At 43.8% G+C, this 121,896-nt stretch overlaps 3 protein-coding genes and 1 long non-coding RNA gene across 7 annotated transcripts; 2 read left to right on the top strand and 2 right to left on the bottom strand.

Annotated features, from left to right (window-relative positions):
• Window positions 1-3,883: 3,883 nt before the first annotated feature.
• Window positions 3,884-64,809, bottom strand: LOC140126236 (uncharacterized). The gene is made up of 4 exons (XR_011854787.1): window positions 64,666-64,809; window positions 51,225-51,327; window positions 10,286-10,399; window positions 3,884-4,147 (listed from the first exon to the last, which is right to left on the bottom strand). It is a non-coding gene; the product is annotated as an uncharacterized lncRNA (long non-coding RNA).
• Window positions 4,655-58,391, top strand: RFX4 (regulatory factor X4). Of its 2 annotated transcripts, none has more exons than XM_072145450.1 (18): window positions 4,655-4,937; window positions 23,223-23,309; window positions 24,809-24,869; window positions 27,641-27,764; window positions 34,213-34,274; window positions 35,768-35,981; window positions 37,324-37,401; window positions 37,483-37,646; window positions 38,085-38,185; window positions 41,052-41,110; window positions 42,067-42,211; window positions 42,709-42,807; window positions 43,253-43,366; window positions 44,909-45,028; window positions 45,432-45,590; window positions 51,434-51,545; window positions 51,653-51,785; window positions 56,077-58,391. In XM_072145450.1, exons 1-18 carry the CDS (start codon window positions 4,895-4,897, stop codon window positions 56,344-56,346), a joined length of 2,145 nt encoding a protein of 714 aa, XP_072001551.1. In that variant the 5' UTR covers window positions 4,655-4,894; the 3' UTR covers window positions 56,347-58,391. The 2 variants fall into 2 exon arrangements, with proteins under 2 accessions (XP_072001551.1, XP_072001550.1); XM_072145449.1 differs by having other exon boundaries at window positions 51,386-51,545.
• On the top strand, window positions 64,784-93,563 carry RIC8B (RIC8 guanine nucleotide exchange factor B). Of its 2 annotated transcripts, none has more exons than XM_072145452.1 (10): window positions 64,784-65,057; window positions 71,935-71,982; window positions 73,512-74,120; window positions 76,235-76,329; window positions 83,296-83,446; window positions 85,620-85,715; window positions 87,419-87,563; window positions 87,993-88,137; window positions 89,412-89,531; window positions 91,846-92,010. In XM_072145452.1, exons 1-10 carry the CDS (start codon window positions 64,974-64,976, stop codon window positions 91,859-91,861), a joined length of 1,509 nt encoding a protein of 502 aa, XP_072001553.1. In that variant the 5' UTR covers window positions 64,784-64,973; the 3' UTR covers window positions 91,862-92,010. The 2 variants fall into 2 exon arrangements, with proteins under 2 accessions (XP_072001553.1, XP_072001552.1); XM_072145451.1 differs by lacking the exon at window positions 91,846-92,010 and adding an exon at window positions 93,390-93,563 and having other exon boundaries at window positions 64,785-65,057.
• A 3,967-nt stretch (window positions 93,564-97,530) lies between these two features.
• LOC140126233 (NAD-dependent protein deacetylase sirtuin-3-like) lies at window positions 97,531-108,168 on the bottom strand. 2 transcript variants are annotated; one of them, XM_072145447.1, is made up of 8 exons: window positions 108,036-108,168; window positions 100,922-101,181; window positions 100,073-100,246; window positions 99,657-99,889; window positions 99,483-99,583; window positions 99,217-99,378; window positions 98,619-98,835; window positions 97,531-98,103 (listed from the first exon to the last, which is right to left on the bottom strand). In XM_072145447.1, exons 2-7 carry the CDS (start codon window positions 101,164-101,166, stop codon window positions 98,623-98,625), a joined length of 1,128 nt encoding a protein of 375 aa, XP_072001548.1. In that variant the 5' UTR covers window positions 101,167-101,181; window positions 108,036-108,168; the 3' UTR covers window positions 97,531-98,103; window positions 98,619-98,622. The 2 variants fall into 2 exon arrangements, with proteins under 2 accessions (XP_072001548.1, XP_072001549.1); XM_072145448.1 differs by having other exon boundaries at window positions 108,046-108,167.
• Between the last annotated feature and the right edge of the window lie 13,728 nt (window positions 108,169-121,896).

Below are 121,896 nucleotides of genomic sequence, written 5' to 3'. Positions count from 1 at the left end.
CAGGAAGATGGGGATAAAAAAATAAAACAAAAAAGGGAAAGATTTTGATTTCCCCATATCTATAATTAGATTGATAGAATAGACAGATATGAGATAGATAGAAGATACAGAATGAATAGATGCATAGAGTCGTTATATAAATGGAGGGATAGGAGATGATAAAGTAGATATATGTATAATTGGAGTGAATAGATCTAGATTGATAGGTACATAGATAAGGTAGATATATATGGATAGATAGATGAGATGTAATGGATAGATTCATATAGTAGATAGATAAAGATAAATAGATAAGGATAGAGGTAGGTAGATGGATAGATAGATATGGATTAATGGATATTAGATAGATGGATGGATAGATAGATATGAGATAGATAGATATGAGATGGATAGATAGATATTAGATAGATAGATAGATAGATATGAGGTAGATAGATAGATAGATAGATAGGAGATAGATAGATATGAGATAGATAGATAGATTGATAGATAGATATGAGATAGATAGATAGATATGAGATAGATAGATTGATAGATAGATATGAGATAGATAGATAGATTGATAGATAGATATGAGATAGATAGATAGATATGAGATAGATAGATAGATAGATTGATAGATAGATATGAGATAGATAGATAGATAGATAGATATGAGATAGATAGATTGATAGATAGATATGAGATAGATAGATTGATAGATAGATAGATAGATAGATAGATTGATAGATAGATATGAGATAGATAGATATGAGATAGATGGATAGATAGATATGAGATAGATGGATAGATAGATAGATAGGAGATAGATAGGAGATGGAGATGAATAGATATTTATGAAATAATGGGTAATGATAGAGTAGATAGATATGGTTATTGGATAGAGATGGATAGATATTTGAGATATATAGATTGAAATGGATAAACAGAGTAGATACATGAATAGGAAGATAGAATAGATTGATATAGTAGATAGAAAGATGATACTTATTCTAATTATGCAGATTTTTTTGCCTTACAATAGATCATTATGTTCCCCCCTCCCCCCCCCCCCCCCATGTATAAAGGGGTCAGTAATATTTGGCTTCTTATTAGAACCTGTGCGTTGCTCCTTTGTTGCACTCGGTCCATTCATCCAGTGTAGAGCAGTCCTGGTGAGACGTGGCCTCTGCTTAATCTGCGGTAATTGGTTTACAGGTTTTGCCATCACCTAGACGAGTAACATGGAGGCTGTAGAGGCTGCGGCCTGGGGATGGCAGAGGTCAGCGGCCTCCATGCCTGCACCTGTCAGCTCTAATGAGATCTTAATGAGCCCCGGGCAGTGGCACCACGTCATTAGGAGGGAAGTGATAATGATCTGTAGACAGGGGGCACACTTCCTGTACTGCCTGCACCTATACATCAGCCCACCATAAAGGACCTCTTATCAATTCAATAGGTGTCCCTACTGATCCTGGCTTTTTAAGGAATGGGCCACACACCAATTTTTACCATGACACCTGTTGTGCAAACAAAGATTTTTACTTATAACATACAATATCGCAGCAAAATTGGAGTCAATAAGGTCACGTTGTAACCAGCAGGGGTTCTCCCTGCTCCATATGCATTGCAGCCAAAATAGTTGATATAGCTTAGGATATATGGTAACCATAAAGGCGGACTATGGAGACCCTGAAATGATTGGGGAGTAGGCAACCTCTGTCCTACATTGATTGGTGGAGGTTCAACTTGTGGTTCAGGGAATGTGTGTCCTAGTCTTACTAATTGATGTAGTGTTAGGTCGAGCATACATACTGCCACTCCAGTACTATGGGAGTCAGAAGTTGCCGTTTTCAGCATTTGGGGTCTCTCTAGGACACTCCTAGTCGGTGATTCTGAGATACCTCGGCCCTGTGCTTTCCATTTCCTCCTCATCTACTATAGTATTGAATGGAGTGGCAGTAGGTAAGCTTGACCTGATGCTTTATTGAATTAGCAATTTCCTCCTCGATTCCTATAGTATTTAATGGAGTGGCAGTAGGCAAGCTCGACCTGATGCTCCTTCAATAAGTGATCGGTAGTTGGACACCCGCCGATGATATTGTGCGCAGGAAATAGAAATCAAACATGGTACAACCCCTTTACAATCATAGGTAGGAAATCACAAGTATCAAAACACCCCACACCTCCCGAATGGTTGTTATTGGTTGGCAAGGGCAAAGGATGAGGGATTATAAGCCACGTACACGTGCCTGCTGGTGCTTGCCCCCACTAACAGGATCTCCTCTGCTTTTAGCTTCTTATGCCCATATTAATTATTAAACATGTCTTTAAAGGGAACCTATCACACCAGAAACCCACACAGAACCTTATAGACTACTATCCAGGTGTGCCTTAGGTGTTTTTATAGTTTGTATGTGCTGAAGCATTTCTTTAAAAACTACTTTTATTCATGTCCTGTCTCTCCTGAGAATCAGTCAAGGAGGTGGGGGGAGCTCAACCGTGTAGTCAAGCTACCCCGCCTCTTACCAGCATGTATTAGAATGATCGGCACTGGTCCTTCACATATTCTGCCAACACTAGCCAGCTTCACAGACTTTTATTCATGTCCTATCTCTCCTAAAATCCAGTCAAGGAGAAGGGGGGGGGGGGGGTGGAGCTCAACCATGTAGTCAAGCTACCCCGCCTCTTACCGGCATGTGTTACAGTATCGGACTGGGTTTTTTCTAGGCCCAGCAGAGAAAATCAATCTGGGGGCCCACTCTTCATTATCCCCCAGGAAATATACTCTGACAGCCTCCAAATTGTGTTGTTTTCTGATGGACCTCTGGGCTCAGTATTGGGTTGAGCCAGGGCCCACCGGAGGATCCTCTGGGACTCTGGTGGGCCAGTCCGACACTGGTTAGTATGATCCTTGTGAAAACTCACAGGAGGACAGCGTTTGCACAAGAATCATGCCGAAAAGTCAGTGGCTTCCAAAAAAGGAGGGCAGGATTAGAGGTCTAAACAGCCAGCAGGAGGTGGGGTAGCTGGACTGCATGGTTAAGCTCCCCCACCTGCTTTTACTTATCTCAGGAGGATATGAATAAAAGTCATTTTTGAAGAAAAATGTAACCGCACACAAGCTATAAAACGCCTAAGGCAAACGTGGATAATAGTCTATAAGGTGCTGTTTGGAGTTTGTGAGGGGTTTCAGATGTAACAGGGCAGCATGGTGGCTTAGTGGTTAGCATTACAGCCTTGCAGAGCTGGGGACCTGGGTTCAAGTCTCAGGGTCAACATCTGCAAAGAGTTTGTCTGTTCTCTCCGTGTTTACATGGGTGTCCTCCGGGTCCTCCGGTTTCCTCCCACACTCCAAAACATACTGGTAGGTTGTTTAGATTGTGAGCCCCGTGGGGACTGGGACCAATTTGGCAAGCTCTGTACAGCGCTGCGTAATCTGTGTGCGCTATATAAAATAATTATTATTATTATTAACAGGTTCATTTTAAAAATTATGTAAATTAGCCTAAAGGGCTCTGTGCTACATTAACAGCTATGGAGCCCAAAGCCCCTTAGTCACCATTTGCATAATTCAAAGCCTTTTTTTTCATAAAAACAAAAGCATAAGCAGCTAAAAGATGAGAGGGCAAACACCCGCATATAAGTGTGCTTGGTGCGCGTAAGTGTGCTTGGTTTACAACTCTTCATCCTGGTGGTATGTTTCCTTTAAGACGTATCTCATGATAGAATCTGCCCCTTTAAAAAAAAATAATAAATTGAAAATTACTGTATGTGCCCCTAGTGGTCAATAGTCACCCTATTCATGACACCTGGAAACTTTTTAAAAAAAAATTCCCCCAATTTAAAAAAATATATAAAAAATTCTAAACTTTTATGGAAAAAAAAAAAAACTGAACTGAAAGGAGCCATCGGGCAGAGATTCCTTGCAGGAAGGTTGATGAGATTAGGAGGAGTAATAGCGGCTGGTAAACTGGATGTAAAGAATCTCTGGCCAGGGAAAGTGATTTAGTGAGAGCTGCCTTGTTTCCTGTGTAGCGCTGGTATAGTTTGCTGTTTGCGGAGGAGGGAGCAGTGCCCGTATACACGGTGAAAGCAATTCATCTGTAATCTCTTTTCTCTTTCCCTGTTGGAGTTCTATTCATATTCTAATCACAGATTTTCCTTCCTTAAAAAAAAAAAAAAAAAAAAAAAAAAAACAGCCACTTTTATCATCGCCCCAAAGCCCCTGGCTTTTCACTTTTTAACATCTAATTCCTTAACACGTAAAAGTCGAAAGAAATCTCGATGATCGTCTAAATAAAGATCTCGAATTTTGAAACTTTATTGACATAACTTTTTTTTAAAAAAAAAATTGATATTGATTTGTTTGTTTTTTGTTTTTTTTGTAGTTTGCCCCATGCAGGACCCGAACGCAGTGAGGACGTGTGTGAATTATTATATGAAACGACGCGGTTCCGTCTTCTTGTGTAGAGCGAACGTCGGGTTTATGTAAGGAATAGGGGGGTGACAAGGCTCGGGGAAGTATAAGTAATAAAAAAAAAAAAAGAGGTTTTTATAATAGAAAGGGGGGTTGAAGTGCTGGGATTGCGTAGATTTAAGCCCCCCTTTTTAGAGGAAAGTCTTTATTATTCAAAACAGCACCACAATGGGCTTCACAGAGAGCCTTGCCACATCCCCATCTGACTAGCAGCCATTCATCAGGCAGCCTGGCCTATCAATGACATGTCTCCCATCAGGGCTCTTATAAAATGATGCTTTTTCCCATGCAACATCAGCAAACATTGTGACTGGTCTGTCTCTGCCCTGCTGGATTTTACCAAGTGTCCATTTTCACTCCCTTCACTTGAGAATAGGGGGTCTCACATCCCCCCCCTCTAGGATATTGGTCTCCTGTTCTGCCCATGGGAAGATCATGCATTGTGGGTTATTGGAGGAACCAGACATGGATTCCACAGGTTAGTTCAAGTTTTTTGGGGGGTGGCTTTTTTTTTTTTTTTTAGAAAAATTTGATCCATTAACCACTTCAGTTCCAGGGGCTCTTTCCATCCATGCCGGGGGGAAACTTTTTTGATTTAGTTTTTGAACATTAGAGGGCATAAAAATATAACTAGGAGCAGCACGTGATGGTTGGGTTACAGTTCATAGAGCCATTTCTGTGTTATATTAGACTAATTTTTCTTAAATTTTGATTTTTTATTCATGCTTCTTCCTTTTATACTGTAAATGAGTTTCTAAAGTCAGGCCCGGAAACTTTTTATCTATCAATACACACACACACACACACATATATATATATATATATATCATTCAATTATTTTTATTATTTTTTTTAAAGTGTTTTTGAAATTTTTGGGTGTTTTAGTATTTTTAACACACCTGTTGCCTGGTATGAACTCGATAGTTGAAAATTGATGGAATCTGTATACAGTATAGATTATTTAGATATATACAGACCATACAGACAATATACACTGCATATGAATATATATATATATATATATATATATATATATATATTACAGTAAGGCAGTCCCCGGGTTACGTACAAGATAGGGTCCGGAGGTTTGTTCTTAAGTTGAATATGTATGTAAGTCGGGACTGTATATTTTATCATTATAGATCCAGACAAAAAATTTTTTTTTTGCCACAGTGACTATTTCCACATTTTTTACTGTAATGGGACCAAGGATTATCAATAAAGCTTCATTACAGACACCTTACAGCTGATCATTGCAGCCTGGGACTATAGTAACATCCAGAGAGCTTCACCAGAGGTCACAGTGAGCAGAGGAGTCCGTCTGTAACTATGGGTTGTCTGTAAGTCGGGTGTCCTTAAGTAGGGGACTGCCTGTATATACATATATATGGTGTTTAAAAAAAATTGTATCGCTCAATACCTATAGATTATATTGCGGATAAGATATGGGTAGCTTCTCCCTAAACCTAAGCCCCTTATCTTGTTTGACTCCCTCTACTACTTATTATATCACTTTACCGAACATATTTACATATAAAAGTATGGAAAATAATATAATTTTTTTTTCTTATATTTTCACCTTCAACTTAAGAAGAAATTAAAACCGACATAAGCTTATCATGTCCCAGTAAAATCCAATAAACTTCTAACTATGGATCCCATACATTATCCAACCGGCATTATTCCTCTACAGTCCTACTATAAAGCTACTAAAGATGCAAGTATCATAAGTATGTATCTCATGATAGAATCTGCCCCTTTAAAAAAAAACTAAAAAAAAATACTGTATGTGCCCCTAGTGATCCATAGTCACCCTATTCATGGCACCTGGAAACTTTTTTTAAAAAAAAAATTCCCCCAATTTTTTTTCTCTGTACAGTCCTACTATAAAGTTACTAAAAATGCAAGAAAAAAATAAAACACACTAAATAAAAAGTTTTTTTCTCTATTGTAGACAAGTTATTATTACTTCAGGTCAATGCTCTGATTAAATCTTAAAATAAAAACTATACTTTTTTTTGGGGGGGGGGGGGTAACTGAAGGGAGTAGTAGTTTGAACATGGGGGGGGGGGTAACTGAAGGGAGTAGTAGTTTGAACATGGGGGGGGGGGGTAACTGAAGGGAGTAGTAGTTTGAACATGGGGGGGGGTGTAACTGAAGGGAGTAGTAGTTTGAACATGGGGGGGGGTGTAACTGAAGGGAGTAGTAGTTTGAACAAATAATTAAAAAAAAAAAATGTATCTACTCAAAAAATATGTTTGATATTGGAGGCCGGTAACTTTATATAAGGCATAGCTATAAATGCAGTAAGTTGTTTTTTTTGTTTTTTTTTAATGATATTCAATCTTACATATATGGTAATCATGTTTGGGCTACAATTAAAAATTAGCTATCATTTTTTTTTTTTTCTTACATTACCCTTTCATCTTTCTAAACATATTAGAACACAGATATATATATATAATATGCGGTCCCCTACTTAAGGACACCCGACTTACAGACAACCCATAGTTACAGACAGACCCCTCTGACCTCTGGTGAAGTCTCTGGATGTTACTATAGTCCCAGACTGCAATGATCAGCTGTAAGGTGTCTGTAATGAAGCTTTATTGATAATCATTGGTCCCATTACAGCAAAAAATGTTTAAACTCCAATTGTCACTGGGGCAAAGATTTTTTTTTTGTCTGGATCTACAATTATAAAATATACAGTTTCGACTTACATACAAATTCAACTTAAGAACAAACCTCCGGACCCTATCTTGTACGTAACCCGGGGACTCCCTGTATATATATATAAAAAATATCTTTCCAATTTTTATCGACATTTTAACATGAACGGAACTTTAGATAACACTTTTCGGCAGTGCCATAAAGCGTTTAGAGCTAGTTGGAAGCAACAAGTGTTAGGTGCACACATTCTTCTCCTTTAATGGGGCACAGTAGGCGGCCATCAGTATAATCTGTTTAATGACTTTCTTTAGATCACTATATTTCATTGTATGGCTCATCCTTTTCCCGTCTGATCTAATTATTCAGTAGAATGTTAATACCACAGCTGCAGTCAGTGACTTCACCCCTCACAAAACAGGGGAAAAAAAAAAAAAGTTTCACGCCATGTCGACCCATCAATGTGCTAGCTGTTAGAAAATGTAGAATGGAGGTACAAATAACCCCCTCGAAAATATTAAATTATATAAAAACAACATAAAAAAAAATAATAATAATAATAATAAAAAATAAATAAATATATATAAAAGTAAAAGCATCAAATAATTTTTGGCCAATACTATTAATACCCATATTTCGATAAATTAATTATTTTCCTATCTACTCGATAATTTTATATTCGATATTGGGCCCCAAAAAAAAAACAAATTTTAACACATAAATTGGAATGTATAAAAAGTATAAATCTACCGGTAAAATTATATTATACAGTTTTTAGAAAATCGTGAACAAAAAGTGACAGTTGACCTATAAAAAAAAAAAAAGGAAGAGAAATTGAAATTCAAAAAGTTTAAATGAAAAAAGTTCATAAAAAGAATTTAAAAAACGGACGCCGACGAGTCGCCTGATATTTTGTACATACGGTACTTATAACCGTGTCGGTAAAAAGCCAGGTCTTAGAAGTTACTTTTGGAAGCAGTGGGTAAAGTTTGCCGGGGCCTGTTACTATGGCGATTGTTCCTTGGCCTGTTGTCATGGACACCACCGTGGAGGAAAGAGATCCGCAGCAGCAAAATATTATGAGTTAGCAGATCTGTGCGGAGGAACAGCGGGCGAGAGCAGGAAGACAACAAAAGGGATTCAGTGCTGAGGCCGAGGGATACAAGGGAGCATGCGTGTCCTCACATAATGGGGGATTCCTGCAGACCCCACATAACACACAGGAACACGGAGCCCCCGCTACCAGAACCCAGACATCCCAGCAACTCTCTGTAACATGTCTACATTATCCATCTATCTACCATCTCATATCTATCTATTCTGTCTGCTACATCTATCTATTAATAATCTCTTATCTATTTATCTATCTACAGTAATTATCCATCTTGTATCTCTCTATCGTATCTATCTGTCCATCTAATTTGTATCCATTTATCTATCTATCTATCTATCTATCTATCTATCTATCTCATATCTATCTATCTCATATCTATCTCCTATCTATCTATCTATCTATCTATCTATCTATCTATCTATCTATCTATAAATCTATCTATCTATCTCATATCATCTATCTATCTCATATCTATCTATCTCATATCTATCTATCTATCTCATATCTATCTATCTATCTATCTATCTCCTATCTATCTATCTATCTATCTCCTATCTATCTATCTATCTATCTATCTATCTATCTATCTATCTATCTATCTCCTATCTATCTATCTATCTATCTATCTATCTCCTATCTATCTATCTCCTATCTATCTCCTATCTATCTATCTATCTATCTATCTATCTATCTATCTATCTCATATCTATCTATCTCCTATCTATCTATCTATCTATCTATCTATCTATCTATCTCCTATCTATCTATCTATCTCCTATCTATCTATCTATCTATCTATCTATCTATCTATCTATCTCCTATCTATCTCCTATCTATCTATCTATCTATCTATCTATCTATCTATCTATCTATCTATCTCCTATCTATCTATCTCCTATCTATCTATCTATCTATCTATCTCCTATCTATCTATCTATCTATCTCCTATCTATCTATCTATCTATCTATCTATCTATCTATCTATCTATCTCCTATCTATCTATCTATCACATATCTATCTATCTCCTATCTATCTATCTATCTATCTATCTATCTATCATCAATCTTTCTATCCATCTGTCTCATAACTCATTATATATCATCAATTTAGTGTCTTAATTAATCTCCTATCTATTTATTCTATCCAATTATCTCTCTCAAAACTCCATCTCTAGCTCTATCTAGCTATCAAATTATCTATCTATTATTTATTATCTATATCTATATATTTCTTATCTTTCAATATATTATTACATAGATATCACCTATATAATTATCTATCCTATGTGTTTCACATCTATATATCTATCGATCTATGTATCCATGTATCTCATATCTATCTCCTATCTATCTCCTATCTATCTATCTATCTATCTATCTATCTATCTATCTCATATCTATCTCATATCTATCTATCTATCTATCTATCTATCTCATATCTATCTCATATCTATCTATCTATCTATCTATCTATCTATCTATCTCATATCTATCTATCTCATATCTATCTCATATCTATCTATCTATCTATCTATCTATCCATCTATCTATCTCATATCTATCTATCTATCTATCTCATATCTATCTATCTATCTATCTATCTATCTCATATCTACCTATCTATCTCATATCTATCTATCTATCTATCTATCTCATATCTATCTATCTATCTATCTCATATCTATCTATCTATCTATCTCATATCTATCTATCTTCTATCCTTCTATCTATCTTCTATCTATCTATCTATCTATCTATCTATCTATCGATCTTATCCATCACATATCTTACTATCTATCATTCCTGTATACTATTTATTTCTAACTCAATAAAATGCATCTATAAAATGACTAAGCAGCTCTCACGTGATTATAACCTTTTTTTTTAACAACAATAATCTATTAGTAATATATCTCTAGAGTAACAATTGGGGATAAATCTATAAGCCATGGACTACGCTCAGTAAGTGTTTCTCCCATATATCCCAAATACTTATCCCAGGAGTTACAAAGCCAATCATCCTTCCTTATTTGCTTACTTACCTTTTTGGGAAGATTACTACTAATATCTATGGAAGTTTTTATCCCCCGGTTACTAATTTTAATCACGTCCAATCGACGTCCAATTAGATATTTCTGATTTTATGGCTTTTATACCTATGTAGAAGGAAATATATATTCAGGTCCATGCTCAGCAAAAAATACATAGTTAAACATGGGGCAAATACTGACCCCATTACTGTTCCCAAATTTTTTTAATTTTTTTTTTTTATATATATATTATGTTTTATAGAAGGCACAAAAGATCACTGGACCATAGAGTAATTTTATGTCCTACAGCATCCTACATTGTTTACCAAAAATTTTTGGCGTCCCATTTATAGGTAGCACTTTACAAAAAAAAAAAAAAAAACTATTTTTTTTCCAAGAGTCTTAAATTTGGCTTTCTATACGGAAGGAGGTTGGAGATGTTCCCCTTAAAGCAGTGACCTCACGTCTGTATCTGTCCAGGACATGCTGAGAGTTGTAGTCTCGCAACAGCTGGAAAGCCACGCATTGTCCTGGGCCTAATGTACAGTCTATTGTTCTGATGGGAGTCAGGAGGTGGCACTTTCTCACTATTAATGGCAATGACAGCCGCCATGATCAGAGGTCGCATTAACGCCTCACCACGCGTCATAGACGCGTGATGAGGCGCCATTACCCCCCAAAATAATTGCCATGCGTAAAGTTACGCTTGGCAATTATTCCTTGCAGCGCGCAGGCTGAGCGGCTCGGCGCGTGCTGCAAAAGAGGTAAATGTCGCGCGATCACAGCGCGCGCCGGACCGCTCAGCGCGACACTTGACAAAGTGATCTGTGTCAGCAGCGCTCCGGAGCGAGAGCGCAGGCCCCGCGATACCTGTGGACAGCGGGGCTGCTGCTCCCTGTCCTGCTCCATCTCTACCTGCCCGCAGATCCGGACGGGTGAGTGAGCAGTGTAGTGTAGTGTTCTGTGTGTGCAGTGTAGTGTAGTGTTCTGTGTGTGCAGTGTAGTGTAATGTTCTGTGTGTGCAGTGTAGTGTAGTGTTCTGTGTGTGCAGTGTAGTGTAATGTTCTGTGTGTGCAGTGTAGTGTAATGTTCTGTGTGTGCAGTGTAGTGTAATGTTCTGTGTGTGCAGTGTAGTGTAATGTTCTGTGTGTGCAGTGTAGTGTAATGTTCTGTGTGATTGTAGGTGTAGTGTTCTGTGTGTGCAGTGTAGTGTAATGTTCTGTGTGTGCAGTGTAGTGTAATGTTCTGTGTGTGCAGTGTAGTGTAATGTTCTGTGTGATTGTAGGTGTAGTGTTCTGTGTGTGCAGTGTAGTGTAATGTTCTGAGTGAGCAGTGTAGTGTAATGTTCTGTGTGTGCAGTGTAGTGTAATGTTCTGTGTGTGCAGTGTAGTGTAATGTTCTGTGTGTGCAGTGTAGTGTAATGTTCTGTGTGTGCAGTGTAGTGTAATGTTCTGTGTGTGCAGTGTAGTGTAATGTTCTGTGTGTGCAGTGTAGTGTAATGTTCTGTGTGTGCAGTGTAGTGTAATGTTCTGTGTGTGCAGTCTAGTGTAATGTTCTGTGTGTGCAGTCTAGTGTAATGTTCTGTGTGTGCAGTCTAGTGTAATGTTCTGTGTGTGCAGTGTAGTGTAGTGTTCTGTGTGTGCAGTGTAGTGTAGTGTTCTGTGTGTGCAGTGTAGTGTAGTGTTCTGTGTGTGCAGTGTAGTGTAATGTTCTGTGTGTGCAGTGTAGTGTAATGTTCTGTGTGATTGTAGGTGTAGTGTTCTGTGTGTGCAGTGTAGTGTAATGTTCTGAGTGAGCAGTGTAGTGTAATGTTCTGTGTGTGCAGTGTAGTGTAGTGTTCTGTGTGTGCAGTGTAGTGTAGTGTTCTGTGTGTGCAGTGTAGTGTAATGTTCTGTGTGTGCAGTGTAGTGTAATGTTCTGTGTGTGCAGTGTAGTGTAATGTTCTGTGTGTGCAGTGTAGTGTAGTGTTCTGTGTGTGCAGTGTAGTGTAATGTTCTGTGTGTGCAGTGTAGTGTAGTGTTCTGTGTGTGCAGTGTAGTGTAATGTTCTGTGTGTGCAGTGTAGTGTAATGTTCTGTGTGTGCAGTGTAGTGTAATGTTCTGTGTGATTGTAGGTGTAGTGTTCTGTGTGTGCAGTGTAGTGTAATGTTCTGTGTGTGCAGTGTAGTGTAATGTTCTGTGTGTGCAGTGTAGTGTAATGTTCTGTGTGATTGTAGGTGTAGTGTAATGTTCTGTGTGTGCAGTGTAGTGTAATGTTCTGTGTGTGCAGTGTAGTGTAATGTTCTGTGTGATTGTAGGTGTAGTGTAATGTTCTGTGTGTGCAGTGTAGTGTAGTGTTCTGTGTGTGCAGTGTAGTGTAGTGTTCTGTGTGTGCAGTGTAGTGTAGTGTTCTGTGTGTGCAGTGTAGTGTAGTGTTCTGTGTGTGCAGTGTAGTGTAATGTTCTGTGTGTGCAGTGTAGTGTAGTGTTCTGTGTGTGCAGTGTAGTGTAGTGTTCTGTGTGTGCAGTGTAGTGTAGTGTTCTGTGTGTGCAGTGTAGTGTAATGTTCTGTGTGTGCAGTGTAGTGTAATGTTCTGTGTGTGCAGTGTAGTGTAATGTTCTGTGTGTGCAGTGTAGTGTAATGTTCTGTGTGTGCAGTGTAGTGTAATGTTCTGTGTGATTGTAGGTGTAATGTTCTGTGTGTGCAGTGTAGTGTAATGTTCTGTGTGTGCAGTGTAGTGTAGTTTTCTGTGTGTGCAGTGTAGTGTAATGTTCTGTGTGTGCAGTGTAGTGTAGTGTTCTGTGTGTGCAGTGAGTGTAATGTTCTGTGTGTGCAGTGTAGTGTAATGTTCTGTGTGTGCAGTGTAGTGTAATGTTCTGTGTGTGCAGTGTAGTGTAATGTTCTGTGTGTGCAGTGAGTGTAGTGTTCTGTGTGTAGTGTGTGCTGTGTGCGCAGTGTGTGAGTGTAGTGTGTGCTGTGTGCGCAGTGTGTGAGTGTAGTGTGCTGTGTGCGCAGTGTGTGTGTAGTGTGTAGTGTGTGTAGTGTGTGCTGTGTGCGCAGTCTGTGTGTAGTGTGTGCTGTGTGCGCAGTGTAGTGTGTAGTGTAGTGTGTGCTGTGTGCGCAGTGTGTGCTGTGTGCGCAGTGTGTGAGTGTAGTGTGTGTTGTGTGCGCAGTGTGTGAGTGTAGTGTGTGTTGTGTGCGCAGTGTGTGAGTGTAGTGTGTAGTGTGTGTAGTGTGTGCTGTGTGCGCAGTGTGTGCTGTGTGCGCAGTGTAGTGTAGTGTGTGCTGTGTGCGCAGTGTGTGCTGTGTGCGCAGTGTGTGAGTGTAGTGTGTGTTGTGTGCGCAGTGTGTGAGTGTAGCGTGTGCTGTGTGTGCAGTGTGTGAGTGTAGTGTGTGCTGTGTGCGCAGTGTGTGCAGTGTGTGAGTGTAGTGTGTGCTGTGTGCGCAGTGTGTGAGTGTAGCGTGTGCTGTGTGCGCAGTGTGTGAGTGTAGTGTGTGTTGTGTGCGCAGTGTGTGAGTGTAGTGTGTGTTGTGTGCGCAGTGTGTGAGTGTAGTGTGTGCTGTGTGCGCAGTGTGTGAGTGTAGTGTGTGTTGTGTGTGCAGTGTGTGAGTGTAGTGTGTGCTGTGTGCGCAGTGTGTGAGTGTAGTGTGTGCTGTGTGCGCAGTGTGTGAGTGTAGTGTGTGTTGTGTGTGCAGTGTGTGAGTGTAGTGTGTGTTGTGTGCGCAGTGTGTGAGTGTAGTGTGTGTTGTGTGCGCAGTGTGTGAGTGTAGTGTGTGCTGTGTGCGCAGTGTGTGAGTGTAGTGTGTGTTGTGTGTGCAGTGTGTGAGTGTAGTGTGTGCTGTGTGCGCAGTGTGTGAGTGTAGTGTGTGCTGTGTGCGCAGTGTGTGAGTGTAGTGTGTGTTGTGTGTGCAGTGTGTGAGTGTAGTGTGTGCTGTGTGCGCAGTGTGTGAGTGTAGTGTGTGTTGTGTGTGCAGTGTGTGAGTGTAGTGTGTGCTGTGTGCGCAGTGTGTGAGTGTAGCGTGTGCTGTGTGCGCAGTGTGTGAGTGTAGTGTGTGTTGTGTGCGCAGTGTGTGAGTGTAGTGTGTGTTGTGTGTGCAGTGTGTGAGTGTAGTGTGTGCTGTGTGCGCAGTGTGTGAGTGTAGTGTGTGTTGTGTGTGCAGTGTGTGAGTGTAGTGTGTGCTGTGTGCGCAGTGTGCTACCGAAATTTTCACACTCCTCCTCGGGTAAAAATACTCCTCAAAAATGGTGAGAGGAGTATTTTTACTTTTCTGGAAAAATGTTAGCGCGACCTCTGGCCATGATATACCTTCACTTCTTGATTGATGGGGAATTGCCTGAAAAGGCCCCACCAATCTCCATACTGTAAGTGGCGCCTTCCCCGGTTTTGCCGGCACAGTGGTTGTTCTCCATCCATATCCTACAACTTGGCCCACATTGTAATTCTCCACATGGATAGGAGTCCCAGTGTTCATGAGAATCTATAAGGGGATCGGGATTGATCAAAATTGATTCCAGAAACTGCAAGAGCCCATTAAAGAAGTTGAGGTGGGAAGTTCTGGATGAAATGGGACCCATATCACATGCTATACCAGCTATGGCCATCATGCTGTCTTACCCCTATGGAGAACTTACGAGTCTCCAAGTCTTAAATTGTATACAGATTTACTTACCCGGTCCATTCGCCATCCAGCGGCGCGTTCTCTGTGGAGGATTCGGGTCTTCCGGCGATTCACTAAGGTAGTGCACCCGAGGTCCACCCGGTGACGCTGCTGCGCTGAAGTCCGTCGGAGTTCACTGGAGTTCACGATCCGTTGCTGGGTGCAGGTAAGCACGTGTCAAGCGACACTTTTTTAAAAAAAAATTCTGCGGTTTTTCCGAATCTGTCGGGTTTTCTTATGGCCACGCCCCCCGATTTCCGTCGGGTGTATGCCGGCGCCGATGCGCCACAATCTTATTGTGTGCGCCAAAAACCCGGGGCATTTAAGGGAAAATCGCCGCGAAACGGTAATATTTGGAAAAACGCAATTCGGGCCCTTAGTAAATGACCCCCATTGTGATCAGGGGAACCGGGTGGGTGTTTGGTGGTAAAGATCATGGTACTAGTGGTTTTATTAGGAGGTTTGGGCATCCAGTGGGTGTCCTGGCGCATCTGTAATATGTCAGGAATCCTAGTAGTAAGTTATCAATTTCTCAAAAAGTTAAGTTTTACACAATCCACATTGAAATCCATGGGCTGGATATGTACTACAGGGACAGGCTGGGTCCTCCAAGCGCAGGCCTCGTTCTCTCTACCCATGCTAGTGCCATCTATGATCTCCCTCTAAAGCCAGAATACAGGCGGTCCCCTACTTAAGAACACCTGACTTACATACGACCCCTAGTTACAAACGGACCTCTGGATATTGGTAATTACTGTACTTTAGTCCTAGGCTACAATAATCAGCTATAACAGTTATCACAGGCGTCTGTAATGAAGATTTATTCTTACTCCTGGTTCTTATGGCAATCCAACATTTTTAAAATCCAATTGTCACAGAGATCAAAATTTTTTTACTGGGGTTACAATAATAAAGTATAGGGTTCTGACTTGCATACAAATTCAACTTAAGAACAAATCTACAGAACCTATCTTGTATGTAACCCGGGGACTGCCTGTAAATAGTTATATAACACATTGTGAGCTACACATGTGTAATATGGTGGTCACCCAGAAGAGAAGTCTCGGGTTGTTAAGCACGTTGAAGCGTTACAGCCTGAAATCTACAAACGGGAAACTTGAAAACCATAGTGGAAAATAATTCTTCTAAAATGAGCAGTTAATGACATCAATGTGTTCATAAATTTACCAGCATTTTCTTACAACTTAATGCGGACCTGTTACACAGCAAATGTAGTTCCATCTGGAGGCAGCATGTTATAGAGCAGGAGGAGCTGAGCAGATTGTACATAGTGTCCTATCTGCAGGCAGCATGTTATAGAGCAGGAGGAGCTGAGCAGATTGTACATAGTGTCCTATCTGCAGGCAGCATGTTATAGAGCAGGAGGAGCTGAGGAGATTGTACATAGTGTCCTATCTGCAGGCAGCATGTTACAGAGCAGGAGGAGCTGAGCAGATTGTACACAGTGTCCTACTGCAGGCAGCATGTTATAGAGCAGGAGGAGCTGAGCAGATTGTACATAGTGTCCTATCTGCAGGCAGCATGTAATAGAGCAGGAGATGCTGAGCTGATTATACATAGTGTCCTATCTGCAGGCAGCATGTTATAGAGCAGGGAATGCTGAACAGATTGTACATAGTGTCCTTTCTGCAGGCAGTGTGCTATAGAGCAGGAGGAGCTGAGTAGATGGTACACAGTTTCCTATCTGCAGGCAGTATGTTATATAGCAGGATGAGCTGAGCAAATTGACTAAAGTGTCCTATCTGCAGGCAGCATGTTATAGAGCAGGAGGAGCCTAATAGATTGTACATAGTGTCCAATCTACAGGCATCATGTTATAGAGCAGTAAGAGCTGAGCAGATTGTACATAGTATCCTATCTTCCGGCAGAATGTTATAGAGCAGTATGAGCTGAGCAGTTTGTATATAATGTCATATCTGCAGGCAACATTTTATATATAGAGCAGGAGTAGATTCGCCTGGTGACTAGGGGTGGTGCTGCACAGGGGAATAAATGGGGGTTCATTGTTGAGACCCCTTTATTCTCAGGATTGTTGAATTGCTGACCACTAATCATAATGTGTTGCTATATACTCACATATCTTTCTACAAGATGGAAATCTCTCATAGATAAATAGAAATATCATGATGATGCAGTTATTAAATTAATCTTTTGAAGCCTTGCAACAATAAAAAAAAAAGCAAATCTTAAAAAAAAAAAATTGTCATCTATTATCAGCTGCCAAGCTGCTCTGGGGTGGGGTTCAGTGTTCCTCGTGGGTGGAGTCTCTTGGTTTTACCAGAAATGGGTGTATAAAAATGATTGATTACCTAAAACCTATAAGAAATAGACTCTAGTGGTAATAATAATTAATAGTCTCCCAAATCTACTTTATCATTTGAGAGCAAGGGGGCAAAGTATTGGCCCAAACCACGTTCCTCCATGTTTTTTATCCAGATATTTTTTTAGTCATCCAAGTGGGTGTTTCCAGTTTGTGGCCTATGCAGTCTGATCACGTCCAATCAATACTTACTGTACCTAATAGGGACACACCCCCAGCTAATAACACACACTAACTATGCCGAAATTTCTAGAAGGAATAACGAAGGAACTACATAACATTTTGTTTAGTAAAAATTGTCCAAAATAGGGAATGTAATTGTATACCAAAAGAAGGAGAGGTGAATCCTAGTATCCTGGTAAACTGCTAGGGGTTGGGACCGGTCTTTCCGGTATTTGACACGGACGGTTGAGGATGGTGGAACACACTAGAAGTCCCATAATTTGGGACATTCCATTCTGGAGATCAATGGGCAAGTCCAATCCACTATCATACACCATCATAAGTCATGAAAAAAATCTAGACATCCCCTTTAAAAGTCCAATGAATGGGTAATCTGGTACGATGGTTCTGTAGAAGCCGGATTAACAAAGATGACTTGTATGAAGGCTTCTTCAGTTAGTTCCTCCTGACATTTTAGACTTTATTCTACCCCCAGGAGCTGATTTCGTAGTCCCATCAGAGCAGCCTCTTCTCTGCATGACCCTGTGGTTGGCAGTTCATCTCCTCCTCCATTACCTCCCTTCAGTGTTTTCTTTGTTGTCTTGTAATTGCCCAGAATTCCTTTGATTCCAGCTTTGCATTTTATTACTTTTTATGTTAATTTTATATGCTCCCATTGAAACCGCATGGCTATTGGTATTTTAAGGGGTCTACAGGGCAACAAATATTGTACTGGTCTAGTAGACCCCAATAAATGTCTACTTTAGGCCATACACCTGTGGATATGTGTTCTTATTGGGGGCAGCCTTTCATCCCTGAGGTATTGGGATCAATACCCACCAGGGGTAACATCCTGTATCCCCACCTTATTTTGTGTAGAGATCATCCTTGGTCATACAACTGTGTATATATATATTATCATTACCCCCTTTATGGTTGCCCTACTGAGGCACCGGGGTCAAAACCCACCAGGGGCCACATCCATACCTTATCTTTGTATGGAGATCAACCTCGGCCACATACCTGTGTATATGTATTCTTATACTGGTTGTATGGTTCTCTTGTATTATTGAGGTTCTAGGTAGGTTCCAACAGGGTCAACATCCAACTCCAGGTTTGCACTTTCTGAAAAGTCCTCCTTATAGGTTTATTGGCTTCATGGGTGTAACTATCAGGTTAGCAATATTTGGAGTGAGGAAGATCCGGACCGCACATCCACACATTATACTGCTAGGCTGTATTAAAGGGGTTTTCCCACCAAACAAGTTAGGCCCTATGTAGGACCCCTCCTCGCTCCCCGAGATGAGTGGAGCAGACAGCAGCTCCGCTTCACTCATCTTGGGATGAAAGTACAGCCTGATGAGGGGTCAAGCGGAAGTACCTTGGACCACCCGTTCTTGTAATCTGTCGGGTCTCCTCACTGAGACCCCCACCGATGAGCAAGTTAGGCCCTACCCTGTGGATGAGAGCGAGTAGGTGGCCACTATATGAAGTCTCCTGCAAGTAAGTGCCTTGTGGGATTTGATCAAAATGTAACTTTGACCTTTGAGTTTGTTTCGTTGATGTAGCCAAACGGCAATCGATCATTATATATTTTGTGCAGTCCAGAACTTAGGCCCGTTCCACACTTGCGAGTGTGATGCGATGAACTCACATCACACTCGCAACGCAAGCTGCCGGGAACGCACGACCCGAACGCTGCACACCGGGAGTGAACTGACATGCTGAGATCAGTCCCGCGGTGCAGCGTTCGGGCCGTTCGTTCCAGGCAGCAGGCCCCTTCCAAGTGTGGAAGGGGCCCTACTCTCTCCAAATGTTGGTATAACTATCAGGGTAGCTGGTCACTCTTCTGATTGTGATCCTGAGGCCTTCTTCTGATAATGGCTATGGGGTTCTGTGGATATGTGATTTACGCCCCTTATTGGCTTGGATTGTGAGCTCTTGTGAACTAGCTGGAAATAAAATAACATAGGGGAACACATGATCCATGTTCTTACTCCTGACCATGGTTTGGACCTGCAGTGGATTATAATATAGACAGTTTGGGTATTCTAGGGGGCCCGTAGCCACCCAAACCACCCAATAAATATTATACTGAGAAAGTGTTTCACCCATGAAATCTGTTCCTGCTCTTAATACACATATACAAATATAATAATGAATCTGTACTCCCCTTCTCCCAATGCGCGGCAAGCTCCTCCTCTTCTTTTGGGATATCGGCATCCTGTTGCAGCCGGCGACAGGATGCCGACATTCTGTCCGTTCCGTGCTCTATGGCTCTGCCACAAGTGTACCAGCTACTGGCTATGTGACCGCCTGAATCGCCCACACTTGGTGGGGCCCATTTAAGGGCAAAGTGGTGGGGGCTCTGGGGCACGTGCCCACCCTATAATCCGGCCCTGCATATCCTCCATTCCCCAAGTTTTCCCATTCTAGAATTTCAATTGTAGTAACTAAGTAGGAAGCAATTCCAGACTAGTAGTTTTTTTTTTGCTAGGCAACCAACTGGGCGGATGTGAACGAAACTGATGCGGATACAATAGTCGACTAAACACAGACATCACACGTCCACATTTTGCGGCGGATTCGCAGCAGACACGACTGTCTGATTGAGCCCTAATGTTTTACCATGGTTTAATTTTATAATATATCAAATCCAGCCCCTAGGGTCACTAGAAAGATGAGGTGACCTAATAACTTGTTAGAGATGTATTAAAGGTCCATACATAGATCTCTGCCATGATCTATTCACACCCGGACTGTGGGTATAAGAGAACATCCTCTTATATTTAGAAGTTTTCTATATCGGTTTCTATAAGAAAAACGTTCTTTCCTCTAAGAGCAGTGAGACTGTGGAACTTTCTAGAACTAGGTGCCTAGAATCTGGACATTGATCCAGATTTGAATTCGGGAAGGAAGTTGAAGGATGTTTGTTTGAAGCTTATGTCTTCGGAATGTCCTTATTTAAGGGTTTTCCCAGATTCCTAATGGACAGGTGTTAAAAAAAAGCATACCTACCCCATTCCAGTTTCCTGTGTCGCTCCGATACTTCCATTTTTCGGCTCTTCACGGAGCCCATGGGACCTGCTTAAGTCAATGAGTAGCCTCTTCAAACCTGGGGACAACAAATGAAATTACCTCTCGTGGTGAACGGAGGTGACGTCCCATGGTCCAAGGAGACCTCAGATTGGAGGCCACTGATTGAAGCATATCCAATGACCTCATGGAACTATCACTTTAATGAAGCCCTGAAAATCAGAAGTACCAGAGGATTGTGGGAACCAAGAGCAGGGTAAGTATGCTCTCCTATTCCACCTCTATCCTGGATCTTAGTGGCTTTCAAGTTTCCTCAAAGCTATGTTACTCTGATCCCTATCTTATAGACCTCTAGAACTTTTATAAACATGTCCCTAGAACCAGAGAAGATCTCAACTCAAATATCACCACCAGTTAAAAACCTAACATGACCTATAACGTGTGATCTTTATATACCCTATGGATATGGGGTTAACTAGTGACAATGAACCAAAAATGATCATGTAGAAGATCTGGATGGCATTTGGTCGTTTACGTTCTTTTTTCAACTTGTTCCTGCTGTACAGTTTTTCTCTCTCGTCCTCGATCCACTCACAATGTACAATCTCCACTTGACGTGTTCCCTTCTCCGTCCAGTAATTCTGTTGTCCCATTACCCCAGTTAAAGCGACCTCTTCTCTATAGTGATTGCATTAGCGGGTACTCAACCTTCAGATTCGTTTCATTGTCTATGGGTAGACAACCTCTCAGCATTTACTCTCAGACATTTGCTCACCTACTTGTGGGACACTTATTTGCTTGCCTGAGTATATCGAACTCGTAGGAGTCTGGCCATTGATCTCTACATAGTACTGCACATATTCAGATCGCCGTTATTTTCGACCCTTCTCCTCCTCTCTTGTAAATTTTAGACCTTTTTATACCCGTTTTATTTTGTTCCTTCTTACCCTCTTACCTGGTTTCCCATTCACGGTCTCATGGTCTTCTCAAAAGCCTCTGGTTTTACAAGGACAGTCGGGGAAGGGTCTTATCTCACTAATATATTTCAGTTACTTATATGTTCTGTCCCTAAACCCACACTGAAGAGCTGTAATGTGTCCTATAACATAACTTCTGCCTGCCTCCTGCTTGTGACGGGGTTCTCCTTGTGAGCTCTTCCAAGCAGGAGGCAGAGTGAGCAAAGAGATGCTGCATCTCACAGAAATACACTAGAGATTCAACACATAATTCACCGACTTACCAATTTTATATTTGGTAAAGTAGGGTTTTTAAGACAGACCATTTACTCCTGCCTCGGGGTGATCCACTTAGTGGGGTTTCCCAAAAAACTCTAAGTGCTCCTGGACCCAGTACTGTGACAGTACCCGGATATAAGTGTCAGTGATCATGGGATCTGCCACAGTAATTCAATGGCCTCATGGACACTTCCGGCCCAGTAGGACATACTTGGCGAACGACAACTGCCACAATGCTGGACAAGTAGTTGGAACAGGTTATGTCTACTTGAATTTGTTACTTACCTCTACCATAGCCCCCCAATGTGGTTTTCTGGAATTCCTGGAAAACTCCTTTAAACCCCTTCTAAATTTTTGCCCACCATCAATGGATGGAAGTAAATTGAGACAGCCGGGTTCCTGCATGAATGTAGCGACATCACAATTTCCTAGTGAGTTCAAAGGAAACTTTCTCCATTGCTCCATATATTCGTCAGTATCAGCAATTTTGTTAAGCGAGGGACACAATGGAGTCTTGGGGCTTGTAATAAGAGCAGCACATTGCCTGTTGTGTTGTCACCGTGTTAAAAAGTGGCTATTTTTGTATCTTTTTGTAAAAAAAAAAAAAAAGAGCAATAAATTTCACCGGTTGTTTTAATACTTTGGTCCATTGGTCTGTGGAATAACAACTCCCAGCATGCTCTGCGACTTATTGTATAGCTTTCATCTAGATATATTAGCTAACTCTAAGAATAACTCTGTTTAAGACTTGTAATTATCTTGAGCTACTACCTCTCTGTGCAATCCCCTGCTGGTTCAGTGTCTGTAACGTATATGTCCTAATAGAAGACATGCTCAAAGGCACAACTTGTTGCTGAACTTGTAATGAAAAATCTTTACCCCCCCCCAACTATAGCGTACAGGTTATGGCAGGGCTGGGCGGGGCCCAGAGCTACTAGGGGGGAGGGGGCACATAAGGCTGTATATAAGGAATCCATGGGGTGTGGGGGGCTGTATATAAAATAACCATGATGGGGCTGTTTTGTATGATAAAGTAGGAAATATTTTAGGGAACAGGGGACTGTTTTTTAGTTTCTGAATTTTGACTGCCGCCACGCGAGTTCATTGCAAAGGGGCCTACTCAGGCTCTGTCGCCCAGGGGCCTACTGAAACCTTGAGCCCACTCTGGGTTATGGCGCTGGCCGTGTGTGGTGTGACAATGAAATTTCCCATAATCCCGAGACTTGCTTACGTGAAAGAGTAGAGTAGATATACCACGAGTGAAGATTTCACAGGAATTACTATGAAAATGTATTACATTATGTTGTTGTGACCCCCAAGATCCCAACATTTATTTCCTATTCCCCCGTTTTAAGAAATAAATAGGGTCCGATAGTGACTAGGGCTTCCTTGGTGGACCGTCAGAAGGTTGTCTAGCAGTCCTATAGAAGACAGTGAAGGTTCTTTTGATGTTTCAGAGAAGTCAAATTCTCCAAAAGTATATACAACGTAATTTAATAGAGAACATTAACATATCACACATGGTTCATGTTTTCCAGAAAGTTGGATTGAACGGTGCCTCAGTGAAAGCGAAAACAAACGGTATTCAAGCCACACATCCCTGGGCAATGTTTCTAATGAAGAAAGTAAGTATTTCTACCTTATATTCTTTACCCCAGGATCAAGGATTGTCCCCTCTGGCAGGATCCGCTCCTCTTTTAGCTTCATATGCCCTTGCATACGCTTTTGGCCCTTGCATACGCCCTTGCGTAGGTTTTAAAAATTATGCAAATGAGCCCGAGGGGCTCCAGACTCAATTAACAGCTATGGAAACCGAAGCCCCTTGGGCTCATTTGCATAGTTTTTAAAGATTTTTTTTTTTGTAAAAACAAGGGCATGAGAAGCTAACAGAAGAGCGAATCCTGCCAGAAGGGGGCGCACACCAGCATGTAAGTGTACTTGGTTTACAATCCTTGACCCTGGTGGTAGATTTCCTTTAAGGCATAGAGGGATGGAAAGGAGGAAGCCTAAAAAGTTTTATGTACTGTAGTTGTTGCATACTTAAAGGGGTTGTCCGGTCACTAGAAGTTATCCCAAATCCTTGGTGTTTGGGTCCCAACAATGAGATCCCCACAAATCAAGGGAATACAGGTCTGTTGTATTCCAGATGAATGAAGCAGCAGGTCTGCTCCATTTACTATTTCTGGTTCTGTCTGAAGTAGCCTGGTACCAGTACTGGATTATACTATAAGTGGTTCAGGCGGTAGCCCGGCGCACATGGTTACTTAAACCACCCACCAAATTTTATGCTCAGAAGAACCTTCACCCATGAAATCCCTGATATGTTCTTCATCTCAATACACATGTACACAAGAGCCATTGCAGGACCTTTTGAAGGTCCTGAAACTGCAGGCAGAAGGAACACATCCTCCATTCCCCAAGAAACTGATTATACTCTTCAGACTTAGGCACGGAGCACATCTCTCCTGGAGACTTCCATTGTTCTTCTCCATTATAGGTGGAAGAAGAAGATTGAAGTCTTCTATGGATGCCATAAGAGACACCAGAATGTGCCCAAAAAACCACATTGACTTCAGTGGGGTCTGTCGGGCTTCTGTTGGAAAGTCCATCTTGATGTCCATACGTGTTCACTAGTGTAGATGCAAACTTAGCCTGAGAATTCAAGCATGTTATGCTTGCGCTAAAATGTCTGACTCTTCAAACATGGTTGGGAATTGGTGAGAGGGGAAGGGCTTCCTTCGGCCAGCCAAATAACTACCCCTTACTTAATACCTGGTGTCGATTACAGGTTTCAGTTCTTTGGTCACTAGAGATGAACAGACCTGAACTTTAGTTTGATGTTGTCCGTTTGGCAGCTCCGTGTAACCCGGACATGTTTCTTGATGGGCTACAGAGCAGCCAATCAGGCAGCTTTTTACACCCCAAACAACTAAGCATGGATGCGTTTGGCCAGGTGGAAACCTGGTGGACACACCTGGCCAATCACAGCTATGCCTAGGGTTGTAAAACTGCCCGATTGGCTAAGCTGCCGTACGGAGGAAGCCAAACCTAAAGTTTGGGTCTATTCACTTGACGTAATATAAGATATCTACAATTAATAATGTATTTCTCTTAAATTTTCTAGCAGATGAAGAAAAGGAAAATAGGGCATCGAAACCGCACTCAACTCCGGCCACTCTACAATGGTATTTCGATTTTCTTCTTCTATGATTTATGTCATGTATCAAACATCCCAAATATAATCTTCTCAATACAGGTCATATAGTAAAGGTACATACGATACGATAGAACTTTATTGATCCCTCTGGGGGGAAACTGTTTTGTACATAGTGGGGATCATTTACTAAGGGCCCGATTCGTGTTTTCCCGACGTGTTACCTGAATATTTCCGATTTGCGACGATTTCCCCTGAATTGCCCTGGGATTTTGGTACACGCGATCAAATTGTGGCGCATCGGCGCTGGCATGCACGCGACGGAAACCGGGGGGCGTGGCCGAACGAAAACCCGACGGATTCGGAAAAACCGCCGCATTAAAAAAAAAAAATCTGTCGCGGAGCTTGCACTTACCTTCACTCAGCCCGAGCCGGTGAACTCCAGCGTGTTCCGATGCTTTTCAGCGCAGCAGCGCCACCTGGTGGACGGCGGAGGAACTACCTTAATAAATCCCGTCCGGACCCGAATCCAGCGCAGAGAACGCGCCGCTGGATCGCGAATGGACCGGGTAAGTAAATCTGCCCCAGTGTTCGGGCAGTTGTTACACACAGCGGCAGGCTTCATGTTACAGTTACATACATACACTACAAGAGGCGCCTTCTCACATGTTGCTAGGTCCTTAGTTGCAGACAAACAGAAGACAGTATAGGCAGTCCATGTACAAGATAGGGTCATTGGGTTTGTACTTAAGTTGAATTTCTATGTAGGTCGGAACTGTATATTTTATAATTATAGCTCCAGACCAAATTTTATTTTTGTCCCAGTGACAATTGGATTTTCTAATTTTTTTTCTGCAATGAGAACAAGAATTATCAATAAAACTTCATTACAGACACCTTACAGCTGATCATTACAGCCTGGGACTACAGTAATAGCATCCAGAGAGCTTCACCAGAGGTCACAGTGGGCAGAGAGGTCCATCTGTAACTAGGGGTTGTCTGTAAGTCAGGTGTCCTTAAGTAGGGGACCGCCTGTACAGACTGCATTTATCATAGAGTCTATTCTAGATTCCATCAAGCCAACGCTTATTTGATTGATGCTCGGAATTTTGGCTTTGTGGTGATGTTCTCCAACCAATGCTGTCTTTTTTTTATTATCTCTCCCAAACTGTGAACTATGACATCACTTCTCCTTTTCTCTGCTAAATCTAATTACACGCACATGCCAAACACATTCAGCCCCCCGCTCCTAGCAACCAGCCATCAGTATATATAAAAAAAACTGCGAAAGTTTTTACGTCAATTAAAATTCCCTGTTTTCAGAGAATAAATGACGGTATTCCGCGGCCGATCACAGGAATATAGAAGCGCTGTATACATAGTCGTGAGGTCTGGTAACAGTGATTTGTTTTGTCTCATATGGATAAAGGCGAGGGATGGAGTAGGGGGGGTCCACAAGTGATCATTAAAGACCTAGGTACAATAGAGTTTTGTATGATGTAAGTCTTAATGACTGTACAGTACAAGGAATTTTCAGGAAATTATGAGATGGAAGGAAGTGTTCTTATTGTCTGACTGTTTTGAGATCCCATTATTACCCCCCCCCCTCCATTTCTTCCTGATCCTCACAATAATCCTCTCCAAACACACTTAGCCATTGAAAGATGGAAGATGTGACCATCGGCACTGGACAGGAAAATTTGCCTTGGAAAAATTAATGGAACCGCCATGGGGTCCAAAACCACTCCAGTGGCTCCTTCCATAGACCTTATGTATCTACTGTGTGTGTCCTATAGTTTGATGACTAAGTTAAGAAGTTCAGGTTTTTTGGTCTTAAAGAACTTTTTTTTTTTTTTTTTTTTTAATTTTTATATCTATATTTTTTTTTGGCTTATACTTTGTTAAAAAAAATTTGTTTAGTTTTTATTTTCTGATAATAATTTATTGCTATTTTAAAATAAACATTTTTATTAGTGTTTAGATCATGTACCAAAAAATAGGATTTATAACATGTTAATATTGGGGCGCTAAAACAGGCCGATTTTGAGTATTTCCTTATTTTATCTAATTCTGTTTTTTAACTTTTTAGTTTTTAGAGTTTATTATTGTGTATTTTTAAAGTCATACTTTTCCCTTGAAACTGGGGAACGGTGGACAGTTGTCGCAGTCTGGTCTGTGCTGGGTTAGGTTCTAGCGTCTCGTTGATCACATGATAGTCAGGTGACCATCTTGACCAATGGTTTTCTATGTGAAAACGGAGTGGATATGCAGTTGAAATGGGTAGTTTAAAAGGTTGTCCAGTCACCTTTGCTGAACAGCAAGGGTCTCAGAGGTGGGACCCCCATGGATCACAAGGACAGAGATATGTTGCACCCCAAAAGTATAGAGTAGAAGGTCGGGCATGGCCATTGCCGTTCCATTCACTGTCTATGGAGCTGACGAACATAATTGAGTATGACTTACATATCTCCATGGGTGCCATAGGGATAAATAGAGCAGCAGGGTGCATTTGCCGTACATTTGGGGTGCAACAGCCCCCCGTTCTCATTACCTGTGATCCAGGACGTTTTTCCTATGAGTGGATGGGCAAATCCATTTCATTTTTCCATGGCCTTACACTCATTCTGACAGTTGGGGCATATGACTTCCCAATCTGTTGGACATCCAACCAAAGCCAGAGCCATAAATAATATTTAGGGACCTGGACCACCAACTAGTTAGTCCTAATAATTGCATACAGAATGAAAAAATAATTTTGAAGGATTTTTCTTTTACCTTTTTGTTTTTACCTTTTATTTTAAGGCTGGAAGAAAACTATGAAATTGCGGAGGGTGTCTGCATCCCTCGGAGTGCACTCTACATGCATTACTTGGATTTCTGCGAGAAAAACGATACACAGCCAGTGAACGCTGCCAGTTTCGGCAAGGTATGCTCCAGGACATTTCTTAGCAAAATCTATTTTTTAAGTATTTTAAGTATCAATTTTTGAAAGTCAGTCGTATGCATCGTGGAGTCCTAGCTTACGAACCCTCACAATAGAAAAATCTGTAAGAAGTTGGACCGGATGAGGTCAAAGTTTCTCCACAGAATAAGTAATAATTTATTACTTGGGCATCCAAATCTGCTTGTGCGTGCTCACTACCACTCCACTCAATCTCTATGGGACGGATGTAACTGAGTACACTCAACTATCTCCATCAGCCCCACGGAGTCATAGTGAGCATGTGCGACCATTGATCCATTAAAATGGAGATACAGGAAGACCACCATTCTTAAACGAGTTGTAGGTTCTAGAAGTCCCACAGCAATCCCACATTTACTACCAATCCTTCGAATAGGTAATTAAGCACAACCCATTTTGAGTGACCACCAGCTTTGGACCATCCCTTTTTGTTGGGATGGTCATGTCAAGTTAAATTGATCAAATTCGGTCGTATTGCTTGGACACCTATCAGTCAGTTTCAACATATCCAGAACACAGGTACAGGCAGGGCCGGTTCTAGGCAAAGTGGGGCCCTGGGCAAAACTAAAAGTGGGGCCCCAAAATAAAACTATTTTATGACCAGTCACAGTCAGCAAGAGGCTCCTTTAGTATGGTAAAACAAACTGTAATATGGGAGAATTTTATAGGAGATAGATAAATGATAGGGAGATTTATGGGCAGCATGGTGGCTCTGTGATTAGCACTACAGCCTTGCAGCGCTGGTCAACATCTGCAAAGATTTTGTATGCGTGTGTCTGCGGGGGTTTCCTCTGGGTCCTCCGGTTTCCTCCCACACTCCAAAAAATTACTGGTAGGTTGATTAGACTGTGAGGCCCATTGGGGAGAGGGACCGATATTTTCTGAAAGCAGACACTTGCCCCATTTTCAAAATTGCATCAAAAATTTTATAGACATAGGCGCCTTCATGCAATTTTGATTCAAATTGAAACATTTTATTAAAAATACTTAAAATTTGACTTTGATGGCAAAAAATTTGATTCAAACAGAAAATGTTTACCTTCACATCTCCTAAATGTAATACATGGACATTTGTAGAGTTCACAAATGTGCCCTATTGATATGTTCACATAAAAAATCCACATAATATCACTAAAACTGTAATAACTAGATATCTGCTTTTCAGCTAGACATTTTTAGACAGTCACAACCTGCACAATATAGCAATAAAACAGAATAAAAAGTAAAAGCAGGCGATGCATTTGGCAATTAACATTCAAAATTTCCTCTAAAATACATACAAATCCAGATATAAAGAAAATCTAGTTTCCTAAAACAGTATCACAAAATAAAAGGGAATAAGAGAGAAAGGGCCACATTTATCACTTTTGTGCGCCTAAGTGTAGTAGTTGCGCCTAAATTCTGGAGCATTGTTTTACAGAATTATCACAAGCTACAACCATCTGTGATAAGTATATTTTCTGCCTCTTATTAATCACTTTACTTTAACACAGTTTAGGCGCAGTTTAGGCGCAATGTTAGATTCAGGCACTTACATGTGATCCTGCTACAAGCTCCTCTCTGCTTCTCCCACATCCCAGAATGAGAATGACCCTAACAGCAGCACCCAGGTGTGTGACACCCTGCACCCAGTGACCTCCTCAGCAGTGGCTTCTCCTGGAGGGGATCCCCCAGTGCTGGTCTCCTGCTGCACCCCTGTAATTCTGCTCAGTCCCCTCAGAAACACTGGTGATACTGTGCAGAATGACATGGGGGACACTTGTCAGTACTATGTGCAACATTCTGTAACGTTCTCTTCTCTCTTGCTTTGAGCTCAGGATTCTGCAGAATGTTTTGTAAATAGAAGGTGATGAACTGTAAATAGAGTCTGCAGCTCCTGTCTGCAGAGTATCTAATGACTGTATTATATGTTCTAGTGTCTGCAGAGCATCTCATGTCTGTATTATATGTTCTAGTGTCTGCAGAGCATCTCATGTCTGTATTATATGTTCTAGTGTCTGCAGAGCATCTCATGTCTGTATTATATGTTCTAGTGTCTGCAGAGTATCTCAAGTCTGTATTATATGTACTAGTGTCTGCAGTGTCTGGCTGATCTTTGCTGCTAGAAATGAGCTGCTCTGCAAAGGGGCTCAGTGCTTTCTTCTCAGTTAACGCCACCTGTGGGTAGTCGCAAAAATGGCACAAAAACGGTGCGCCTGAATGAAAAGGCGCAAAAACAACAGGAAAAAAACGATTGATACATGTGGCCCAAAGTGTGTTCTTAGATAGTTCTGCATAGAGAAGGGTTAAAACCATGAATATTAGTTGATATTATCCCTCCTCAAAATGTAGTAACATATAAAGTGAATATTTCCATTATCTGTGAGGTGCAGCAGCTCCTGTGTGCAGCAAATGCTCCCTGCAGCCTGATGGCTAAGAATCTGGATTGGGGGGGGGGGGTTAATTTCAGGGGGCTGTATCTCTGGTTCTGTGACACATAGAACCTGACTTCCTTTTTCCTATGAAAGAAGAGAGTCTCCTCTTTTATATGAATCTAAATGTGTTTCTAAAATGTAGGAAAACGGAGATATTAACTGTTAAACTGCCGTTGGGAGTGATATTTATATATAAAAATGGCACCTGATATTCTCACTTTAAACCTGAATATCTCTGGATCCCTGGCACCTAGAAACAAAATTCAAGATTCATTTGAAAGAAGAGATTTTCCCCCTTTCTCCCAGGGGCCCTGGGCAATTGCCACCTTTGCCTACCCATAGCGCCGGCCCTGGGTACAGGCAGTCCCCGGGTTACGTACAGGATAGGTTCCATAGGTTTGTTCTTAAATTGAATTTGTATGTAAGTCAGAACTGTATAGTTTATAATTGTAACCTCAGCCAGAATTTTTTTTGGTCTCTGTGGCAATTGGATTTTAAAAATGTTGGGTTGTCATAAAAACCCGAATTAACATTAAGGCTTAATTTCAGACACCTTTTATAACTCCTATAGATGATTATTATAGCCTAGGGCTAAAGTACAGTAAATAACCAACATCCAGAGGTCCGTTTGTAACAAGGGGTCATCTGTAAGTCGGGTGTGTTTAAGTAGGGGACCACCTGTATTGTCATTTACAATTTTCTAAATTTTCCTTAATACCCCCCCCCCCCCCCCCAATTATATCTGGATGGTTTCTCTTCCTTAGACTAGTTCCTACTTTCTAAACTATCTTTGGGGGATGTTGTAGACAATGCTCGGAATGTATTTCTTTTTGACTATAACATATTAATTGCACATGACATGAACTAAAGAGCAACTTACAAAATTAGACCAAAAGCCAAAAAAAATTTGATGTCAAATAGAGGAACCAAAATGTTAGGCTGAGGACACCATCTCTTCAATAGGAAACTGAAAGTCTTTTGTCTTCATTTATAACATGCGGAAAAGTGTAGCACCCAAGAAAGCAAAAACTTTCACTTTCCCCCGAGTTGCAAACACTTGCTTTTCCTATTCTGTGCTGCCTTAAACTGGCCTTCAATGGCTTAACCCCCGAGCTTCATGACTGAGCGCTGCCCCATGGTCCTTTTCCCCCGTCGCCCCCTCCGCAAAGGGTTAAATGAATTTGGCTATTGAGTCGAGGAATGTTAGATCAGTAGCTGGAACAGCATGGGGTGTTCTTATGGCAAGCTTCATTGAGTCTATACAAAAAAATAGCCGAAAGACAACTGCCCGGCCTGTCTGCTCATTTATCAAGGTTCTGCGCCTCCTCAAAAGTTCCTCTCTCTCTCTCTCTCTCTCTCTCTTTTTTTTTGTTCTTTGAGATGTTTGCCGAGGTTCTGCTCCAAAAATAAAACCAGCGAGAAGAATCCAGAAACGGCCAGGGCTTAGCGCAGATGTGTAAATAAGGGCAAAGCTATTGGAAATGTCTGATCTTAAGGTGATACATTCTCCCCGTGAATGGCTTTTAATAAAATAAACCCCTCGGATACAATGGATAGAGGAACATCTTGGAAATTCATCAAGTCTACACCTCCTTTTTGTGCTGATATTAACAGCTGAATGCGTCCGCGGCCATCTGTTTGGCAAATACACAAATGTTTTGCAATAAAGTTTTGTTGCCGTTAGGTTTATGTATTCACACGGACATAAACTAAAGCAGGAAAACATCATTTTACCAGTGATCTTAAAATATGTTCCAAAAAAAGGGCTGTCCTGTGTGGTAATGTCAAGTTTTTAACTCTTCTAAGTCTACAGGAAACTTAAAAATAGACTGGACGTCTAGCAAAACTAGATGAGGCCCCTATATTAACTTGTTCCCCCATGTTTGATAGACCAGGGGGACTACAATGCTGAAGGGCTGAGGGAGTTATACTGTGAAATCCCTTGAGGAGTCAAAATATTCACAAAACGGGTAGGGAGCGTAGATATATTTGCGTTATATATTCACGTTATATATTTGCGATATTTGTTTCTGGTATACACCTTCTCCCTGAGACTCCTGAACAAGTGGCTTTACGAGGCTGTGGTAAGACCAATACTTGGTCCCCGTATGAGTAAAGTGGTGGGGGCCCAGGGGCACATGCCCTGAGAGATCTCCTCATAATCTGGCCTTATCTGAAATGAGTCCAGTGCCTGGTAATTTTTAAAAAAAAATTTTACTAGGGAAATTTGTTTTTTTGAGAGACGAAGTTACTGGCTTACATTGGGTCTATGGTAGAGTCTAATTTTACATTTTGCACAACCAGTGTCAGACTTGAAGTCCTATGGTCAACCAGAAAGATAAAATCAATTTTGGAGCCCACAATGGTACAACTTTGGCAAATCCCTTAAAGGGATACTCCCATGAAGACAAGTTTCTTATATGTACTCAGGATAACAAAATAACTCATTCTCTAATTCACTGTTTATTAACAAAAATGCAACATTTCACAGATATAATTCCAACCTGTCTCTATCGGTCCTGGTGAGCACAATTTCAGTTGCCCCTAGACACGACCTTGTAACTTCAGACTTAGGGTCAGGCCACCATCTTGGATTTGTAATTGCAGCATGCAGATGAGATTTCTGTCTATCTCTGCTGAATGTCTGTAGCCCCGCCTCCTACACGTTGCTCAGAAACAGTTACATCCTGCCAGGAGAGAGAGTGAGGCTACAAACTACAAGGAGATAAGTGATCCAGGGGAAGGGGGAGGCAGGCACAGATCTGAGATGTAGCAGAGCTCACAGTGTAACAGTGTAAAAGTCTGTCAGCCTCTGTGTAATCTCATGCATCTCTAATCTGTCTCATCTCTCTCTATGTGTCAGTGTATTAGTGCAGAAACCAGATGAAAGTCTATTTACACATGTACCCTGATAATCTAACCACATTGTCACCCCATAGGACTAGATGGATAATAATGTGTCTGCTCAGAGAGGCCCCGCCCACACCCTGGAATCTTACACGAGCAGCCTAGAGAGGGATAGAAGCTAAAACAGCAATAAAACTGTAAAGTAAGAGTAAAATTGTAAAGTAAGGGGTTAAAATGATCTTTATTGTGTTAACATCACTGGATCACCTAGAAAAGAAAATTCTAATTAGCAGCACAGAGCGTGGGGATGAGATGTCTGGCGCTCTTGGCTGCTACTTAGGCTAATTATGAGGGAGGTGACTTCACGCCAGAGGGGTGAGTTCATGCCTCTTGCATGATGTCATCTCACTCTCAGGGAGGTGGCGGGGGCGTGCATAATTAGCAGCCCGGAGCGCTGGACATCTCGTCCCCACACTCCGTGCTGCTAATTATAACTTTCTTTTCTAGGTGATCCCAGCATTTCAAGCTTAGCAATGGACATCGCCGGGATCAAGGTGAAGAAGGGCGCCACTGAGTATTTTTTTAGCCTTTTTTTGTTTTGTTTTTTAGTGGATGATTTCCTTTAAACATAAACTAACACAAATTTCTTTCAATAGTGACTTGTTTCCTAGCCCTTACTTAGGGGCTGGCGGGCCTACCTAGTTCAGAAACCCAACAACTGATTAACCTCCAATATAAGCCTGTGCACAACCATAAAAATAGCGCCCAATTTTTGCAACCATAGTATTGGTTTCTAGGCCTTACCAAACAAAAAGCATAAAAGGTAAAAAAAAGAATCGAAAAGGTGAAACATATCAGGTGGTGGCATGGGGAACGTTTAGAGAAGAGCTTACTTTCTCAAGGTCAACAGTCTACAAAGTACCAAAAAGACGTAATCACAATCCTAACCCATACATAATGATACATGATGATTCATTTAGTTCTGATAACATTTTTGTGTGCTCTACAACTTTTTGTACAATATATTATTAAACAGATTTGCAGTGAAGCTTTTTTTTTTAGGTCTCACATTTTACCGAGGTTATGACCTTGAACCTCTTTTGTTCTCCTAAAGATAACTGACCTTTGGTAATATATTTTACTTCTTACAGATAATTAGACAGCAGTTCCCACAATTAACCACAAGGAGACTCGGGACCAGGGGACAATCAAAGTGAGTACAAAAGTCAATGGAATTCGGGTATTGTGCATGACCTGGGTGCAAGGGTCACCTCACACACTACTTTGTCGGTTTCTTTCAGATAGGGGCTTTTTAGTTTTTAATACTTGTTGATGATATTTGTTTGTGGAATTGATTGTTGAATTTTAGAGAGTTCAGATAGATTGAGTTAAATATCCGATTAAATGGCCGATATTCCAGGTCACAAGGTCATAGAGCTACAGACATACAAGGTGACCGTACATCTACTACCAGGATGAAGAATTGTAAACCCAGCACACTGACATACTGGTGTGCGCCCCCTCTGGCAGGATCTGCTCTTCTTTTAGCTTATTATGTCCTGGTTTTTACAAAAAAAAAGGCTTTCAAAATTATGCAAATGAGTCTAAGGGGCTCCAGGTTCCATAGATGTTAATGGAGCCAGGAGCCCCTCAGGCTCATTTGTATCATTTTTAATAATTTTTTTCTTAAAAAGCGAAGACATAGAAAGATTAAAGATGAGCAGATCACACATGGGGGGGCACATAACAGTATGTCAGTGTGCTGGGGGTTTACAATCCTTCATCCTGGTGGTAGATGTCCTTTAAAGGAAACCTACCACTTGAAGTGGCAGGTATAAGGGGGAACTACCGAGCACCAGCTCAGGGTGAGCTGGTGCCGGAGCTTAGTTTTGTTAGTGTTTTAAACCGCAGTATCGCGGTTTAAAACACTTTTTAAACTTTATGGCCGAAGCTGCTTCGGCGCAGGGAGGTACGCGCTCGGCGCACCATGTGCGGCTACATAGGAAGTGAAGAAAAGCCGCGGGCACGGTCGCGCGCATGGTGCGCCGAGCGCATACCTCCCTGCGCCGAAGCAGCTTCGGCCATAAATGAAGCCAATGATTTTGAGAGGACCACTCAATCATCTACTTGGAGGTATCCCAACTTTCCATCCTAGCCATCTCAACTTTACCCCCATATGTGCTTTGGTTCCCGATTATAGCAATTGTCTGTTCTTTAGCACCTCCTCTTGGGTTGGAGGTGTCGTGTTCCCTAGTGGGCCCTGCTGCGGCCAATCACGTTGCTAGTTCTATGTCAAAGGGGCCCGCTGAGGCCACTGATCGGATACAATGGGTCCCATACCAACAACATTTTCGTCCGGGCTGGTACTATCGTACTATCAGACAACTGGCACAATATTGGGAGCAGGTTAGGAAGGTTTAAGTTTTCTCTCCTGGCTGCCGTGGAATTTTACAGTTTTTAAAAAAAAAAAAAAAAATCCTTTGAGTAGAGAGCTACCTTATAGAAGTTGTGGGAGAAAGGCAATATATGCCACTACTTTTGTCCCCAAGCTTTGAGTCCACAAAATTTTAGTTAGTAATGCAGCACTGCACTACCAGCCACAACCTGTGAACAGGAGCGGCGCTGTTTTCCTAATATTACAAATTAGCAGTTTTTTTTATGTTGTTATTTTGCCATCTATGAGAACCTCCAAGTGTCTTCTCCTAGGTATCATTATTATGGCATCGCCGTCAAGGAAAGCTCCCAGTATTATGACGTGATGTACTCCAAGAAAGGAGCCGCCTGGGTGAATGAGACTGGGAAAAAAGAAGTCACCAAACAGACAGTGGCGTATTCACCACGATCCAAGCTGGGAACTTTACTGCCTGAATTCCCAAATGTCAAAGACCTAAATCTGCCAGCCAGCATCCCAGAAGAAAAGGTATCTATAAAGCCAAATTAGTTCCCCCGAGAGTCTCTTGTCTATTCATTTAATTCCATTCCAAGAAACGTCAACGGGGAGGAACGATAACTCAAAACGGGATCAGTTGTGTATTGACCTTAAGTGGTTTACTATGTGACTGATGTGGGGCTTTAAGGGCAGATACTGGTTTCCTCTTTGGGTGATAAGAATCTGTCTCCTCTCCTGAGGAATTACATTGTCCGGTTCATGTATTTGTCCGATGGTCAAGTGAAAGGTGGTGGATGAGTAATAAGGCAACAAGACTTTCAGTAGTGGGCTATGGGGCTACCGATGTGGGGGACTGTAGGGCTACCAATGTGGGGCTTAGGGGCAGATCCGACTTCTTCTTTGGGTGATAAGAACTTGTCACCTCTTCCGAGGAATTGCATCATCCGGTTCATATATTTTCCCGAGGGTCAGAGGTGGTGGAGGAGGAATCGGGCAACAAGACTTTTAGTGGTAGGCCAGGGCTATACGGTAACATTGGCCATGTGACATGATGGTGGCATGGATGGGTTGTTATTTCACAATTAACCATGTGGCCTTCACCACCGTGTCTCCGAGTCAAATTTTTGGAGACTCTAATTTACAGCTCTATGTTATGTGACCGTAACATAACATCCACCAAAAGTCCAAACTTTTTGTCTTGTGAAGTTCTTTGGTGCCCCCCTCTCTTCTGTGTACACTGTTTGCCTAAAACAGGCAACAAGACTTTCAGTAGTAGGCTATGGGGCTACCGATGTGGGGGTTTAGGAACAGATCCTAGTTTCCTATTTGGGTGATAAGAACCTGTCACCTCTTCCTAGGAATTGCATCATCTGGTTAATATATTTGCCCTAGGGTCAGATGAAAGGTGGTGGAGTAATCAGGAAACAAGACATTCTGTAGTTGGCTATGGGGCTACCAATGTGGGGCTTTAGGGGCAGATCCGTTTTCCTCTTTGAGTGATAAGAATTTGTCACCTCTTCCGAGGAATTGCATCATCCGGCTCATATATTTGCCCTAGGGTCAGAAGTGGTGGTGGAGTAATCAGGCAACAAGACTTTTAGTGGTAGGCCAGGGCTATACGGTAACATTGGCCATGTGACATGATGTTGGCATGGATGGGTTGTTACTTCACAATTAACCATTAGGCACCGTGTCTCTGAGTCAAAGTTTTGGAGACTAATTTACAGCTCTATGTTATGTGACCCTAACATAACATCCACCAAAAGTCCAAACGTTTTGTCTATTGAAGTTCTTTGGTGCCCCCCTCTCTTCTGTGTACACTGTTTGCCTAAAACATATCAATCAAAAATATTCTTATTTCCCCCCCCCATAGATTTCTACATTTATCATGATGTATCGAACTCACTGCCAAAGGATTCTGGACACTGTAATACGAGCCAACTTTGACGAGGTACCAGTGCTGCTCCAGTCTACGTGCACAGTCGTGATGTTTTATATTATCTTGTGTTGCAATTGCCTTTATTTTTCTCAGGTTCAAAGTTTTCTTCTGCACTTTTGGCAAGGCATGCCCCCCCACATGCTGCCAGTCCTTGGCTCGTCCACAGTGGTCAACATAGTGGGAGTGTGCGACTCCATCCTGTATAAAGCAATTTCTGGTGTCTTGATGCCAACTGTACTACAAGCATTGCCCGACAGGTTAGTATAGTGTCTTATTATCGTCTTTTGTTTTCTGTGATCATGGGAGGGATCATGTTAAACTGGGTGGAGTTAAAGCACCCCGTAGCCAATCATATCAACCATGAGAGCAGCAGAAGTATTGGCTTCTTTTTTATTAAGCATAGACTCCTTATGGGTTCCCTACGGTGACTTGGGTGGGCCTAGCTCCGATCACACCCTCTACATCCCCTGCTGATGCAAGATGAGGCTACTACCTCCAAACTACTATAGCTACACCCCTGAGGTTCAGAGAGATCATTAACCACGCCCTCAGGGAGCTCCTAACCTGTAGCCATTCACTATGTCTTAGCTTTAGGAACCACTCACAGTGTTTTCTCCCCTAGGTAGGACTTTTTCCCCATAGAATATAAATATAATATCATATAATAATAATTAGATTTTATTTGTTTCTCCAAGTTTGACGCAAGTGATAAGAAAATTTGCGAAGCAGTTGGACGAATGGCTGAAAGTTGCTCTTCACGACCTTCCCGAAAATTTGCGAAATATCAAATTTGAGCGTAGGTATTGATTCTATTTGTGTTTCTTTGTCTTGTGTCTTCAAATTAGAAAATAACTTGTTAATATAAGACTCCTATAATCTGAGATCAGTAGAATTTGGTGGAGGCCAGATAATTAAACTGTCCAGTTTATTAGATGTTGGTCTCAAGTTGAAGATGACCAGGTAATAGGCGTCGTTTTGCAGATTCCAACGCAGTTGGAATTTTTCCTCTAGCCCACACCGTTCCCGAGCAATCGCTGATCTAACTTTCGGCACCCAATATGTTCTACAGTCAGATAGGTGGTACCACGCTGTCTGGTGCAGCCCTGGACCACCCACTTGACAGTATAAAGCTTAAGCAGTGTATCAGGTGCTGGAATTAACGGCATTGATTGCTCGGGAACGGTAAGGGCTACAAACAAAATTCCAACTGTGTTGGAATCAGAGAAGCAGCACCTATTCACGTGTAAAGAATTAGATATAATAGAGGTGGTCCTTAAAATTTTTTTGTATGTGCAAATTTTTGTGTATCTCCGTAAAAAGTCAACATGCACAGTATGAAACATTTCCTCACTTCATACATGTTGTTGAGGAGGAATCATACAATATCCCTTTAAAAAGGACCTGCTGTCTCTCCTGACATAAGTTGATTTTGCTCTGTTATTCCTCCTGGATAAATACATGAATCAACTTGGTGTTAACTCTTTAGCTTGTCATCAGGATATGTCCTTTAGTAATTACAAAGGGGCTCATTTACTAAGGGTAGGCGGAGCGCATTTTCGGCTGAGTTTCCCGGTGATTTCCCTGTTGTGCCGCATTTAACAGGGGTTTTTAGCGCACACTATCGTATTTTGGCGCACCGGCGCCGGCTTTCACGTGGCAAATCGGCTGACGTTCCGACGGATTTGGACAACGCGTAGGATTTAAAATCGCAAATTGTGTTGCAACTCACATACACCGGGAAGAAGAAGGTGAACTCCGACGGATCTCAGCAGGGAAGCGACACATGCAAGATCTCGGGCGCATGATCTTGGTGAATCGTGCCGGACTTCATCTTCGTCGGACCGTCCGGATCGGGGATCGCTTCAGGACCGGGTAAGTAAATGTGCCCCAAAGTGTCTATGTCTATTACCAGGATGAATAATAGAGGAACCTGTCAATGCAACGTTCTCGCTAATATAGATGTATAAGCCAGTCAAATTCTACGTTTTTATAATCTTCTAATATCGTTAACGGGGCGGCTTAATTAATATTTTTCACGGGCTTTTATGACTGTACCTGTTGTGTCCTTCATTATGGCGCCTTCCATTCAGCGGCTTTGATAATACAATGCTATAAAGGCTCTAAATCTATAGTGAGGCATAAAAGCGTCATACAGACAAGCCTTATCAGATGACTGGGTCTCAGCGGGTGGTCCGCCCTCTATGACTGTGCCCCAGGACCCCGCCGTGGATGGACGCCATCACCTCCACATAAATCCTCTCTCATTTCTAAGCTCAGACGCTTTCTCCATTAAGGGAAACTGTTCTGCATCATCCAGTAATTAAGAAAAGGGATTAGCCGGCGATCAATAATAAGAGCGGGGAGGAGGAGGGGGGAGATGTACCTGGGAGAAGAACCAAAATCCTTTATACATAATAATTGGGTTTGTTATTGATTAGGGAACTGGTAAAGGTGCAGCCTTCTCCATTTGGACTGTACGGTTTTAGTATTCAGCTTTGTAAAGGGCAGAGGAAACAATTTGTAACTGGACCAGGACTCGCTCATTTACATAGGGGAGCGCAGACTCTCCCCCTACAGGTGATGTCAGGACATAGAAGGACCAGGTGTTCAATGCCAACATTTTCAAGCCTTCTATTATAATATGTAGAGGTTATTCCCCTCTCTCAGTATGGAGACATGCATGCTCTGTGCAACCCCTTGATTGTTCATGGAATATATAGATTGTTCATGAGAGAAATATGAGATAGATAGATAGATAGATAGATAGATAGATAGATAGATAGATAATTAGATATGAGATAGATAGATAGATAGATAGATAGATATGAGATAGATAGATAGATAGATAGATAGATAGATAGATAGATATGAGATAGATAGATGGATATGAGATAGATAGATATGAGATAGATAGATATGAGATAGATAGATATGAGATAGATAGATATGAGATAGATAGATATGAGATAGATAGATATGAGATAGATAGATATGAGATAGATAGGAGATGGATAGATAGGAGATGGATAGATAGGAGATGGATAGATAGGAGATGGATAGATAGGAGATGGATAGATAGGAGATAGATAGACAGATAGATATGAGATAGATAGATAGATATGAGATAGATAGATAGATAGACAGATAGATATGAGATAGATAGATAGATAGATAGATAGATATGAGATAGATATGAAATAGATATGAGATAGATATGAGATAGATAGATATGAGATAGATAGATATGAGATAGATAGATAGATAGATAGATAGATAGATAGATAGATATGAGATAGATAGATAGATATGAGATAGGATATGAGAGTTATGAGATATATAGATAGATATGAAGGAGGGATATTGGTAGAGAATGTTTATTACTAATACATATGATATATTTGTACTGTTTTGGCAATGTAAATACACATTACTGTTGTACTGTTATATTTATGAGAAAGTCAATAAAGAGAAGTTTCAAAGAAGCAGATATGATTGACATAGACACACAGATAATAGATACTTTTAAGGCAAATAGCAAATGGAAATAAAATAATATTTTTAGCTCCCTATTCTTACCACGTCTTATATCATTTCTCTGGACACTCTGAACTAGCATTACCTCAGTCATTATTAAAGATTTTTGTCTGTCTTTCTGTCTGCAGTGTCAAAAAGATTTTCCCAGATTCTCCGGCGACAGACGTCATTGAACCATCTTTGTCAAGTAAGAATTTATCTGTCATTGCTCTGTATACAGGCAGTCCCCGGGTTACGTACAAGATAGTTTCCATAGGTTTGTTCTTAAGTTGAATGTTGTATGTAAGTCGAAACTGTATATTTTATAATTGTGGTTCCAGACAAAAAATTTTTTGTCCCAGTGACAATTGGAGTTTCAACATTTTTTTCTGTAATGGGACCAAGGATTATCAATAAAGCTTCATTACAGACACCTTACAGCTGATCATTGTAGCCTGGGACCATAGTAACATCCAGAGAGCTTCACCAGAGGTCACAGTGGGTGAAGGGGTTCGTCTGTAACTAGGGGTCTTCTGTAAGTCGGGTGTCCTTAAGTAGGGGAGACTGTATTATCCAGCTGTAGGTAAAGCCATAACTGCAGACATTATGGAGGACTCTTGGTTCTAAGTTACAGGGTTGTTATCTAGAAGAAAATTGAGCTGTCTCTCTGTGGAGACCCCTGTGTACAGCTCTAATCTGTGGGTAAACTCTCCATTAAGTGTTCAATTTTCCTGCAGCGCCTCCTCAGGGTAAAAAGAAGCATTACATGACATGAATCACTTGATTATGTGACGCAGGGTCTTCATTGTGAATCATATACGGCTTCTACATGATGGTACTCACATATGGGCAGCTTGGTGGCTTAATGGTTAGCATTACAGCCTTGCAGCGCTGGGGACCTGGGTTCAAGTCCCAGGGTCAACATTTGCAAAGAGTTTGTATGTTCTCTCCGTGTTCGTGTGGGTTTCCTCCGGGTCCTCCCATGTTCCAAAAACATACTGGTAGGTTGATTAGATTGTGAGCCCCATTGGGGACAAGGACTGATGTGACAAGCTCTGTGCAGCGCTGCGGTATCTGTATGCGCTATATAAATAAAGAATTATTATTATTATTCTCTACGTGACACTATTTACACCCCCTTTTGTGTGCTTTCTTGATTTTCAGGCCTCGCGGACAGTCATACACAGCGCCGATATCACGTTTCAGATGCTGGAAGACTGGAGGAACGTTGACCTTAATAGCATTACCAAACAAAGTCTGTACACGATAGAGGATTCCAGGGACGAACACCGAAAACTCATCATTCAGTGTAAGAGATACAAGCCTGCAGTAAGGGTTAAATATTCATGGAAAACCCTTAAAGGGACACTGATCAAAATGTAAATTTTACCTGCACGCTGCACCATATCGTTTTTTTAAAAAAAAACCTTTAATTTTTTCTGTAAAATGGCAACCAGTATCTCAAACTATTCAATAAGTTGTCTAAGACACTCCCAACACAACTTAGATAATACAATCCAGAGCAGGGTGCGCGTCTCAGACTATTATTGAAGCCAAGGTAGTATCATGGGTGCACGATCCATGAGGCAAGTTGAGCCTCTCGCCTCAGGCAGCAGCACCTTCAATAAGATGGCGGCAGCAAACCCTATAAGCCTCTTTCCTTGACTCAACATCATATTTGTCAGGAGTATATTGGATGATTAGCTGGGGATATAAATCACCTTCAGTGGGAGGTCCTATTTATTCATGGGGTCAAGGTACTAAGGGTATGACCATACATTTGACTATAAATCTTTGGCTCTGCAGTGTATCAAGAGTTTGACCATCTATTGGAAGAACAGTCTCCCATAGAAGCGTACATCGATTGGTTGGATTCCATGGTGGACCGATGTGTTGTGAAGGTAGGTCTATGTATGAAATCACAACCACACATTTACGAACACAACCACCAAAAACAAAAAAATCCCCAAATTTCTGCTGTGTGACTGCTCTGAACCCTGCTCTGCCCTGTCAATCAAACTGTACAGAAGACACTTCTTCCCATTACTTGATTAATTACCCAAATCCTAGACTGATCTCTCTCCGTCTTTATCTATGAATCCCCAGAAATGCTGAAAAAGAAAAAAAAAAACTCCTGGAAAGGAGCCTGACTACACAGGACTTGTTTGTTGTCTGTTACCATGGAGATCTGCATAGGAGTTGCAGAAGCAAAATTCCATAATAATTTCACTCAAGTTGCTTTAAATCAATTTTTTTAATCTATTAGCAACCAAAATATTGTGAAAAAAAAGTGCACAGTATTCTGGCGAGTTGGTAAATTAATTCAATAATTTCTTTAACTTTTAGGTAGCATCTATGAAACCGGGCTCATTAAAGAGGGTGGCACAGCAGTTCCTTTTAATCTGGTCCTGTTTCGGCACAAGAGTCATCCGGGACATGACGTTACACAGCGCGCCCAGTTTTGGTATGTTTTTGGGAAAAAAAAGTTGGCGAAATATAACTTTTTACCTGAAGGGAACCTATCACCAGGGATTTCGTTTTTAGCTGATGACAGGTTCCAATAGTCTCTGCAATGATGAGTTTATATTATACATTCCCTGGCTTTCTGCCAGCACTGTTCAGCGAATCATGTGGGGGAGGGCACTTCCAATAGGTCTGTCCCCGAATCTTTAATCCGTCCTCCCCACCTCTTCACTCATCTCCACCCCCGCCTTTCCACTGCTCATTCCTCCTATCTACGTCAGCTGGAGATGTCACCAGAATCGAGGAGACTGGGACTCCGTCTGTTGGAGCTGCCCTTCTTCCTGTGATTCGCTGGACACAGTCAGGTAATGTGTAATATACTTTTATAGAGTACTGAAACAATTCAGAATGCTGACGAAGGCATTTTTTAAGTAATAATTGCAGAGGCTGTTGGAAGCTGTCACATTCCTGCTGATGGGTTCCTTTCAAAAACTTAACATTTACTAGCTCAATTAGAAGTAAATAATCTGGGTATCTCAAAATGGTTGGTCTAACACCAAAGTTGTGGATCCAGAAGAAATCTAGAGATGTAACTGGAGGTTCCTGGACTTCAATGCAAAAAATACGAAAAGAGCCCCAACTCCACCAACAGAATCACCTCCACCACTTTTCATTTAGAATGTCGGAGTCCTCCTAAACAACAGTGGGGTCTTTGGTCCTCCATAGGCACAAGGCCCAAGGTACAATTTCTTCCTTGGCTTTCCTGTAGCTATAGTAGGTCTCTGGATTAAGGTGGTCAAACATATGAACAAGATGAATGTTGGCTTAACCCATGGGTTTCACTGTGCCCATCAAACTGTTCACCGTGTACTGCCCCCACAACAGATTTTGCAGAAAGCAAGAGCAACATATTGGGGCACATTAACTAAGGGTCCGAATCACGTTTTTCCGCCGGGTTTTACGAATTTTACCGTTTTGTCCCGAATTGCCCCGGGTTTTTGCACACGCGATCGGATTGCATCTCATTGGCGACGGCTTGCATGCAATGAAAAAGGGTGGTGTGGCCGTCGGAAAACCCGACGGATTTGGAAAAATTGCGCTATTTTTTTAAAAAAGTGTCGCTTGACACGCACTTACATGCACCAGGAATAGGATGGTAAACTCCGGCGAACCTCGGCGCAGCAGCGACACCTGGTGGACATCGGGCGCACGACCTTAGTGAATCGCCGGAAGACCCGAATCCTCGCCGGTGAACGTGCCGCTGGATCGTGACAGGACTGGGTAAGTAAATGAGCCCCATTGGGTTTTATGGGGTGTCCCCAAGTCACCAGATTCTATGCTGTTTTATATACATTCGGATTGTTTAGGGTGACCTTTCTTCCATTTATGGCCATCTAATTAGTGTGGCCATGTTTAGTCATTCAATGAACTCTACTCTGAATCCTTCCGATTAATATCTTCTCCAGTTCTACATAGAAGACAAAGCTCGATCTACATGATGACACGTGAAAGATTAAATTGGGATTCCCCTTCCTTTAACCAGGTTCCTTCCACCTCATTCACTTGATGTTCGATGACTACGTCCTTTATTTGTTGGAGTCGTTACACTGCCAGGAACGCGCCAACGAGCTTATGAGGGCGATGAAAGGAGAAGCTCACAGCGGTAAGTTGGTGATCCAAGGACTACCAAGGAGAAGATATAAAATAGGTCTCGTAAACAAACTTGAGTAATGGTCAATGTCTAGTGGCCAAAGGACTATGTTGGTGGTGACTGTCCTCAAGAGATGGGAACAGGAGGTTATGATTAGCAGGCTTTGTAATTGTTAAGGAGAATTTTGTTTAGTTTTTAGCCAATTTTTTTACCACTTGACCACCTGACGTGTGTAATGTTGTGTGGCCTCGCGAGGTAACCAATTCACCAAATCTTTGGGGGCCTATTAACAAAATGGGTTCCACTTCTTTAACACTCCATATATGTTTTGTCACTTATCTCAAAGACATAGCAGGATAAAAGGGTTGAAATCCAACCTGGTCTGAAGTTTTTGTTTTTTTTTAATTTTTCTCAGATGACATTAAAGAAATTATTCTGGCAGAACCTGCAATTTCCACGCCGTCTCCAATACCCTTCTCACCGAACACATCTTCAACCTCTGTTGATCTCCCCTCAGCAATATCCCCCGTGAGCAACCATTCTCCAGAAAGTAGTTCACTGGTGGTGACCACAGGTAGGACACTAATTGGACATTTTTATTGTATACTATGCTCCACATTGATAATTTGTCCTAGTTTTTCATAGAGAAGACCACAGTGACAACATTTATCTATCATTTTTGAGGTCTTGGACCTAGACTCGGTCCATGACAGCCATCATTGTCCCAAATTTTACCTTGCCATCCTGAGACGCTTTAACTAATGTAAGCAAAGGGTGCAAGTTTTGACCTTATGGTTACAAAACAATGACAACCATTAGTCCTAATTGTAAATTTGCTGAGGAAACTGAACACTTGGTTGTGCTTCACATTACATCTGATTTTCGAGGGCCAGAGTAGCAGAAGACCCTACAATCAACCCTATAACCAACATGCGATAACTTATGGTTACAAAAAAAAATTAAGCTCTGATCATGTGACCCCGTTGTGACAACCATAGTTCCAATTGAAACTCGGGTGAGGCAACTGAACACTCGATTGTGCTTCAGATTTTTGGGGAAAGCAGAAGACCCTAGAATCAGCCCACACGTGCCAAAACATGTGATACCTTAAAAAACTGGCCGAAGAGGGGACAGTCGTGATACAACATTTATAGGAAGAGAAATCGCAAAGCTAGCGGCATGAGTAGACCAATTTTATAACTGGGGGGCTTCCAGTTAACCCTCCGTCGTCATCAATAACTATTAGCTTTACCCTTCAGTTGTTATTTTAAGACTCGGGAATAATAAAAAAAAAAGCTTTCCATCGGAATGAATGGAAGTGGGTGACAAAGAGACCATTATGCAGTCGTTCCCCTTTAAATCAATGGGATCCATCAACTCGGCCATCAACGGGGCAGTTGCTTTTTTATCAATACATAAAATACATATAAAAAAAACTTGTGCGAAAATAACCTAAAATCCTAATAAAAAACAGGTAGATTCTAGTAAAGTTTTTTTTGGACATTTTACAATCTACTATGTAAACCCCCTATTCCCCCAGTCTGAGGCTCCCTTTATTGTCTTGTGACTTTCCCTTGGGCAAAAGGCTTCTGCTTTACATTCCACGGATGTCTGTATTGTAAAGTCGGCTGTTTATTGAGCTGTGATGTATGCCTTTCTGGTCAATGGCCGGCCTACAACTTATGATGGGACATTGTTGTCCCGATACAAATGCGCACAGCTTCTATTCAGCTCATCTATCTTAGCGGCTTCCAATGGAGCCTTTACTTTACGGCCTTAAACACTGAAGCCATTCTCACACTCGGGGAGCTATTTGTTTGGCTACTCTCGGAACGTTTACCCTCCAGTGAAATGTTTAAGGACCCCGAAGTGGTGACCTACAGTGCAAACATTATAAAAACACACACACACACACAACAAAACTCTGACCTGAAAGAACCAAGTTTAACCTTTCCCCCCGGAGATCTGTATTTAAGAACCTCTAATGGATTTTCGAAAAGGACGTTAAAAAGTTATTTAAGTCGTGTAAAAGTTTGTAGAATTCTAGTAAACAAACGAGAAAGAATTACAAAAATTTGAAATCTAGGATTCTGGATAACATCAAAAAACAGCAACATAAAACCAGAATATAATTATCTGTATAAAAAAATTGTATAGGAAAGAAAGGCTTCCATACTGTACATTGAAGTCTGTCGGGAACAGAAGGCGAATGGATGACCTTAACTTTTTAAGTTTACGTTACGCGCTCTCTATTGGGCCTTCAAGTCATTTATCAAGTGATTTAAAGGGGTTGTCTCATAAAGACATGAATGCAAGTAGGCCAACAGGTTCAGATTTTGGAGTTTCCGATGATCTGGTCTTAAAGGAGTTGTCTGGGATCAAAAAACTGTTTACAAATGGCTGGGGGGGGGGGGGTGAATTAAAATAATAAGAATTCTTTATTTATATAGCACCTACATATTACGCAGTGCTGCACAGAGTTTGCCAAATCGGTCCCTGTCACCAATGGGGCTCACAATCTAAACAACCTACCAGTATGTTTTGGAGTGTGGGAGGAAACCGGAGGACCCAGAGCAAACCCACACAAACACAGAGACAACATACAAACTTTTTGCAGATGTTGACCTGGGTGGGACTTGAACCCAGGACTCCAGCGCTGAAAGGCAGAAGTGCTAGTCACTCAGCCACTGTGCTGCCCTAAAACAATAAACATCTTATACTTGCCTCTCTCCGCTATGGCAGAAGTACGCGCATTGTTGAAGTGACCGCCGCTCTCTGCATACAAACAAAGGCTCCCAGTAATAGCCATTGCTGTGGGAGAACGGAGTGCAGAAAAAGCTATAGGATGTTTATCATTTTAATACACCCCCCACATGTTTGTAAACTTTATTCTAACAACCCCTTTAACACTTCAGTTCCAGTGGCAGTTCCACAACTTGCTGGTCATTTTGTTGACGGGAGGACCAAATAACATAGGAGTGAGTTGGGTTCAATAAAACCAAAGCAACTTTCAATTAGTGGCTGCCCAATCTTGCTCGTAGAGGGAGGACCCCAGTGAGAACTTCCACTATGACATTCATATGACTGGTATGGCATGAACAAAGGTTGTCTGTATAAATGAACAGTTTAAAGTAGTTTGTTTCTATAATAATAATTATCTTCTTGAGATATAGATGGGATATGTTTGTCATCAAGGACCTGATGATCCATTCCCATGGCAGCCTAGAGTCTGTATGAGACTCCAGGACCTGTTATTTGGCAGGATATGTAACAGTGTGTCAGAGGCACACTGTCATAGATTCATAGCAAATTCTCCATGTCCCCTTCTTAAGGACACCCGACTTACAGACAACCCATAGTTACAGACAGACCCCTCTGACCTCTGGTGAATCTCTCTGGATGTTACTATAGTCCCAGACTGCAATCATCAGTTGTAAGGTGTCTGTAATGAAGCTTTATTGATAATATTTGGTCCGATTACAGCTAAAAATGTTTAAACTCCAATTGTCACTGGGGCCAAATTTTTTTTGTCTGGATCTACAATTATAAAATATACAGTTTCGACTTACATACAAATTCAACTTAAGAACAAACCTCCGGACCCTATCTTGTACATAACCCGGGGACTGCCTGTACTGCAATACTGTAGTGCATTATATGTTAGGAGTGATCAGACTCCCCAGGGTTAAAAAACCCTTGAGGCTATAAAAAGTAGTAAAAAACAGTAAAAAAAAAAATTTAATTGAAAAAAAAATTCTAATCACTCCCTTACCCTAGAACTAATTTAAAAATAAATAAAATTGTAAACATGTCAAGTATCTCTGCGTCCCAAAAGTGATGCTCTATCAACATGTAATAACTGCCATTCCGGATGGTGAAACCTGTAATGGAAAAATGTCGCCCAAATATCCGAAACGCCACTTTTTCGCTGTTTTGCAACACATAGAAAATTGGATAAAAGTGATCAAAAAATCATACAGTACTCAAAATGATAGCAATAAAAAAGTCAGCAAGTCCTGCAAAAAATGACACCTTAGACAGCTCCGTACGCCAAAGTATGAAAAAGTTATTAGTGCCACAATATGGCAAAATGAAGAAAAAATTTTTTTGTTTAAAAGGTTTTAATTTTTTTTAATCTACTAAAGCACAATAAAACCTATATAAAATGGCTATTCCCGCAATCATCCTGACCTAGAAAATAAAGCAGAGGTGTCATTTGGAGCACAGTAAAATCTGTGTCCACAAGAATATGGCGCAAATGTATTATTTTCTACAATTTCAACGCAATTTGGAATTTTTTTTCCAGCTTCCCAGTAAACGGCATGGAATATAAAAATACCGGCACTATGAAGTACAATTGGTTGAGCAGAAAACAAGCCCTCATATAGCTCTTTAAACGGAAACAAAGCTTAAAACACGGGGAGTGAAATATGTTCCGTTATAATTATTTCAATTATTGTCCATCAAAAATAGAACTTTAAAAAAAAATAAAAAATTTTTGGATGTTTTTGATCTTTTTGTGAACTTCATAGCATACAGTGCTGGAGACTTTGGGTTTATTCAGCTGTGATTAGATAGTGATCATCATTGGGACCCCCCAGTACTAGTTTTTATTAGGAAGCCGTCATGCACGCCGGTGTCACTGACTGTTCTGGTTGGCCGTATATACATAAGTCTTTAAAGGAATGCTAATGATACCTCTTATTGCCTCCATTGTTTGACACATTTGACATTTTTTAGCCAATTCATTTACATAAGTAAATACTAATGAGCTATCAAGCTGGGTGGTCTGCACTGCAAATCCTTCCTGTAAGGAGGGGGGGGGGGGGGGGGGACCCACAACAATAGTCTTCCCTCCATACTGTCCATACTCAACCATGACCTGCTACAACAAAGCCAAATCTACACAATGCTGGAGTAATACAAAATAATTGGATAAAAAATAATTTATTTATTTTTTCCATAAATGCATTAAATAAGTAGAAAATGTATAAACCTTAAAATAAAAATAATTAAAAACTGTATAGTATAGGCCTGTAGCGGTAGCAAATTTTGAGACAGTTTTCTGCCTCGAAATTTTCTACAAACCCATCCCCTAATGGTCAACACTTTTTGACGTAGATCCGCAGGGGCGGTTTTGAAGTGGAAATATCCTACCTAAAGGACCTACCCTCACAGATCTATACATCATGATTGTGTTTGGTATATTGATGTCTCTCTGACAGATGTTTTTTTTTTTTTTAAATTGATGGTCAATCATCTTTATGGCCCCCATGTAATAGAACATTTTCCCCATAGACTTGACTAGACCCTCAGTCATATAAGTGCCCCCAGATTTATGCAAAGGTGACATGGGCAATTACAAGAATAAGTCTATTCAACAAGTGGAACATTCACAAACTCCTGTTTTTGAGTTGGTCCCACCCCCGCAGAGTCATTACATCAGATTTCTAGGAGAAGACATTCCATGGTTAAAATGTATCATGTGTTACCATAATTCTCACAGGAACAATGCAGTCATAGACATGGTCACTGATCTTGCAGGGAATTACACGAATAAGAGTCTATTCAACTATGGGAACATTTTGAAACTCATAAGTTTGGTTCTGCCCCCGCATAGTCAATACAACTGACTCTAGATGAAGACACACCATATGGTGATGTGTTACCATAATTCTCGCAAGTGCAGTGCCGTCATACACATGGTCACTGACCTTTTGAGCAAATACATGAATAAGAGTTTATTTGACGAGGGACACATTCTGAAACTCATGTCTTGGAGTTGGTCCCGCCCCTGCTTAATCATTACATCAGATTCTAGGAGAAGACACCATATGGTTAAAATTCATATGTGCAATGCAGTCATATAAATGGTCACTGACTTTGTGGGCAAATACAAGTCTGATTAACAAGGGAAGCATTCTGAAACTTGTGTCTAGTAATTAGTTCCGCCCCTGCTTAGTCATTACATCAGATTCTATGAGAAGACACAATATATGTTTAAATTCATGATCATAATTCTCACAATGCTGTCATACACATGGTCACTTTGTGCAAATACAAGAATAAGCGTTTATTAGACAACAGGCACAGTCTGAAACTCATGTCCTGGAGTTGGTCCCTCCCCCGCTTAGTTATTACGCCAGATAGTAGGAGAAGACACTGTATGGTTGAAACTCATCATACAATAATACAAATGGTCACTCACCTTGTGGACAAATACATAAATAAGAGTCCATTCGACAGGGGAAGCATTCTGAAGCTTTTTTCTAGTAGGTGGTCCTGCCCCCGCTTAGTCATTACATCAGATTCTAAGAGAAGACACAACATATGGTTAAAATTTATGATGTGTTACCATAATTCTTACAGGTCCAATGCAGTCTTACACATGGTCACTGACCTATACTGTCACCACAGCTGCCAATGGACCCGGAGAGAATACCCAGCAGTTACCCTGTATGAGAAGCCCACACATGCCCGCATCCGTCACACACAGAATACCCGTCTATCCGCACCGAGAAGAGCATGGGTAAGCAGAATGGGAAAATTTATTAAAGAACAAAATACAATTTGCAAATTTGTTTTGTAAAAAAAATTCAATACAACTAACTTTTTATGATTTTTTTTTTATTCCAGATACACAGGGAGTTATAACTATGGGACGTACAGCAATCAGAGTCCCATTGCATCACAGTATACGTCTTTACCGCATGAATCTGGGATCACCACACCTCTCCATTACACAGCGTATCACAGAAGCCCCTCGCAGGTGGGTACCCAATCATCGATGGATATTATATGAAAGCTGAGATTAATCTCGTGTTGCCACGATTATGACTGCTACAGGCTAATGTAAGAGAGTACAACAGGGGTCGTAAGTGGCACCTGGGTCAGGAGGATTAGGGATTTCATTAGGAATCTTTTTTCCCATTTAAGAAGAACATTACTATAAATGAAGCATTACATAACAACCATCAGCTTTAAATTACACCTCTGAGTACAACTATCTCCCCAAACACTTGATCAAGTGTTACTGCCTTGTCTAAGGCAATTAGTAGTTCAATAAAGCTTCTTATGCACCCAAAAAGTTGGGTGCATAAGGTTTATTCTAGTTAAAAAAATAATTTAGCCCAAGCTTTGCTGTGTAGAACGGGACACAATCTGTAGAGTCATCTTGTTGTCATTAGAAGGTGGTAAATTTTACAGGTGGTGTAAAAATTTTGAAGAATACTTAGGTTGGTGCTTAGCATCAGTACAGTTTGGTGCCTCCAAATAGGGTTAGGGTTATAGCGGAATTAATTTCATACCCGCTACCAACAAAGGTAGGTGAGGAGAGGTGCTGCACTAAACCAGAGTTGAAAACTAGCATATCTATTAGTTCTTCATTATTTATACACTGGTAGTGAAAATATTAATGAACCTATATGACTCCTTTAATTCTACCACCTTCTAATGACATGGAGATGACTCTACTAATCATGCCCCACTCTGCACAGCAAAGCTGAAAAGTGAGCTGCACAAATCAGGAGACATCAGCCCATCGTGTGTACTCCAGGATTTATCTTTTAACAATTTTTTCGTTTTACATTCCCCTTAATGAACTTTTTGACCCCATTGACATTTGCCCCTCCGTTTCCCCTTCCAGTGAGGGGTTAACACTCTTTGCTAGGTTAGAGCTTGTCGCACCAAAAAAAATGGTAATTTCCTGTCAAGGATAGCACAAGCATCGCCTTCATCATCAACAAAGATGACTGGGGACACAGAGCCCAAATATTCTTCATGAAACCGGATGCTCAGTGTGAAAGGTGACCGAGGCAGCAGCGTGCCACCATCTGTGCAGATGGCACGACTGAATAGAGCGCTGGTCAGACACAAGCCAGCGACACCGGCCTAAAACACGCTCTTCAATGGTCTCTTCACTAACCCCAGAGGAAAAGTAAAGTCATGAGTCATTTTCAATTATCCGACCCGAGACGACAAAACTTTCCATCTTCCCGTCATAATAGCATTTATTATACCGCGTACACAAGTTACTTACAGTCTGTGTTATTTTTAGAAGAATTTTTTTTTTTTTGTTCTTTTAAACTTCTGACATTCACAGCTGCGCCCGAGAAAGCTGGAAAAATAAAACATCTCTATCTGTCACAATCCTCCGACTTGTGGATGAGGAGGAAGACAAGTGACATATTCACAACGGTCAAAGTCATTCGGATCTGGGGCGTAATAAGCAAAACCCTGAAATATTTATACAATGTATAAATAATATATCAAAATTTTGAACTTTATTTTTATATTTTTTTTATATTTTTAATTCATTCATTTTAGCAACTGTAATAAATAGTGAGGTATTATTAATTAAAGGACTCTACCAGCAGGATGAAGGATTGTAAACCAAGCACAATGACATACTGGGTTGCGCCCCCTCGTGTAGAATTTGCTCTTTGTTTAGCTTTTTATCCCCTGGTTTTAACACATAAAGGCTTTTAAAACTATGCAAATGAGCCAGAGTGGCTCCGAGCTCCATAGGAGTTAATGAAGCCTGGAGCCCCTCAGTGTCATTTGCATAATTAAAAAGCCTTTTTTTTAAAAAAACAAGTACATAGGAATCTTAAAGAAGAGCAGATGCTGACACAGGGGGCATACACCAGTATGTCAGTGTGCTTGGTTTACAATCCTTGATCTTGGTGGTAGATTTCCTTTAAAGAGGTCTTCAAGGTAAAATCTATCAATGACCTATCGATAAGAAATCGGTGGTGGATGTGACACCTAGGATCCTGATGATCAACCGTTCACCATTACGGATGGACCTGGTTGGTCCACTCTTGATGGCCCATACATACAGCAGTGTTTTGCGTCATACCGCCTGCTAAGTTCTATCCTATCCCAGAAAACCATGAAATTGCGCCAAATCATGCCCAAGTAGATGTCTATTGCACCTGGTCACGGTGTCTCAACGCACTATGACCAAACCGACAAGGTACAGAGCAGGTCCTATTTTTGGCCAAATTTGTGTTGCGGTCGCTCTGCTTCCTATGGAGAAGGGTCAATCTGCTTCTCCACCCAACCGTGTGCTTTGCCCGAGTTGGGTGAAGCACACAGAAGTGCTTAAGGCCTAATCCATGAAAGGAACAACCAGTGGGAGCTGAGTAGTTAGGGAAAAAAAGTTAGGACCACTGTCCCTTATGGGATTGGTCAAAATGAATCCATGCTTCAAATGATTTGTTACAGGGTTGGATTGGCCGATGAGACAACCTGAGGATCCTTCGGTGGGCCCAAGGAAACAATGAATGCTGGGCCCCTACTAAAATTTTATCTGGCTGGTCCAAAGATCCCCAGTCCAACACTACACTACATTTACACTATTTACACTGGTAAAATGAGCACTTACTTGAGAATTGGACCTAAGGAAAAATATTCTGCTCCATGGATAATCCCATAAAGGACAAACTCAAAAATTCAGAGAGAATTGGAGATTGACATCTGGGTACAGATCTATATTTAGGGTTTCAACCCAACTTTGATTGTTGCCTAGAGAGACATTCGACGTAACACCATCCTTTTCAATATGATGGTTGATTAGCCAATAGACCAGAAGCGAAGGAGGGGGGTTAGTACCCTACTTATTGAGCATTCAAATTTCAAGCATCCATTACCCAGGCTTTACATAGGTGATAATTTAAAGATCAACCACTAGAACCCGCCTTGATCCCCAATTGTCCCAACTATAGGATCACGACTAGGAGAAATCTGAGTAAAGTGGTGGTCTACTGACTAGGGTCCAGGGTGAACTAGAAAACTGGGCAATGGTTATTATTTTGCCGTATTCTTTTTATTTTTTCATTCCCACGCGGTTGCACACTGTATCTACAAAGATTAGGTCTTTCGGCAATAAGACCTGGCCACCACTTTGGTCAAAGTCTTTTTCTTCAGGACCTTAAGGTCAAAAATTCTTAAAGTTCCCAAAAACAAAGTCCCGGTCAACTATCATACTGGGCACTGAAATTCTAAAATTATTTTACTGATTAATGGCCACATGTCATGGTTGCTAACTTAAGGTCTCCACACAATAAGACCATAACATGGGCACCGGTTAAGTTAAATTCTTTCTTTATGAACTTGTGATTGAAAATTCTTATAGATCCAGAATATTTCTGGAAAGTCCCAAACCAGAGACACCTAATGACCTCAAATTTCCGACCAAAATGAAAGCTCATGAGATGCCTATCAAAGTGTTGGTCGCCAAACCACCTATTGATGGCTTTTGACCATTGGTTTGCATCTTATGGCCTAGGTCAGTGATGGCAAACCTTTTAGAGACCGAGTGCCCAGACTACAACCAAAACCCACTCATTTATCACAGAGTGCCAGTAAAAGTAGTAATTTATTTGTTGAACTGTTCTCCCATAACTTTCAATCATACCTGCCTCCTGAGGAAACCGATACAATTGAAAGCAGGAGAGCAAATCCAGACTATCACTGTAGCTTCTCTCCAGGGTCCCGCAGTACAGGAAGACTCGTGGGGCCAGCAGGAGGACCTTCAAAGATAACCCGGTCTTCTCCACACCTTCTCGCTTTTCTTTCAGTCCCAAGGTTCCAAGAGATTCTAGGTGCCAGGGATCCAAAGTTATGGATCCTATAATCCAGGATGTATCTCATGCATGCTTGGCTACTAAGGTGCCAAGCACTGAGATTAGTGAATATCGACTTGAGTGGAATAGCAGTTAGATTCTTTGAGTCCTGTCTGGTGAACTCTGTGCTGAGCTTGAGTGTACACAGAGAGCACTCACTCTGAGTGCCACCTCTGGCACACGTGCCATAGGTTCGCCACCACTGGCCTAGGTAATGTCCTTAAAATAGTTTCAAAAACAAGATCATTTGGTTCCCAATTTACAATATGATGTTAAGTAGGCGAAGCCGAATATATGTAAGAATGTTCAAGGTGATCAAGGTCCATCAAGTGTATGGTATCTTGATTGAGTGTACGGTGAAGGTCACATGCCAATGTGATGCCAATCTTGATGCCCCATGTATACATTATTTTTCTGTCTTCATTCTTGCAGTACCCATTCAACAGCCAGACGCGGATGGAGCAGTGCCTCATGTCCAGTACGCCGAGACTCCATCCGAGCCAAGTGACTCCCCGATGGCAAGACGTAGCCTCAAGCAACTCCTGTTACTCCAGTCCAACCATGCACTCTAGCAGATACGGCGGCTCTCCTGACATGTACGCATCACTGGCCACCAGACGTAACTCTGACTATGAGCACATGCAGCATTTTCCCGGCTTTGCCTATATCAACGGAGAAGCGAGCACGGGGTGGGCCAAGTGAAGACGGTGGCTTGGGAAGCGTGGGACTTCTGAGACTTTTATTTTTTTTTTTCCGAAGATTCTATGGAAGGGATTCGCACGTCGGACATGTACAGAGGACAAAAACATTCTTGTAGCAAAAAGAGAATTTATCGATACTGTAGAGCACTATGTGGGGGCCAACGGGTGCCTTTTATATGTTAATACTCTCCATTGATTTGACCATGTGTGGTACCAGTTCCAGATCCTAACCTTGTTCTATGCTGTAGGTTCCCAGGAGAACCACCGTTCTGTATTTATTTGCAATATACATAGGTTCATAGATGTCTCGAGACACAGCCGGTCTAATAAGGCAGGTGCCTAAGGACCTGAAGGGCAGGGGAGGGGTATCCGTGCACCTCTGCCCTTTGTGTCATGAAATAATCACTAATTTTTCTTCAACAAACTTTACATAAATCAGAAGAACAAGTGAATACAACTTAGAAAATACAGAAGCTAACTGAGGTTAGTGATGGGTCATCCGCGAACGAGCCGGTACGAAGAGCCGGCTCATTCACGTGAACGATGTGAGCCGGCACACCTCACTGAGCCGATGACTCATTAAACCCCGCTCCCTAAATGGCTAACCACACCCCCTGTGAGGGGAGCGGGGAGGTGTGAGTCACAGCAGCTAGGTCTCCTCCTCCACCTCGGAGAGGACATGAAATAACAGATCCTGCAGAGAGAAAATTAATAACCTGTGTTTAGCACTGGTCTACTCATTTCTGCAAAGTTTGTTGAAGTGAGAGGTAAGTTTCTAAGGGAACCTGTCACATGGTACACACAGTCTTATCTGCAGGAAGAATGTTATAGAGCAGGAGTAGTGGAGCAATGTAGTGGATATATATTTTAAAGAGGTGTAGTAGCACATATATATTTATATGGGAAAATATTTACTAGGCGTCCAATGGAGTTACTACAAAGTGACTGTCAATTATTGAGTAAGACCACCCACTGGACTCTAAAGCATAAGAAGAGTAGATGTTGAAATTACTAAAATATAAGTTATACTCAATCTTTCCACCCAAAACCTCCTGCTCCATAACATGCTGCCTGCAGATAGGACAATATGTACAATCTGCTCAGCCACTCCTGTTCTATAATATGCTGCCTGCAGATAGGACACTATGTAGAATCTGCTCAGCTCCTCCTGCTCTATAACATGCTGCCTGCAGATAGGAGACTGTACAATCTGCTCAGCTACTCCTGCTCTATAATATTCTGCCTGCAGATAGGACGCTATTTACAATCTGCTTAGCAAATCCTTCGCTATAACATGCTGCCTGCAGATAGGACACTATGTACAATCTGCTCGGCTCCTCCAGCTCTATAACATGCTGCCTGCAGATAGGAGACTAAGTACAATCTGCTCAGCTCCTCCTGCTCTATAACATGCTGCCTGCAGATAGGACACTATGTGTAATCTGCTCTACTCCTCCTGCTCTATAACATGCTGCCTACAGATAGGACACTAAGTACAATCTGCTCAGCTCCCCCTGCTCTATAACATGCTGCCTGCAGATAGGACACTATGTGCAATCTGCTCTACTCCTCCTGCTCTATAACATGCTGCCTACGGATAGAACACTAAGTACAATCTGCTCTGCTCCTCCTGCTCTATAACATGCTGCCTGCAGATAGGACACTATGTACAGTCTGCTCAGCTCCTCCTGCTCTATAACATGCTGCCTGCAGATAGGACACTATGTACAGTCTGCTCAGCTCCTCCTGCTCTATAACATGCTGCCTGCAGATAGGACACTATGTACAGTCTTCTCTGCTCCTTCTGCTCTATAACATGCTGATGTGACAGGTTCCCTTTAACTCTTCATCTCCACATATGTCGATAGAAAAGCGATCAGGAGGCACTTATAATACTTTTTCGGGAATGCCTGGATTGAATGTCGGCCTTGTTAGCCTAGTACCCATTAACCATTGGTTTAACCCTGAACTGTATCTAGTTTTGATCTCTGTTTCTGCATCTTTCAAGTAAAATGTTTAAAAATACAGTAAAATATTCCGAAAAAATGTGCATCTGGTTATGAGAATTTACATCAATCTACCATCCCGGGAGCTGATTGAGTATGTGGCCAAAATATATGGACGGGGAAGATTTGGCTTTTCTGGGGTCACATACAAAGTTATGTCTGGCGGCAGATATAGGGATGCAGGGAGTCGATATGTTCTACTTTGGGGAAAACTTTCTGTTTTGTCAAATGAACTTTCTGGTTTGATCTTATTATGACAGATACCTACATGGAGCCTATGGCACGTGGCTTGCTGTACACCTCCCAACTTTCCCATTTTCAGGACATTATAAGAAACACCCAAAAATAGACACAAACAGTGCCCAGCTTTGAGGTCATTACTTATTACACATAGGATTACCCAAAATGTTGTGAAGATCATGTGTGACCTATTGTGCACTTTAGACCCCCAATGTTATTCCATATTGTCTAAAGAAGAGGAGGAATGATGAACAATCTGTACAAGGGCATCCAAATATCCACTATATTAGTGCCCATCCATGAGGACTTGGGTCCCAGTTGGCACCATAAGGTCCCTGAAGTGACTGCAACATTTGCCGAAACACAACAGTTTCGGTGGCCATCTGATCCTTGTTGGTTATTTACCACTTCTACAAGTCTTTACAAAGCATCTGCTCTTCATCAAAAGTTATATAGTGTGCTGTGTCGGACTGGCCCACCGGAGAATCAGAGGATCCCCCGGTGGGCCCCAAGTGTAACACAATACTGAAACCCAGAGATACAGCAGAAGACAACCTGACCTGGAGGATACTAGGGTTTGTTTCTCATGAATGAAGGATGTACCCTCTAGGATAATTTTATCCATGGGGTCACCCAACCTTACAGAAAACTTGGTACTTGCGATTCACTGCTCCCCCTCCCCTCTCCATAGACCTCTGTCATCTGACACCTCAGTGAGCTTCTGACCTCCTTGCAAGCACAAGAGAATTCAACCCAGATTTGAAGGTGAAAAGCAGATTAGGAGGATAATAGAGTGGAAAAATAGGCAGTTTTCTCATGTACTCACCTGTACTATTGATTCTTGCAAAATCTGTTATATGTCACCCGAAAATAGGCATAAAAGGTAAAGAAGCAAAAAAAAAAACAAAACTCAATGACGTATTAAAAGTGATAAATATTAGTCAAATTAGTTCATTCTACTTTCTTGATAAATCAACGCAGTCTCTATGAAGTTATCGGTTAAATTTTACCCAGTAAAATTGCCAAAATTAAAAAAAAAAAAAAAAAAAAAATTTTAATATTTTTTTTTAAACTCACAGTTTGGTAATTAGTGATGAACGAACTGGATCAGTTTTGGTTTTTCTGAGTTTGACCCAACACTTGGATCAAACGTTTGCTTCCAGGATCTGAATGGTAACATCTACAGGAAGCACTTGTGATCCGTTCTGCTACAAACATTGTGGTTCCGGTCCACTCAACCCTATAGGTCAGGGGTCAGGAACCTTTTTGGCTGAGAGAGCCATGAACGCCACATATTTTAAAATGTTATTCCGTAAGAGCCATACAATATGTACATGCCCCCCAGTAGATAGGTAACCCCAGTGTCACGGATGCCCCTGCGATCTAGGTCTCGTGCCCATCTCCGTGGCGGTTCCCCTTTCCGAGCTCACTCAACTCACCACTTTCCGGCTCCCGTCCCGGCTGGCCAGCGCGTGCGATTTAAAGGGCCAGTGCGCCGCTGTTTGGCACTGCCCACTTCCCGGGTTACTATAAAGACCGGCGGCTCCCAGTATTGAACGTCAGATTTTAGTGCTTAATGAGGAAGCTTTCCACAGTGTTTCCTTCCAATGGGCTGACCTCCGATTGTGACCCTAGACCAGTAGATAGTTAGTCCCAGCACATACCCCAGTAGATAGGTAGTCACAGCAAAAAAAAAAAAAAAAAAGAATATTCACTTACCAGCGCTCCCTGCAGCCAGCTCCTCATCATTCCCATGCTCTTCTCTTTGACCCAGACTTAGACGATGGCGCCTGGGTCGTACAAAGGACGTAGGCAGCGGTAACATCGCTGCTTGTGTCCAGTGATCAGTCTATGCTCACACTATTTATTAAAGCTCTGTCTGAGAGCAGATGCAGCCAACAAAAGAGCCATATCTAGCTCCCGAGCCATAGGTTCTTGTAGGTCAACCCTTGGCTTGAACCTTGCATCCAATCCATCAATTAGCTCATGATTCCAATGATTGGTTCTGTAAAAAACTGTAGTTTTGCGTTTCGGTCAAGCAATTAAGATCCCTGCGTGTCGTAAGTAGAGATGAGCCGACCCGTAGTTTCAGTCCGCATTAGGCCACACGACCAGGACTTGTTGCCTGACTGATGGGTGAACAGCCAAATCGGCAAATTGACACCCCTTGCACCTAGCCATAGCCAATGCCTAGTAGCAAGGGCCATCAATTTGCCGGATTGGCTGTGCAGCTGCCAATACATTCTGGTCATGGGGCCTAATCCGAAACTACGGGTCCACTCATCTCGAGTGGCGATTCAACAAACTAGTCAATATGCCCGGTCACTTATCGTCAGCTGTCTTAGACACTTCTGTTGTAAAATAATGGTCCTGGAGCTTCTTTATTTGAACATGATTCCTTTGGAATTCTATGTGTAGATATTTTAAATAAAGTGACAAGTGGGTGTTACTATTTAATTGGTCAACTGGGTGTGTCCATCCATGAGCTGACTCATACAACAATTAGACTCGCTAATTGATGGAGTGGCAGGTTGATCATGTGTCGCCGATCCAATCAATACTAAGGGAGCGTCGGATATTGCTGAGCACAGTGCTCAGGTATCTCCAGTGCTGTCATAGAGTGGCAGACATAGTGGAGCGCTGTACTCGGCAATGTTCTCATATTATAGTATTGGATGGAGCATTAGGACACACTTTCTATCTGCTGTTTCTTTTAATTGGTGGGGAAAGGGACCCCATTCTTGTTAATGATGGGGGTCCGAGCAGAGCAGCACTGATCAGAATTTTATATCCTAATGATTGGGGTAACAAACAAACTTGGTATAACCGCTTTAATCTCTAATTGATGGGGCAATACCTGCACCAATCAGCTCTTCGGTGCCCTGTAGGAGTTGGCACCATGCTCTTTCTAGTGGCAAGAAATTGTAACTACAGCCATAGAAGTGAATAGGCCATCAATGTCAATTCATGTAAAACCCACTTCACAGATTTAACGTAAATGTCGCCAAATCTCCCAATGTGATGTGTATCGGCAAACAAACCGGAGCCTTGAAGGAATCACAATGCAGGGATCATCGTGTAGCTGGGATTATATTCATATTTTGGTAGGGTGTGTATTGTGTGTGGCATCTGTTTTTTGCCGACTAAATAGAAAAACGGGAGGTTATTACTTAGAAACCCAAATACAGATAAGACACGGATGACATAGGACCTGCTTTGAGTTTCCTCAGGGGCACCAGGCTGTGTAGGAGCCCTAAAAATACATGTAAAATAAAAAAGCTCTATCACCTGAGGAAAAAATGTTCATCTGCATGCAAACATTTGGACTGCTTATTGGACTGTCTATTGTTTGGCAGCCTAAGCATTATAAATCCTTCTGCCCTGCTCTCTGCGCTGAGATTTAAGATACACCTATGATCATCTTTCCTGTCAGTAGATCATTTTACGCTAGAAGTAGCAGTAGGTCGGTGTATGTCGTTGAATAAAAAAGGAAAAAAAAGTAGTTACAAGGAGAACTGATTAGTGATACAATAAATTTTACTCTAAAAACCAAGATAAACTAGAGTAACTTGCGTTTTTTTGACGGACTGCTTAAAAACAGGGCAAAAACGCGTTCAAACCACCACGTGTGGCATCACCCTAAGGCCCCTTCCACACTTGCGAGTGTGATGCGCTGAACTCGTATCACACTCGCAGCGAGTGCTGCCTGGATCGCCTGGCCCGAACGCTGCAAACCGGAACTGACATGCTGAGTTCGGTCCCGGTTTGGGCCGGGCGATCCAGGCAGCACTCGCTGTGTGTGTGATACGAGTTCAGCGCATCACACTCGCAAGTGAGGAAAGGGCCTAAGGGTGATGTCACACATGGCATTTTTAGGCCATTTTTGGGCCATTTTTAGTTGCGTTGCGTTTTTTTTATGATCTAAAATGCACTAACTAAAAACAGCCTAAAAACGCCATGCGTGACATTACCCTAAGAGTAAGACAACAATGAGTAGTTTATATATAATGTTTCAGCCATCTGTGGGTAATTTATCATTATTGGCCAGTGTCCTAATAGAAATGTAAAACATCAGTCACACAATAAACCGTTTTACTGCTTTCTTGTAAAGTTTTTGTGGTCGGGGTCAGGCAAACACCTAATAGGCTGTAGATGGACCATGAAGAGCACTGATCATATAATGTAGCCATAGGATAGACCCTACTGGTATATGTCGGACCCCAATCAGGGATCTATATAGGACTCATGAGAAGTTTAGCTTGGTTTTTAGAGTAAAATTTATTGTATCACTAATCAGTTTTCCTTGTAACTACTTTTTTCTCCTTCTTTATTCAACGACATACACCGACCTACTGCTACTTCTAGCGTAAAATGATCTACTGACAGGAAAGGAGATCATAGGTGTATCTTAAATCTCAGCGCAGAGAGCAGGGCAGAAGGATTTGTAATGCTTAGGCTGCCAAACAATAGACATAAGCAGTCCAAATGTTTGTATTTGGACCCAGTGTTCACATTAGCATTCTGGCGAATTGACGTCATCAGCAACTAGCTGTGGCTATGACAGGCCGGGGGTGTCTGCTGATTTCTACCAAACAAGCAAGGAGGTAAAGGTGTTGAATGAGTAATTGGCTGAGGACCCCCTGACTTCTGAATGTGCAGTCACATGTACCGCTAGCGCTGCTTTTACAAACACAGTGCCAGCACATGGGGGTGGTCCTTGGCCCGAGCACATATGCGTTTTCAGTGAAACGCATTCGATTGTATACCAAGGACCATCCCCCATAAATGCAGCGCTAGGGGTACTTATGACTGCATCCTAAGCCTGGACTCTGACCTCTGTCCCCCCCCCCATGTAGTTACCCCAAGGATGCAATTCTCTTGCCAAATCTGACAGAATGGGGGTCATTTACTAAAGGGGCCCGAATTGCGTTTTGCCGACGGGTTATCCGAAAATTTCCGGTTTGCGCCGATCTTCCCTGAATGGCCACGGGATTTTAGAGAATGCGATCGGATTGTGGCGCATCGGCGCTGGCATGCACGCGACGGAAATCGGGGGCATGGCCGAACGAAAACCCGACGGATTCGGAAAAACCGCCGCATTGAAAAAAAAAAGTGTCGCTTCACATGCGCTTACCTGCACCCACGATAGGACGGTGAACTCCAGTGTATTCCGATGAACTTCAGCGACACCTGGTGGACGTCGGAGGAACTACCTTAGTGAATCCCGGCCGGACCCCAATCCTCCGCAGAGAACGCACCGCTGGATCGCGAATGGACCGGGTAAGTAAATCTGCCCCAATGTCTCATAGAGCTTCATAGGAGGTAAACTGTGCCGAAAAAAAACTCAAGGAAGTAAAACGTTCTGGTCACCGGCAAATGTGCACCACAATTTCCTAAGGGATCAATAAAGCTTTATTGTATTGTATTTACTATAGGCTGATCCTATGACTACAAACGATAGATTCAGTGGGGGAGATTTATCATAAATCTCTTTGCGCAAAACTTTTCTAGTTGCCGATGGCAACCAATCAGAGCTCAGCTTTCATTTTCCCACAGCTATATAAAATGAAAGCTGAGCTCCGATTGGTTTCCGTGGGCAACTAGAACAGTTTTACCTTAGAAACTCATGATAAATCTCCCCCAGCGTGTGTATTTTGGCACATACTAAGCTTCTGAGACAGTCGCTTCCCATTGTTCCATTTTGTATTTTTATACCCATGAACTTCCCGGTGCGCTGGGGGCGGGGCAGTTCCTATTTACTTGCATTTATACCCATTTACCTGCTTTTATACTTTCTACTGCTAATCGCCACCACCCTTTGCGGAACGATTTACATCGCCCATAGAAATAAAGTCTAAAAAAAAAAAAGAGAAAAACAAGTACACCATCAGCTACGTCCCCGCCCACAGTGCACCCAGGAGTGTATTTGCTAATTTCTGTCACTTATCTTGCGGTAAATATGATAAACACATTTTTTATACTTCAAACTAGTAATGGTGGAAATAATACTCAGGGAATGATATAAATTGGACAACAAAAACTTGTCAACTCCGAAAACATGGCCGCATCCTTACCGCCGACAAAACAACCAAGCCAAAGAGCGCACGCGCGTTCACAAATGCGCAAGGATCCCGCGAGAGACTTTCGACCAAGCAAGGTAGGCTGAGCTCTGTATGAATGATCATCCTGCTCGCGCCTGCGCACATGCCCTCTTTTCAGCAACAGCCTAGGTAGAGCCGCGAGCAGCAGCAGCGTCCTGGCGATAGGGCTGGTCAGTGTGTTATGTGACGGCGCATGCGCAGACGGTGTGTCAGCGAGTATGTACAGAAAAGGGTTTTGCTTCTAGTTTATATTGAAGTTTCCTGCAGTTTCTTGCTCAGACATGGACCTGGACACTGTGCTGGGGAGAGTCAGGCCGGGGAGCCATGGGGAGACTGAATCAGCCCTGAAGGAATACAATGAGCAGGTAATACATCCCCCTGCATTGTATGCTGTGCTGTCATTATGTTGTATGCATTGTGCAGGGCTCCTGGGGGGTCCTGGCTGCATATTATTGCCCCTCTGATACCATATTTCTATAGCAATGACATATTCCTCTATGCTTTACCAGCAGCCGCCTGACATTCATCTCTATGCTTCCTGTTTACATGGCGCCGACATAGTCTGCAGCGCAGTATGCGACCTGAGGCTTATTATCTAATCTCCTATTAAGAATATTACATAGTAATTGAATGAACCCATCATGGATGTCGCCTCTGGTGGGATCCGAACCCAGGGCCCCCCTCTGGTTCTGACCAGGAAGCCAGCGATATTACGACCACCTGCTTCCAAAATGTTCATCTAGTGGCTTTTTTAATTTTTAATTTATTTTTTTTTTTACAATTTTGCATCACAATTACATTGACTTTGGTTGTAAAATCCACCCTGTACTTAAAGGGGGTCTCCCCAATATCACAACTTATCACCTTATGATAAGAGTCTGATCACGGAAATGGGGGGGGGGGTTGGGGGGACGGGACGGACCCCTGTTATTATGAGTCGGACACCCATAACCTATTCTTGTCTTCAGTATAATTGGGCACTAAAACCGGGTGACTATATTCAGCTGCCTCCCGTCACTGTAGCTGATATTCTTGAGAACGCACAGATGGGGCGAGATGAAGGCCTACGTGACCACCGGTTGTATCATTTTATTTGGGTGAAGTTTCTTCAGCACATGTCAAATACAGATTGGGTAATCATTAAAGGGGTTGTCCGGTCTCAATAAGTTGTCCCCTATCTACAGGTAGGTCCTAGTGGTGGGAAGTATCTAGCTGACGGCATTGAGGGGATACATTGTCAACTAGGTTTCTTAAAGGGGTAATAATGTTTTGGGGGTTGGCCATTAAGCTGTGAGTGGTGGGGGTCTGATCTGTAGTATGACGCTCCTGGACTCCTCTGAGGACCTCTGTACCTGGGCCACCATCAGGAGGTTTCCTATCGCTAGTATTTTGGGGTCTGATCTGTAGTATGACGCTCCTGGACTCCTCTGAGGACCTCTGTACCTGGGCCACCATCAGGAGGTTTACTATCGCTAGTATTTTGGGGTCTGATCTGTAGTATGTAGCTCCTGGACTCCTCTGAGGACTTGGGCCACCATCAGGAGGTTTCCTATCGCTAGTATTTTGGGGTCTGATCTGTAGTATGACGCTCCTGGACTCCTCTGAGGACCTCTGTACCTGGGCCACCAGCAGGAGGTTTACTATGGCTAGTATTTTGGGATCCCGGGGTCTGATATTGGGGTCCTGTGGTGATGGGATCTTCCTGTAGTGTATGTTGTCTTCTATGTCTCTAGGCCGATGCCAGAATCTGTTGTCCTCTCCGGTGAACTCTCACTTTACATTCATATATGTTTAATAAGGTGGAGGATCCCATATCTATGAGGAAACCTACCTACGGTATTGGTGTCCACTTATGTCACATGAAGAGCATTGCTGAAATTTGAAGCCCTGGATACCTCTAACTGGAAAATCTACTGGTACCTCGGGCGTTTATGTCTTATCTTGTGTATAGCACCTCTTAGAGCTCTGTAACATCTTTGTTTTATACATCAGAGCTGCACTCACTATTCTGCTGCTGATAGTACAGTCTCTGTGTACATACATGACATTATTTATCCTGTATTATACTCCAGAGCTGCACTCACTATTCTGCTGCTGGTGCAGTCACTGTGTACATACATGACATTACTTAACCTGTACTGATCCTGAGTTACATCCTGTATTATACCCCAGAGCTGCACTCACTATTCTGCTGCTGGTGCATTCACTGTGTACATACATGACATTACTTATCCTGTATTATACTCCAGAGCTGCACTCACTATTCTGCTGCTGGAGCAGTCACTGTGTACATACATGGCATTACTTATCCTGTACTGATCCTGAGTTACATCCTGTATTATACTCCAGAGCTGCACTCACTATTCTGCTGGTGCAGTCACTGTGTACATACATGACATTACTTATCCTGTACTGATCCTGAGTTACATCCTGTATTATACCCCAGACCTGCACTCACTATTCTGCTGCTGGTGCAGTCACTGTGTACATACATGACATTACTTATCCTGTACTGATCCTGAGTTACATCCTGTATTATACTCCAGAGCTGCACTCACTATTCTGCTGCTGGTGCAGTCACTGTGTACATACATGACATTACTTATCCTGTACTGATCCTGAGTTACATCCTGTATTATACCCCAGAGCTGCACTCACTATTCTGTTGGTGCAGTCACGGTGTACATACATGACATGTGTTTCATCCTATATGCAGACGTCAGAGCTGGAATTTCCCAGCATTCCTTGCTTGTTCTGCTTTCTATACGGGAGGAGTACCCTTTACCCTGGGCGATGGTGGTTTCCCTTCTGAGGGACCATTTCCTCCAGACCATAAGCGTTGTAGCTGTATTGACGTCAGGCTCTGTGGTTGTATACACGCAGCACATTCCAGGACGTACCTGCTCCACCACTTCTTATACATCAGCCTTTGTTAGAAAGTGTCCAGTAACTTTCCTTTTTGTGGTCAAATTCCCTCTGTAAAGATATTGTAAAAAGGGATGTAATTCATCACGACTCTATGGATTGGGTCATTACCTATTATTTATAACATAGACATGCACACTTGGTTGAGCCAAATATGCATGTGTGTGCTGGATAAGGTCGCTATGGACAGCCATGTAAGTCGGATGTTGTGTGTTATGGTGCAGAGCCAGAAAACCAGAGGTGACCTATTGACCCCTGTAGGAGTTAAAGGGATTGTTCATAAAATAAAAAGTTAGCATATACTCACCTATCGGGAGTCCCCTGATTTTAGCTCTCCTCCTTCAATGATATTCAAAAGCATGCAGACAAGGCTTGACTAAAACAACCCTTTAAATCGGCACTTACGTTTTGTGGAGGGTGTACATTTCCTACTGATCCCCTGCAGCTTCTGCTTCCTACTTCCTGTCCACGTCGCGATCCCCGATCCGGGAATGTCCGACGATCATGGATTGTGCCGCGATTCACTAAGATCGCGCACCGGATATCCTGCATGTGTCGCTTCCCCGCTCAGGTCCGCCGGAGTTCACCTTCTTCTTCCCGGTGCATGTCAGTGCATTGTCTTGCGACACAATTTAAATGTTAAATCCCGCGCTCAGTCCGAATCCGTCTGATCGTCCGACGGACCGCCCCCCCCCCCGACTTGTGTCGCATGAAAGACCGCGCCGATGCGGCTAAATGCGGTCACGTGTTAAATGTGGTGCAAAACCGAAATCGATAGAATATCAGACGATAGTGTGGTCCGCGGACCCTTAGTAAATAAGCCCCTATGGGGCCTAAAATAATAGTTATTGAAAGGTATAAATTAAAATGTTCCCAATTTCCTATGAAAATATGCAAATATTAATTTGCAGTAATTATTAATTGCCCTAATGCAAAAAAAAATCATCCTAATGCCCTTGTAAAAACAAAACTCACTAGAAAACGGCGCAATTATTTCTAAATTTCACCACATTTGGAATTTTTTTACCCACTTCTCGGTACATTGAAGTCTATGTAATACATATACATAGAATATTACTTGGTGTCACTAGGAAGTGAAACGTATCCTGCAAAATACAAGCCCTCATAGAGCGCTGTAAACTGAGAAATAAAAAGATCTGGCTTGTGGAAGGCACAAAGCATAAAACGGTCATATAATATGATAATACACCAAGTCCTATAGTTACGGTAATAGTATACCTCGCTCATACGGGTCGGGTACCATATGTCGGGCCGCGTGGCGTCTGAACTCCTGATACCTTTCCAGGTCTGGATTTGCTCATTCATCTTCCCTCCTGTTCACACACGTCATCGCCGCTTTGCATATAGGAAGCGTTTGATCTGTGCCAAGTGACGTACTTTGTGATCTTTGCGAGCCCGGTGTGTACTGTGAGAAGCTGCGTGAGGCCCAACGCTCGCTGCCACCACATAGACTTATTAATTCATGACTTTTTACTGTACATTTAGCCACATTTACCCTACGAGAAGGGAGAAAAGAGAAGATTCTGTGTGAAATCTAAATTTAAAAAGTGATGAATATTTTAGGAGGGAGCGAAACGCGTTGCTGGGATATACAATGTGCTCGGTGGGGGGGGGGGGTTATGTATAAATTAATAAACAGGACGCAGAGTCAACTTTCACACGTAACGAGAAAGACGTGTGCACGCACATGTACTGTGGTCTCGTATTTAACTCCTCCCTCTCAACTTTTTGGAAAACCAAGATGGTGTTCACAAGTCCCGCCCTTGTCACCACCCATTAGTGTTCCCTCAGTTATAATATTCGCCCTCCTGCCTGTCCTTCATGTATTGTATAATGCTCCCTTTTCTGTAGCCCCTCCTTATAACGCCCATTTTTTGTTACCGCCCAATCAAATGGTCTCCTGTTGGACACCCTCTTTCCCCTTCTTTTATTTTTGCTGTGAAAAAAAACCCTTTTCTCATTCCCCTGCAGCTATTCTCCCCTCCCTTTTCTGTGTGATGTCATCAAATTGCGCCTGCCAACCGCTGTCACACATAGCATCGGCAGGGCCACAACGGTCAAGTTAAGAGCCGACGGATATAGAGTTGAACCCCATGACCTACTTCCTGCTATAATAGGAGAGAGGGACAGGCCGCGAAATTCAGGACTTACCCTCTCGATCAGAAACGGGAGATATGTTCAACCTGTTTTCTGGGGGGTTTTTTTTGTAAATTTTTTTTTTTTGTCTGCTTGAGTTTAACAAGTTTTGGGGGTTGTCTAGGATTATTTTTTTTGGCACATTGCCTCAAGAACTAGGCCAGAAATGTAATTTAATTCTCCCGTTCAGAGGAGCCCGATATTGATTTAAAAAAAAATAAATAAAAAATTGTATTGCTAAATCGGTGTTGGCCTCTCCCACTGGGGGGTGGAGCTTTGTCGGAGCTTTGGAGGGCAACCCGCCAGTTCCTGGAACGCTGTCAGTTTTTGAAATATTGGGCACTCTAAAAAGATTGTGGGCATAGAGAAATAAGTAGGGGGCAGCAAAGTCAGATGGGCGCATAGAGAACAATGGGAGGCGGCAACAAAGAGAACAATGGGGGGGTGTAGAGAAAAGTGGGGGGCAACAAATCTAGATGGAAGAGGTATTAAGGGCACGTGATAAGAGTCCTGGGCCATAGAGTAGTTGGGTGCATAGATATAAGAGGGGAGTAAATCTAGAGAGATGGGGGCATACATAGGAAAGTCGTGTATAAAATCGAGAATTGATTTTTTGTATCAAGATTTAGAGTTTAGTAAAAATTGCCATATTGACCTTTCCTGGCCCCCTACACTGTATACTATTGGACCTTACCTTTGACCTGAACCAATGATCAGTGGGGGGTGGGCATGGGGTCCCGGGCAATCTAATATGGATGGCCTTACCTGAGAATAGCCCATCAAAAAAAAAAATCTTGTATGGTTTATCCACATGGGACACCTGGGGGGCTACCAGGTGACATTCGGTCGTGAGGGAGATGAGGTATAGGTTTTTGGATACCTTACGGGAAAGATGAGCGATCATTGGACAAAACCTTACCCATTAATAATACCGCTACATAATGAGGTGGGTGGTGTCTGTCTTATAGCTACAATCTTGCGTCGTCCAATCAGGGCTGCTCGTGTCAGACCCTAGAGACACGCCCACTTTGCAGAGTTCCACCCACTTGTCAGTTTGCAGGTAGAATAACAATGTAGTAATTCATAAGCCATCTATTAAAATGGAGAGAGAAGTTCTTGAGAGGTAAACACATTCAGTGCAGTTATTTCCACATCGTATCCCGGAGGCGAATATGTGCTGACGTCACTGAGCCGTAGCCATGTGTTGTGCTCCTTGGCGCTCCCCTCAGGGCTTGTCCCGTGATGCTATAATGATGTTTTTGCTAGAAAGCAAATAGACCGGGAGAGCTGAAAGCTTAATTGCAAATAGCAGTCCAGGTTTGACTCAACTTCCAGCGCATAGTATGACGTGTTAAAGGAATTTAAACTAAGGGTTGTTATTTGATGGGGCCCTCACAAAAGGACGCTCAATTTTTTTTACCATACTTGTCCTATCCATTAAATTCTCTAAAACTCTCCTCGTGCTGTGCCAGTTCTCTGGAATGCGCTACCCAGGCAGTCAGGTTAATTCCCCACATTCACATGAACCCTCCACCCCCTAAGAAAAAAAAAAAACGTACTTTCTTTTTGGACTATTAAATTCCCTACTCTATCTCTTGTGTCACCACTATCCCCTAATAGATTGTAAGCTCTTGTGAGCAGGCCCCTCATACCTAAGGATCACAGTTACGAAGCTGCTGGATTCTGGTGGCCGCTTGCCCCCCCTCTTTGACCGGTGATTGGAAATCTCTGGCATGACGATTGCTCTGCTGCATAACCATACGGCTGTGCTCAGACATCTCGGCTCCAGCTGTGCCCATAACTCATAAATCTGTGTATGCGGAGATGCTCGATAATGGAAACGTTTCTCAGCACCAGCAAGATGTCCGCCTCGCTAATTATTATCCATTAATTTTCCAATTTCCTAATATTATCTATTCTTGTTGATATTATGCTGCTAAATCATATCCTTCTGAAGTGATTATTGCCAGATCACAGTAAAGTGCCGTGGTTTTGCAGCAATTTTGCAGCATTACTTCACTATGTTCTGCCATTCATTCGGATCCAATGCCAGATCATTGTTTGGATTTTTTTTTTTTTCTTGTTGCACTATTTGTTATAATAGTTTATATCTTTGCTTCTTGTATTTTTGCTTATTTTGTTTATCTTCTCTCCGCACAGAATCGCAGCATATTTCAGTTTGATCCCGCCGATGAAGAAAAGAGGAAGGCAAGTATCCATTGCTTAAAGGGCATTCCCACTTTTAGCTGCATATGGTCATGTTTTGCAGCTATGAGCACTCCTCTGTTATCCAGTTCCTCTGTTATTCCTCCTGGAAATGTATACATTCATGCGTAATTCTAGAATTTCCAGAATTATGGAATTTGCACAGTCTGGTAATGTGAGCAATGATTGGACATTGTGTAGAAATACCGCCCATTGACAAGAGGTATGTTGATACGTTATTCAGGAGGAACAACAGAGGAATAGCAAATCATAGAAGGTTTAAAGGCTCGCCTTTTCCAATTTTTGTGGTTTCTAAAGGGACTCAAATTTTTTAACCAATAGTTGTGCATTAAGCATATTCTACTCTGTGTCAGGTAGTTTTTATTCATGGCTATATACAGCAGAGCTCTCTCAGACAAATTCTGTCTGAGTAAGATTTAGATGGTTAACACCCTCTCTTCCCTCATGCAAGAGCCTCTGTTACAAGCTCCAGCAGCAAGGTAGCTCACCCTTCCCAATTCACAACAAACACCTCGGTGTGAGACAGCTCACCACTACTATATCCCTTCCTCAGCCACGTCTACTTTCATCTCTCAGCGGACGGCTCAGTGTAATACACCTCACAACTGCTGTATCCTCTCCCTCAGCCATGTCCTCTTCTATCTCACAGCAGACAGCTCAGTATAATACAACTCTCTACTTCTGTATCCCTCCCACAGCCACGTCCTCTTCTATCTCACAGCAGACAGCTCAGTCTCACACAGCTCACTACTTCTGTGAGATAGAAGAGGATACGCCTGAGGGAGGGATACAGAAGACAGCTCAGTCTAATACAACTCGCTACTGCTGTATCCCTCCTTCAGCCACATCCCCTTCGATCACACAGCAGACAGCTCAATATAATACAACTCACTACTTCTCTATCCCCCCTCAGCTACATCCTCTTCTATCTCACAGCAGACAGCTCAGTCTAATACAACTCACTACTGCTGTATCCCTCCCTCAGCCACATCCCCTTCTATCTCACAGAAGACAGCCCAGTATAATACAAATTGCTACTTCTGTATCCCCCCTCGGCCACATCCCCTTCTATCTCACAGCAGGTGGCTCAGTCTAATACAACTTACTACTACTCCATTCCTCCTTTAGCTATGCCCTCTTCATGTGTGACACTCACTGCTCAGTCTCTCCTCTCCTGCTTCCTCGAGTGTCAGTGGATAAACACACAATTTGTTCTGTCTCTCATAAATAAGCCACCGAGAATCCAGTTTTTAAGTCACAGACACACCCACTTTAAATGTTCGGGATTAGGGCAGTATTAGGGGGCGTGTCTATGACCACTTCCCTGCAGAAGGCAGCGGCCGTTTTAGGACAGACGCAATGGGAGAGCTGGATGGATCAAAGTGGGCTCCAGATTCGAAATTCTTAAACATACTTAATGTACAGTCAGCATTTTTCTTCTGGGTAGAAGAAATTGAGATTTTGTAAATTTAATTAACTGTTTATGCTCCTTTTAATTTCTCTCTTCGCAGAAACTATGTGAAGCCCTTTTTGAAGTCCTGGATAAAGGAGCGGTCACGTCCTGTCAGATTATCTGCTTGGAGGCTCTCCGCATCCTCTCCAGGGATAAGAAGGTCTTAGCTCCGGTCACCACAAAGGAAAATATGGAAATCCTGATGAAAATGGCAAAGCTGGACCTCGACGTGAAGACACTGGGGGACGTCGCTGACTTCCCCGTCATCGTGGAGGCGTTAAAGTGTCTGTGCAACATCGTCTTTAATAGTCCGGCCGCACAGAAGCTGAGTCTGGACCTGAACTTTGCTGCCGGGCTTTGCGGCCTGTTGGAAAAATGCATGGACGGACGCTCGGTCAATGACATCCGCTGCTTCGACCTGCGATTGCTCTTTCTGCTGACTCTTTTGCATACAGACATTAGGGCTCAGTTAAAACAAGAGCTCCAAGGACTGCCCCTACTCACCAAGACCTTGGAAAGTATCCTGAATGTCCAATGGGCCGGGAAGTACCAGGCCGCTACTGACGTAAACGCCCCCGCGCTGTCCGGGCAAGAGACGGATTGCACCATAGAGGCGCTTAAAGCGCTCTTCAACGTGACGCTGGACAGCTGGAACGTCCACAGTGAGGTGGGTTGTTTTTTTTTTTCCTTATTCTGGTTTTGGATGGTCTTAAAGGGAGTTAACCACTTGCCTCTCTCATGCTGATCTCTTGATTACTACTTCACCCCTCTTCGGTGACATCTACATCTAGTTGTCCTAGGTGTATAAGTACAGATCCTCAACAATCAGATTGTAGGACTTCTAGGACTCCCACTGATAACGAGAGCAGTACACCCCCCAAACCCCAGCAATTTTCGGCATTCCCGTACTACTGAATGGAGCGCGAAGGCAGGTGCTTGTCCTGCAAATTCACCCATTGGCGAGAACAAGATCCATGTTCTCGCTAATGGGTGGATTTGCAGGACAAGCGTGCGCCTTCCCGCTCCATTTAGCAGGACATGCTTGTCCAACCGCTCCACTCATTAGGGAGAACGGTTGGGTGTCCCGTTTTCGAAATCGGTAGAGGTTCCAGTAAGTTGGACTGTTACTGATCAGCCAGTTATCATTAATACTTGGGACAGCCCCTTTAAATCCTGTGCACGCTGGACTCCGCACACTTCATTCGCATGTGTTACCTCCTGGTCATCGCGCATGCACAAGATATGAGAAAGAAGGAGAAAGCCTGTCCTCGTTGAAGGGGTTGGGGTGCTTGTATTTGGAAAGTCTGGGGCAGTGCAGACAAAAAAGGAGGGAGTGGGACATCGCAGGTAAGGAGGATTGGCGCGGCTCAAAACACTGTCCCTGTAGCCAAAGCTATGTGCCAGGGAGGAGCTGCACCAGCACTACCACAAAGAGGGCTGCAGTCTTCGTTACTCAGCAAGTACAGAGAAAGTCTATGCGTTTTTAGACGCATGAGGCTTTTTTTTTTTTTTTTTAGGAGTAAGACTTCCTGTATAGGCATCTATGACGCTTGTACAAGCGTTAATGCGCCCATTGTATCTGGCTTCATATGTAGCGCAGAGAAGGTGCTGTAAGTGCTGTCCCATATACATGAATGCGATTGAGCTTGCAGTACCTTTCTCTGCCACTACTCGTCGTGTGGAGCAGCTTCTGGTGTTGGGGGTCAGACCATCGGATATTGCACAGACTCCTGGATTTGGCCTTTAATTGTGTGAGGGCCCAGAGTTAAAGGGTAGGTACATAAGATCTCAACGAAAATTCCTGGACCACCCTTTAGTCCACAGAGTGTCTCAAGTAAAGTAATGTGTGTATGGCATGCAAGTACCTGCCGTGCCCCTTGCCACCCTTCCTCTCCCCGTCATATCTGAGGACGTGCACAAAGGATCCGGTTTTCTAAATTACCATAACATGACAATACACAATGGGCATGAAAGGAACACGCCATTTCCTCTTGATGGGAATACATAATTAATGGTTTTCCCTGTGGACTTTGCGCTTATACAACTGTGATAACATCATTGTATATCTTCTCTGTGATGAGCGCACAAAAGAGATCAGAGACGTGACATCATGTATGTACATCAACCCAAAAAAAGTGTCGGCCAAAGTTATTGTGTTAACTTTCTGGTCCTTTGTTATATCAGTTGTGTTATTTTACTAATTTTAGTGCTTAGAAATAATCTGTGGTTTATGGTTAGACAAGATCTGGAGCAGGACCCTTAGGTGAGACTGTCCTGATTACTCCACCCACACACAGTGATTGACAGGGAGAGTCCTGATTACTCCACCCACACACTGTGATTGACAGGGAGAGTCCTGATTACTCCGCCCACACACTGTGATTGACAGGGAGAGTCCTGATTACTCCGCCCACACACTGTGATTGACAGGGAGAGTCCTGATTACTCCGCCCACACACTGTGATTGACAGGGAGAGTCCTGATTACTCCGCCCACACACTGTGATTGACAGGGAGAGTCCTGATTACCCCGCCCACACACTGTGATTGACAGGGAGAGTCCTGATTACCCCGCCCACACACAGTGATTGACAGGGAGAGTCCTGATTACCCCGCCCACACACAGTGATTGACAGGGAGAGTCCTGATTACCCCGCCCACACACAGTGATTGACAGGGAGAGTCCTGATTACCCCGCCCACATACAATTTTTACCTTTTTTAAAAAAAAAAAATTTTGCTATTTGATGGTCTTGACTTGTTCCCCTCTTTATTCTGCACAGAGTGATGCTCATCAGTTCCGCCATCTCACTGCCATTTTACGCCATATTTTACTTTCCCGGGGACCGACTGAAGACAAAACAGAGGAGCTGCACAGGTTGGTGTGAACTACATATCTGGGACTTGTGTGGGGTGGAAATTAGGAAGCTTGAGCACCAGGATTTATTTTATTCTACCCCTAGAACAATGTATCCTTCTTTTTTGATCATATAAGATGGCTGGGGCCATGAGAAGATCCTGTAGGTGTGAAGGAGTAAAATACAAATCCCTCACACTGCTGTGCTCTTTGCCCTCTGTGCTGAATTGCGTCACAGGCGGTCGCTTCTCCTCTTAGTAAGTTCTGATGGAATACGGCAGAATTCACACAGAGCATTCACAGCACTGTAAAGCATTTCAGTGCAAAGAGCTAAGAGCACAGCAGTGTGAGGACACACCCCTAGTGCACAATCCTGGAATATAAATCTGTTTTATTTTCCAGTCCTGATACTTTTGCCTACCAGGAAGTAAGGGCATAAAAAAATCATTATATTATGAGATAACGATGGGGCATGGCGGTAGAGTAATCAGAACTTATGCCCTGTACTCCCTGAGAGGTAAGTGCACATCCGTTCTGACCTCTGCCCGAGCATTTATCCCAGGTCCAGTCTGAAATCTCACATTTCTCTTCCTGTTGTTATCATCCATTGTGACGTCTTTTATTGTCTTTGTCGTCACCCCCAAGGCCACCGAAATGCGTCAGCAGATCCTTCACCCTGCGCCCGGTCACTTCTCCACTGTCCTCATTCCTCTGCGTAGACACCTACAGAGATAATAAAAGTTTTGTAATTGTGGGAGGAGTTAAACTTTTAGTCGTCTTAAAGGGAACCTGGCACCAGCTTTTACACTGCTAAACAACCAGCCCCCTCAGGAAATGTCCTTTCTAAAATTCCCTCTTTTTTTTTGTGTGAAATCTGAGCCATTTACCTATAATAAATATCCTCGAAAGTCCTATGCAAATGAGCTGAGAAGAGTCACTTTTTGCCCGAGATGCTGCAGAGTGAGCGTCCTTTCGGACACTCTCATTTTGGGTTCTGTAGCACCTAGAAACATAATTCTGGTGTCATATTAAAGATGAGAATCTCCCCTTACAAATCCCATCAACCGGATGGGTTCTTTAACTGCATGTATCTCTGATTCTGCAGCTCAGAAGTGTCTGAGAGAGAAACTTTTCTAGTTGCACATCAGAGGCCAGCTTTCATTTTATAAACTGCTGTGGAAAAATTAAAGCTGAGCTTGGTTGCCCTGAGCAACTAGAACAGTCTTGCTCTTCGACAGTTCTGATAAATCTCCCCTATAGTTGGGAATATGAACTTCAGATATAGATCCAGTTTCCACCTTTTTCTGTAACTCCCTGTATCTTTAGTTCTGTAGGCCACAGAACTTCAGGCCCGATGCGATCCAAAAGGTGAGATTTTTTTTATCTTAAATATGACACCAGCAGCATGTTTCTAGGTCCTATAGAACTGTAGATGGGGGAGTCTGAAGTGACTCTATTACTCGAGCATCTTTGAAGTGACTCCTCTCCGTCAAAAAGTGACTCTCAACAGCTCATTTGCATACAACTTTGGTGGTGATTTTTACCCAATTAAGCGTTCATTTTTTTTTTTTTTTTTGGGGGGGGGGGGGGGTTTTGAGGCTATTCACGAGGGTATTATGTGAGTCCCCCTGTTGATTTTTGCCCTTTGACCTGCCTTATGGGGAAATGCGGGTCAGACAGACCGAGGTCAGGGCAGGGAGAGATTGGGCACAAGCCATAGATTGGGACAGGCATTTTCGGATCAATGTTAGAGCGAGACCGAGCCACCTCTCACAGATTCATTACTAGGTCAGGAACCTAGAACACTCAGGTTTGACACCACTGTCAGAACTGACTTTGATTGGCCCGGGAACACAATGGGTACACTGCCCCTTTAATTTGTCAAGGACCTGTAGGAGAAGATGGGCAGCCGCAAGAAGATGGTCGGGTCCAGAATAAAAAACACCCATTTCACATATTGGATCCATTTTACTCTCCGCTCTAGAAACCGGTTCCCCCAGTCATGACGAAGATGGTTTGCGTTGTGTGTGGTTTGTTGGTTTTATATTCCTGCGGGTCATGTGAGGCAGATCTGTACACAGCAATACCGGGGAACTACAGGGAAACTACCTCTTGGATATAAGCATAGTTACACCTAAATACACTTATGGGTCGGCGGTTTCATATTGATCCAGGATTTTTATTAGACTTGAAGCGCTGCTATTACAGTAAAAATTGACTTTTAAAAAATGTGCTGATTAGCAACTGGGTGGTAGCCATTGCACGCAGGATCACCGGACTCTGGGGCAGGGGAATGGGAGGGAGGGAGGGAGTGGGTGGTATCTATTGCACGCAGGATCACTGGACTCTAGGGCCGGGGAATGGGAGGGAGTGGGTGGTAACCATTGCACGCAGGATCACCGGACTCTGGGGCAGGGGAATGGGAGGGAGTGGGTGGTAACCATTGCATGCGTGATCACCGGACTCTGGGGCAGGGAAATGGGAGGGAGTAGTCACCATTGCATGCAGGATCACCGGACTCTGGGGCAGGGGAATGGGAGGTAGTGGGTGGTAAGCATTGCACGCAGGATCACCGGACTCTAGGGCAGGGGAATGGGAGGGAGGGAGTGGGTGGTATCCATTGCACGCAGGATCATCGGACTCAGGGGCAGGGGAATGGGAGGGAGTGGGTGGTATCCATTGCACGCAGGATCACCGGACTCTGGGGCAGGGAATGGGAGGGAGTGGGGAGTAACCACCGCACATAGGATCACTGGATTTTGGGTTTGGGAATGGGAGGGAGTGTTGGGTAACCATTGCACGCAGGATCACCGGACTCTGGGACAGGGGAGTGGGTGGTAATCATTGCACGCAGGATCACTGGCCTCTGGGCAGGGAATGGAAGGGAGTGGGTGGTAACCATTGGACGCAGGATTACCGGACTCTCGGGCAGGGGAATGGGAGGGAGTGGGTGGTAACCATAGCACGCAGGATCAACGGACTCTGGGACAGGGGAATGGGAGGGAGTGGGTGGTATCCATTGCACACAAGATCACCGGACTCTCGGGAATGGGAGGGAGTGGGTGGTAACCATTGTACACAGGATCACTGGACTCTGGGGCAGGGGAATGGGAGGGAGTGGGTGGTATCCATTGCACACAAGATCACCGGACTCTCGGGAATGGGAGGGAGTGGGTGGTAACCATTGCACGCAGGATCACCGGACTCTCGGGAATGGGATGGAGTGGGTGGTAACCATTGCACACAGGATCACCGGACTCTGGGGCAGGGGAATGGGAGGGAGTGGGTGGTCACCATTGCACACAGGATCACCGGACTCTGGGGCCGGGGAATGGGAGGGAGTGGGTGGTATCCATTGCACGCAGGATCACCGGACTCTAGGGACGGGGAATGTGAGGGAGTGGGTGGTAACCATTGCACACAGGATCACTGGACTCTCGGGAATGGGAGGGAGTGGGTGGTAACCATTGCACGCAGGATCACCGGACTCTCGGGAATGGGATGGAGTGGGTGGTAACCATTGCACACAGGATCACCGGACTCTGGGGCAGGGGAATGGGAGGGAGTGGGTGGTAACCATTGCACGCAGGATCACCGGACTCTAGGGACGGGGAATGGGAGGGAGTGGGTGGTATCCGTTGCACACAAGATCACCAGATTCTCGGGAATGGGAGGGAGTGGGTGGTAACCATTGCACGCAGGATCACCGGACTCTCGGGAATGGGAGGGAGTGGGTGGTAACCATTGCACGCAGGATCACCGGACTCTGGGGCAGGGTAATGGGAGGCAGTGGGTGGTAACCATTGCACGCAGGATCACCGGACTCTGGGGCAGGGGGAATGGGAGGGAGTGGGTGGTATCCATTGCACACAAGATCACCGGACTCTCGGGAATGGGATGGAGTGGGTGGTAACCATTGCACACAGGATCACCGGACTCTGGGGCAGGGGAATGGGAGGGAGTGGGTGGTAACCATTGCACGCAGGATCACCGGACTCTGGGGCAGGGGAATGGGAGGGAGTGGGTGGTAACCATTGCACGCAGGATCACCGGACTCTGGGGCAGGGGAATGGGAGGGAGTGGGTGGTAACCATTGCACGCAGGATCACCGGACTCTGGGGCAGGGGAATGGGAGGGAGTGGGTGGTAACCATTGCACGCAGGATCACCGGGCTCTGGGGCAGGGGAATGGGATGGAGTGGGTGGTAACCATTGCACACAGGATCACCGGACTCTGGGGCAGGGGAATGGGAGGGAGTGGGTGGTAACCATTGCACGCAAGATCACCGGACTCTGGGGCAGGGGAATGGGAGGGAGTGGGTGGTAACCATTGCACGCAGGATCACCGGGCGCTGGGGCAGGGGAATGGGAGGGAGTGGGTGGTAACAATTGCACACAGGATCACCGGACTCTGGGGCAGGGGAATGGGAGGGAGTGGGTGGTATCCATTGCACACAAGATCACCGGACTCTCGGGAATGGGATGGAGTGGGTGGTAACCATTGCACACAGGATCACCGGACTCTGGGGCAGGGGAATGGGAGGGAGTGGGTGGTAACCATTGCACGCAGGATCACCGGACTCTGGGGCAGGGGAATGGGAGGGAGTGGGTGGTAACCATTGCACGCAGGATCACCGGACTCTGGGGCAGGGGAATGGGAGGGAGTGGGTGGTAACCATTGCACGCAGGATCACCGGACTCTGGGGCAGGGGAATGGGAGGGAGTGGGTGGTAACCATTGCACGCAGGATCACCGGACTCTGGGGCAGGGGAATGGGAGGGAGTGGGTGGTAACCATTGCACGCAGGATCACCGGACTCTGGGGCAGGGGAATGGGAGGGAGTGGGTGGTAACCATTGCACGCAGGATCACCGGACTCTGGGGCAGGGGAATGGGAGGGAGTGGGTGGTAACCATTGCACGCAGGATCACCGGACTCTGGGGAAGGGGAAGGGGAATGGGAGGGAGTGGGTGGTAACCATTGCACGCAGGGTCACCGGACTCTAGGGCAGGGGAATGGGAGGGAGGGAGTGGGTGGTCACCATTGCATGCGTGATCACCGGACTCTGGGGCAGGGGAATGGGAGGGAGTAGTCACCATTGCATGCAGGATCACCGGACTCTGTGTATGTGTATTTATGTTTTTAAAGTAGATTCCAGTGTGCTCCTTATATGTATATAGCAGAGCTGTGTGTGTGTTTGTGTATAGCAGTGCCCGGTCAGTGTGTGTGTGTATTTGTACATGTAGCAGTGCCCACTGTGTATGGAAGTGCACAGTGTATGTAGTAGTGATGTGTGTGTTCCTATTTCTGTTTGTGTGTGTGTATAGCTGAGCTGTGTGTGTGAATGTGTGGATGTAGCAGATCTGTGTGTGCTGTTTTAATTAGTGTGATATATTTTCTTTTTTGGAAGACTAAATCTGCGCTGCGTCTTGTAGTAAAGGAGCGTTTTATAATCCGAAAAAATACAGTGAATGTATTCTATGGTTGAGCCATGGGGACACCAGGTGTTGTATTCCCGCCATACTAATTTTGATGACCTCTGCTAACGACAGTTGATCAAATAATTTCTGGAGTACCCCTTTAAGTGTTTAATTATAAGGGCGATCCTGAAAGCCCCAGAGCACAGTTGTGTAAAAATTTACCATTCCCTGTCGCCACAGCACCATGAATATGAATACAGGCGGTGCCCTACTTAAGGACACCTGACTTACATACGACCCCTAGTTACAAACGGACCTCTGGATGTTGGTAATTTACTGTACTTTAGTCCTAGGCTACAATAAACAGCTATAACAGTTACCAATGGTGTCTGTAATTAAGATTTCTTGTTTGTCCTGGTTCTTATGGCAATCCAACTTTTTTAAAATCCAATTGTCACAGAGACCAAAAAAATTTTGACTGGGGTTACAATAATAAAGTATACGGTTCCGACTTACATACAAACTCAACTTAAGAACACACCTAAAGAACCTATCTTCTATGTAACCCGGGGACTGCCTGTATATGACTTTGAGCTTCTTTCCTGGTGTCAAAACCTTTTTTAAAAAAAAACCAAAAAAACAAAACCTAATAAATCATATAAAAAACCGAAATTTTAAAAATGCAATTAAATAAAAATGTAATTTATAAAAAATGTTAAAAATCCTAATTTAAAAAAAAAAAAAATTAAAATATGTATTCTTCAGCCATTTAGCTCCAATAACCCCTATGACCATAGGTTCTAAGTACATTTTTTCTTTTTTTTTTTTTTTTTTTTTTTTTTCCTGGTGTGTGAGGGGTCTAAAAACCTTGCTGTAAATGTCACTTGTCCATTCCCCCTATTTATATTCAGAAATGCGGAGCATCTTGAGCTAAACCTCCTCTTCATTCCCACACGGAGGTGCCCCCTGCATGGCAGGAGGGGGGGTAGGGGGCACGTCCAAGTGATTAATGACCCCCGGGGGTGGGGGTAATGTTATTATATACACAGTGAGTGAGGAATGCCGGGATCATTGTTCTCGCAGCCCAAGTCACCGCTACCCAGAACATTTTCTACACTTGTATACCACAAATAAAACTGTCAGAGACCCGACAAAGATCACAACGCGCCCTCGCCAAGAGGACGATTGTCCGGGCACAGCCATGCGGAAAATGGCATTTTGTCAGTGACGGAGAAGGGTTTCGGTTTGAGGAGGGGGGGGGGGGCACATGAGATATGGGGCGGTAGATCCTGAGGTAGATCTGAAATGTAAGTGATTGGCTTTATTAGACATTATGGGGGAGATTTATCAGAAGTCTCTTAGAGCAGAACTGTTCTAGTTGACAACCAATCAGAGCCCGGCTTTCATTTCCCCATAGCTGTTTATGAAATTATACCTGAGCTCTGATTGGTTTCCATGGGCAACTAGAACAGTTTTACCTCAGAAACTTGATGATTAATCTCCCCCTATTAGTTTTGGATTTTACCCAATATTTTTTACCGTTTTTTTAAAAAAATTTTTTCCCCTCAGCAATACTATCAATCTGCTGAGCAACGTTCCCGTTTCTTGCCTGGACGTCCTCATCAGCCCCACAAGCAAAGAAATGTCTGCGAATAACAATGAACCGGACATGGAAGCCATCCAGCTCATCCTGGACTTCATGGAGAAGAGGATCGATAAGGTACTGGCCTCTATACGAGTCCTTGATACGACACTTTTTCGAGAACCTTAGGCGAAAATGTAAAGGAGACGCAAGCCGTATGAGAAGCTCCCACTTTGGTTGACTTAAAGGAAACATACCATGTGGAATCTACCATCATAAGTAGATGCGCTGGTAGATTCCTCCTGCTGCCTCTGCCCTAATCTGTAATTTAATGATCCTGGAATTTAACTTGTTAAAAACTTTATTTTAGTGATATGTAAATTATCTGCAGCGGCTACTGGGCGTGTACTAGCCTGGACAGGCACTGGAAGCTAAGGCTACTCCACGCCCCAGTAGCCCCTGCAAGTAATTGACATATTACTAAAATAATGTTTTTAACAAGTTAGGTTATGTTCCAGGATTATTAAACTACAGATTAGGTCAGAGACAGGAAGGAGGAATCTACCATCACATCTACTTCTGATGGTAGATTCCCCATGGTAGGCTTACTTTTAAGGTTTCTTTGTATTTCACGGCCATTTTAACCCTCCAATTCGCTACTAAATTGGCCGCCATGTACCCCATTCCCTACGAAATGGCTGTCAGGTACCCCTCCCCCCCACACACTTCCATACTGAACAGCCGCCATGTACCCCATCCCCTACTGAACGGCCGCCATGTGCATAGGTGGGATTTAGAATTCGCCCACGACAACCCTTTTAAATGTTTTAAATGGGGCTTTCCGTTTCAGCAAATACATGTTTACTTCCTGGGGATAAACATTGGTCCCTGATCATTTCATATCACACAGGTGCACGGCTCTGTGATACTAATGAGCCATGCACCTGTGTGACATCACATGACCAGGTATATAACAAACCGTGCACCTGTGTGACATCACATGACCAGGTATATAACAAACCGTGCACCTGTGTGACATCACATGACCAGGTATATAACAAACCGTGCACCTGTGTGACATCACATGACCAGGTATATAACAAACCGTGCACCTGTGTGACATCACAGGTCCAGGTATATAACAAACCGTGCACCTGTGTGACATCACAGGACCAGGTATATAACAAACCGTGCACCTGTGTGACATCACAGGACCAGGTATATAACAAACCGTGCACCTGTGTGACATCACAGGACCAGGGATATAATGAGCTCTGCACCTATGTGACATCACAGGACCAGGGATATAATGAGCCGTGCAGCGGTGACATCACATGACCAGGGATGGGATATAATGAGCTGTGCACCTGTGTGACATCACATGACCAGGAATATAATGAGCTGTGCACCTGTGTGACATCACATGACCATGGACAGATTTCTATGCAATGGAAGTAAACAATAAAGCTTTCTATAAAATGTCAGCAAGTGGAGATCGAGAAAACCATGAGGAATTGATGCAGAAAGTATATTGGAAAATTGTAAAACTTTTCATTTTACCAACAAAAACATTTTATTTGCTGAAACGGGGCTACTCCTTTAGGGGGTATATTTTGTTAAAGGGGGTCTTCCAGGCAGATCTTTCCTGAATCTCCGGGATCTGTCATTTTTAAGTAAATAAAATTTTTATTTTCTTGCAAATGAGCTTCTCGGTGCACTTTGGGCGGGGCCATCCCTATTGTTGTACCTATTTTACCTTTTTTTTTTTTTTTTTTTTCCCCCGTCTTCTTTTTGCTAGCGATTTCCAGAATCCAGTAAAAGGGGGAAGTCTTGCGTCTTTGATGGCATTTAGAATATATGTGATATATAGCAGTAAAAAGTGTGCATCGGCAGACATGGCTCCGCCCCTGTTGCACTGACAAACTTATTTGCATAAAGATAAAAACAGTATTTTTTTCTTAAATAACAGATCGATGGGAAAGGCGAAAAGCATTTCTGGAAAGCGGATAGAGTGCCTAACACAGTGATGATTTTGCATTTGGGGTACTATGGGATTTGGGCCGGGTCAGGCCGTGGCGGGCCCCGGGCCGTGGCTGGACAACTTCATTCACTATACAGTATCAGAGTGTAGCCTTTGGCCTACCCTTAGTCTGATGGATGATTTGGCTGTTCCCTGGAGCCGGGGATCCTGTATCTGGCTGCGGTTTATCAGGACATTGCTGCCTCTAAGTGGATTTACTTGTATATTTCCTGTTTATACACAATGTGCCCAGCATCACGTCTTCTCCTTCTTCTTTCCTCCTTATCTCAGGGATGCAGCTACAGAGAAGGCCTCACTCCGGTCCTCAGCTTACTCACAGAGTGTTCCAGGGCGCACAGACCTATCCGGAAGTATCTGAAAGCGGAGGTAACTTTGTCTGCAGTGTACAATCAGGGCTGGATGTGGCAGATACATCTACACTGGTGATCAAAATTCGAGAACAATGTATGATCACTTGATTTTTTTTCAGAAATAATATAATCTCCATTGATCAACATTTTTTTTCTTAAGTGGTCACCATGTCACTAGAATAGTGTTATAATAATAATAATATTTATTTATATGGTGCCTACAGATTACACAGCGCTGCACAGAGTTTGTCAAATTGGACCCTGTCCCCATGGGGCTCACAATCTAATCAGCCTACCAGTATGTTTTGGAGTGTAGGAGGAAACTGGAGGACCCGGAGGAAACCCACGCAAACACAGAGAGAACATACAAACTCTTTGCAGATGTTGACCTGGGTGGGACTTGAACCCAAGACCCCAGCACTGCAAGGCAGAAGTGCTAACCACTGAGCCACCGTGCTGCCCATACACAATTGCCAAAGTATCAACATGAAACTTTTTTTATTTTGCATTAAAAATGAGGATCATAATTTAGAGAACAGCAATGACTGTAGCACAGAGAGATTATAATTACATTATCTGAAGGTTATAACAGTCTAAAATCAGAAGGCAGTGCACAGGCCTTTGCTTTATGACTTCAGCACCGGCCACAGGACATCACTAGTCTCTTATGCTGCTCCACTCTTCTTCCAGTCTCTTCCACAGTTCTGTGACTACTGCTTCTTGGCCATAACTTTGTCATTGTCTATTGGGTTTAGATCCAGATTCTGGGCTGTGGCCATTTCGTTGTTTCAATGTTTTTTGTTTCAAGGAATTGCTCTGCCCATTTTGCTGTGTGACAGGGGGCATGGTCCTGCGTGAAAATTGTTGTCTTATTGAGTGATGAACGCAAGGATGGAATCACATGTTGTTGAAAAAGGTTCTGATACACACTTGCAGTCATGTAGCTGTATGAGAGCTCCAACTTTTGCTGCAGGAAACGTTTCCCAAACCATGACACTTCCTCCACAACCTGTCACTGACTTCTCTGCACACTTTGGATTCAGTCTTTCCCCAGTTTGTTGAAGAAAATAATGTTTCCCATCAGATCTAAATAGAATAAACCTGCTTTTTTCACTAAAATGAACTGTGGACACTTCTCCTCTGTCATGTAGCTGTATGAGAGCTCCCACTGCAGGAAACTTTTCCCAAACCATGACACTTCCTATACGACCTGTCACTGACTTCTGTACACACTGTGGGTTCAGTCTTTCCCCAGTTTGTTTTTTTTGTTATTTTAAATAGAATAAACTTTTTTTCACTAAAATGAACAGTGGCCACTTTTCTGTCCACACAACCTGCTCCTTAGCAAGGTGAGTCTAGCCTTTTGATGCTTTCTGCTGAGAGAGTTGTGGTCACTGCGGAATAGGCTTTCAGTCCAAATGCTCTTGAACGTCGTGACACTGTATGACGAGACGGATCGTTTCTCTGTCCAGTGCTGAACTGGCGAGCAATTCCCGCTCCGATGTTGAAACTATTCGCCATGGATATTGTCTGCATTCTAGAATACAGACAATTTTATGAAATAAGCTTCTGCCACCACAATGTTGTGTTCCCACTTATAAGTGAGGTAGGTTGTCACCCATAAGGATGGAGAGTCTGTACAACCACAGTCATCAATCTTGCCAAATTTTTTAGATTTTTTTTTTTTTTGTCTGATCTGTGTCTATAATTTTTCTATAGGTTCTTCCACCACTTAGGGACGTCTCCAACCGGCCAGAAGTGGGGACAACCGTAAGGAACAAATTGGTGCGATTGATGACCCATGTGGACCTGGGGGTCAAGCAAATTGCTGCTGAATTTCTATTTGTTCTATGCAAGGAGAGAGGTAATTGTCTAATCCTGATCGCTGCTGATGGACGACTACTGGCGTGTACTTGTCATGCCGGTGGCCTCCTCATGTCTGCTCCCAGGGGTTATGGGTATCCAATAAAAAAGATGTTATGTCAATTTTGGGTCAAAATTTTATTGAAAACTGTAAGATAACTGGCTGCAGCAGAACAAAGGATCCTTAAGTCTGCCTTATTTGCCAGGTCCAGCCCTTCTTCTTCTTCAAGGTCAGCGATTGGCTGCCGCAGTCACATGTGTATCTGTGGCAGGGATCAGCTGGAGCAGCAGAGGATTGAAAGTCGTAGTGGTTTTCTTTTAATTCTATCACTTTCGTTGCCCTGGGGAAATCTTTAGACAAATCCATAAGAAAAAGGCTAAAAACTTTCAGGACTTTACTAAACTGTAGATTTTGTTAATTTCCTGGCAGTGGACAATCTGCTGAAATATACGGGCTATGGAAATGCTGCAGGGCTGCTGGCTGCTAGAGGACTCCTGGCCGGAGGAAGGGGCGATCGCTGGTATTCTGATGACGAGGACACGGACACTGAGGAATACATCAAGGCAAAACCCAAGTACGAATATCTGTATCCGTCTCCATTCTATCTAGATCTACCTACATCTGCTTCACATTTATCTATATATTTATCTATCTCATACCCTCACCTATCCATGCATCTATCTATCTTGTCTCATATCCTCATCTATCTATCTCATATCTTTCTATCTCATATCTCCCTCTCTCTCATGTCTCTCCCTCTCTCTCATGTCTCTCCCTCTCTCTCATGTCTCTCCCTCTCTCTCATGTCTCTCCCTCTCTCTCATGTCTCTCCCTCTCTCTCATGTCTCTCCCTCTCTCTCATGTCTCTCCCTCTCTCTCATGTCTCTCCCTCTCTCTCATGTCTCTCCCTCTCTCTCATGTCTCTCCCTCTCTCTCATGTCTCTCCCTCTCTCTCATGTCTCTCCCTCTCTCTCATGTCTCTCCCTCTCTCTCATGTCTCTCCCTCTCTCTCATGTCTCTCCCTCTCTCTCATGTCTCTCCCTCTCTCTCATGTCTCTCCCTCTCTCTCATGTCTCTCCCTCTCTCTCATGTCTCTCCCTCTACCTCATATCGATCTCGTATCCATCCATATCTGTCTGACGGTCTCTCCATGTGTCTTACGTCTATCTTTTTATCTGCCCCCCTCTCGCATCTCTATCTTTGTCTCTCCATACATCTATATCGGTCTGTCTGCCTCCATCTGTCTTGCATCCATCTTTATCCATCGATCTGTTCACCTTCAGATAGGTCGGGCTTGTCTTTTCTCTATCTAGTGCTCTGCCATCCCTATCTTCCTCACATCTTTCTGTCTCCATGCATGTATGTCATGCATCTCTCTCATATCTATCCGTATATGAATTTTCAGAGTACTGTATAGATGGTTGGACGGGCTCGTCTTGTCTAGTATCTTCTGCACTCCTCATACACGTCCCGGGGACTAATTCATGACTGGAACTTTGTGCGTAGTTGTACAGGTCACAGTTGTCACCTCCTGTAAGCATGCCAACAAGGAAGTCACCTTGAAGAACATCAAGGTTATTCTAGGTGGATACAAAACCCTGTGAGGAAAATTTACCTCATGACATGGAGATCCAGATCTGTGTGGAGCTTCGCCATCTTGACGGGCAGCATCAGGGGACAAACCTAATAAAGTTGATCAATTGATGGAATGGGCATCTTTTGGGCCTGTGTGGGCAGTACATGAGGATGGCACACTTCTATAGGGTTTCTAGTACATATCGCTGTCCACCACATGAGCTTGATGTGAATAAATTGTGAAATATTCCAGTGCCCCGTTCTGTTTTCCAGCATCAATCTGATAACGGGTCACGCGGAGGAGCCGCTGCCAAATCCTATAGATGAAATGACCGAGGAGCAGAAGGAATACGAGGCGATGAAACTCGTCAACATGTTCGACAAACTTTCCAGGTACTGGCGCCACCTAGGCCCGGACTGTTGTATAAGAAGTGGTTTTGAACATATTAAAGGGGTATTCCCATCCTCTGTAGTGATTGTGACAAGATTTATTCCAGATCATCACTGAGGTGTCACATTACATAGAAATCTATGCAGAGGGGAGGGGGAGCAGTGTGTCACAGCAGCTAGATCTCCATTTTTTTTTAGCTGCTTTCTCCTCTGTACTAGTGGAGATCTAGCTGCTGTGACACACTGCTCCCAATTGACATCTATGTATTCCGTTTTGATCATTATGTGACTCCTAGTCCCAGCTGCTTTCCTCTCTGTACTAGTGAAGACTACGAGTCACATAATGACCAGAAAACAGATCACATAGATTTCTACGGAGAAGAGAATGGAGGACAATGAGTCACAGCAGCTAGGTCTCCACTAGTACAGAGAGGAAAGCAGCTGGGAAGTGAATGCTACGAGTCGCATAATGACCGCAAACTGCTTGCAAGTATGTCTGTGGAGAGGGGAGCGGGAACAGTGAGTCACAGAGGCTAGGTCTCCACTAGTACAGAAAGGAAAAAAGCTGGAAAATTAAGAATACGAACTGATTATGTAGAAGTATTCGGAGAGGGTATGGGGAGCAGTGAGTCACAGCAGCTATATCCACACTAGTACAGAGAAAGGCAGCCTTTAAAATGAAGACTAAGACTACATTCACATGGCCGTCAGGGGACAATGGGTGCAAGGGCGACAATGGGCGCAAGGAGCCGTATGGAGCGGTACCGTTCTGTACCCAGGGAAAATATAGGACATGTCCTATGTTTCCCCGTATTACGGGGCCGTGAGCCATCTCTATGGAGAGGGGCGGGGGTACGCAGCGTTCACCCCTTCTCCTCTCCTGGACGCTGACGTGTTCCCACCGTGCTACGGTACAGTGGGCACACATTTGTCTGAATGTAGCCTAAAAGTCGCATGATTACCAGAAACAGATGACATAGATGTCTACGGAGAGCAGTGAGTCACAGCAGCTAGATATCTACTAGTAAAGAGAGGAAAACTGCTTGAAAATGAACACTGCAAATGACTTAATGACCAGGAACAGATTAAGTAGAAGCCCATGGAGAGTGGACAGGGCGCAGTGAGTCACAGCTGCCAGATCTATATTAGTACAGAGCAGAAAGCAAGCTTTAACATTAAGACTACGAGTCACATAATGACCACCACCAGATGACAGATGACATAGATGTCATGTCAGGAGGTGAATGGGGAGCAGTGAGTAGTTGCAATAGGTAATTAATTAATTTGTGCCTATATGGGCGCAAATAATTGCGCAATAACACACCAGTCCTGACCGTGCTTGGCAAAAGCAATGGTATGATTTGTGCAACAAATTTGCACTTAATAAGACAAAAAAAACCAACATTTGTTTGCACCTAATTTGTCTTTGTCTAATAGACTCTCATATACTGCTATAAGAGCTCAGGGAAGGGGGAAATGAGATAAATGACCCCCATTATGTCGAATAATATGCAGAAACAGATTACATACAAGGAGATGGAGAGGAGGCGTAGCAGTGAGTCATAGCAGCTAGGTCTCCGATAGTAAAGTAAGGAAAGCAGCTGGATAATGAAGACTACGAGTCACGTAATTATCGGAAAGGGCGCAATTTCTCATGTATATGCAGTCCAGGCTCAAATAGGAACAGGGGCCTCATTAGAAAATGTGAACATTTTAATATTTACCACCCCTTGAAGTAGTTTCTATACAGTCCATTATATTTCATATTCTCCTAATTTTGTCTCCTCCCTCCCCCTACCTTCTATCCTTTTTTTGTATGTCCACCTATATTTTTAATAAGTGAGAGGCGGTGAATGCGACGCTTTCTATATATCACAATGGCTTCTAGTTAGGATTTTGCGCTGCCAGCCAACCTTTTGTTGGGACTTGGAATCCAACAGTCTAAGAATCGGGTCCAATTATCGCCGACTCCCGTAATATATTCAGTCAAGGAAAGAAGAGGACGGGCGAGCGGGCAGGCGGCCTGTGCGGGGCCTGCTCATTAAAGAGACATAATTACAGGCTAATTGTTAAGGCGATGCTGTTGTCGCTCTTTGTAGCGGGTGACAAAACAAAATCACGAAATAGAAAGGGAAGAGAAAGTATTTAGACTTCAATTAACACAAAATATTAATAGGGAGAGGGCTCGGAGGGTGAAAGGATCTTGATTCGCAGCAGACGGTCATTAATTGTATATGGTTAGAGGCGCAGTGTGGTGGCTTTGTCTGTCAGGATGAAAGGTTCTATATGGAAGACAGTGATTGTTTTTTTTCTCCAGGTACAGATCTCATTAAGCTTATAGGTGAATGGACGGCTCCTCTAAGGAGACCTGGAAGCCGGTGAAGGAATGTGATTCAGGACAGTATAGGATGATGGCAATTACAGCCAAAGTTCTAAGTTCTACACTAAGGAATGAATTCTCTGTAGTATATAGATGGTAGGAAGTGCACTCAGGCAGTGGATAGCTGTAATCCATGGGAAAACCCTTAGAGCCCCGCCCCACATGACATGATGTAATGCTTCACTTCACCTGTGGGGGTGCTGCAGGGAAATTGAGCACTTTTATCCAGGTTTCTCCACAGATCACAGCTAGTTTGTAGGCCCTCATAAGGGCATTTGATATATATTATATTTGAGATTTTATATATGTAAAATGACTTTAACAACCCCCCCCCCTCACCATCTTCACATCAAAGATAAGTAAGATAATTCTGATTCAGATTCCATTGATGGATTCTGCCCAAAACCCTTAATTTGGCTAATTTATCACAAGTATAGGGGTCCTGAATGAAAGGTGATTGCACATCTAGGCACAGGTGCCTTAAAGGGGGTTGTTCCAAATATTAAAGTTGTCCCCTACGGCAGGATAGTGGATAACAAGGTGATTAGTGAGGGTTTGACTACAGGGATTATGAGATGAGCGGACCTGATGTTTCTAGTTGAAGGTTTGTGCTTGGCCATGTGACCAGGACATGTTGCCGGATTGGTGAACGAACAGCAAATCTGGCAAATTGACTCCCCTAGTGACTACCCATGGTTATGATTTGGCCAAGAGCAATGTCGGGTCCGCTCATCTCTAATTATGTGTACAGGACCCCCAGCAAACTAATGAAAAGTATCCCGTTCCCACTGATGGGCGGAGCAGGACGAGCGTGCACCCTGATGCAGCTTTTGGAGATAGCCGAACGATGTGATTGGCTATTTCCATCATTTCCATACAATGGATCGGTAGGACTCTTAACATCCGAAACCACTGGATCTGTGTTCAGTACATAAAATATGGACCCAATGAGGACCTGTACACGCTCCGTTTTTGGTAGATTCCATATAGTTGGGAATTTATTAACTTGGAATCAATATTTGATGATCAGTAAAGCGGCGGGGCCTTCGCCGGGGCAGATATAATTGGATTAATGTTGAAGAGCCGTCGGGAAACCTTAAAAGGATTAAACTGATTGTCAGCTCGGTAATTAAATCTGCGCAGACAAAGGGTCGGCTAATTCCTAGTGAATCGACTGCGCTTCAAGCACCACTAGAAGATGTGCCTGCAGAACGGGGCCTCGCAACCACCTCCCCTCCCCCCTCAACGAGCCCCCTTCTTAATTGGTGCAAAAGTAATAGACAAAAACATAGAGGACAGTGGACAAGGCGAGAGGTATTGGCAGCGTCCTTAAAGGGCATCACCTTTAATTGGGCCAGAGCGAGCGTCAGCCATTCTTCCCCGAGGTCTAGCGGGGGTCTCCAGAGGAGGTAGCGTCCCTGTTATTGTCCGGCACTGAATAGTTTTTTTTAATTTATTTATTTTTAACTTTTGTTTTTCAGAGAAGATCTTATCAAACCGATGGCAGTGAAACCCGACGGGACGATGACTCCGCTGGCAGAAGCCGTGCGCTACTCGCAGATCGCCGAGCCGGACAGTTCGGATTCAGACTAGACCTGAAACCTGCTGGTGTTTTTGTTCAGTTTTTTTTTTTTGTTTCCTATGATTGCTATTTATACTCTTGATATGTCCAAATTTTACAAGAAAAAAAAAAGTAATTTATGAATTTAGTATTTGTTACATTTCCAGTGTCCCCGAAAGAAGAGCATTTCCCCTAAAAAGACAAATGGGATCAAGGGTTTTTTGGGGGTTTTTTTTTTTGTGTAAAAAATCCTCCTGTGTGAATATAACCTTACGGTTTTGATGACCTTATTCAAGTTCTTAAAGGGGTTAAATTATGCTGATTAGGAGTCCGATTGTTGCAGCGGCTCTATGATACTTGTGCATCTCCTGAAAACAGTTTGGGGACTCTGTGTCAAGTACAGTTTTGTTATGTTACCACTCCCCCTGCAGATTCATATTTTGGCATAATTTCATCCCTTTAATTTCATTAACGTTTCCCGTTAACCCCTTTAAAAGGTTGTCTAGTCACAACAAGTTAACCCCTCTTCACAGACTAGGGGAAGACTTGCTCTGCGGTGGTGGGACCCTCACAGATCACTAAGATCGGGGTGTGTTGTACCCAAAATGAATAAAGCAGCTGGTGGCCCCTTTATCCTCTAGTGCGGCAGTGTGTATGCTCGACTTACTGCTCCCTTTATTTTGGGTACAAGTCAAGCACATGCACTGCCACAACATTCATTGGCTATGGCACTGGAATAGCGGGACACATGTGCTTGTATCAGTTTTATTAATTTGGGGTACAATGGGCCCCTTTTCTTGGGTATTCCAGAGACAGGACCCTCATGGATCACATCAACCAGCAAACTAAACTGTGGATAGGGGAAAACTTACAGCTGGTGATTGGATTCGCAGTCCCATGAGTGAATCGCCTTAGTCGGTGATTGGCTGAGCAGGCAAGTTTCCTGGGCGTGTCTCAGCAGCTGCAACGGAAGTGGTCAGGCTCCTCCCACTTTCATCTTTTTCCCAAAAACCCCTTTAAGGAAGCGTTAGTTTGGCTGGAGCCCTCCAAAAGTCTCTAGTTGTGTCTTTAGCTGGGGAAATGCTCTTTAAATAGGTACAAAATAATTGCAGCGGGGCACAAGGTGACCCTTTATTCATGGGACAGGAGACTTAATGTTACGTGGAGGATTCCGTATAAAAGATGTTCTGCCGTATTTGGATGCGATCTCACGATCAGTATTAATGTACCTTCTGCCGTCCTGGATCGGGGGGTCAATCCGCCCCCACACTGGGATGTATGTACTGGACCACTAAGCCTCAACAGCTCTATGCATATCCTACACACTGGGCTCTGTATATATGGAGATTTACATATTTACACGGTTATGTATTGGTTATAAGGACTGTGTGCGGCTGATTTACCAAATTGGCAATTAAAATTTAAAAAAAAAAAATTTCTAGTTTTTGGAAGTTTTTACTAGGCACCTGATACACAGATGGTCATGTCTATACAGGCAGTCCCCGGGTTACATACATACAAATTCAACTTAGGTTCTGTAGGTTTGTTCTTTTGTAAGTCGGAACTGTATATTTTATAATTGTAGGTCCAGACAAAATTTTTTTTGCTGTGATTGGACCAAGGATTATCAATAAAGCTTCATTACAGACACTTTACAGCTGATCAGTGCAGCCTGGGACTCATCCAGTCACAGCAGCTTTAATCCAACCCATCGATCACTTGATACAGTGATGCTTGGACTCTCAGGAAGGGAGATTTTTGACCTAGTGGGGAGGTCAATGTAAAACCAGTCGGAACTGTATTATAATAGAACTCCAGCCAAAAATTTTTTTGGGATTCTGACAATTGGATTTTAAAAAATATTGGGTTGTCATAAGAACTGGGATTAACAAGGTTTAATTGCAGACACCTGTGATAACTGTTTATTGTAGCCTAAGGATAAAGTACAGTAAATTACCAACAGCCAGAGGTCTGTTTGTATGTAGGGGTTGTCTGTAAGTTGGGTGTTAAGTGAACACCTGTATAGACGCTGCTTCCTGGTCCCTTAGACCAGTCGAATTATAACATCAAATTGTTTTAACCTTTGGGATTAACACCTTCACGCTCTGTGCTGTAGCTATAAGGCACAAAGCTGCCTGGGCGTATGAAGAGGGGGGGGTGTTTGTTGCATATTGCAGCAAACTCCCACCGCTAATAACTGCGATCGATGCAAGCAATTAACCCTTCCGATGCTGCCAGTGGCACTTAAGACAAAGGCACGTGAGCGCCGCTATCTTGGATTTGATTGTTACTCCCCCGAACGTCATTGGGAAGGGGTACAGCGATCGATTGCCATGAGTCAGTCTGGTTTCTGAAGATTCGTTACAATGAGCCAGTGGCTCATTGTAATGAATACTGTGCAAAAATGCCATATACTGCAATGCAGTATATTGCAGTATATTTGCAGTCCGATTGCAGTATATGGTAGGAACGATCAGACCATCTAGGGCAGTGGTGGCGAACCTATGGCACTCGGAGGTATCTCTGTGGCACAGAGGCTGTCTCCCAGGCACAGAGTTTGCCAGACATGGCATCTTCCTGCAGTCTCAGGCAGTCCAAGTAGTGCCCTGCTATTGTAAAGTGACCCATCCTGTGCTGCTTGGTCCTGTCCAAAGAGTGAGAAGAGGGTCGGATTGGAGCTCCAAAATTCTGGTAACAATAAATTTGTTACTGCCTAAATTGCTGTGTTGGCACTTTGGGAAAAGCTAGAGTTTTTTGGGTCTCATTTTGGGCACTCGATCTCTAAAATGCCTGATAAAAATAAAAACTTATTGCAAACTGTGAGCCACATAACGGAAAATAGCGCCCAAATGTCTGAAACGCAACTTACACCATTTTACATCAAAAATGGAATAAAAACTGCTCATTTAGCAAAAAATGACATCACACAGCTCCTTACACCAAAGTATGAAAAAGTTATTAGCGTCAGAAGATGTCAAATTTTTTTACAGGTTTCATTTTTTTTTTAATGTATGAAAACAGAATAAAACCTGTATAAATTTGGGATTACTGTGATCATACCGAACCAAAGAATAAAGCATAGGCATTATTTGGAGCGCACGGCGAAAGTCGTAAAAACTGAGCCCACAAGAATGTGACGCAAAACGTGGGTTTTTTTTTCCACATTTGAAATTTTTTTTTCCAGCTTCCAAATACACTGCATGGAATAATAAATATGACGGAGAAGTAAAACTTGTTACACACAAAATAAGCTCTCGCACAGCTCTGTAAACGGGAAAAATTAAAAAGTTATGGGTTTTTGAAGGTGGAGAGCTAGAAATGAGCTAAAAAAAAAAAAAAAAAACAAAACCCTTTGATCTTAAGGAGTTAATCAGCTCGAAAACCACTCCCAACACGTTTCAACTTTTGCGGTTCTACCTTAATTTAATTCCACTGGTTTGAGGGACCAGAAAGGAGCGCCTTTACAATAGCACTCTGACCTTTCCCCTCCCAAGTCAAAAAAATCTTATTTCCTGAGAGTCAGAGCATCATTGTATCATGTGATCAGGAGTTGAATTAATTCTGCTGTGACTGGATGAATGTCTTCAGTACATTAGCATAATTGTTAAGCAATGTAAAGACATTGCTTCCTGATCCCCAAGACCAGATGAATTTGAATCCAGGTTATAAGTCATTGCTCTAATAACCAGGGGCGTAACTTTAGGGGGTGCAGAGGGTGCGGTTGCAACCGGGCCCAAGAGGTTTAGGGGGCCCTTATGGTGTCTTTTCCATATGAGAAGACTATTACTATAAGCCATACATTATAGTCGGGGGCCTAGCACAGACTTTGCACTGGGGCCCATCAGCTTCTAGTTACACCACTGTTAATAACCAATCCACAGGTAGGGGTATGACATGTGACAAACTACCCCTGGTTGTAGGTGAAAATGCCACAGCATTCAACCAAATAGGTTTTATAGTTTCTTTATGCATGGATCAGTATTTTAGTTTTGGTATGGTACTTCCACCAGAAATCACTAGGAAAATGAATTTTGCACAGGAACAAAAAAACAAAAAAAACAAAGCAAATATTTTTATTGAAATATTGTATACCAATGTTAAAAACTTTACACACAGCAATTAAAGATTATAATTATGACACGTAAAAAACAGACTTATGTTGACAAAAACAATGGGGGGGGGGGTCACAATATTAATTGCTGGCCTATAACTTCAAAGATTTCTTCAAAAACAGCGCCACCTTTTGTCAAAGGCCACATCTGGTATTGCAGCTTATCCCTGTTCAAGTGTTTTGAGGTTAAACTGCAATACTGGTCATGGCCATTGGATAAGAGTGGTGCTGTTTCAGGGGAAAAATTTGATAGTTCCTTTTATAATCCTTTACAACTTTATTTAAAATTTGCTCACATTAAAATATTTAGCAAAAATTCTTCCTCGATTTAAAAAAAATTCAAACTTTCATATTATATTTAAAATATATTTACAAGTATTATAATGTATGGAAACATCTGGATCACTAAGGAACCCGGTCCCATGCAGAGTTCTGGTCTAGCTCATAGGTCACCAAATATGGTCCGAAGAATTGCTAGTACGGAAGCTCAGGTAGAGCAAAGTTGTAGGAAATGAAATCCACACTGAAAAGGAAACAGAAGTTAAAAATTTCTTGGATTAAAAAATAAAATAAAAATAAAAGTATATACACATACCACAAAAAAAAAAAAAAAACCCATAAAAAAAAAACCAAAAAAAACAAACAAACTGCTGAACAGTGCCACCCTAGCCATAGATTGTGAGTGGTATTGCAACTCACTTGACCTTATAGTCTCCTACATTTTGTACAATCCTTGTAGGCGGGGCCTATAAAGTGATTTAGGCAAAGGCAATGGGGGATACATCACAACCCCTTATGCTAGCACACCTGAGCAGTCACTTTTTTTTTTTCAAACTGATCTGAACACTAGGGAAAGATCTACTTTTACATGGAGGGGGAAAAAAAAAAAAAAAAAAAAAATTTCACTCCCATGATGCAGTAGGAATACCAGGACACGCCCCCGCGGATCTCCAAGTTACACAGGAAATTGTATTTTAACCAATGAGAAATAAAAAAAAAAAAAAAAAAAAAAAAAAAGTGCAGTAAATTTGACATTACCTGGCTAGAACTTTGCCGATTTAAGGATCTCATCCATATCCGTCTGCCAATTCAGGACACTGACAAACTTTCGAATGACCTCACAGAGTTCTCCCAGCTCTACCACATCCGTGCTCTTCAAAGGATTGTTCTCAAACGGTCCGACGAGATCACGATTGATCAGAAGCCGCGGAACGTTTGGGCGCACAGAGTTTACAATATTGGCAAAGGGTTCAATCTGAGAATGAAAATAAGTGTTTTTTTTTTGTTTTTTTAATTAAACCTTGGCAGGGTTTTTATCCACTCCTCCCCTCCCAAGGACCACCCACCTGACAGTTGGGACACCCAATATGCTAATTAGTCTCTCCACGAAAGTTTGGACACCTAAATTCCAAGGATTCTAGAATCAGTGGAGGAGCAACTGTCAAAGAGGTTGTTGTAGATGGAGGTGGAGAAGGACCCTCTTTAAAGAGGAGATCTTATCTTAGCCCAAGAGGAACAACACTTGGCTCCTTAATTAGTGAAGGTCTCAACACTGGGTGCATTTAGTATGTTAGGACCTGGTGACAAGAACCCCATGTCCCCAATGTCGATACTACAGGACTGCAAAGAGATTTACCTCCAAGGATGTCCCCATTACAATGAGCAGGTCGGCCTTAGGAAAATCTTTGGAGAACTTGGAAAAACTTTTTGGAAGGTCCTCACCAAAGAAAACAATATCGGGCTTCACCACTCCATAGCAGACGTTACATCGGGGAGTTTTGCCACCCATGATGCAATCCTTCAAAGAAAACAAAAAAAACAGTAATGTACAAAGGGGTCACTCAACAAAGAATAAAAAAAAAAAAAAACTCCAAAGTTTATGGCCAAGGGTGTGGTCAGTACCCGCGCCTCTTTAGCAGGGAATGGGGTGTAACACAGATGACATGAAGCGGTGGAGAAGGTTCCATGAGCTTCCACAAGCTTTTCGGGAGGGATCCCGGCCACTGGAAACAAAAAACAAAAACACTGAATTCTCCATTACAAAAATACAAGTGGGAGTGTGTATCCAGATCTTACTCCGTTCTAGTCCATCGATGTTCTGGGTGTAACATCTCAGTAGCAGACCCTTGTTATGTAGCAGCCTCAGGAAGTAGTGCACAATATTGGGCTTGTATTTTCCGGGGTATAATTCTTTGGCAAGAGTAAAGAACGGTTCAGGATGGTAGGTGAAATAATCAATGTCAAAGATGGCTTCCGGATAGGGGACTTTGTACTTGTTCAGGTTGTCGTACAGGCCGGAACCAGGGGTCCTGGAGGGCAACAATCAACGTTACTCAAGACGTCCATTGAGAATTGCATTGTGTTATGTAGAACATCTCCACCCTGGTCCTTGGTGGTGTCTGGTATTGCAGTGCAACCCCATGTCAGTGACCAGTGGACACCAGGCTCGCCATGGATCCAAGAATTTTTCCGAAAACTTAAATTCTGCTCACCTGAAGTCAGGTATACCGCTGGCCGTACTGATCCCCGCTCCTACCATGACTATTATGTTCTTACAAAAACTCTTCAAAATCAGATCAGCGATATCCTCTAGTGCAGAACTGGATGATGGACTTCGGGGACGGGGAATATTCTTGCTTGATGGTGGCTTGGAGGGGCGATTTGTCCTAAAAGAAAAAAAATATTGCAATTAGTTGGGTCGCACTGACCTCAGATGGCCGCTACACAGAGAATGGAGAGGTGCTTCTACCGATTGGTTGGCTTTTCCAGACATTCACGCGCTCTCGATCCTGACCCAAACCCATTTGCAAAACTTCTACAAAAATGCCAAGTAAGGATTTGTATATTGAGAGGAACAAGTGGCCACCGCCCCAAGCCAAATTTTGTGCAATGTTTAGTGGAGGCCCCTCGATACCCCTGATCTTCCATACTCATTATAGGCCATGAAATACAACCTATCCCTAGGATTACTTACTTTTAAGCAAATTATTCCCACACTTTCAAGGAAATTTGACCACTATTATGTCTGAGCCCTTGAAGGTCTCTCCTGTTCCCTGTAGACTCTTCCGCATCTACAGTGGGGCTAGAAGACCGGAAACATACAGTTTGATGTACCAGGGGTTGCAAAACATGGCTGCCTTCTTCCAAAAACAAAGCCACATCTGACCATGGTTTGGTTAAGCTCAATTCACCTCAAGCACTAGCACAAGCACTACCCAAAGTCAACAGAGGAGCAGTTTTTGGAAGCAGTTTTACAACCTCTTAACATCCCCTATTAGGGTATTCTTGTTCTACCTCATCGAAAAGCTTCATAATCTTATGTACTTTAGCAATTCCCTCACCTTGTGTGACTTTGCGCCTCGGTAACAGAGAGTCTATCGATGGTCTGTGCTAGGAGTTCCTCAGGGGCGTGACCGGTTTTGGAGGAATCTTTCAATGTTCCACATTTGTGCCCTTTGGTCTTGGGATTAGATGAACTACTTGAAGAACCATTAGAAGTTTCCTTTCCAGGTTTCATGTTGTTCCATTTTTCGGCACCATCTGTGGCCACTTTTGAAGACGTGAGAGTGGAAGTGGAGCGTTTCATAGCTTCTTGCTTAATCTATTAAAAAAAATAAAATAAAAATATAAGAATAAAAAAAAGTTTGGGGGGGGGGGGGGGTACTGCTTCATAGATTCGCCACAGCTTTCATCTTGTGCATTGTACAAGATATGCAGCACCATTTTGGGTCCCAATCCCTGCCCTTAACCCCCACCCCCTAGTGTACCCTGAAAGAATAGTACCCCACTATATAAAGTTGCCCTATGGGGTCCCACATAGTACAATGCCAACTTCTTGTAACACCAGTACCTGTATCATGCTTCCCAGTGCCCTCCTTATAAAGACCCCCTTTCAGTATCCCCCCCCCCCTATTTAAAATGCCCTCTTTCCTGTACCCCTTATACTGTCCTCTTTTAGTTACCTGACTTATGCCTGCTCTACTGTATCACCCCAATTTATAAATATCTTCATTTATAAGACCCAATATTATAATAATGTCCAAAACCATTGGTAGTTGAAGACACGCCCCTTATCACTGGTGTATCCATATGCTTAATACAACCAGAACCAACAAAGAAAGGCAGCGAGTTAAGGGGAAAAAAAATTTGGTATCCTCTAGGTATCGATTACATAATTTTTTTTTTTTTTCCCTCCGGAATGAGGATCACTTTTAATTACCCTTTTACAGTGGAAAAGGACTCTTGGGTTACAACTCTTAAAAAGAGTAAAAGGGAATCCGTCAGCAGTTTGGACCATACAAGAATGTCCTTGGAGATCATATCACACGTTTGTGTGTTAGTAGCAGCAGAACTGTAAACTATGCATTTATATTCCAGGATTGTAGCTGGAGTGGAGGGTTAGAATTATTCACTGTACTGCTGCACAGCCCCTCCCCTCTGATTTACTGTTGTCGTAGTCACACAAACCTGCTAGGGCAATGAGTCATGGCACTGGATAGGGTGAAGGGGTGTGCTGCAGTACATTATAAATAAAGATTATTTTATAGCGCTAACCCATTTTGTAGTTCTTTATAAACCAAGGAGGGCAAATACAAATAAAATAAGACATTACAGGGTACAAAACGCTCCCTAGCACAGTCTGGAGCTTTGTATGCTTAAAACTGCTGACAGATTCCCTTCAAGTCATTAGGCATCAGGACACTAGGGCGGATCTGAAGTTGCAATACCAGACACAGCCATGCTGGAAAGTGGCGCCATTTCCTATAGAAACAAAAAAAAAAAAAAGTGTCACTTTTTAATCCTTTTGTATTGCATTTTAGCAAGAATTTATCTCGCAATATTATCCCAGAGCGTTTACACCTTGAGGAATTGTTCCGAGCTTTGATTTCTTCTATCTGCACCAGCGATTAGAGCCAAGTGTCCGATATTTAAGATGCAAGCCAGGAAAAGTTAAAAAAAAAACACCCTTCTATTGTGAGGAGAGACTTTTCCCAGTCGAAAGCGCAGAGGTTTTAAGACAGAGGTAATGACTGTAATATATCTCGTGGCTGCCCCCTTGCAGGGGAGAGAATGGCCATGTTAATAAAGGACACAGCTGTAGACGCTTTATAACCTTCCAGGGGGAACACTGGAGGATAGAAAAGAAGGAAGGGGGCGAGAGGGGGTCTCTACTGTGTGTCAGCAAATACAGCTGGGGACGGGTGAGACCTACAAAACACAAGGCGCCAAATTGTGACTAAACCATTAGGGATTTTTTTTTTGGAATCAAAATTTTGTAAAAATCTAAACCAGATTGGAACTCGATATCAGAGAGCATCCAGTGTTCTACAATATAGACCAGCAGCTACTCTACCCCAAGGAAGGGAAGGAAGCGCCTCACAATTTAGGGATCTATAGAATGAGCCTTGGTGCCTCTTGACCATACGATGCCCTCTGAAAACTAACATTTTTTAACAATTTTCACGCTCGCTTCCACCACAGGACACTTGCCGTTACGACCATTTACTGGAAGAGGAGACTCACCGGTGACATCACCTTCTCATCACAATACAACAACTACACGCAATAAACAGGGCAAGTTTACAGCCCTCCCCCCGGGGGTCACCCCACCGGTCATAGACTTGTCGGAGGTCAAGCATAGATCTGGGCTCTAAAGGACACATGTTATAGTTAAAATGGGCGTTCACTTGAGAAAGTGGCCTACGTCCATTCATAGTGCGTTTAACCAATTTTCCGGTCTTAAGTGGGGATTAGTAGGAAAGGGGTGCATTTAAGATGCAAAAATGTGGGGCAAAATAGGACACTACAAGTTTGGGGGGGGGGGGGGTTCTATTCAAATGGAGTTTCAAATTTGGGGGGAGGGGAGGGCTACCCTGGTCTGAAAAAGGGTGGGGGAAGGGGTATAGGGCAGTGGTGGTCTGCCAAAAGAGGGGCATTACAAGTTTAGGGTGGGGGAGCAGGCTATCTAAATGAGGGCATTTCAAGTTTAGGGTTGTTGGGGCAGGCTACCCAAAAGGAGGGATTACAAGTCGGGGGGGGAGGGGGGGGGGTTGGGGAGCAGGGAGGAAGGCGGGCTACCCAAAAGGAGGGCATAACAAATTTGAGTGTGGGGGGGTTGACTACAGAGGAGATGACATTACAAGTTGGTGGGGCTTCAGAATGAAGGGCATACAAGTTGGGGGCCCCGCTTCATTACAAGTTAATTGGGGGGGGGGGGGGGGAGCGGCTTCAAAAAGTAGGGGGCTACAATAAAGAGGCATTATGGATGAGGGGCTATTAACACTAATGGGTGTCAGGGCACTATATTTTTTGTTTTGGGGACCAATCAGTTCTCGTTCTGCCCCCGCTCACAGATACACCTACACTCTAGGGCAAAGGATCCACTTCTCTGTCCTTCTGAGGGGGAAATTAAAAAAAGCAGAAGGATCCATTACCCAGCAAGTGAGAAGACCAGCGCGTCACCAGGATATGAGGAAACTATGGGGAGGAAGGATCCCGGGACACGGCACAGTGAGCAGTCAGCGGCTGGATCCCAATCACAATGTACCCAAAAAAAGGACAACAGTCCAGACAAATTGACTCAAATTACTCCAGTGTGGACAGTGCAAACAGTAACCGGGAGAGACTGCTGTACCCTGGCAACCGCGGGATGCAAACTCCTGCCAAAACAAACAGACCCCCCCCCCCAAAAAAAAACAAAAAACAAAAAAAAAAAAAACACCTCTTAAAATGTTTGGATAAGGCAAAACTCAAAGTGTAAAAAAAAAAAAAAAACCACACACACTGAAGAAAAGCATAAAAATGTTAAAAAAAGTAAAAAAAAAAAATATAAAAATGTTACTATATATCTATATATAGTAACCGGTGCTTCTGCTCTGCTGCTTCGCATCACTTTGTAATCCTCTGATTAATTGGGCGCCCAAATCAGTCCTCATAACCAGATGCGAGGAGATTAAAGGGATTGATCATCTGCCTCCAGTCTAGACCCGGGAGGTGAATACCCGCCGCCCCGCTAGATATAAGCTACTTACAGGAAGGAACCTCATCTAATTATATTAGAGAGTTTCAGGACAGATCCCGAAATAATAAGAATAAATTTCCTTACAATTAATTCTATAAAACAAGGGAAGGAATTCAGGTTGTATTTAGAGATTAAATATAATATTGTCAAGAAGAGCGCCACCTTTGTCAGCAGGTTGTGACTGGTACTGCAGCTCAATTTCATCAGAGTAAAAAAAAAGTTGCAATACCAGGCACAACCTGTGGATAAGCGTGCCACTGTTTTTGGAAGGAAACTAGACATTGATAACATGTTCATCCAAAATGAGCATATGCTCCAGCTGCAGCGCCTCCCCCTGACCATGGTTTGTGCCGGTATTGCAACCCAGCTCCATTCATCTTTATTTCCCCTAAGTTGCAATACCCACAGAAACCGTGGTCATGCGTGGCGCTGGTTTTTTTGGAAGAAAGCAATCATGTTTTTTTTAATAATTGACAGACTGGGCTCGTGTCCGGTTGATTCACTTCTGTGGTTAACAATTATACATTGAGTAGTCCCTTTAGTGAGCTGCAATACCAGATACAACCTGTGGATAACGGTGGCGCTATTATACAGACCAAAGATATTTGTCCTCAAAATCCTTTTGGATTGAAGGTAATGCCACACATGGCGTTTTGAACCCGGTTTTGGTCAGTTTTTAAGCAGTCCTTAAAAAACGCATGCGTTTTTGACCAGTTTTAATGAAGATAATTGGTAAAACCTGTCAAAAATGGATGTGTTTTCAAATAACGCATGCGGTTTTTTTTAACGGACTGCTTAAAAAACGGACCAAAAATGGGTTCAAAACACAATGTGTGGCATCACCCTAAGGGATACACATAGGAGATGTATCATATGCCGGCACCCATGACGCATCTATGTGGTGGCCGCGCTGTGCGTAATACTACACCAGGCCCGACCTGGTGTAGTTTGTAGAAAAACCAGCGTACGTTTTCAGAAACTACGCAGGATGCAGGGGGCGTAGCCATAAATATAATTGCACTTTCTTGTGGTGGGCAAAAAACTGATTATTTCAGCGATTTTATGCCAGAAAATGACATGAAGCGCTGATAAATGGCCCCCCATACTGTCTGTGCTATGGTAATACCTGGTCACACAGTACCACACTGTGGTAAAATGAAGTATTACATGTTAAAAATTTTTTTTAATTTTCAGTCCTAAATCTGTGTCTATATACAAAGTGGCTTTTTTTGGGGGGGGGGGCTCAGAAGGCATAATAGGGTTTATCAGAAGTTTCTGAGGTAAATATGTTCTAGTTTCCAATGGAAACCAATCAGAGCTCAGCTTTCGTTTCATAAACAGCTGTGGTAAAGTGAAAGCCGAGCTCTGGTTGGCTGCCATGGGCAACTAGAACAGTTCTGCTCTCAGACTCTTCTCATAATCTCCCCCAATGTTTATATTTCAAGTATATGAATACTAGGACTCCTCCATCACATGAACAGGGGGGCCTTCCATATAGCAGTAGTACAGAGCATGAATGGGGAGTCCATGGGTATGGGATCGGCCGATCCATTCTAATTAGTGGAATTTGGAGGTGATAACTTACTAATGATGAGAACAGTTACCCCTGCAACCCTAAAACAATAGAGCGGCATGATTACCCCCATTCATTTGCTATGGAATTCGACTGGGGTGAAGACTAAGCGGATTTGCGTTTAGGAGAAACTCCTCCCCAATGTGGTTGAATTGTGTTTCTAAGCAGAATTCAAAACCAATGTGTGAATGCGTCCTTAATCCACAAGCGCATCTCAGTTGCATCCCACATAATGCTGCACGCTATTCTACCTATAGAACTTCCAACAAGTGCATACAGAGCCTAGAGCCACATTCACACGTGCGCTTTGAAAGGGTGCGTTCACATGTGGCATTAATGCATGCGTTATGTAAATGGAATGTAATTAGGCAAATCTCTTCTCAGCTGCTGTGATGCGTTTAACGGACTGTTTAAAAACGTGCCAAAGATGGCACGTGTGCCATCACCCTGAGGCCGGCGCCACACGTGGCGCTTTTGTCTGCGCTTGCAAACGCAAACGCAGACAAAGTCGCGCCCACCGGGGCGGGCCTCGGCCCGATCGCATCGGCGTTTCTATGGAAACGCCTGCGATCGGGAACGAGATGCCGGTGTTTCGCGTTAAATTAACGCGAAACACCGGCGGCTTGTTCCCGATCGCAGGCGTTTCCATAGAAACGCCGATGCGATCGGGCCGAGGCCGGCCCCGGTGGGCGCGACTTTGTCTGCGTTTGCAAGCGCAGACAAAAGCGCCACGTGTGGCGCCGGCCTAAGGGCGCGGTCCCACGGTGCGTTTGCAAACGCAGACCAAACCACGCCCACCGGGGCGGTCCGATCGCATCGGCGTTTTCCATAGAAACATAGAGAAACGCCGATGCGATCGGACCGCGGACCGCCCCGGTGGGCGTGGTTTGGTCTGCGTCTGCGTTTGCAAACGCACCGTGGGACCGCGCCCTAAGGCTGGTGCCACACGTAGCGCTTTGTCTGTGCTTGCAAACAAAGTAGCGCCCACCGGGGCGGGCCTCGGCGTTTCTATGAAAACGCCTGCGATCGGGAACGAGCTGCCGGTGTTTTGCGTTAAATTAACGCAAAACACCGGTGGCTCGTTCCCGATCGCAGGCGTTTCCATAGAAACGCCGATGCAATCGGGCCGAGGCCCGCCCCGGTGGGTGCGACTTTGTCTGCGTTTGCAAGCGCAGACAAAGCGCTACGTGTGGCACCGGCCTTAGGGTGAAGACACACGTGGCGTTTTTAGGCCGTTTTAGTAGAGCGTTTTCAGAACGGAAAAAAAAAAAAACACATGCGTTTTTGACCAGTTTGAATTAAGATAATTGGTCAAACCTGTCAAAAACGCATGCGTTTTTGAAAAACACATGCGTTTTTGACAGGTTTGACCAATTATCTTAGTTTTACAAACTAAAAACGGCCCAAAAACACCACGTGTGTCTTCACTCTTAGGGTGATGTCACACATGGCGTTTTTAGGCCATTTTTAGTTGTCACGCCATGTGTGACATCACTCGAAGGCCCTTGATGTATCTGCCGAGTGGCAGCAGAAAAAAAAAAAAAAAACTAGTTTTTTTGAAAGTATGCAGGCATCGAGAGACGTCCACTCCACTGGCAGACACACCCCTCCACTCCCACATGGCGTGGAGGTGGCGTAGCGCCGCAAATATCATTACCACGTATTGCAGTGCACAAGAAATTGCAAGTATTTCAGTATTTCTATGCCAAAATCTGACATAATAGCACTGATAAATCGTTCCTGCGCTGTTTATAGAGAAAATTATGTCAGCTGTGCGCCCCCTGTGGGTGAATAATGAGAAAACTGTATAGAACAGTGATGTGTGCACTATATACTAACACAGTATACATAGATCACAGACCTGTATTTACCAGCCAATCCTTGTGCTGCTGAGCCCCTGTGTGTGGATGAGACCCATCCGGCTCTGCCACCCCCGGACTACTACTAATCACTTAATAATTAGTGATGTGCGGGATCAGCTGAGCCGGGGCCGGAGAAACCTGCACACAAGCCACACACCCTATGTTAGTATTTACAGGGGGGAGATATCAAAGTTTTAAAAATTTTTTGTGACTTTGTAGCGTCAGGGCCTGTTCACACGTTGCGCTTTGGTTGCGTTTTCATTGCGTTTTAAAACGCATTACAACAGGTGAGGAGAGGTGATTTCCCTATTTACATTTGTTAACGCTATGTTAACGCATGCGTTAACAAAACGTGTGAGGTAACGCATTGTCAACGCATGCGTTAACATCGCGTTTACTATGCGTTTTGTAAACGCAAATGTTAACAGTAATGTAATTAGGCAAATCAACCCCTCCTCAGCTGTTGTAATGCGTTTTAAAACGCGATGAAAACGCAACCAAAGCGCAACGTGTGAACGCGCCCCCAGGCCGGTGCCACACGCACCGCTTTGTCTGCGTTTGACAACGCAAACGCAGACAAGCCGCAGCCCAATCGCATCGGCGTTTCTATGGAAACGCCTGCGATCGGGAACGAGCCACCGGTGTTTTGCGTTAATTTAACCATTGAAGACTTTTTGGCTAGTGCCACACGTAGCACTTTTTTGTGCGCTTGCAAACGGAGGGCGCGACTTTGTCTGCGTTTGCAAGCGCAGACAAAGCGCTATGTGTGGCACCAGCCTTAATAACCAAAAATTGAAAGACCATACACTATAAACCAAACCAGGTTTTGAGGCAAAAAGCATAAGCAGGGGACAAATCCCCAAAAAACCTATACAAGGCAATGAAACCTCTAATATACACACCAAAAGCAAAGTATGTATATATAAAGATAAATATATTCTTTCCTGAAATTTGATTAAAAAACTAATGATGGACAAACACAGAATCAATAAAATACACTAAATATGAAAAAAAATGATGGTAGCAAAAAACATGACTCTGGACCAAGACTTACAATGAACAGACACTAGGTGTCAGTGTTGTCCACTACTTAACCCCTTTAGGACACAGACAGTTTATAGCTTAGGTCGCGGTCACACGTACCGCTAAGCGTCCGTCATAACGCAACGCTAGCGCACAGGGGGAGGTCCACGGCCCGAACGCACATGCGTTTCCAGGGAAACGCATGCGATTGTTAAGCCAATTGCATGCGTTTCTCTGGAAACACATGTGCGTTCGGGCCGAGGACCCCCCCCCTGTGCGCTAGCGTCGCGTTATGAACGGACGTCTACCGGGACGTGTGACCGCGGCCTTAAAGGGGTTTTCCCACAAAGAAAAGTTAGGCCCTATCCCTTTGGGCCTAACTTGTTGATCAGTAGGGGTCTCATTGCTGAGACACCCATAGATCATGAAAACGAGGGGTCCGATGGAGTCCGACGTACCTCCGTCGGACTACTCGTCGTTCCGTCAGAGTAATGGAGCAGACAGCTCAATAGAGATGAATGGAGCGGAAAGGTCATGTGCGGCCGTCTACTCCATTAGTCTGAAGGAGCGATGAGGGGTCTGACGGAGGTCCGTGGGACCCCGTGGGACCCCTCGTTTTGCTGTCCTATTCTCAGCCTAATGCTATGTGTATTCAGGCCGTGTACACACATTGCACTTGAATTTGTGTTTTGCAATGCTGCGGGAAGGGGCTTGGGGTTTACATTCAAAACAAGTGATCCTTGTTAAACGCATATGCGATAGGGAGAAGATTGTGCCATTTTAAAAAAACAATTCAAACGCTGTGTGTGGACAGTGGCTATAGCACCTGTCTATACACCCCCCTCTCGGCCATGGATTTGCTTGGCTGAGCTGTACGTGCATGGCTTTCCTTTGTGACATGGCTGTAACCAGCTGTACAGCAGCCTGATATCTAAGATCAAACACAACCTGCTCATAAAACTATCACTTTCATCTTATCCAATCTTGTCCTATTGACTCTGTAAACATTACGTAAACTATTCCGGCAGTCAGAAGACGTAATGTGTATGAGATGTGTATACAGCTCCCTGGGAATGCTGACAACTACGCATAGGATGGTAATGACGACATGAATCTGATGCCATTACTACACTGCACCGAAAAGGGAACACTGAAACAACACAATGGGGGTCATTTACTAAGGGCCCGATTCGCTTTTTCCCGACGTGTTACCCGAATATTTCCGATTTGCGCCGATTGTACCTGAATTGCCCCAGGATTTTGGCGCACGCGATCGGATTGTGGCGCATCGGCGCTGGCATGCACGCGACGGAAATCGGGGGCGTGGCCGAACGAAAACCCGGCGGATTCGGAAAAACCGCTGCATTTAAGAAAAAAAATGTGTCGCGAAAATTACACTTACCTTCACCAGGTATAGGCCGGTGAATTTCAGGGCATTCCAGCGCGCCTCCGGGGAACTTCAGCGCACCTGGTGGACGGCGGAGGAACTACCTTAGTGAATCCCGGCCGGACCCGAATCCACCGCAGAGAACACGCCGCTGGATCGCGAATGGACCGGGTAAGTAAATCTGCCCCATTGTAACTCCAAGTCACTGACTCTTCTGTGAAATCATCCTGTTAAGTTATAAATGAACAACGGTTATGACTGCGTTTCTCCTGCTGTTGCTGAAATGGAAGTATAAATGATAGGTAATAAGCAAGACAACCCCTATAAAGGATCGGTTCTGTAGGTGGTGACCGCAGACCATTTCTCTGTTCTCATTCTTTTTGCCTGTTGTTTTAGTTGCTTCTTCATTTTGTAATTGCTCTCAACCCCACAGGTAACTTGTGTCAGGCTCCAGGGGTAGTGGATCCATCGGACCATCGCGGACGATGACGTAAGCCGACACCTGGGAGTGGAGTCTAAGTGGTACCTGGTTTTCACCAGAGCCCACCGCAGAGTGGGTTGGACTTGCTGTGCAGTGGTACCACAAGGTCACTCCACAGATGCGACTTTGTCCGCGGTAGTAAAGAGTCATAAGACAAAAGCATGGTCTGGGACAGGCAGGTGGTCGAGACAGGCAGCACAGGATCAGAGTCGGGGACGTAGCGGTAGGTCAGGACCAGCAGCACAGGAGCGAGGTCAGGAACGGAATCGAGGTCACAACGGGAAATCAGGATAATCGCAAAGTGCATGGAAGACAGCTTTCTCTCAGGCATAGAAGCACAAAGATCCAGGGGACACAGGAAGGGGGCCAGACATTTAACAGAAAAGGTAGCCAGCCAGCGGCAATTATCAGTGTTCTACGCCGCGTAGAACATTCTGCTGTCTGCAACATCCTCCAGCATTACTGGTTTGGCAGTGGGTCAGTAATGGTGTGGGGAGTCATTTCTTCATGTGCTAGCCAGAGGACTGCTATCATGTACCGACGGATATTCTCCTGCATGATGAAGGCATTGGTGCTATGGAACAAATCGAGAACATCTTGTCTTGTTCCAACCACCAATCCCAACGTTACACCGTTGACCTCTAGGAGTTGACTGATGCTTTCGCCCAAATCTGGGAGGAGATCCATCATTCACAACCTCATCAGGAGCATGCCCAGGCATTGTAGTCAGGTCATACAGACACTTGGAGACCACATTTTACTGAGCCTCATCAGGAGAATGCCCAGGCGTTATAATCAGGTCCTACAAGCAGATGGAGGTTACACACTACTGAGCCTCATCAGGAACATGCCTAGGCGTTGTTGTCAGGTCATACAAGCAGGTGGAGGTCACACATGCCTAGGAGTTGTAGTTAGGTCATAACGGAACAAGGAGGCCACACACACTATTGAACCTCATCAGGAGCATGCCCAAGCAATGTACTCAGGTCACTTGGAGACCATAAACTAGTGAGCCTCATCAGTAGGGTGCCCTGGCATTGTAGTCAGGTCATACAGTCACTTGGAGGCCACAAACTACTGAGCCTCATCAGGAACATGCCCAGGCTTTGAAGTCAGGTCTTCCAGGTACTTGGAGACCACAAACTACTGAGCCTCATCAGGAGCATGCCCAGAAATTGTAGTCAGGTCATACAGGTACTTGGCGACCACAAACTACTTAGCCTTATCAGGAGCATGGAACTGGAGCCGATTGTAGCTCCATTTCATGCCTTAAAACTGGTTTGAGAGTTCGGAAACTCATTGAGCTTCCCGTTGGCTCCATCTCTCCTCCCCATCATGCCTCATATTAGGGTGGGCGATAACCTCCTTTTGCACAAAACATTTTGCACAAATGGAGTAGAAAAGACACAAACAGGTGCAGTATGTGTGATAACTTATGAAGCGCCCTGCTCAATGCTGGGAGCTGGAAGAATCCCTTTAAAGGAAACCTACCACAAAGAATATACCTATTAAGGTAGATCCGGTGCTAGGTGCATCTAACGTATGTAAGGACGGCTCTTTTTAGGGCTTATCCTTTACTCACCTCTGTCTTTGCTAATCTTTAATCATGGTAATATGCAAATTTTCTAAAGAGGCTCCTGGGGTGTGGAGTAGCTGGAGCTGAGGCTACACGGCGCAGCTACTCCACACCCCAGTAGCCTCTTTGATCCTCCTACACAGACATCTTCAGCGTGCAGCTACAAGGAGCTGCGTGCACTTGTCCGAAAAGCCGGCATTCTGCGCATGCGCAGTAGCCCTGGCTTTGGAGCCGTGATTGTGCAGCCGCTGGCCTGTGTTTTGCGTATGCGCAGAACTCCCGCTTCGCTGACGAGTACGTGCAGCTCCTTGTAGCTGCATGTTGAAGATGTCTGGGTAGGAGGATCACGGCGTAGCCTCAGCTCCAGCTACTTCATGCCCAGTAGCCTCTTTAGAAAATTTGCATGTTGCCCTGATTAAAGATTAGCATAAGACAGAGGTGAGTAAAGGATTAGCCCTAAAAAGGGCTATTCTTACATATGTTAGATGCACCTACCACCGGATCTACCTTAATAGGTACATCGGTAGTGGTAGGTTTCCTTTAACGTATAGTGGGTGTCTGTTATGTTTGCTGGAGCGGGCAGTGCAGCCTTGGAGTCATGACAGTCACTGCACGGAGCGGCCAGTCACTCTTCTCTTCTCGTATTCGCACTCTGGAGTGACAGGTCCTTTCCCGCAGCAGTTTCTTAGCACCACAGGTTGTTCTGCCTCAATACCTCCCTAATATTGCGAATGTGCAGAGCGGCCGGTGACTTGTATGAGGGGTTTGCAAGACTCATTTAGCCCCCGGGCCCCATAATCTGCCAGTATTTACTATAATGTCACCTAATAACCTTTATTTCTGGTAAATCAAACATCAAATTCTAAGCTATTTTATGCTCCCGTAAATAATATCCTAAAGGTTTTACGAAAATCAGCAGCAATATCTGTACAGTTTATTATGGGAAAATACGTTTTTTCTTAATTCTGTAATATCTGACCCAAAAATGTTGACAATGTCTTTCCAGGATAAAAAGTTAACCAGAGTACATCCAAGCCCCAAATCCCCCACCTAGTAGCAGATGAAGTAGTTGTGACCTTACTGACAGTATTGTATATCTATAAGGTCCCCAGTTCTGGTGATATATTTCTGTATTACTGTATTTCTATAAGGAGCTTGTATCTGGTGCTGTATTTCTGTAAGGAGCTTGTATCTGGTGCTGTATTTTTGTAAGGAGCTTGTATCTGGTGCTGTATTTCTATAAGGAGCTTGGATCTGCTGCTGTATTTTTATATTAAGCCCAGTTCTGGTGAGGTATTTCTGCACAGAGACCAGGACTAGGGCTTAATTTGTGGTTGGACACCAGTTTTGGCATTGTATTTCTGTATGGAAACAATTTCTGGTGCTGTATTTTTATAAAAAGCTTAGTTCTGGTACTGTATTTCTGTAAGGAGCCCGCTTCTGGGGCTGTATGTCTTGCCCTTGCCCTTCTCCAATGTGACACATAAAAAAAGGTAACTGTGAAAGATGTTTTCAATTGGTGCCATTCAGCATAGATGTTCATATTTGACGCAGGATCCGTCACCATGGAGGCTAAAAATCTATATACAGACGCTACATGGCATGAAGCCCGGCCCAAAGGTATAAATAGAATCCTAAAAATAATATAAAAGTAATAAAAAAATGACAGGAAATAGAAAAGGCCGCGTGCATCTCTCTTAGCATCCAGAAGGTGGCAGCATTTTGCATGTTTTTTTTTTTTTTTTGTTTTTTTTTAACTCTTTGTCGATAATAATTTCCCACCCATGACGCATGGATAAGGGTTTAGGCTTGGGAAAATGGGGACTGTGAAAACCAAAAATATGTATGAATTGCAGATGAAATGTCATGCCGATTATCATCTGCGGAAAAAAAAAACTCCTGTTAGTTTACATAAGCAGCAGAGTAGATGAGACGTATACTAATCCCATCCCTGTGCCAGATTCTTTACCTAGAAGTTAAGACTTTCTTGTATGTCCTCGATCAGTTCTGTAACGGGAACCTTGGATGACTGGATATAATCCCTCCTCAGACTCGTCCTCCAGCAGGTTCCTCCAGTTTTGTATCCTGGATGTAACAGAGTAAGAAGACATTGATGTTGACTTGTTCCTTGTATGGTCTGGGGCGGATTAATAATTTTCCTCGGATTGGGTGTTCACATAGATAGAACTTAAGTCAACAAGAACAGTTCACAGAGAATTCACATCAGACACTAGGGAGACAACTGCTAGGAATGCAATCCCATCATAATATATACAAAGTATGGATTTAAATGTAGATTTGGGACTGGATATTGTCCCCTTACTGATCAGAGACTGATGGTCTGCTCTGACGATTCCTGGTCAAACGCTTTAACCCTTGCCCTATCGACCCTGGTACCAAAACTATCAGCATGAGAGCCTTTGGCCCAGGTCATGTATTCTGGTCCTGATGATAGCGCCTAGAACACAGCCATCCCTCCCAAACATCCAGTATTCAGCGGGACAGTCCCGGTTTGCAGTAGGTATGTGCAACATCCCCCACCAGAGCCTAGCCTTTTCTTGGGGCCTGGAGGTGGCTGGCATAGGGCGCCCTGATGTCACAGTGCTTTGTCCTACAGCCTGGCAGGTCTCCAGCAGGTGGCGTGTGCAAGGAATATGGAGGGAGAGGCTGATGTACTGGTGCTCCCTGGGGCAACCCCTGAGTGTCTGTAAGATAGGTCCCTGGGTAATGGATGGGGAGTTCGTGGTGGCATCAGCCGTATTAGACAGAGGCAACATTGTGCATATCAACTCAAGCAGCAGGCAATGGGCCTAAACGGTTAACAGATGATCTGGTACTGGAGTGGTCATGGAGAGGGGTCCTCAGGAGTAGTGCACCAGCCTGGTAGTAGATGCAGGCTGGGTGAATTTGGATGGGCGTGCGCCTGGGAAGCCCCTCCTTTAATCCGGCCCTGCGCATTAGCATAGAACCCTTCTTCTGCCAGGGAGGAGATTGGAGAAGTTAGCCATATACTTTCCTTGTATTGCTTTGAACCTGAATTTCTTCAGTAAAGAAGGAAACTGCTGACCCTGACTCTCTGGACTTATTTCCCATTGAGGGGTACCACGCCCAAGTGGAGATCAGCAACATATGGTGACACTTTGACAGTGCCTGGCAGACTTAGCATAGCATTGGGCCCACCCCTTACCCAGGCACTGCAAGAGGAAAGAGAAAGAGAGCTGCTGCGGGGGAACAGGGAAAGGTGAGTATCTGTGTTTATTATTTTACTGTGGGAGGCACAATAAGAGGGGGAGCTGCTGTGGGGCACAATAAGAGGGGAGCTGCTGTGGGGCACAATAAGAGCTAGAGATGGAGGGCACTGAGGGGGAAATCATACTGTGTGGGGATGGAGTAAGAGGTGTGGCTTAGGGCAAAAAAAATTGTTCCCCTGCTTTTTTCCCTCTTTCTCTGCTACGAAGGTTTGAAGGTGCTTGGCCCAATCGCATATGCGTTTCGACTGAAACGCATTCAATGCCTCACAAGCGCCACATGTTTTGCATTGTTTACATTGGATACTGATCGCCAAGCCCCTCCTCCTTCTGGTTAGCTGGCGGTTCTAAACGCAGGTCAACCGGAATGTGCAAACACAGCCTAAATCTTTGCTGGACCTGCACCTCCAGAGCTGTTATACCACTGGTTACATCAGCTCTGTGACCTTCTCCAATTTTTACTATGAATTAGGAGCTAAACTGATCATGTAATGAGGAAAGAACCCAAATAGTCTGGGCTATTTGGCTGGACTGGAAGTTTTGGCGGTCACATGACCACATGAGGCGAATTAGTGCAGTGATTGGCCACAGTGATCACATGACTGCCGTCACCATCGGCCAATGGGGATCACAGGAACAAAAACATGGCTTCTGCCCCTTGTTGGAGAAGACTTACTCATTTCTCTATGACACAACGATGAACTTTGTTACATGATGCTGCAGATTACTCCGATGACTGCGAGGATGAAGCCCAAGTTGTGAAATAGCAACTCAGCTTTGATAAATGTCGCTGAGATATCCACACTGTGACCCGGTCATTTATGAACGGGGTCATCTTAGACATTTCCCAATGTTATAAGCTAAGGCTGTGTTCACACGCCGTGTGCTGGAGAGGAGGTGACCCCTCCTCCCTCCATAGGAAATAGAGGCGCACGGCCATATCCCCGCCGTGCCGCCGTTGCCGTCTATGGGGGCGTATATGCGGCCGCAGATTTGTGGCTGCATGTACGTCCCCGCAGACGGCAGTGTGAATGAACCCTAAGGCTTTGTTCACACGTTCCAGTCGGATTGCGTTTAGAAACATAATTCAACCAGAACAGGGAGGAGCTAGACCTGATTGTATATACGTTTTTATAGGAAAATAGCAGCAGGACAACTAGTACATAGCAGCGGGTGTACGCTAATTACGTACGTCCAGGTTAACCCCTCATGTCCGCAACTGTTTTCCATGTTAATGTCCAGGCCATTTTTCAAGCTATAACATTAATATTATTCTGTCACTATAGTTTTATGGGATCTTGTTTTTTTCCGAAACAAAATGTAGTTTTTAATAAAAAAAAACTTTTTTCATTGTCACTAGAGATGAGCGAGCACTAAAATGCTCGGGTACTCGTTATTCGAGACGAACTTTTCCCGAGGATGGAAACACCACGGAAATGGACAGGAAACAGCAGGGGCAGCATGCATGGATGCCTCTGAGGCTGCTTAATCGCACCATTATGCCAAAATTATGGGCAACAGCATGGCAATGACAGAGTGACCGAATGAGGCTAGATAGCATCTAAAACATCCAATAATTGACCCTGACACTATAGGGGACGGCATGCAGCGGCAGCGGCAGCAGGCTAGAGAGTGGCATGGCGACATACCCTAAATGGACTCAGGCTTCAAACCAATGGGTGGCAGAGAGGAACCAAAGGAGGTGAGCAAGAAGCCCTCAAATAATATAGGTACATGATAAAAGTTTGCCAGTATATTTTGTGGATTACACAGCAGGGTGGCGACAAAGTTAACATGGAAGCCATGAAAACAACCCAAAATTCTGCCTGACACAGCTCGTTTGATAAGGGGACCATGTATGGAGGCAGTGAACTAGTAGTAGATTAAAGGTGCTGCAGTTAAAACTATGTTAGTTGGATCTTGGGATGGAGCTGGCGCTCCGCTGCCAGGCGAGCTTTCGCCAATCCAAGCCCCTGTCTCTAGGCTACTCCCCAAACAGCACTTCTAAGAACCTTTTGTATAAGATCAAGTGTAGTAGCGTTCTTATAAGTTTAGGATATGGCGGGTGAGGGGAATGTAAACAGATGCGCAAGAAGCGCTGAAATAATATCGGTAAATGATAAAAGTTTGCCAGTATATTTTGTGGATTACACAGCAGGGTGGCGACAAAGTTAACAAGTTTGATGTGGAATGCCCTGTAATAGCTCTTGGGCGGTGTGCCTTTTATCGCCTAGGCTCAGCAGTTTGAGCACCGCCTGCTGTCGCTTAGCGACGGCACTGCTGCTGTGCCTAGAGCTACCGACTGATGGCGCCATGGCCACGGATGGTAATTCAGAGGAGGAGGAGGTGGAGGAGGGGTGGGAGGAGGAGGAGGTATACTAGGCCTTTGAGACCTGGACCGAGGTAGGCACCGCAATTCTCTGCGTCGGCAGTATATGACCAGCCCCAGGGTCAGACTCGGTCCCAGCCTGCACCAAGTTAAGTGTAGTAGCGTTCTTATAAGTTTGGGATATGGCGGGTGAGGGGAATGTAAACAGATGCGCAAGAAGCGCATGATGCGCATGGAGCTGGCGCTCCGCTGCCAGGCGAGCTTTCGCCAATCCAAGCCCCTGTCTCTAGGCTACTCCCCAAACAGCACTTCTAAGAACCTTTTGTATAAGATCAAGTGTAGTAGCGTTCTTATAAGTTTAGGATATGGCGGGTGAGGGGAATGTAAACATCTGCGCAAGAAGCGCTGAAATAATATTGGTAAATGATAAAAGTTTGCCAGTATATTTTGTGGATAACACAGCAGGGTGGCGACAAAGTTAACAACTTTGATGTGGAATCCATGAAAACAACCCAAATTTCTGCCTGACACACCTCGTTTGATAAGGGGACGATGTATGGAGGCAGCTATATGGACGACTTTTGGAGGTAGCAATGGAGACAACGTGTGGAGGCTGCTATGGAGACAATTTAATTTGGATAGTGCCTGTATGTGGCAGTCCAAAAAAGTTTTCAAACCAGAGGAGCAGGTAGGTGGCCCTCCAGAAAAATGAAATAGATTGAGTGCCTGTATGTGGCAGTCCAAAAAAGTTTTCAAACCAGAGGAGCAGGTAGGTGGCCCTCCAGAAAAATGAAATAGATTGAGTGCCTGTATGTGGCAGTCCAAAAAAGTTTTCAAACCAGAGGAGCAGGTAGGTGGCCCTCCAGAAAAATGAAATAGATTGAGTGCCTGTATGTGGCAGTCCAAAAAAGTTTTCAAACCAGAGGAGCAGGTAGGTGGCCCTCCAGAAAAATTGAATAGATTGAGTGCCTGTATGTGGCAGTCCAAAAAATTGTTTAAAACAGAGGACCGGGTAGGTGGCCCTCCAGAAAAATTAAATGCATAAAGTACTATTGCTAGAGCCAGTGGGCCCTGTCAAAAAATAGCCAGTTTCCTCTGCTTTAGTGTACAAAGAGGAGGAGAAGGAGGAAAATGAGGAGGAGGAGGAGTGCATAAATTATTCAGGTTGAGCTTCCTTCACCTGGTGGAGATTGGAAATTATGAGAAATCCAGGCTTTATTCATCTTAATAAGCGTCAGCCTGTCAGCGCTGTCAGTCGACAGGCGTGTACGCTTATCGGTGATGATGCCACCAGCTGCAGTGAAAACCCGCTCGGACAACACGCTAGCGGCAGGGCAGGCAAGAACCTCCAAGGCGTACAGCGCCAGTTCGTGCCACATGTCCAGCTTTGAAACCCAGTAGTTGTAGGGAGCTGTGTGATCATTTAGGACGATGGTATGGTCAGCTACGTACTCCCTCACCATCTTTCTGTAAAGATCAGCCCTACTCTGCCGAGACTGGGGACAGGTGACAGTGTCTTGCTGGGGTGACATAAAGCTGGCAAAAGCCTTGTAAAGCGTACCCCTGCCTGTGCTGGACAAGCTGCCTGCTCGCCTACTCTCCCTCGCTACTTGGCCCGCAGAACTACGCACTCTGCCGCTAGCGCTGTCAGAAGGGAAATACTGTTTCAGCTTGTGCACCAGGGCCTGCTGGTATTCATGCATTCTCACACTTCTTTCCTCTCCAGGGATGAGAGTGGAAAGATTTTGCTTGTACCGTGGGTCCAGGAGAGTGAATACCCAGTAATCGGTGCTGGAATAAATTCTTTGAACGCGAGGGTCACGGGATAGGCAGCCTAGCATGAAATCTGCCATATGCGCCAGAGTACCAACACGTAAGAATTCACTCTCCTCACTGGCCTGACTGTCCATTTCCTCCTCCTCCAACTCCTCCAGCTCCTCTTCTTCTGCCCATACACGCTGAACAGTGAAGGACTGAACAATGGTCCCCTCTTGTGTCTCGCCAACATTCTCCTCCTCTTCCTCCTCATCCTCCTCCACCTCCTCCGATATGCGCTGAGAAACAGACCTGAGGGTGCTTTGGCTATCAACAAGGGAATCTTCTTCCCCCGTCTCTTGTGACGAGCGCAAAGCTTCCAACTTCATGCTGATCAGAGAGTTTTTCAACAGGCCAAGCAGCGGGATGGTGAGACTGATGATGGCGGCATCGCCACTGACCATCTGTGTTGACTCCTCGAAGTTACTCAGCACCTGACAGATATCAGACATCCACGTCCACTCCTCATTGTAGACTTGAGGAAGCTGACTGACCTGACTACCAGTTCTGGTGGAAGTTGACATCTGGCAGTCTACAATCGCTCTGCGCTGCTAGTAAACTCTGGATAACATGGTTAATGTTGAATTCCACCTCGTGGGCACGTCGCACAACAGTCGGTGAGCGGGCAGTTGGAGGCGGCGCTGCGCTGCCCTGAGAGTGGCAGCATCTGTGCTGGACTTCCTGAAATGCGCACAGATGCGGCGCACCTTCGTGAGCAAATCAGACAGATTGGGGTATGTCTTGAGGAAACGCTGAACTATCAGATTTAACACATGGGCCAGGCATGGCACATGTGTCAGTCTGCCGAGTTGCAGAGCCGCCACCAGGTTACGGCCGTTGTCACACACAACCATGCCTGGCTTCAGGTTCAGCGGTGCCAGCCACAGATCAGTCTGCGCCGTGATGCCCTGTAATAGCTCTTGGGCGGTGTGCCTTTTATCGCCTAGGCTCAGCAGTTTGAGCACCGCCTGCTGTCGCTTAGCGATGGCACTGCTGCTGTGCCTAGAGCTACCGACTGATGGCGGCATGCCCACGGATGGTAGTTCGGAGGAGGAGGTGGAGGAGGGGTGGGAGGAGGAGGAGGCATAGTAGGCCTGAAAGACCTGGACCGAGGTAGGCCCCGCAATCCTCGGCGTCGGCAGTATATGACCAGCCGCAGGGTCAGACTCGGTCCCAGCCTCCACCAAGTTAACCCAATGTGCCGTCAGCGATATATAGTGGCCCTGCCCGGCAGCACTCGTCCACGTGTCCGTGGTCAGGTGGACCTTGTCAGAAACGGCGTTGGTCAGGGCACGGATGATGTTGTCTGACACGTGCTGGTGCAGGGCTGGGACGGCACATCGGGAAAAGTAATGGCGGCTGGGGACCGAATACCGAGGGGCGGCCGCCGCCATGAGGTTGCGAAAGGCCTCGGTCTCTACTAGCCTATAGGGCAGCATCTCCAGGCTAAGCAATCTGGAGATGTGGACATTAAGGGCTTGGGCGTGCGGGTGGGTTGCACTATATTTCCGTTTCCGCTCCAGCGTCTGGGGTATGGAGAGCTGAACGCTGGTGGATGCTGTGGAGGATCGTGGAGGCGACGATGGGGTTTTTGTGGCAGGGTCCTGGGCAGGGGGCTGACTATCAGCTGACACAGGGGAAGGAGCAGTGGTGTGCACGGACGGAGGTGAACGGGCTTGGTGCCACTGAGTGGGGTGTTTAGCATTCATATGCCTGCGCATACTGGTGGTAGTTAAGCTAGTAGTGGTGGAACCCCTGCTGATCCTGGTTTGGCAAAGGTTGCACACCACAGTCCGTCGGTCATCCGGTGTTTCCTTAAAGAACCTCCAGACTTCTGAAAATCTAGCCCTCGCCGCGGGAGCCCTCGCCACGGGAGCTTCACTACGTGACACATTTGGCGCTGATGCACCTGCTCTGGCCCTGCCTCTCCGTCTGGCCCCACCACTGCCTCTTCCAACCTGTTCTGGTCGAGGACTCTCCTCCGTCTCAGAAGCACTGTGT

The sequence above is a fragment of the Engystomops pustulosus genome, chromosome 4, assembly GCF_040894005.1.
Source record: "Engystomops pustulosus chromosome 4, aEngPut4.maternal, whole genome shotgun sequence".
Classification (NCBI taxonomy): Eukaryota; Metazoa; Chordata; class Amphibia; order Anura; family Leptodactylidae; genus Engystomops; species Engystomops pustulosus.
The sequence above is the reverse complement of the archived record's forward strand: the minus strand, read 5'-3'. Positions and strand labels throughout refer to the sequence as shown.

What these genes read in the sequence shown, in the direction of transcription:
- RFX4 (XM_072145449.1), top strand. Translation starts at nt 4,895, where the DNA reads ATGCATTGTGGGTTATTGGAGGAACCAGACATGGATTCCACAG. An exon ending in CCGATGTGTTGTGAAGGTAG is followed by an intron (nt 42,808 to 43,252) that starts GTCTATGTATGA and finishes ACTTTTAGGTAG; the next exon opens with CATCTATGAAACCGGGCTCA. An exon ending in ATCACAGAAGCCCCTCGCAG is followed by an intron (nt 51,786 to 56,076) that starts GTGGGTACCCAA and finishes TCATTCTTGCAG; the next exon opens with TACCCATTCAACAGCCAGAC.
- RIC8B (XM_072145451.1), top strand. Translation starts at nt 64,974, where the DNA reads ATGGACCTGGACACTGTGCTGGGGAGAGTCAGGCCGGGGAGCCATGGG. An exon ending in TGGAGAAGAGGATCGATAAG is followed by an intron (nt 83,447 to 85,619) that starts GTACTGGCCTCT and finishes TCCTTATCTCAG; the next exon opens with GGATGCAGCTACAGAGAAGG. An exon ending in TGTTCTATGCAAGGAGAGAG is followed by an intron (nt 87,564 to 87,992) that starts GTAATTGTCTAA and finishes ATTTCCTGGCAG; the next exon opens with TGGACAATCTGCTGAAATAT.
- LOC140126233 (XM_072145447.1), bottom strand. Translation starts at nt 101,166, where the DNA reads ATGAAACGCTCCACTTCCACTCTCACGTCTTCAAAAGTGGCCACAGAT. An exon ending in GAGGCGCAAAGTCACACAAG is followed by an intron (nt 100,247 to 100,921) that starts GTGAGGGAATTG and finishes TTTTTCTTTTAG; the next exon opens with GACAAATCGCCCCTCCAAGC. An exon ending in AGCGGTATACCTGACTTCAG is followed by an intron (nt 99,890 to 100,072) that starts GTGAGCAGAATT and finishes GTTGCCCTCCAG; the next exon opens with GACCCCTGGTTCCGGCCTGT.